At 36.8% G+C, this 144179-nt stretch overlaps 7 protein-coding genes across 8 annotated transcripts; 2 read left to right on the top strand and 5 right to left on the bottom strand.

The window, feature by feature from the left end:
* Positions 1-17206: 17206 nt before the first annotated feature.
* Positions 17207-44950, top strand: LOC140141568 (xaa-Pro aminopeptidase 1-like). The gene is made up of 23 exons (XM_072163476.1): positions 17207-17544; positions 20655-20743; positions 21946-22062; positions 23015-23078; positions 26391-26498; positions 28275-28370; positions 30486-30644; positions 31158-31271; positions 32508-32589; positions 33541-33626; positions 34221-34351; positions 35293-35379; positions 35553-35618; positions 35891-35961; positions 36521-36598; positions 37099-37170; positions 38735-38795; positions 39258-39327; positions 40151-40255; positions 40810-40881; positions 42061-42137; positions 42880-42978; positions 43550-44950. Exons 1-23 carry the CDS (start codon positions 17508-17510, stop codon positions 43742-43744), a joined length of 2136 nt encoding a protein of 711 aa, XP_072019577.1. The 5' UTR covers positions 17207-17507; the 3' UTR covers positions 43745-44950.
* Positions 44951-45234: 284 nt separating this feature from the next.
* Positions 45235-73750, bottom strand: LOC140141569 (organic cation transporter protein-like). 2 transcript variants are annotated; one of them, XM_072163478.1, is made up of 12 exons: positions 73416-73750; positions 71653-71825; positions 70263-70392; positions 69088-69191; positions 68497-68651; positions 68112-68280; positions 67242-67377; positions 65577-65671; positions 63813-64021; positions 63153-63261; positions 46173-46382; positions 45235-45749 (listed from the first exon to the last, which is right to left on the bottom strand). In XM_072163478.1, the coding sequence occupies exons 1-12, from the start codon at positions 73434-73436 to the stop codon at positions 45653-45655; spliced, it is 1608 nt and encodes a 535-aa protein (XP_072019579.1). In that variant the 5' UTR covers positions 73437-73750; the 3' UTR covers positions 45235-45652. The 2 variants fall into 2 exon arrangements, with proteins under 2 accessions (XP_072019579.1, XP_072019578.1); XM_072163477.1 differs by having other exon boundaries at positions 45236-45749; positions 73333-73748.
* LOC140141570 (organic cation transporter protein-like) lies at positions 48121-61491 on the bottom strand. The gene is made up of 10 exons (XM_072163479.1): positions 61470-61491; positions 59793-59869; positions 53607-53779; positions 52659-52788; positions 51914-52017; positions 51240-51394; positions 50082-50250; positions 49551-49686; positions 48923-49017; positions 48121-48392 (listed from the first exon to the last, which is right to left on the bottom strand). Exons 5-10 carry the CDS (start codon positions 51976-51978, stop codon positions 48176-48178), a joined length of 837 nt encoding a protein of 278 aa, XP_072019580.1. The 5' UTR covers positions 51979-52017; positions 52659-52788; positions 53607-53779; positions 59793-59869; positions 61470-61491; the 3' UTR covers positions 48121-48175.
* A 12174-nt stretch (positions 73751-85924) lies between the features above and the next one.
* On the bottom strand, positions 85925-97611 carry LOC140140699 (organic cation transporter protein-like). Its single transcript, XM_072162456.1, has 11 exons — positions 97412-97611; positions 96741-96870; positions 95862-95965; positions 95436-95590; positions 93195-93363; positions 92389-92641; positions 90936-91030; positions 88701-88909; positions 88439-88547; positions 87728-87937; positions 85925-86099 (listed from the first exon to the last, which is right to left on the bottom strand). Exons 1-11 carry the CDS (start codon positions 97609-97611, stop codon positions 86003-86005), a joined length of 1731 nt encoding a protein of 576 aa, XP_072018557.1. The 3' UTR covers positions 85925-86002.
* A 5320-nt stretch (positions 97612-102931) lies between these two features.
* Positions 102932-116544, bottom strand: LOC140140700 (organic cation transporter protein-like). The gene is made up of 12 exons (XM_072162457.1): positions 115835-116544; positions 112700-112939; positions 111674-111833; positions 110683-110812; positions 108669-108771; positions 107857-108025; positions 107423-107558; positions 106653-106747; positions 104752-104960; positions 104473-104581; positions 103509-103718; positions 102932-103260 (listed from the first exon to the last, which is right to left on the bottom strand). Exons 1-12 carry the CDS (start codon positions 115971-115973, stop codon positions 103164-103166), a joined length of 1797 nt encoding a protein of 598 aa, XP_072018558.1. The 5' UTR covers positions 115974-116544; the 3' UTR covers positions 102932-103163.
* A 2847-nt stretch (positions 116545-119391) lies between these two features.
* LOC140141572 (organic cation transporter protein-like) lies at positions 119392-136059 on the bottom strand. The gene is made up of 12 exons (XM_072163481.1): positions 135874-136059; positions 134684-134856; positions 130921-131050; positions 129808-129911; positions 129121-129275; positions 128338-128506; positions 126772-126907; positions 126111-126205; positions 125020-125228; positions 124111-124219; positions 121832-122041; positions 119392-121409 (listed from the first exon to the last, which is right to left on the bottom strand). The coding sequence occupies exons 1-12, from the start codon at positions 135985-135987 to the stop codon at positions 121313-121315; spliced, it is 1701 nt and encodes a 566-aa protein (XP_072019582.1). The 5' UTR covers positions 135988-136059; the 3' UTR covers positions 119392-121312.
* Positions 136060-140275: 4216 nt separating this feature from the next.
* Positions 140276-142774, top strand: LOC140141571 (uncharacterized). Its single transcript, XM_072163480.1, has 2 exons — positions 140276-141551; positions 142230-142774. The coding sequence occupies exons 1-2, from the start codon at positions 141113-141115 to the stop codon at positions 142571-142573; spliced, it is 783 nt and encodes a 260-aa protein (XP_072019581.1). The 5' UTR covers positions 140276-141112; the 3' UTR covers positions 142574-142774.
* The last annotated feature ends 1405 nt before the right edge of the window (positions 142775-144179 follow it).

The following is a 144179-nucleotide window of genomic DNA, read 5'->3' on the forward strand; positions in this document are numbered from 1 at the left end:
AAGTTAGATGCCAAGTCAAGACACTGAAACTGATATCGTAAAAGTCACACCGGCGCTTGCACAAAGTTATGAATGAATGCCGTACAATGGTTATACTCATCACATGTATATCGCCATGGTCGGGGCACGTATGTAGGGCTATTTGTATGCTTGTCATGGGTCGACCTGGCTAAAAATCCTGGCGTTTGCGGGCCGAATGTGGCAACCCAAAATTTACGGTCGACCTGGGAGAAACCGATTTACAATAACTTAGGTGGTCTATCGTGTGCGATACGCTATTTTTGGTCGACCTGGGATTTTTTTCTCCCAGCTTGACCCAAAACGCCCTACTAGGGTCACATTAAAATATACATCAAAATACATCAAAATAATGAAACAAAAAATTTAAATACATAGATACATAAATATGTAAGCATACGCAATCATGAACTTAAAATGGGGAAACTAACCCATATTTACAATATTATTATACATAACCAACACAGCGCATCAAATTTAAATACAAAGTGCTGTTATCAAATATAACAGAATTCAGAATCACACGCGTGGTGAATAAATGGTCATTCATGAACGGAGAATCCCACAGATCCTGGAGTGGAGAACACGTGAACACCCCCTCCCTTCAGCTCCCTTCCACATACACGCTGCTGTAACTCACCAACGAAGCTTATAACTCACCACTAGGAAAGTCTGGAAATTATAGAGTACCGGTATGCCCGTTTGTGTGTTCGTATTAACATTCAATGGGTCACGAACTGAAGTCGTGTATTTAATCGTGCTGCACGTAGTGTGATGCGTGCGCAATTGAAAACATACATTAGTCTCGGTCGCAGCTAGTTTATGCTGTTGTCACACAATTTGTCATCAACGAAAGTGCAATAGCCGGTGCGGCTGGGACTAAGACTATAAAATTATATAGGAACTTGACATTGAATGACGACATGAACATGAACTGGATGATAAAACTAAGGTGGTGGCTGGTGGGCGCCGTGCATTTTCTAAATTCAATAAATTTCCATCGTCAACCGTGTAATTGACCGGGGTAATGGAATGGGATTTGAAATTTTAAAACGCTTGAAATATCACAAACAAAATAGACCTATGTTAATAAATAATATAAACCTGTTGGGGTTCGATAATCATGATAATGAACCCCACAAAACAGTACCAAGTATGATAATTATGGAAAATGCCATACGGCCGAGCGGTTTTGCCAGCTCTCTCCGACCATCATGCCACTCGCCGCCTGAAAACTAGAGCATTGTGCATGTATCTCAAGCGTGAGCAAGAGCTGCAGTTCATTTTGCATCGAACAGCTGATAGGGATACTAGCCTTATTATACTGCTGCTCTGTTTTGCTGCACGTCGGATCAATGGTTTAAATGGTGCAAAATCAACTACTAAATATTATTTATTATTTTATGCATCAAGACTGAAAACTCACAATGGCTGCAAATTTTCTGTTAAAAAATAAAAAGGTTTTTGAAGTATTTCTTCGACGTTCAATGCCAAGTTCAACTCTACCAATCACTGGATCTCGTGGAATCGGGACATCTGTATCGACTGGAACGTTTTCTGAAGAGCATGGAGTGAAAAATAAACAACTTTGCAAAGAGTATTTTTCAAGTTATGCGGGATGGGCTATGCCTAAAAATCAGAGCCATCAGATACCGAACATGAAGAAATTTGATGGATTTCGGACTAGTGTTGAAAGGGCAAAATGGACTATTGTTGATGAAAACACGTTTACAGCACACCCGGATAAGACGTTTATGCTTGGAAACAATGCTATGATCACGACCTATACTGCAGATGGCCCCGATGCTGCTAAAGTTGTCTACCAATGCGGCAAATTCCAATTTGCGTTGCCATCTGCTTATGTGAATTTGAGATGCGCTGCTCTTCTGCCAGATGGTTCCTTTGTTATCTGTGATAAGAAAGAGTTGATCTTCTTCAGTTCAAATTGCGAGTACCTGAAGTCAGTTAAGCTTATCACAGGCCAGCCGTACTCCATGACTGTCGACAATAATGGCAACATCTTCGTCGCAATGCTGGACACGAACACCATCGCTGTTTATAATTCAGATGGATCGTTTGGAGGACTCTTCCACACCGAATCCGGTCCTCTGAGTCTTGCGGTGACCCCGAATGACCACCTGGTAGTCTCATTCGTCGATGGCAGCGTGCAACTTGTAGATCTTCAAGATGCAACGTATTTGAATACCAGCCTGATCAAACCACCTTCGCCTTCTCCAAGAGAATGGCAGCCAACGAGTGTTTGTTGCAGCAAAGAAGGTGATATCTTTGTCGTGGATTGGGGTCAAGGTGCTGTTTATCATTACGCACCTAATGGAGAGTATCAAACAATGGTTTGTGAAGGATTGAAAGATCCGCAGGGTGTCGCTGTGTCGGAAAATGGAAGCGAACTGCAAGTGTTTGAAACTGGTCTCTCGGCGGCACACGTGAACACAACCCTAGAACCGTGTGTGAAGACCTTCAGACTTAGTTGATTTGAGATTGAGAACATGTTAAATTGATCGAAAATCGAGTAAAAGTTTAAATTCTCATCTACTACTACTATCTTGCCGAGAACTTATTTAACTTTTATATAGAGAGCTATCGAGAGTGCCGATCTGGAGTTTATACCAACCACTCAACCATTGTCAACCTTCGTCCTTTTGGAAAAAAAAACTTTCTATATACACGCATGAATTTTAAATGAGATCTTCTACATTTTGTATTAGGCCGTATAAAATTAATGTTTTGGTTCTCGTCCAGAGGATTTTCATGAATTGATGAGGGAGGGAGGTTTTTTTTTTTTTTTTTTTTCAATGTAAAATTAGCATTGTCAGTAGTTTTCGGTCTTCTCCAACAGTGCTCGAGGAAACGATGAGGCCCTTTTTTTTTTTTTTTTTTTCAAATGTGAGATTCTGAGGATAAACCCCTAGAGTACCACAAAAAGACTTGGAAGTGATGCTTGTTCTCTAATAAACTTATTTATATGTATGAAGATTTCATAAATCATTCCAAAGTCTAAAAAATTGAAAAATCTAAAAAAAAAAAAAAAAAAATCTGACAAATCCCAGAAATTGAGGAGGGAGGGACGAGAACCAAAATATTAATTTTACACGGCCTTATGATGACAGACGTATAAAATAGCAGAACTCTTTTTGAACGGGCATTACTGTTTTTCAATCTAGAGATCGAGGACTTCAGATTCTAGGAGAGGATTCAGAGGAAGCAAGAGACCAAAGTGTTTGTTTAGTGACGTATTTATTTATGAAAGTTATGATTTTTTACAGATGCACGAAATGGCAAAACTCTTTTTGAACAATTATTATATTATGTAAAGTTTATCATGTTTATAAAACTTTATGCTCGGGTCTTCAGGGTCTCTCGAAACGGACGTACTCGACCTACAGTCAGTCTACTCTGAAGTACACAGTAGCGACGCGGACGCACACATTGTGCCGACTTTGAAGGCACGCATACCTGCAGCAGAGACGCAGCACTACACACTGTTTACCCGCTGTATACGCGCGCGTTGTCACTTTGTACTTCAGAGTGGACAAACTGTAAATCGAAGTGTAAAGAGATCAAGGACTTCAGATTTTAGGGAGAGTAAACAGCAGACCAAAGGTTTTTGTTTTAGTGAAGTATTTATTTATGAAAGTTATGATTGTTTGCTGAAATGGCAAAACTATTGTGATATGACCGTGCTGTTTATCAAATTTTATGCTCTGGTCCTCGGGGTCTGTCGACGCAATCTAAAATCGATGTGAAAAGCGATCGAGGACTTTCAGATTTCTAGGAGAGGAAGCAGCATATAAAGTGTTTATGATTTCTGAAATATTTATTTTTGAAACTTGTTAAAAAATTATTTTGTTTTGCTTTAATTTAGAGCGTTTACGGAAAATATTAATGCATCAGAAAATGGTTTAATTTGATAAATTTAAAATTTATCATTCAAGAAAATAATTTGTAACTTAATGCTGAATGTTAATTAATACTTTGTATTATGTTATGAATTATTTCTTCAGCATATAATGTAACATTTTAAAGCATTATGAATTATGAATATTAATAGTAGGCCTAGTGACATAATATGAGCTTTTCCAGAAAATAAATGCACACCCCCTATAGAGGAGTAACTTTTTAATCACATGTCTGGATTTCCACGTCTGCTTTCTGAAAACGATTGGAATTCCAGTTGCCAATGTCGCTTGAAAAAGCTTGGAAATCCAATTAAATGATGGAAAAATCACGGAAATGTCTAAAATGAGCTCTCAAATTCAGGATTTCTGACTTTGGACTATTTTTCTGCTGGATTTTTTCGCCTTTGGACACTTTAAATGTCTGGATTTCCAACAATCACGACTAAACAAAAGTCTGGAAATCCGAACTCCTCTATCATGTCTAAAGGGGGGGGGTGTCTATTTTCTGGAATAGCCCTATGTATAAATTAGGTTTGATAATATTAATTCGTCGAATTTAATTTGTCATAATAGTCAGTCAAGAAAAGAATTTGTTACGCTGATAATTTGGAATGCTGCAAGTTGTTCTTTCAGCATTACAAATATATTTTAGGTCTAAGCCTACACTGAAAATCCAAATGTTTAGGGTTTCTGTAACACTTTTTCGGAAAGTAAATGCACACGTGTTTACTTTATATGCCTATATAACACGTTTAAAACGTTGTAAGAACGTTTTTGTGTTTGTTGGGTACACGCAAGTTACGTATAGTTTCTTAGGGTTTTATAATGTTTAAGGGATCTAGAATGAGCGTGGGACATGAGAGCACCTCAGACGTATCGAATTGCATTCTGAATACGAAGCATGTCTTTCTGATATCAAATAATTATCATTTTTTGAAATTCACGATATAATACAAATGTTATGACAAATTATTAAAATTTGATATTTTTCAAATTTTTGATATATAACAGTCCTCGAAATAAATTTTATAAATCTTATGATATATTCTTAAAGTGTATGTAGCTGGGAGGAAAAGCCGACGATCAATCGACCTTTTATATTGAAGATACCATGGATTTTTACCCCAAAAGACCTAGTTTTTTTTGGTGTTTTGGGAAAAAAATCCATATCTCCAATAACGAAAGGTCAAAATTTTCAATTGATCGTCGGCTTTTCATCCCACCTACATACACTTTAAGTACAAATCATCAAGTTACTTCAAGTACTGTTAAATATCAAAAATATCAATTTTAATGATTTGCCATAAAATGTGTATTACATTGCGAATTTCAAAAATCAAAATTATTTGATATCAGAAGACATTCTTCGTATTCAGAATGCAATTCGATATGTCTGATGTGCTCTAATGTCCCACAATAAATAATGTCCAAACGTTCATACCCCTTCCCTTAATTATATGTTCCAGGGTGAAAACATCATGAAAGGTTGTGAAAGATTTGTTTTAGCCCCTGAACATGTATAAAACATTACCAAACTATATACGAAACTATACGCAACTTTAGCGTAGCCTATAGGCCTACATGTCAAGTGACACCACGTTTTTGACGAATTAAATATTTTCAGTGTTGAAGAGTGTAATCATTGCAATGAAAAGAACATTCCTGGTAGAAAGTAAAATTGAGCTACCCCAGTTAAACCCCTTGTGGAAGATATTACCTATAATTTATCTTAATCTTTCAGGCATGGAGTGTGAATTTAAAATGGGTTTATTATACATTTTGTATATCAGGTGACTCCATTTGAAATTCACATTTCCTGTATAAAGACCATAATTACATAAGGGTTATTTTATTTTTTATTTATTTCAAAGAAAAACAACAATAGGCAAACAAAAAATGCAACGAAGGGGGGAGGGGGCAGAATTAAGGATTTTCTTTCCAAATCTTTTCGGGGAAATACTAAATAACTATAACTATAAGAATTACTGTTAACAGAATTTAAAAATTGCATTGTGATTGTTGGAAAAAAGCCTGTATGTAGTGTACATGCATAATAAACCGACACCGTTTTGGTTCATTTGATTTTTTTTCATTTGAATTCGTTTTGTTTACCTTGTTTACGGCTCTCGTCTATACAGAATATAAAAAGAGAAGCAACAAATCTGTGCCTGTACGCATTGTACGCATGGCGTGATACTCTGGCATGATGCTGACCGAGTTTTCGGGGCATGTTTCATAGGGCCATTAGGGACCGTTCAATATTTATGCCAGGAGGATGTGGGAGTTTTGACGAAAAAACGTTTGCGTTCCCCTTCGCGTCCGTACACAATTGTCGGATATCGCCCTTTCTCCCTTTATATAACATTACCCTTCACGGTGAAGTAAAAACTTTAGATTCTCCCTCAAGACACCTAAAAATCCCTGTAAATCCCGGGTGTGCATCTTCCACTCCCCTGGCGTAATTAATATTGAACGGTCCCTTAGCCCATTGAACATACTGAATATGTATAATGTACTAAATAAACGAGAGACTGCCCCACAATGATTTAAAACATTTTTCAAACAGTCAGCTAAATGTCGGGTTATAAAGGTTAGGAAATTATGTTAACAAACCCAGCAAACAAAAAAACGTTTTGCAAGGAACGTTTTATTCTCGTTTTATCATGAAGGAAATTGTTTTTTTAACGTTCTAAAAACATTCATGAAAATCAACATTTTACAAAAACATTTTGACAAGATTTTTTGAAATGTTGCCGCGGTGCTTTATACGAAATGTTATAACAACGTTTTCATGACCTTAATAAATTATATAACCCATAAATGTTACTAAAGCTTTTGAATAAAACCAAAACGTGTTTATAACCTAAGTATAGTGTTAGATATTTTACCAACATTTTGTACAAATAATTATAATTATTGTCAACACTATAAAAGCTTATAACATTTTCTGAAGTCGATTAAAAAGTCGGTTGATAAACCGGGGAAAAAGTCTTAACCATGTTAACATCATTTTCTTTCAGATATCGACAAAATGAAGAAAAGTAGTCTTCCTTGACATGAAAACGAAGTGTTTAGTTTATTTATTCTAGTAGACATTGTGTGGGTCAGGCAGTGGCGTATAGGGTTGGTAGCGCCCGGGGCAAGAAACAAAATTGGCGCCCCTATACCCCCACCCAATCTTAGACGCGGCCGCAGTGGCGTAGGTAGGGGTTGTGGCGCCCATGGCTAAGGATACATAATTACCCCCCCATTCTTGAAACAAATTTTGGACAAATAAGGCCTACCAATTAATTTTGGTTACTAGAAGTTGAATATCGGTCTTAAAATGTTCTTTCAATTGATTTTGCTTGGAGGGGCGCAGAATCGATGCTGAATTGGCCAATTTGGCGCCTCCTAAGGATTCCGGAAGTCCGGAAATCCGAGAACTCCTCTATATGAGGTGTGCATCCATTTTCTGGAAGAGCCCATTGGGTACACACAAAAATTGTGAATTTTTACCCTTATTCAAGCCTCAAAATAAGCAGGCACCCAGGAGCCATTTACCTAATGGTCATAGCTTTAAAAATGGCTCCTGGATTACTAGATAATCACAGGGCCAGGAGCTGCTTTTTTCAATTGTGTGGCTCCTGGTCGAGATCTCATTTGTTTTGTCGTAAACTTGTGAAGTTAGCCACGCTTCATCATTTCTCTTCACCAGCAAAAAGAATTTGTCAGTCACTGGTATAGGTCCTCGCCCAGTGGGAAACAGCCAGCATGGAGGAACGCGACATCTCCTCACGTAATCCTCGATTCACACGTCGTCTATACACATGTCGGGATATATCAAGAATCTGGGTTAAGTCAAAAAGCGCTGCCGTAATCTATGATGTGCGCATGCTTATAGCCTTATTGGATCTCCAAATATTCATTACAAATATCATATGGCCTGTATAATGTCAAGTAATTCTCCTATCACACATTGCATTAAGGGGGTACTACACACATTGCATTTTTTTGCATTTTGTGAAGAAATGAGAAAAAAATGGACAAAGTAGTATGCAAAATGAAGGGGTAAATCTTTTCGTTCTATTGGTGGCATCGGTATCAATGTAGCTTACATGCTTTTAAAAGTAGAAGCCAAAAGGTGGTACATTACCGATGTTTTAAATTCACTTCATTTTGGAAAGCTTACTATTAACGGATTTCGTTAAAATTTTGGATACGCACCCGGGATACGCATTAGAGAAATAATGTTGATATGTAAAATGGGAATAAGTGGTTCTTGATAATAGAATAAATTATGTTTTGTTACGAGGCACACATACTGAGTTACTATGATCCCATAGTAACAGGTACACAAAAAAGTATATAGGGCAAAAATGCTATACTAAAATGGTTTAAAAGCACTTTATTTGATAAGTTCAGGACATGAGGTGATGAACATATTTACGTACTTCATATTTTTGCAAGAAAAAAAGAAGAGGGGTACTGATGAAAATCAGGGTATTATACCCCCTTAAGGGTAGACGAGGTATTGTTGGTCGAAGCAACCTAAAAATCGATTTTCATTTATATTATTGAAAATTAATACCTTGAAATTAACACCAAATCGTATACTTTGCAAACTTGCTTAATTTATTGTTGTTAATGAGTTATGTACGTTTTACAAAAGTGTTGTTGTTTCAGCCCTCTTTACAACGTAACTCAAGAACCGCAGCACCTATAAAAGTATATTTGTGATATTTAAATTCTTCTACACGCTCGCTATGAATTGAGCAATGCAGTTTTTGCCAAAGCTCACTACCATTCGTAAGATGCTGTGAACTACCAAATCACAACAGTTTAAAATAATTAATAACCTTAAGGCCTATAAAAGGCTATTACCTACAATTACAAAAGGAAGTATGAGCAATTTATTCAATATATTTAACAGCCACACACTAAAAACTACGGGGTTATATTTTCCGTGGTCATTTTGAATTGACCACGTTTGGGGTTGTTTTGACCCCGTAAGGGGGTTGTACTGTTTTAATTTGACCACATTCACGAGGTCATTTTAACCGCGACGAACATGGTCAAAAACTTCAGGGTCATTTTGCCGATACTGTCGCGCATTGATATCAGTTTCAATGTTCAGCTTTGAAAATCTCAATTCATAAATGAGTTTAAACATGAGCTGCAATTAATGTTTTTTGATTATTAAATATAGCTAATTTTTTGACCGACGTTGCCCAATTTTACAACTTTATAATGACTTGCATTTCGGAACTATTTGCACGTACGGTGTGCATCGGCTTCCCGCGTCACATCAGCGCCATATTTGTTCTGATTGTGCAGCCTGAGCGGATTGTCGTGTGTCTGCATGATGGAATATGAAAAGTTACTTGGGAAAGTGGGACTGCAAGGATGCATAGACCCATGTCTATGAACGCAGATTCGGACATTTTCATGCTGTCGTGGCCAAATGCCTTGGCTGCAGTTGTTATAAGCTTACATATCAATGATATCATGTAAGCTTATAATGCGTGAACTGTCATGAGGCGTGTCAGTGTGATACACAGATGCATTATGTATAAATTTGCTGCTTATGTAATGCTGGTGTGCAGAGACACACTTATGTCCTGGTGGGACCAGCAATATCAATACCATCCATCGCATCATACTAAAAAAATCCAAACAACCCCTAAATGTGGTTATTGAGTAGGCCTAGGCCCTAACCCTATTATAAACAACCCTTTCAAATGGGTCATTTCATTTGACCCCGAAATGTTGTTATATGTTGACCCCAATGGGGTTACATTTTGATCAAAATATGTGGTCGTTGAAATGACCACAGCCAATGGGGTCAATATTGAATAACCCAAATAAGGCAACCCTTTTTTCATTTGACCCCGAAATGTGGTAATATTTTGACCCCAATGGGGTTACTATTTGACCAAAATACGTAGTCATTGCAATGACCCTGATCAATGGGGTCAAAATGACCCCGTCCGTGGTATGGTGTTTAGTTGATAACTATGCTGGGGTCAAAAATGACCCCGTTTGGGTCATTTTTTGACCCCGTAGTTTTAAGTGTGCAGATAATTTGGATTCTGGCATTATAGTTGTAATTACCCAGCAAACACAAAAACGTTTTAAAAACGTTTTAAATAAGTTATATTTTGGCTTTTGGTTTAGGTAAAACGTTTTAATAACATTAAAATGTCGGGTTATATAAAGGTCATGATAACGTTTTAAAACGTTTTGTATGAAAACACACTACAACAATATTTTTAAATGTCTTCAAAAAATGTTATTGTAAAATATTTTTGCAAACATTTTTCCCAAATATTGTGTCAATACTAAAATAACATTATGTTACAATTTTTGAACCCAGCAAATACAGAAATGTTCTTAAAATGTTTTTTTTGAACATTTTAATAACATTTAAATGTCGGGTTATATAAAGGTCATGAAAACGTTTTTAAAACGTTATTGAAAATATTTGGGGCAAACATTTTTCACAAAATATTTTATCAACCCCAAAATAACATTCAGTTTAGAATGTTTTGTATTAAGTTTTCAAGAATGTTTTTGGAATGTTTTTAAAACGTTTTTATACCCTTTATATAACCCGACATTTAAACGTTTTCTGTAAATCATTTTTGTTTCCTGAGCAGTAGATTATCAAAAAATGTTTTTTAAGGTTATGAAAACGTTTTATACTCTTAATATACCCTTTATATAACCCGACATTTAAACGTTTTCTGACAACCTTTTATACTTTGCGAATCATGGCGAAAACGTTTTGTGTTTGCTGGGTAGTGGGATATCAATTGACTTTGAGCAATGGTGACTAATTTGTATAAAACCAATAAAAATTGGACAAATTATCTATTACTTCCTATTGTGGAGGTTTTTTGTCGAGCTAAATGTCCTATACTTTAATGTGCATGTACAACATTTATGAGACAAGTATTCGTACAAGATTTTTCATTTTTTACACATATATAACTCTGAGCAATACTTTTATTTACCAGAAAGATACTTGTGATTTAGATCTAATTTTTATATTAGATCTAAAATCACAAGTTATCATTTGAAAAGAGTGTCCATTTATACGTAAAATGAAAAACAAAATTATGTCTATGCATGAGATCACATTCAGGCATATCGAATTGCATTCTGAACACGAGGAATGTCTTTCTGATATCAAATAATTTTGATACTTTTTTTTTAATTCGCGATATAATACAAATTTTGTGGCAAATTATTAAAACTGGATATTTTTGACATCGAAGTTTTCGAAGTAAACTTTATAAATCTAATGATATTTACTTAAAGTGTGTGTAGCTGGGAGGAATAGCCGGCGATCATTTGAAAAGTTGACTTTTCGTATTAAAGATACACATTTTTTCCCTCCAAAAGACCTAAAAAATTAGGAATTACTATAGTATATTGTTTTGGTGATATTGTCCATGTTCCGATAATCCGACCACCTACTTTTGAAGGTGGTATGACCGGAGCCATATCAATTTGTAAGCGCTCTTTAGCAAAGTCATAGTTCATTGCCTAGCTGAGGGGTTTACACCCCATTGCCTAGCTGAGGGGTTTACACCCCCAGCTAGACTTCTGTCATTCCCCCCATAAACAACCGGCTCTTTTCAGAGCCACCAAAACTCTCTAAAATAGTAACTTTTTGCACAAGATTTGCAATTGAAAGAGAATTGGCCATTGCTCATTCTAGTGACGCTAGTATATGGACAATATACGTGTGTTTTTTCATTTAATGAATGACATAAAATTTGAAAAATATTGTAAGGAACACTTGAGGTTTTGACTTTTAAAACCTACATTTTGGTCAAAAATGTGCTTGGATAGGTAGTTTTCAACAGATTTTCCTCATTCGCCTTGCTATAACATTAAATTGCGTGATCTGTTGACCTAGTGACGAAAAGTGTTTTTAGTGGGAAGTGTTAGCTTTCGTTTGATATAAAAAATTCTGATTGGATAAAGGGAACACATGAGGTTTCGACAAAAACAATCAAAGAGGCCCGTTTTCAGCTAGAAGCTCCACAGCTCTTACATTGCTATGCACTCAACCGTGTAATGCAATCAAAGACTGTGTGGAGACAATTCACTGCTTGTTGTTCTCTGCTTGGAAGCTCTTGGAAGAAAATGTGTGCTCAGGTGTATCGAGGTGGAAACTGTTCGCATGCATGATGCAGTCATGTCTACAGTAGAATTCACCACGACCTTCGCAGGACTTAAACCCCATTAAAAGCTATTAAACCAAGATAACACTCATTGAAAACAGCTCAACTATGTTAAATCAGATCTTCTCTGGTTAAATCCACACACACATGTGTCTGTTTTGAGCAATGAGCTGGTATTATAGTTTCAGTTGGGTGAACGATTATAAAGCAAACGCAAGGTAACAATTACTGTGTGGTCTTTGTTCACGAAATGAGACAATACTGTGCATATTGTTAACCACATTCTTGAAAATGAGAAACATAATGGCTGTGGCCGTAACACGGTTTGAAATAATTTCTTCATATTTTTTGGTGTTATCTGTCGTTTACATATCCTTCCTAAAACACCAAAGTACGAATATTTCCAAACACCTAAATTAGCTAAAAATTTAGGACATGTTACAAAACTATATTTTCTAGAATTTCAGAAGAGTACTTTTAATATTGGCCGGTAATTTTTCACACAGCGACGTTAACTAGGCAATGTACTATTACCTATAACATACACTAAAATACCAAAGTACGAATATTTCCAAACATCTAAATTAGCTAAAACTTTAGGACATGTTACAAAACTATATTTTCTAGAATTTTAGAAGAGTACTTTTAATATTGGCCGGTTATTTTTCACACAGCGACGTTAACTAGGCAATTATCCATACTTCTAATATACGCTATTTGTAGAGGTTACGCGTCAATGGTAAGAGCACTGTGTATTGTGTATAGGAAAACGGACAGTAACTGCAGTATGGATGGTTTATAAGAGAATCGTAAGCCCGGGGGGCACTCAAGTTTTTTTTGGTAGGGGTGTGCCACCGCCAGTTTCGAACTTGAGGTCTAAGGAACTGATCGGCAGGTCAAAAGGGGGTCTAGGGAACTGATCGGCCGGTCAAAAGGGGGTCTTGGGAACTGTTTGACCGGCCAAAAGGGGGGGTCTTGGGAACTGATCAGCTGCCAAAATCTGAAAAATCTCGGCAACTTAACCATGCAGGCCAAACCAGGGTTCAATTTTGTTGCGTTTTTGCCACAGATTTTTGAAGGAATCGATTTCACTTTGAATTGTGCATTAAATTATTAAATCAGGAGCCTCATTACGATGAAAATCTCAGCAAAGCAAAACAGCATTCGAATCAAAATTACTAGACCCTGCAGACCTACAATATATGCTATTAGCCTACTGATAATTATAGCAGCAGCTAGCAGTATTACATAAAAGCCCTCCATAAAAACAAACTCACAAGAATATTTTTTTCAGTGCCGAAAAGAAAAACATTTTGACTACATTGAACTGCATGAGATGATTGTGTGAAGTGTGCCCGGGAAGTGTGCAGAATTTGACACCATTCCACTAGACCAGTAGATCGTAAATTACCTTTTAATTCACTGTTATGGCCAACTGCAAAGATGTGCACACAATTATTTGAGGTACTTTTCCTCATATTTGGCAATTTTATTCCCAAAAGAGATCTCAAAATCATTTATTTCTAGCAAAATGTTCATCAGCTGAAGGCATCGGCACTCAGCAGTGCAGTGCTGTTTATAACAACAAACCAGTGTTGCCACTACTAAAGGAGCCCAAAATCCCGCCCAAAGTTCACCTTATTCCTAATACAATGTGTTTCAATGGGGAAGAAATTTATGGAAAATTCCCTTTGAAGTTTTTGGGCTCGCAAAAAGTAGCTTTTGGGCTTGAAATAGTAGGACAGAAAACACGCCTGTCAAGATGCCAATGAGAGCGGAAATCGATGATCTGAGGGTCTGTGGAACGGCTAGAAAAATTTCGGGGCTTCAGAGCGGGCAATCAATGAATTCAGAGGGTCTAAGGAACGGCTAGCGGCTCTGAAAAAGGGGGTCGTCGCCGCGGCACATACCCGTATAGCTGGGAAATGTGAGTGCCCCCCCCCCCGGGATCGTAAGTTGTATAAACCTTTCCAATGTTTCGCCCCAGCTCATCAAAAGTGTCATTCTATGAGTGAAACAAACTTAATTGAAAGAACTTGAGACTCCAGACAGACTGGCATATGGTTTGATTATGTACATCTTATATTACGCAAATTATAGTCTACGTAATAATTGGAGTCCGCGGTGAAAGTTTCCTTTTTTCTTTTTTTCTTCTGTCACTATAGTAATAGAGAGCAATTATAGAATGCAGTCCGACACCCTGCGACATACATGTAAAATATGAACAGCGCCGCGCCGCTGTTGTTGCATCCTGTTACATTTTGTATGAGAAACATTAAAGTTACATATTGTATAAACGTCTTAATTATAATTCTAGCACAGATATTAATATCTGTGCTTCCAGATGCATTGGCAAAACTTTTATTTGAAAAACGTAATTTCATTATAAGGCCAAGTAAAAATAAAAATATGTTTCTCGTCCGGGTTAAAAAAATTAGGAGGATGGGGGGCTTTTTATTTTCTATTTTTTATTGGAAAACGACACTAAATACCTGTATTTGCAGTTGCACCATATTTTGGGTATTCGACATACAGATTGATATCTAAGAAAAAGGAGGAGGCCCTTTTTATTTTATTGTTTTGACAGGTAGGCCCCTCTAGTGAACACAAAACTCTTCTTAAATGATGTATTATGCATTTACAAAGCTGTGAAATAAGTTTCAACTTCTGAAACATCTTTTTCAACAAGTTATAACTGAAAGTTTACAAAATAAAAAGAAATTTGAAAAATCTTCAAAAAAGGAGGAGGGCGCGGACGAGAAACATGTATTTTTTTTACTCGGCCTAACCACAATTTAGCCAAAAAGTGGCATTTAATCACAAGTCATTATTTTTACGACCCTAGTTTTTTGTGAAAAATATAATGGTAATTGCCCGGTGTAAATGCATGCACCTCATCTTTGGGACCCCTCTTCCGAAGAATACAGAAAATTAACTTGCTGACAAGGGGTGGTGCAATAATTATGTGTACCCCCAGGCTATTGAATTATAGGGAGGGGGGGGGAGGGCAAAGATTTGTTGGCAGGTCGAAGGGGGGGCAAGCGAATTTTGGCAGGTCAAAAAGGGGGGGGGGAGCGATTTTTGGCGCAGATATTTTGGGCACCGTTTCTATACATGTATTACGCCCTAAAAAGGTATAGGAAAACACGTTCAAATTAGGAACACTGTTCAAATAATTATGCAAAATTTCCTGCTCGCTGCGCTCGAATTATATGATAAGACAATCTAAGGTTTTAAATTCGCTTTCCCAAAATCTTAGTGTGTAAGGGGGGGCTAAAAGCGCTGAGTTTAATAGTCGTTCGTCCGCTCATTCGTAAGCCTAACTGTTGATTTTCGTCACTGTAAATTTCAATATTAAAAAAAATATTCACCACACCGCTCATGCTTAAAGTCTATACTTTTATAATTGCTTATTTGTAAATGAAAGTTCATTATGAAAGTTTGAAATTATTTTGGGAAGTATAGATAAGTTGCTGTCAATATGTGAGTTTCTCCGTTTTTTAACCACTCATAGAAATAGTTTATGCTAATATCCGCTGAATTTACCTTGTTTACATTGGTTACTCAGACGATATCTTTCCATGCGGGTAATGATACCCTGAAGTAAAGTAGGCTAATAAGGAAAATACGGGGCTCGTACATAGCTTGTTACAATAGGGGCTAAGGTCAAAGTCAGCCATTGTTGGCCCCTTGGCAACTTTAAAGGACCTCTTATTAATTTATGTTCTTCATTCATTTTAGTCACCTTTTGAAAAAAAACCCCATATTATAGAAAAAAAATCTTTACCATGTCTACTATTCATTTCTCTACATTGTTTTTCCCAATACATTTTTTACCGTTGCTTTTCCGAATCATTCTCTCATCTGTTTACCTTTTGCTCTTAGGCGTAAAAAATTGTTTGATGCGTAACATAAAAACAAACCACATTTTAAGCGGTAAATTGTGTATTAGGTCTTGGAACTTGTTTGTTTCTTTTTTCTTTTTAATTAATTTCTTTTTTTAATTTTTAAGATTTTGTGCAAAAAAGTCTAGGGTCGGTCTTATTTTTAGGGTCGGTCGGGTTACACAAATCAAACGATTTTGTTAGGCCTTATATCTAAGTTTCTTTTCCCTTTCTTTCCCATTCTATTACGTGAACGTGGCTTTCATTTCCCTTTTCTAAATCATACCGTAATTTATTACTTGTGACCCGATCCGATCCGATCCAATTAGGTTAATTAATTCGGAAATTTTGAAAATAGAGTTTTTACCAAACTATTAAACTTGCTCAGTACCTACACTTACTGACGTTGAATCCCCAGTCAGGTCTCTTGAATTGGTTGCAAAGTTGGAACCTTTATGTATCCATTTTCTTATGTTTTTTATTGTTTTTTTTTCTCCTCATTTTTGCTTATATCTCATTTCGATTATTGTCAACTTTAGCTTGATTTGACAAGATCTGGTCACAATTGAAGACCTGAGCGCAAGAAGACCGTAAGTCCACTTGGCCCCTCAACATGCATACACTAAAGTTACGTATAGTTTCTTAGTGAGACTGGGGGACTGGAGGGGAGATTTTAAAATTTGATCATTCCGTGGGACTTAAAAACAATTGACAAAAGTTGACAAATTATCAAAACAAAATTTTTGGAAAAAAAAGAAGATTAAATGTTAAATGATATTTTATTTTTAATTTGATAAAAAAAGTATCAGAAATATGTTAAAATTTCTTGAAAAAAGGGGAGGTTTTTTTGGTGACAGTAAAACAAAAAACATTGGATGAGAAGGAATAGAAAAATGGGGTCAATGCATATCCCTGTCAACCATTTTTAGTGAGTGACCCCCGGATAAATCGGCCACTGTTGCGGTTCCCCTTCCTTTCATTGTTTGTGTGTATTAACCTGGAAGTATTAAAAAGAGCACATTAAATTTTATACCTATATAATAGCATGGAAGTAATTGTCTCTTACTTCCATGATAATAGTCATGATACATTGCAGTGTCTTTAAAATTGAGGTAGTAAAATAACCTCAAGTGCATTTACTAGAATTACCCTTAAAACTCTTGGAAATACACACGCCTTTTCACATGCCTCAAGCCGTACTTTCATGACTAAGCAGTAAGAGGCTATATTCGATTTCAGTCGACTGAACTCCAAGGTACGAGAAAAACCCTGGAAAAGAACCACACCCCTTACGACAACAGGATAAAGTTACAGGTTCTTCTCTATGCACTTGACTGCAAAAAGCATTAACGACGAAAATAGCCAACACAACAGTGTTGAACCACTGGTTAATTGAACTGGTTGTTGCTTCAAATGTATATGGCTGTATCTAGAAGTTCATTAGCAGAAGTTGGATTGCAAGTTTTATAGCCGAATTCTGCACCTTTTTATTGGAATTTTGTGCTGCAAACTTTATGATGTATCTCGGGATTAATATTTGGGTTATTTCAGGTAAGTCTACTGATATATACAGTTCTTTGCATTAATATTTTTTGTGATCTCATTATTTCATTATTTAAATCTATATAACACTTTGATGTTTTGCAAAAGTTCATTAACTACAAATCATATATTTTTAAAATGTGCTTGATTTATTGTTGTTAATGAGTTATGTACAGGCTGTATCAAAATGTTTGGTACCCATCAGTTTTTCGTGTTTATTGACAAGCCTGTTCTTCAATATGCAACATTGGATCCTCTTCAAATGCCGATGATTTATAGTTTTATAACCTTTTATAACATTCATCTATAAATAAGGTAGCTCCTACGTTGCATTTTGTCGTGGTAGTCTTGTCCACAATCACTGGAAACTGATGGGTACCAATCATTTTGACACACCCTGTACGTTTGACAAAAGTATTGTTGTTTCAGACCTCTTTACAACATAACTCAAGAACCACAGGACCTACAAAAGTATATCTGATATCGCAAGATGCTGTGAACTACCAAATCGCAACAGTTTAAAATATTTGCTAACCTTAAAGCCATGTTATAACATTTGCTGAGGAGAACGCCCTCAATTTTTTTAAATTCTGGTTTTTACACGATTGTAATGTATTTCAGTCAATAAAGATACTCTACAAAATTCAAGACTTTAGGTGCCGTAGTTTGTCAAAATCCGAGATTTTGAATAAAACGATGGAACCGGCGTTTACGATGGAAATATTAGTCGAACACGTGCACAGTACGTACACGGCGTGCGGGATACACACACACCCCAAGGATCGTACCGTATTACAATCGCGGGAGTAACATGCATGGGCGCTAGTAGTATATTCCAATTTTCTATGCTTACCTCACTTGTTCGACTCAAAATTAAAAGGGGACATATCTGACAGTAAAAGCTAACATTTTATGGAAAATAAATAGGCCTACTAATCTATTTTTACAGAAATGTTATAATATGGTATTATTCAGTTTCGTTTTCTTGTAACTTATTTGCTAATTTAACATAAGGCTGAGAAAGTAACGTTTCTCGTTCCCTATCTCCTCAATTTCTGGGATTTGTCATATTTTTCAGATTTAGATTTTAGGAAAACATTATGTAAAAATCAGTTTATTAGAGAACAAGGATCACTTTCTTATCTTTTTGTGGTACTCTATAAGGGGTTTATCCCTCAGAGTCTCACATTTGACAAAAAAAATAGTGCCTCCTCCTTTCCTGGAGCACTGATGAAAAAGCCCGAAAACTTCTTGCTAACTTTATATTGAAGGAAAAAACCTACCTCCCTCCCTTATCAATTTTACATGAAAATCATCTGGACGAGAACCAAAACATTGATATAGCCTAAAAGGTGTATATTCAAATATGATCCTGATTCCATTAGGGACGCACCATTAGATATTATCGGGGGGGCTAGGGAGTTGGGGTCAGGCAGATTTTTTTTTTTTTGCCGCTGCCTTTGGAGGCAATTTGGAGGCAAAAGGTGTCTTTTTTAAATTTTAATGTAGGCCTATACCTTATATACAGAGCTGGGTAGGGAAAAAAAATTGTACTCATCATTGAAGCCAAATTTTCTTTTTTTCACAGTGAGGCATTTGTTTTCTTCGAAAACTCCCTAGCCCCCCCGATAATATCTAATGGTGCGTCCCTTATTAACTCGCATAATGACCTATACAATGAACATAAGCTCATTGACCATGCTGACTTTCCGGTCTGACTCACTGAAAACATGGCATGAGGTCAGAAAATGGATTTTCATGTACATGTATTATTCATACACTGTAAAAAGTGCAGGAAACTGATTTGTATACATGTAGTAACCATGGTAACAACCCGAGTAACAATGTATAATTAACGGGATAATTGATCCCGTATCAAATATTGAATTTCCCATCAAACTATATGTGATGCGATCAAGCCAAATCAGTCGGAACTCGGAAATATTGATTTTGAGATATAGCCAAACAAATGAAACATTTCCTTTTGTTTCCTATTGTTTTGGAAACTCTTTAATTGCTTATATCTTTGGGATTGGTTGTTCAATTTTATTGGGTTTTCTGCAAAAACCAGCTTTGTTAATGCTTTTTCTAACCTATAAGAAACTGAAAATTTATTATTGCCGAGTTCCGACTGATTTTGCTTGATTGCATCACATATTTCGCTCCTCTCGGCTATAGCAAGCCATTGGGCCCATTACGTATTGCGGCAACGCGATGATTGCCCCCTTTTCGGCATTACATTCCAATGTAGCTCAATGTGTGACTGAGAGAACCCAATTTGCAAATCTAATACGGTAATGGTCTATACAATTCGAGCGCAGCGAGGAGAAAATTTTATCGTTCCGTTTTCCTAAAGATGTCAGTCCCCCTTTCGACCTGCCAAACATGCTTCGCCCCGTTTGCCCTGTCAAAAATTGTCTGCCCCCTCTTTTTGCAAGGTGAGTGTATATAGATGATTATTGTATAACCTTAATACGTTCTTTAATATTCATCACGTATTTCCTTGTGTTATAACCCCAGCCGCTTAAAATCTTACAAGGAAAACCACTGCATTGTTAGGGTTAAAGCCATAGGCCTATGTGATTTGCTCCACAGCGACGCCCTCAATTTTTCTCGAATTTTACTCTTTTGGACTCAACGATTTACAAAATGAAGTTTTGAAAATTGAATTTTTCAATCTTTGGGAGTGGTCCCTCAGATCATTATTTCACTTTTATTTTTTACTCTGCTCTGTGGACCGTGCCAGACATCATAAAAAGGACAAGTTTAAAAATATCTTCGTAGCTATCTTAAAAACCACTGAACCAATACTAGGTTTGTTTGTACTCATTTTAATGCATTTTTCATGCTGATTCCAAATATGGTCATGAAAATGTACTTTTCTGAAATATTTTAAATTTAAAAACAAAATTTGAAACTTGTCTGCAGTCAACACCCGCGTGGAGAGAAAGAGTGATATGAGCGCGCACAATCTTTCAATTGTTCTACATTTTCAGCACAGTGGCAGCTATTTCAACAAGCTTATATACAATCAAAACCAATTTCAGTGTAGAATATTTGCACCTTATGTTTTCTTTCACAGAATTTAATATATTTTCTAATATATTATTTTATTTCAGTTGTCCTTTTGTGGTTTGGACAGACCATGGGAAACAGTGTGCGAAATAAACGACAAGCCGATGTCCGCAATTGTGACGCAACACCGCCTGTGAGTAAATGCGCTATTCCAGTTGAAATTCATAACCCCCCTGCATGACCTTATTACATAAAATTAATCTTCTTTTTTGACACCTTATAAGCTAAAGTAAATTGAACGCTAAGTTTTTAAAAAGCCACGGAATTAGCGCGATTACATAAGATATCCTTTAAAGACGAATCTTTCTGCATTTTGCATCATTCAGGGTCTATACATGCGCAGAACCTAAACAGCCTAGATATATAATAACCATCGCAGCCATGATGAGCCTTCGAGTTTCGTACGAGTAGACCAGGGAAATGAGACAAACGAGCAGTACATTCCTTGTTCAGGAATTCCAAAATAGCTCAACTTTTCCACAATACAAGCATATTATGTGACACTGCGGGGACTCGAACGCATACCGCCACTCACTGGAGTCTATCCCAGGAAACTCAAAACGTTTTACAGAAAACGTTTAAATATCGGGTTTTATAAAGGGTATATAACGTTTTAATAATAACATTCAGGATTTGTTTTGAAAACTTGAGGCAAAACATTCTAACATAATGTTATTAAGTTTTGCCAAAAATATTTCGCAATCACGTTTTCACAACATTTTAAAAATATTGTTTTAGTGTAAAATGTTTTAAAATGTTTTCATGACCTTTATTATACCTCGACATTTAAATGCTACCAAAACGTTTTGATAAATTAAAAACGCGTTTATAACGTGTTAAAACATTTTTGTGTTACTGGGTTAACTTGACTTCAGTTATCTCTGTTATGTGTACAATGTCACCTGAATCACGATTAGGCCTATGTGTTAAAGGAGTATTTCGTGATCCTATCATCCTCTTTTTATGACATTTTTCAGTACATATCCACGAAAAAAGCATATTCCCAAAATTTCAGTTGATTCCGATTTTGCGTTTGCAAGTTATGCATGATTATGTGTATTACACTGCTCCATAGACAATACGTTGTAATTTCGTTCTGGTGCACCAGAACGAAATTCAAATTTCGCGATATCTTTGCTAAACGAATTAATCTGCAAGAAATATTTTGTACATACACGTTATGTAGCCAGAGTATTCCAGTGATATAAAAATCTCAACTTTTTTGAGAAAAGTGGGGGATGAGGCTGTGGATCACGAAGTGCCCCTTTAACAATATACCTTACCCTTGTTAGTAAAACATATATATAATTATACTTTCTTACTTTTCTTTTCCAGTATCTTCCGGATACGGTTACGGAGACAGGCGACCGTTTACAGGCATTACGCAGGCTAATGGCAGATAGGAGATACAATGTACAGGCGTATCTTATACCGGAAGTAGATGCGCACCATGTAAGATTTAATAATTAAATTACCAAATTTTAATATAGATAGTGATTTTTTGATGAACTTCATTTAAGGCACAATGCGACTTTATTTTCCCGACTTATACTAGTTTGAATGAAAACAGAGAGCATTTCAAACGTGATAAAGATTTGCATAGATTTTTTTCTCGAAACACGCTAATTATATGCAGCGATTGTAGTGTTGATCTGTCACGCTATAATGAGCCCGTTAGAATAGCCGGCGGGAATCGCCCTGAAAGAAGATATATCCCAAATGTGTTACTTTTAAAATGCCCTCTTCTTTATTTAAACTGGTGTAGCTTGAGGGAATAAAGTCGCCTTGTGCCGAATGAGGTATCAAAATACGCAGAACAAACTATAGATTACTTTATTTGGTAATTTAGGTTTAGTGTCTTTAAGATATTGCTTTTGTTTTTAGTGTGCGGATACTTTTTGTGCACAACATACACTCTAAAAAACATTTTACTCAACACTGAGTAAAAAGGACACAGCTCAACAGTTGAGCACAAAATTATTCAATATTGAGCTCATATTAGGTCACAACTCAACAAATGAGTAAAAAATTACTCAACATTGAATAATTTTTACTCATTTGTTGAGTTGTGACCTATATGAGCTCAATGTTGAGTAATTTTTTACTCAACTGTTGAGCTGTGACTTTTTACTCCGTGTTGAGTAAAATATTTGTTTGCAGTGTATTTGTTTGTATGACTATCTGTGCTTGGTTGGTGCTGTTGTCCTGTAGCACACACGATTTATTTCTCTTAACAAATATGCATGATTCGTCCGTTGCTTTCGGTGTCCTATTCAGAAAATATAATCAAAATAAGTGAAGAAAAACATTACACTATCCCATACAAGATATTGCTGCACCATTCTTAACCATCGGTCAAAATATGAATAAGTATTGATTATAATATTTAATTGATCAATTACAGAGTGAATATTTAGCAGAACATGACAGAAGAAGGACTTATATATCTGGTTTTACTGGCTCAGCAGGTAAAGTCTACTTTCTTGATTTCTTATTTTGGATTTTCAAAATGACTTTGTTATGTCAGAGCTTCCACCTCCACTACAGGCAGCAAACTACCAAATCTTTCCGCATTTGGTGTAAGCCTTGATAGTTCCGGTAAACATAAACTGGCCTCAATAAAAATTCCCTTTAAAAGGGAAGGCCAGCCTCAATGCAGAAGAGGTCTTCTTGTAAATAGTTTGGGTCACCGTGAAAGGCATTTTTAGGATCACGCTTACATCCATGTTACATGACAGTTCACCAAACCATCAATGGTGAGAACATGCACACTGAAACAGCAAAAAACATTAACTCCTATAACTCCTGTCAACTCTTTAATTCATTACTCCAAATTGTTCTGTATTTTTGTCTTTACTGCTTTTACCCATGCTTATTATTAAAATCAAGAAATACACTGCAGTTGTTAGTTAATTCGCTATGTTCCCAGCAAACAGAAAACGTTTTCGACATCATTCGCAAAAGGTTATAAAAGGTTGTCAGAAAACATTTAAATGTCGGGTTATATAAAGGGTATATTAAGAGTATAAAACGTGTTCATAACCTTAAAAAACATTTTTTGATAATCTACTGCCCAGCAAACAAAAATGTTTTACAGAAAACGTTGAAATGTCGAGTTATATAAAGGGTATAAAAACGTTTTAATAACATTCCAAAAACATTCAGAATGTTATTTTGGGATTGAAAAAATATTTTGCGAAAAATGTTTGCCCAAAATATTTGCAATAACATTTTAAAAACGTTTTCATGACCTTTATATAACCCGACATTTAAATGTTATTAAAAGGTTTTGAAAAAAACATTTTAAGAACATTTCTGTGTTTGCTGGGTTCAAATATTTTAACATAGTGTTATTTAAGTATTGACAAAATATTTGGCAAAAATGTTTGCAAAAATAATTTAAAATAACATTTTTTGAAAACATTAAAAAAATATTGTTGTAGTGTGTTTTTATACAAAACGTTTTAAAACGTTATCATGACCTTTATATAACCCGACATTTTAATGTTATTAAAACGTTTTTACCTAAACCAAAATCCAAAATATAACTTATTTAAAACGTTTTTAAAACGTTTTTGTGTTTGCTGGGTTAACTCAACTTACATGCACATTTTATTTTAAAATAATTTTATATTATTTCGCAATGTATAGTTTACTATAAAGTAGATAGTGGCAAGCACATGATAAAGGACTGATCATTCACTACAACACTGTATTTTTTGAATGTGTTGATTGTTAGTCCGAAACTCCTGCAAAGCTATGGACATGGCATCTAACCTACTCCATTCTGTAATAGTCTGCATTGTGTGTTTTCTCAGTCTTCAATCATTTTGTTGAATGTAATTTTATGAATCAAATAAAAAAGATAGAAATTGGCCTCACTTTAGTTATGTGTCATTTTACAGTATTTATAATTTATAAAGTAAGACAATAATTTATTTATTTTCTATAAGTGCATGTCAAAATATGGGATATATTGTTCAATATTATAGCTAGCCCTAAAAACTTTATTTTCAATCGGATTTTTCCGTTGAAAAGACAAAACTGATGTTAAAGATAGCAATAATATCATCAATAACATTTTGAGTCAATTTTATCCATAAAACGATACAGGATAGGATAGATAATTACTTTGACTTCAATGTGGTCCATATAATGAAGATTTTGATTCTACAACATTATTATTATTAGATCTGTTATCAACATATCAATTATGCACTCACAGGCAACCAAACATCATGCTATGCTCAGTAGTCCACTGATATGACCTCGTGATCATTCCCCGCTTTGACCATGTCATTTTTTGATATGCTGATTGCTGAACAAGTTTATGTTTATATGTGTGGGCCTAACCTATGATAACTTTTTAAGTCATAATTAATTCAAACATAACTTTGGCAATACTCAATCGTTTTCGTTCGTTAAAACGGCAAAACATACTTTCTTTTCCTTGCAAATCGAATTAGCAGACATCAAAAACATTTCCACCACGAGAAGTAAAAAAAATAATTCATACCAATAGAAGAAGGCTATAATCTTAGCTAATCTTTAGTGTACACAAACCCCATCTCAGAATTAGGTACCAGCCCTATGGGCTGGCGAAAACAAACTTCTAATTTTTCACAAGGTCATATCTTAAAATCCTGTCCATAAAAATGAACAAAAATTACACAGGATTACTTCAATACTCTACTTAAACACATGTTAGTAACCAAGCAGTTGTCCAACTGACACAACAGTAAAATGCACTGACACGGAACAGCTTCTGGGACCACATTCACAGGCGAATAATTGGATCCCATCAGCAAAGAAATCTGTGAGAATGCGTTTAAGATCCTTACACAGGTGATTATTTCCAAAGAGTAAGTGGAATAGTGTGGAACGGGGCTGCTTCTGCTTCACACACTTTCTTCAAGAAACAGGTCTTGTTCCACACTATTCCATTTACTCACAGATTTCTGGTGTTGGGTGCCAATTATTGGGCTGTGAATGTGTTCCAGGAAGCTGTTCCATGTCAGTGCATCTTCAACTATCTTGATCTGATCAAAATGTTGGGCGTCCGAAACATGGTAAGGAGCCATTTCGGCAAGTTGAAAATAAGCGTGGCTCTGTTCAGGTGACCGTAGCTCAAAAAATAAAATTTTCATTGAATTTCATACCGTTGTTAAGGAAATCACGTGGGGTAGACAACAAACTTATTTTCTTGTATTTTTTTTTACAAATATTTCAATAAGACGTTAATGAAGTGGTGTGCCCCTACATTCTATTTCCATCGCGGAAACAAAACTCGGTGTGGCAAAACAATGTTAACAAAATTAATGTGTTGACAGGAAGAAGTGAAAAACGAAACCAACGAACACACTAACGTTACCATTGGTTACTACAAGTTGCAGTGGCTGGCAGGGAGTTTTAAGCCTGACTCTTATTTCTACTGAGAATTTCAATGTTTTATGTTTATTTGTGCGTTTTTCCTTTCATGCTAACTTGCTACACTGCAAAAAATATTTTATTCAACATTGAGTAAAAAGGTCACACAACAGTTAAAGTAAAAAATTACTCAACATTGCGCTCATATAGGTCACAACTCAACAAATGAGTAAAAATTACTCATCATGAGCTCATGTTGAGTAATTTTTTACTCATTTGTTGAGTTGTGACCTATATGAGCTCATGAGTAATTTTTTACTCAAATATTTTACCCAACTGTTGAGTTGTGACCTTTTTACTTAATATTTTTGCAGTGTAAGCATTAATCATGCGTCTTTGATTTTGCTGCATAGGTCTTTCGGTGGTTACACCGAATGTTGCATTGCTATACACGGATGGGCGGTACTTCTTGCAGGCAGAACAGCAACTTGATTGTAATTGGGAACTCGTCAAATTCACAGGTAATGTTATTGTAAAATATAATTTTTATAAACACTCTAAGAATAAAGGTTCTAACTAGAACCTTTTTTGTCCTCTCAGAAGACCCCTCCCTCTTGAACCTCTAAAAATGTTCTTTAATTTTGGAGAACCCTTTAAGATCTAAAGAACCGAAAACGGTATTACATTTGGGGGCCATTTTCGACGGTTTTGGAACCATTTGTGGTTATTTTTAGAACCTCTAAGGGTTCTCCGGAGAGGACAGCTTTAGAACCTTTTCAGAACCTTTATTTCTAAGAGTACTTCCATTGACAATAATTTGATATGAGCAAGTTAGAATCTTTGGGTGAAAATGACCGCATATGGGTTACAACACACGATTTAGCATGCATGAGAGACCACAGAGGGGCCATTACAAGCATAAAACGGTGAGTTGCCCCCACTTTTAAAAAACGGCTCTAAGTATTTACCTAACATACACCATGAGTGCCGCTACCTAACATGGTCCTTGGGCTGTCCTGTATGTGGAACCTTAAATAGGAACAGAAAATGGTTCTGGAAAGGATATAATGAGCCATTTTAGATCTGAAAAGGGTTATAAAAAGAACCATTTTAGGTTCTTTCAATTTTCAAGAACGCTTTTCTCTTTAGGGTTCTAGACACAGGCCAGTCGAGATCCATTTTTCCAAGAATGTCCCATATTTCGTTTTTAGTGAAACTCATGCGGACGTCAAGATGTCAAATATTCATCTAAAAATGAAACGATGATCTATAATATTGCCGATGAGACAACAAAAGCATGAAGCACACCGAAAACAAAATACTATCTTAAGGGATCTCGAATGAGCGTTTTGAGCGTTTCGACAGTATTTTTTGTGGGACATGAGAGCACATCAGACATATCGAATTGCATTCTGAATAAGAAGAATGCCTTTCTGATATCAAATAATTTTAATTTTTTGAAATTTACGATATAATACAAATTTTATGACAGATTATTAAAATTTGATATTTTTCACATTTTTGATATATAACAGTCCTCGAAGTAAATTTGATAAATCTAATGATATATTCTTAAAGTGTATGTAGCTGGGAGGAAAAGCCGGCGATCAATTGAAAATTTTGATCTTTCATATTGAAGATATGGATTTTTTTCCAAAAAAGACCTAATTTTTTTTGGTGTTTTCGGAAAAATCTTTAATACGAAAGGTCAAAATTTTCAATTGATCGTCAGCTTTTCATCCTACCTACATACACTTTAAGTATAAATCATCAGATTTATAAAGTTTACTTCGAGTACTGTTAAATATCAAAAATATCAATTTTTATTCATTTGCCATAAAATGTGTATTACATTGTGAATTTCAAAAAATCAAAATTATTTGATATGAGAAGGACATTATTCGTATTCAGAATGCAATTCGATATGTCTGATGTGCTCTAATGTCCCACAATAAATACCGTCCAAACGTTCATACCCCAGCCCTTAATGTAAAGAGTAAATTTTAAGCCATTTCGCACTAAATAGAAGAGTACCTGCAATGGGCTATTCTAGTTGAAATCCATACACCCCCTATGGAAGACACGACCTTAATCTCCCATACAGGGAGTGTAGATTTCAAATGGAGTCACTCATTCTGGTAACTCCATTTGAAATTCACACTCCCTCTGTAGGTCCTTATTTCCATGGGGGTGTGTGGATTTCATCTGGAATAGTCCAATGAGTACTCCAAATTCTGGTGGTCTAATTCTGTCTGTACTTTAATTATTCAGATTGTTTCTTTTTTATATTTTCGCAGGGGATCCCAACTTTGCCGTCGGAGCAAGGGAGTGGCTTGCAGAAAATCTTAATAACGGAGCCAGGGTAGGCTTTGATCCTACGCTCATGTCAGTTGGTAAGGAAAATCTTAATAATGGTGCTAGAGTAGGCTTTGAGCTTACACTAAATACCTATCTATTGGTAAGGTATTTTTTAAGACATTAAGGTGAGATGCTGGTGGGGGTTACGGGGGAGAGCTGGCGCATAAGAACTAAAATAATTTATAAACCTATTCCATATTGCAACTGAGAGTATGCTCCACCTTATTCCAAATGGTTTGATATGCCAAGACAATTAAATGAGCGGACAAGCATACAAAACTACATTTTTTTTAAAGACGAAGGGCATGACGAATAACCATGCCCAAAGACAGCTACCAAGTAGCCATGTGTTTAACTTTCCCTACTCCATTCTTTCAATGCCGAACGACTGGCAAGAAGGGAGTAGGTACCATATTTAAAGCCTTTGGTATGGCACGGCCGGGATTCGAGCCCGCGACCTCCCGATCCTGAGGCGGACGCTCTAACCACTAGGCCACCACGCCGGTACAGCTTTATTATTCTGGCTTGTTACTTTTGTAAATTACTTACTATTTTATATCAGTATATTTTGTTGTGATTTTAGTTTGTTTTAATTTTAGCATTGTCTGATCTATGCAAGTTACCTTTTTGCGCGATAAGCACATTCGATACAAAATTGCGCGATTAAAGCATATGTAATACAAAAGCCGAATTAATCAGTGTTTGGCATTATCACAGATGACACATTTTGTAATGTAACCCTTAAATCCATTAGCCCCGACTGGTGCAGTTTGTTTTAACGCTGTATGATACCTAATGAATTAGTAATAATGTGATCACCATGCCACTATAACTACTCCCTATTCCAGAAAAATAAAGAACTAATTTTTTTGAATAAAAAAATATTATCCTGTTTTGCCAAATAAAACATAGTTAAATCCTAATCCTTTAGTTAGTCCTAACTGGCAATAAAAGTCAAGTTTCAATATTTAGCCAATTTTTGGAAACATGCGTTTTTATGGTGTTTTTCGTATGTAGTGACAATCAAGCCCAAAGACTTGTACTAAGACTAATTTCGGTTTATGCATTCTAAATTTTGGAAAAGGCATGTTTCATTCTTAAAACCAACCATTCAATTAAAGTAATACAAACAAGTGAAAATTAAAGCAAAATTTCAGCATATACTCAAGATTTTGAATGCTTAGACTTGTTCCAAGTCTGTGGTTTTTGTGAATCGATTGTCAGAAAACATGCCGAAAATGCATGTTTTTGGCTCTTTTTTCAAGAAATTAGTAAAATAGTGAACTTTTTCTTTTACATGTATCTCCAGTTCGGACTAAATGAATGATTAGGATTGAGCTATGTTTCATTTGGCAGAACTTGATAATATTTTTTGAATTCCAAAAAATGAGTGCTGTAATTCAATTAATCAAGTGAAATGATTCAGGTCTATACGTAATGGGCTATTCGGTTAAAAAATGCACACCACACCTGTGGCACATTAGCCAACTCTAATTGAAACTCCCTCTGTGGAAGATTCAGGTTGAGTATTTCTCAAAGTGTGTGTGAATTTCAAACAGAGCTGCCTAATTTGTTCATTCCATTTGAAATACATTCTCCCTCTGTGGAAGATATTTAGAAAATCTTCCACAGTGGTAGTGTGGATTTTAACAAACATCTCAAAAAAAGTAACTAACCCCCTTAAATAATGGTCATTGTATTACAAATCTGTAAAATGCGTTGGAAGAAAAATTTATTTCTGCGTATTTCGACACCTCATTTGTAGCAATTGTCTAAATATTGACGTCACAGCGTTCATTTAAATCAATGTAATCCAAGATTTGAAATTTGCAGCGAATTCTATTGATTTGTATTCAGTATAATGGAAGGAAATCTCTGTAATGATATCTGAGTGTTTTTGTATTGTAAGTGCAACTTTCAAATCTGGACCTCACTTCATTAAATTGGGCTATCGTATTAATGAGGTGTCAAAATGCGCAGAAATAAATTCTGCTTCCAACGCATTTTACAGATTTCTAATACAATAGCCCGTTTTTGAATAATGGCCAGTATTTACTTTTTTCGAGATGTTTATATATTATTTGAATAAAATAAACATCGTTTAAAAAGGACATAATTTCATTTGCCATAATCATTAATCTTATCAACAGGAGACTACGAAGGTTATAAAAAGACATTTGATGATCTTGTTGGAAAGCGAATTACTCTGGTACCCATTGCAGATGGTAACCTAATAGATTTAATATGGGATATGCAACCTAGCTATCCTAACACAACGATGCTTATACTGGATGCTAATAAATACACAGGTAGGTGAACGTCATAATATGAACCATGATCTTTACTCGTCTTTCGGTGAGGACGATAATGTTGTCAATTTCATAATAGCATACTATAAAAGTTAACGCTTTGAATATTTACAATTGCCGTACCGTTGCTTAAAGGCTTATGCAGTGATCCCAGCAAAGTGTAAACAAATAAAATTGCTAACAAATGAAGGATAAGTCATTAAAATTGTCATTAGGTATTTTTGAAACGAAAAATTTGGCAAAAAAACAACAACGAGGAAGACTAGTAGGCTATGTTAGCACATCTATGACACTATCATCTGAATTTTGATGATTTGTACGATCCACCGGTTGAGCAAATAACTGAAGGCCTTTAAATGTAGTTGAATCCGAGTCGACCCCTTTTATATACAGTTTTAACAACAAAATACCCTAACCTAGAAAATCGTTCCGCTATTTCTAAAAGAAAATCTTCATTCCAGAAATATTGCCAGGCATATAATTATAATAATGATGTACTTTTCTTCCTGATAGGAGAAACATGGCAACAAAAAATCTGGGAATTCGAAGGCGAAGAAAGTTTGCGTGGCAAGATGGCTGCCGAAGGAGCAGACGCGATAGTTCTATCGAAATTAGACGAAATCGCATGTGAGTTCTTTTATTTATAACAACTAGTTCACCCGTAGCTGTGAGAGTATAATAGTGATGCTATTTGATCCCTGACTACCCTTTTGACTTTTTGACATGTTCCCGTCATATTGAGGATTCTTTTTACCACTTTTAAGCCCAATTGGGCATACTAATCCCATATGTCCTTCGCCCTTGGTTTGATTTTGTTCATACTCCCGTGATATGGAGAATTACTTTCACCAAGTTTAAGCCAAATCAGACGAAGTTTAAAATGTAGCGCCTGGATGACCTTTGACCTCTGATGACTTCGATTATATTTTTATGTGTTCCCCTCGTATCAAGGATTCCACCCACCAAGTTTGAGCCCGATCGGACAAAGTTTGAAATTTGACCCCTCCGTAATGACCTTTGACCTCGGCTGACCTGGATTTTATTTCGGGCATATATTCCCCTTGTATCTAGGATCCCACCCACCAAGTTTGAGCCCGATCGGATAAAGTTTGAAATTTGAACCCCTCCGTGATGACCTTTGACCTCGGCTGATCGCAATTTTATTTCGGGCATAAATTCCCCTCCTATCAAGGATTCCACCCACCAAGTTTGAGCCTGATCGGACAAAGTTTGAAATTTTGACCTTTGACCTTGACCTCCGATGACCTCAAAAACCACCCGGTCAACATGCTTTTCCCGATACCTATCCATATCCGATATATCGGATCGATGCGTCGCAGCGCGGCGAAACGCATAGCCGGACAGACAGACACACAGACACACTTCGCTGGTTATTTTAGTATAGTAGATATCAGATACGTGTATGGAAAACATGATCTCACATGTAGCTTTATTTTTCAAAATATACATGATATAAAATGTGGTTTTCGCTACTTATTGGTGATCAAAGGGGCATTTCGTGATCCACAGAATCATCCCCCCCCACTTTTCTCAAAAAAGATTTTTATACCACCTCTGGCTACATAATGTTTATGAAAAAAAATTCTTGCAGAAATTTAGTAAAAACATCGTGAAATTTGAATTACGTTCTGGGGTACCAGAACGAAGTTATAAAACATTGTCTATGGAGCAATATAATCATCGCAAACTCGAAATGAACTGAAATTTTGGGAAAAGAGTTTTCTCAAAAAGATTATTCATAAAAAGAGGATGATAGGATCATGAAACACTCCTTTAATAGTTATGCAACACATTTAAAAAACAAAATACATTTTTCTATCTATTGTCGTTTATTACCTCCAGGGCTGTATAACATGCGTGGTCAGGATATCCCATACAATCCGATGTTTGTATCATACACCATCATTACAACAGATAGTATAAGGTATGACAGATAAATAAAGGGCCAATACAGATCACTGCGTACAATGGAACCCATAGTGATTGCACAAAACGTTTTGATCAATAGCATCAAACGCTTTACAGTACGTGAATATACCAGCAGTATATACAGTGGCGTACCGTGGCCGCCCCAACCCCGGGGGGCTGAAGAAGAAACAATTTTGCCGCCCCTTCTTTAACAGCCCGAAAAGGTTGACCCAATTTTTTTCACGGTCGTTTGAAAAAGTGAAGAAAAAAAAAAAAAAAAAAGATTTTAAGCGCTAGCGCCCTACAAGCAACCTTTTTTCAATTTTTTTTATACTTTTTCAATGTTTTGCGCCCTTTTTTATTTGCTAATTCGTTTTGCCGCCATATTCATTTTTGCCGCCCCTGTTTTTGCCGCCCCTTCTTCTTCCGCCGCCCCTTCGTTTTTGCCACCCCCTACTTTGCCGCGTTTTTGCCGCCTTCAAAGCCCTCCCCCCCAAAATACGCGCATGATATACTGCACAAATATCTATATACTTTACAAAAATCAAAATACGTAAAATGCATCATGGAAACCATACCGTACTGTCCTTTATACAATTATGTCATATCTAGTAAAAATACAACCTTTTATTACAAACTGGCTATTCCAGTTGAAAATCATACCCTCTCTATAGAAGACGAAGACAGTGAGTGTGAATTCGAAATGGGGTGAAATGAATGGGTGACTCCATTTGGAATCTACACCCCCTGTTTGCGAAATTAACTGGAATAGCACATTAACAAATGCATTCTAGATTGTTTGAGAAGCATGGAAGCATGGATTGATAAATATTCCATTTAAAAGGGAAAGCTAGCCTCAATGTAGAAGATGTCTTGTAATAGGTCACGACATTCACAATATATTCATCAGTCTACATTATACACGGCTAAATTAATTAGAAACTATTTCACTATTTTTGAATTTCAGGCTATATTTGTTTGATAGAGAAGGACGTCTTACAGATGAAGTTAGGACTCATTTGAATATTGGCAACTCGTCATGTTCAACAGATGGTGAGTAAAATGGGTTATTCCAGTTTAGAAGACATTGCCTCAATCGACAATCTTCGACATAGGGAGTATGAATTTCAAATGGGGTTATACCTGAATGGGTGGCTCTATACCTTGATAACCCCGAAGTGCAATAATAGGTCAATGTCATTAAACATCGCTACAGGAAGCAACTTTGCATTAGGGTCAGTCAAATTTTCTGAAAAGTTCCCAGGTGACCCTCTCAGATTTTGATGAAATTCCATCAGAATAATCTTTTGTGGCCACAATGAACCCATACAAAAATTTGGCCTCATAGGCCATGTCGTTTTTGAGAAATGGCCCTTTGAAGTTTGGCCCGGACCCCCTTTTTGGCCCTCGCGAGTGTCATTGGTGATTTTTACCAACTTTGGTAGCTCATAACTTCTTGTTCTAAACAGTTCTTATAACTTTAAAAGTAAAGCAGATATCTGACATTTAGAGCCAGATTCTGAAAATATGACATAAGGTTAGCTAGAATGCAACTTCTGAACAAGAAGTTATGAGCTGTGATGATAACATGAAATGTAATGAAACACTGTGAAAGACATTACGCCATCTTTTGATAACAACTTACAGAAACCCTCGCAGCTGAATGTGTGGCTGTATTACCTTACGAGAGGTTCTTAACAGATTTAGGAAGTTTAAGAGCCAACAAGATCTGGATAAGTGACGAATCGAGCTACGCCATCTACGATAGGGTACCGCCGGTAAGTAGCCCAATACGCGCCAAAATCAAATGTACTACAAAAATTACACTAGGATCCACAACATGCTCATCTATCAGGCACCAGTTCTTTAACCCCAATACACTTGTACATTAATTGAACTTGAGTGTCAACTTTTTCACTATGATTGTTTAATTGGGGTTATTAAACTATGCCATTGGGATGAGGCCACTGTAGCCCATAGTATTAAATGTGCCAATTCTTAATTTTGCATAATGTCGAACAACGATGTACTTAACATGTGCTGAACGATTTAGGGATAGAAAAAATTGCTGTAGTAGGCCTATACCGCCATTCAGTGTACTATACACCGTCGTAGTATAAACCCGTGAAGTACCAAATACGATTCGCTAAGCGCGGGTAGCGATCATGGTAAATTACTGGTATTTGACCTTTGCACCAGTAAAATATCGATAACTTCGTAGTCATATAATAGTTGGTTTATAGTTGGATGATATCCGTCAATATGCGGTGATCACATACAATATGCTTCGACTATATATCAAAAATACGTATTTATAAATACGCACGTGACCACCTCCGTGCTGCCATAACAGCTTGTAGACAGTAAGTCTCGAAGTGACCTTCTACAAAGCGGGTGGTCTTCCGGTACATTTGAATGCAAATTCAAATGCAAAAATGTTGTTTTTGATAACATATTACTAATTCAGAATATGTGTAATATTAATTTTTGCTATTAATTCTGATGATATTTATCTGAAGAGTTCTTATCCTTTTCAATGGCATGATGATTTGGTCACGTATTCATAAATATAGTCGAAGGTAACAAATGACACGAAATAGCTCAATAATATTTGACTTGATGCACTTTTACCTGTGATTGCCTTGCACAACAGCAAAAGTTTCATAGCATGTGAAACCTCTATGTAAATGAAATCATTGTTTTATGTTTTCGTTAACAGACGAAAGCTATCATCAAATCGTCACCAGTTCTTCTTATGAAAGCCGTGAAGAGTCTTAAAGAAAGAGAAGGCATGCGATCTGCTCAAGTACGTATGTTATAAAATAAACCCGTTCCCGAAAGCTTGAATTGCTGAGATGTATAATAATTATTGTAAAAATTGAGCAATCGATGGGCTTTAAAATGACATAAAATTTGAATCCATTAGCATTGACTTGTTCACCGTAACACAGATTCCGTTGTTTTTGATTTCTACGACAGATTAAAGATTCCGTTGTTCTCTGTGAGCTTGGTGCATGGCTTGAGGAAATGGTGAATTCACTTGAGGTATGTTTAACTACAGATAAATTACACAAAAATTAGTACAAATATCAAAACAAGACTCTTTATGCATATTTTTACGTCAAATGTTATCAAGACAGTAGGCCTACGTTAGACATTGATCTATTTATTATACTGGTTGAAGCTCTGTAAATCCTTGACTCACGCGTCACAGGAACTTCGTGTGCTACATGGTAAAGCATTCCGTGTTCCACAGAGTATGGAAGAAACGATCTTGTGTGACAAATCATAATACCATTATATTGTTATCTTATCAGGATCCAATGGTTGGTGATATTAGCATTCTTAACGAGACAACAGTAGAAGAGAAAGCCACCGAACTTCGCAAGTAAGCCTACTTTACTAAAAGTAACTTGAATTGGGATCGCTGGAAAAAGCTAGATACCTAACATCCAAAATAATGAAATCGAGGTCGAATGTTGTGATTCAACATTCTTAGCAATCGTTATCAGCTGTATAATCTTTACGTTACCTAATTATGTAGTTTTAAATGCAACAAAATATCATCAGTTTATAAAAAAATATGGTGATACTGTTTTGAATCGCAAGGAAAATGCGCGTGCTTTATAAGTAAACGTGCATTAATGATAACAGTATTTTTTTTTCATTATTGGTGCAATTGGAATTTCCTAGAATAGTACAAAAATCTGTTAAAGTGCTGAACATGTCAGGAACTGATTTCTATTTAATTCTAAAATGGCCCATTATTTTCGCGGTTAGGCTTGTCTTGTCTATTGGATTTGTTATTTGATTTGTATTGTTTTTGTGTAACCTTTTGTCCTCTCGATCATTTCCCCAATATTATTGTTTTTGTATTTGTATGATAATGTATTTTGATGTTATGGTGTTGGAATAAAGTTGAATGAAAGATTGATTTTCTGTTGCAGACAACAAGATCTTTATCAAGATCTTAGCTTTCAAGCAATTTCTGCTTTTGGTCCGAATGGAGCAGTCATACACTATAGGTAAGTAAAGTACCGAACATGTTTAGATTGGAAGAGTTTGGTGTCGTCATACGTCTGAAAATACAACAGTAACGACAATAAGTCATACATCTTGGTGATTTATGTGCATTACAATGTGTTACTAGTAAACTTCAACAATATTTATCCACTGAGCATGCTGAGATATAGCAGAATCATTTCGCTGGCACAAGTGCGCTATCTTAGCGCAGCTCCTCTCAGCAATTGTCTTGGGTGATGTGTTGGCGAACTGAAGCGCCTTGTGCATGTACAGCACTTTGGCGTTGCAGGGATTCGAACCCGAGACAACAAGCTTCCTCGTGATTGAGTCAACCTATTGCGCTAACGTAAAACAATTAGTAAAACGGCATTAAAATGACGGTGTATATTATATGAAGCATATTCTTATTCCAGATATTTTGGAGAGAATTCAATAACGAGAACAAAATTCAGCTAACAAAATAATCAACTATGTATTTTGTGTCATGTGTCACTCATTCTAGATCATCTAATGCAACCAACCGTGCCATAAATAAAGATGGGGTATTTCTGTTTGACTCCGGAACACAATATTTGTAAGTACGCCTACTTGCATAAGCTTGTAGTGCTCTCGTTAGACTTCATTAGGTTTTACTGCCTAAACAGATTTGATCATGTCTCACCTTCTTTTTTTTGCCAAATCGACGGCTATAGAGAGGGATCAACATTTAACCTGCAAAACTCACCTCCTGGGAACTAAATACCACACAAGTTCATTTTATGTAACGCATTGACCCATGTGTGTCATAATCATGCCTCTAGCTATAATGACAGCCTGGTGATCTGGTCAATTCATTGAGTAACTCACTACGTCAGGAGAGAGCACAATATTTGATCAATTCTCTTTAGGTAGTGAAACGTAATGTATCGTTGTTTTTTATCAATGTGGTGTCGTCGACCTGTAATGACCTTCGACTCTCCTTAGGTTTTGTTCCCACAATGTAGCATGATAGATCTTTATGTTCCATGTTTGATGCTTTGGGATTCTGGGCGATCTTGTCATCCTTCTGTGAACAAAGTACTAGTGATGCAATGTGCATGGTAAAGTTATGCAACAATTCTCACGAATGCTAAAATGTTGTTAGTTAAAGTGACTGTGAAGTGACACCATAACAATCAACTGATGTAATTGGAAAGACAACATGGATGAAAGCTTTCTCTCTCTTTTAGCAATCAAATGCTGTGATAAATAAGAATCATAACACATAATGGCAACTGAATTACAAGTTGCTTGTAACAAATTAAATCACGATCATGTATTTTGATTATCATGTTTGACTCATGTGAACATGGTACTTGTATAATTGAATATATGAATACAAAAGCCACCCAAGTCCATACTTTGGCCAAATTGAGTTAAGCATGGGAAAGTGTTGCTATACATAGGCCTGTCATATGTTTGAAAGAACAACTCAAATTCATCCTCTGTGTCTATTGAGCATGTGAAAAATAGCATGTATGAAAGAATCAACCCAAGTCCATGATTTGAGTCTGGTAACACATTGATTGAAATCCAGTATGTATAAAAGTCCACTTGTAACATCTTCATTGCTGGAGAGTGAAAAAAAAAAAAAATGGGTTTAATCAAGGAAAGTGTGTGGTTTATATTACATGGCAGAATGCTTATCAACATTATACATAACTGTGTGCTTTATTTTGTATTATCTTACTAGTGGTAATATCATTCCAACATTATTGTCTTTGTATATGATTCAAAAAACCACCCAAGTCCAGAATTTAAAATGAACCCCACGAAGTCCCTGAAATGCTAATCCTCATACCTAATACAGTTTAACCCACCCATTTGCACGTACAACTTACCATATTGACCAGGTAAATCTAACTGAAGGAATTAAAATGATACACAGGTTTTTTTCTCAAAATCACTTCCCATGGACTTGGGTGGGTTTTAGATTCATGTATTCAATTATATAAGTACGAGAGGTGTATGATTTCGGTATTTTTTGAAACATTTCTTTTTCTTTTTCAAAGTATAGAGTCTTCGATCAACATTGACCTTCCACATGGTTTAATCGTGAAGTCTATTGTCGCAATGTATTGAACAATCTTGATTTCGTTCTTCGTTTCTCCTTATTTTAGAGATGGAACGACAGATATAACAAGGTCTTACCATTTTGGCAAACCTACAAAACTTATGAAGGTAAAAGAATGATATTGTGTCTGTAACGACGTCATTTGTAACTAGTCAATCTACTCTGAAGTACAAAGTACACACATTGTGCCGACTTTGAAGGCACGCATACCTGCAGCAGAGACGCAGCAGAGACGAAGCACTACTGTTCACGCGCTGTATACGCGCGCGTTGTCACTTTGTACTTCAGAGTGGACAAACTGTAGTCTACTGGCTTCTACCAGTAGACATGGTAGAAGCCAAGTCTACTGCGTCTTGTAGCGTAACGTGTTACGCATTACGTGATGTACATTTACGTATTCACTGGGAGTTTTTGGCGGGATTTCTAGCACGTCGAATTAGCATCCTGTACGAAATCCATGTTTGTCGGGATTCAAGTTACTTTCTGTACTTGGAGTAATAGTCGAATCCATGTCAATATTCACAATATGTACGATGATTACAACCACCGTATTTGTTTTCATTTGATAGGAAGCATACACTCGAGTCTTGATGGGCCGAATTGATGTAGCTCAGTCCATTTGGCGTACAGGAGTGTACGGTAAATATATCAAAGCTATTGTACAACTAATGAATGTTAAGACTTGCGAGTGCCAATGATAAGAATATTTTCATGAGGTGAAAGATGAAGTATTCCATTTAACAAGGTTGTATTTACTTGTCATATAACATAGGTAGATACTTTAAGCTTAATACTAAAAGGTAAGTCCGAGCTTTTTTGTCCAAACAAAACTCGAGGCCTTGTGCATAATTTCCACATTCAGAAGATTAAACATGTCGTATCCTGCATTGTGGCCTAATGTCGCGGGTTTAAGCTTGTCATCATTTTCACTTGGCGTAGAACGCGGCGAGGCACTCCCAATCTTGAGTTGACCAGAGAAGACTTCAATTATTAACTTTTGCACCACTACTGGCTAACATAAATTTCCCAGAGTTCCATGTTTTTTTACCATTCTAGAATTATCATCCCTATATGGTATATTACATCATTTCTAAAAATAGCTCATTACCTCAACACAAACCAATCAGAATCATTCACCTATGTACATGTTTACTGTAATAGCGCTACCACTTAATTGTCTAGAAACTTTTGCGGTAATCATGATCATTCTAGTGGTTTACATTATGTATGATCGTTTTCTAGCATCTTCCATTGAGTTTCCAGAATGTTCCAAATAGAGATAAATATCAGATCATGTGAAACCTTATGTCTAATGACAAAATATTAAAAAAAACTTTAATAAATATTATGGAATATTTTGGGGGCACATAACACTAATGATACTAAAGGAAACGTTAATTCAAAAGGTCATAGCCCAAATGTCCAACATCTCATAACATCATTGTTATATTTACTGTTGCAGGTCGTGATTTAGATGCTATTGCTCGTAACCCATTATGGCAGGCTGGTCTGGGTTATCTCCACGGTACAGGACATGGAATTGGACATTTCCTTGCTGTTCACGAAGGTAACAATTCCTAAAATGCTACTGTGCAGTACACAAACTAACATTGTTCAGAAAATAACAACAACAGCAATAATAATAATAATAATAATAATAATAATAATAATAATAATAATAATAATAATAATAATAAAAACAAACAAACAATAATAACTAGGAGCAACTTGTGTTCAGAGAGCACGACCCTTAGCCACAAGCCTAGTTAATGCCACATGTAAATGCCACTTCAAGTTACATACCGGAAAATAATGACCTATAAATGACCTTTGGACCCAAGTCCGTGAAAACACCATATATACATTGGCTAATGTTAATGCAACTGTGCAAGTGGCGTGAGTGTTCTATATTTTTCTGTGTGTGGTTTTTTTTTGTGGGGTGGGGTGGGGGTGTTGGGTGTGGTAGTAGAGACAATTTGAGGTATTTTAGACTATAATAATCGTGTCTATAATAATTTTGTATGGAAATGTAAGTATGGTAAAGTAAGTCATTTAATTGAAGCATGGTTATAAAATATGTGAAAGTAAACGTTGATACATGTATTGTTATGACATTTTCAGGTCCAGCCCGTCTACGCATTGGTTACGCAGATTGGCATGAACCATATGAGATTGGCATGTTTACATCAGACGGTAGGACTATAATGAAAGACAGAGATAAAAAGAATTTATCGCGTCTGACGTCATCTGTCAACCAAACTCGAGCACGGTTTGTTTACAAGTGTCGTGATGATGACTTGCGGCGGTATAACCGGGCGCCTTATTGTTAATTTTGCACCTTCAAACATACAAACCATCTCAAAAGTCCTTATAGTAGGAAACTTTCTTTCGCGAAGGCACCATGTCAACAATGCCTAGAAAAGCTGCTTTTTGCATGGTAAAAGTACGTAATTTTTCGCCATTTTCTTCTGCTATTCCTTTTCTCCGATCGGCACCAGATAAATCGGCCTTCCTTTTACACGCTATTAACCTGTGTAAACAAATCAAGGATCGTAATTGACAGTGACATCAGACGCGATAAATTCTTTTTATCACTGTCTTTTTATATGACTTTAGTATCTCACAGTGTTCAAGTCAAGATTTTTCATAATTATAACTAGGAATGATATCATATAATTGTTTACTGTCATGGACGTTGCGCCATTGGACGTCGATTTCAATATCCACTGACGGCAACAATGAAAATATGCTTTCATTGAAATTGAATCTGATGTGATTCCCACATTCTTGCGAAAAAGAACTAATCAATGTTGGTTACAAGGGCATTAATTATGCGCCCTGGTGGGAGGATGAAGTGGGGGATAAGACATTTTGGCGAGCCGGGGAACCGATTTTTGCACACATTCATGGGGCACCCTTTACTTAAAACACTCTAAAAAGGTTTAGGAAAACGCTTTAATATGTAAATTTTCCTGCAACATAGCAACTAGCAACATAATACCATTTAAGTTTTGCAAATTGGGACCTCCAAAATTTGGCATGTGCAAAGGGAGGAGGCGCAAAAATTTGTTGGCACGCCGAGAAGGGGGGGGGGGGGCAAGCCAATTTGGCGGGCTGTTTGGAAATTTTACCCCCGGGCTCATAATTATTGCACAGCCCCTTAGTATTTTAACATATATGTTACCATTATACCAACCCATTTAGATCGTTGTCTCAATATATAATCATTATGCACACTCCACGTATTGGCCGTAATTGGTTTAAATTTTCAAGATTAAATACATTACAAAATAATTTTCTTATAACGTAGTAATAAAATTGTTTTACACGCACCTCCTAACAACATCTATGTCAAATATTAACCAATTATAGAGCCCGGATACTATGCTGATGGAGAATTCGGAGTACGTATAGAAGACATCGTGGAAGTTGTGGAGGCAGAAACAATGGTAAGTCTTGCTCTTGCTGTTAAAATGCTATAGAATTTAAAACTATGTTCTAGGTATGTATAACAAATAATTGAATATATGAATACAAAACCCACCCAAGTCCATACTGTGGCCAAATTGAGTTAAGCATGGGAAATTGTTGCTATACATAGGCCTGTCATATGTATGAAAAAACAACTCAAATTCATCCTTTGTGTCTATTGAGCATGTGAAAAATAGCATGTATGAAAGAACCACCCAGGTCCATGATTTGAGTCTTGTAACACATTGATTGAAATCCAGTATGTATAAAAGTCCGCTTGTAACACATTCATTGCTGGAGAGTGACTTTTGAGAAAAAAATGGGTTTAATAAACATCAACATTATACTTTATTTTGTATTATCTTACTAGTGGTAATCTCATTCCAACATTGTTGTCTTTGTATATGATTAAAAAAAACCACCCAAGTCCAGTATTTAAAATAACCCCCCACGAAGTCCTTGAAATGCTAATCGTCATACCTAATACAGTTTAACCCACTCATTTGCATGTAAAACTTACCATATTGACCAGGTAAATCTAATTGAAGGAATTAAAATGATGCACAGGTTTTTTTTTCAAAATCACTTCATATGGACTTAGGTGGGTTTTGTATTTATGTATTTTAATTGACAAATCAAGACTGATATGGAGAATTTATGTACATGACGTACATGATTCACAATAACAACATTTGACCACGCCCTTTTTTCTACTTGCAGTATAAATTTAATAACTGGACATACATGACGTTTGAAATGATCACCGCTGTACCGCTTGAACCAAACTTGATTGACTTCTCGCTTATGAGCCCCAAACAGGTAGGCGAACTGTAACGGTTGTCAAATTAGATACTTGACAATGTACATTACACTTGAAATATTAGAATGGGTATAATAGAAGAGCGAATTAAAAAGACTAGTTTGCGTCTGACGTCAGGGCAAAGGCACGGCGTGATTGGTTGCTGACCTACGCTGTACGGCATTTTTGGTCTAGTTGACAAAATGTCATACGCAAACTATTCTTAAATTTTAACGTTTAAGTGTTTCAAAGTTAAGGGTTGATGCGATCTTCGCTGTTCCGGTCCAGATAATGGTTAAGGCGGTGTCACTTATTCTTAAGGTGTAGTAACACTTTCAAACTATAGCGGCTGTCAAGTGTTCTTGTTCTTGTACTTACGACCATTGGGCGAGTTACCTACAAGAGTTCAGCGCTCCGCCCTATCTGCGACTGATTGTCGCGTCCATTAATGGCAAAATGGGCCAATGATAATTAACGTGTACCCGCGTGTCGTTGTTTAAGAATGAAAAACTATAAAAGTTGCTCGTCGTAGGTAAATTTGCCATCGATATCATCGTTACCATCTAATAATGGCTAACATTTCTTTTACAGCTTGATCACTACAATGCTTACAATAAGCGAGTCCGTGATCTGATGGGACCACGTGTGAGTGAGAAGGCTCGTAAATGGATGGAAAGTAAGACCAAACCTCGCAAATATAAATTCACCTTGAATGATTCTACTCATCTAACTACTGGAATATCGGCGTTATTACTCAGCCTTGTAGCGTCTGGTTTTCTAAAGTAGAGTAGGTGTAAGATTAACAAAATATGTAGTAAGATTAGTTAGTGCAATTATGTCTGTGTATCCTTTATTGAATGTTTCATATCAAACTTATTTGTAAAATTTGTTTTGTTATTTATGTTAATACGCTTAGTTTCTTTGGTACATAGTGTAGGCATACGTATACCGCTCCGAAATGTAACTAAACTTATTCTAAACCGTCCATAAACGAGCACCATCATACTATTAGCTTTGATATCATGATGCTAGGCTTAAGATTGATGTTAATTATGTGAAGAAAAGGCATATAACTTTTTATAGGATTTTAATGATTAGCTCTTTACTAGCTTTAGTACAGCTTCTGTAAGCAGCAGCATTGAAACAAGACGGATAACTATAGACACAAAAACGAGATCAGATATTTAGAAACCAAGGTATGTCATGGTATAAATAATTAATTGCAATGTTATTCTTTTTTTCAAATTTACGCACAGTATGTATTCTTGCCTCAAAGTTATGAATGCTCAACAGGGTATTACCTTTTCGAGCATGAGCATGAGCAGCAAAACAAAAAGAAGTAACAATTTCTTAGTAGTAGAATATTTTATGTGAGGAAATGGAATATATTAATGAACTTTGATTTCTAGTCTGTACTCTTACATAATTTGTCATACATGGTGATGTACAGGTCTGTAAGCTTACATTGAGTTTAGTTAAAGCAATAATGTGTGATTTGCCCTCAATTTTTATTTGAATTTCTACTTTTTGCACCATTGTAACACCAAAAACCTGTGAAGATTAAGTCTAAAGTATTAAGTTACAGTCAAATTTAAGAGTTTTTTTTAATTTAAACCGGGGATTCCCGGTTTTATTCGAAAATTCCCCTATAGACCGCCACAGTTAACCGGCTAAGTGATTACCCGTCGTTTTATCTCATTATTTTTCTTAAAATGAGCAGAAAACGTTCGTTGGCAAAGAATAACAAAATTAAAATTTGACCGAAATCATACATTATGGCTTTAAGCAAATAGCGTGATCAGTCAGTTTAAAATCGTTTAAACTTCTTAAATGCAAATTTAATAACCCAGCCCAGTCACTATGATTTACCATTTCAGTTTTAGTGGTAATGAGGTGATGTTAAAGTTGTCAACCGTCGATGGATTGTTTGGGATAAACCGTAATTATGTTATTTACACAATGAACAATAAATTAATGTTATGAATTGTCTTACTCTGCTCTCTTTTTTGTACTTATATTTGCCTCGTTCAAATGTCAAGAAAATGTTTGTGAGGGAAGAAAGTGCTGCGGAATGTTTTTAAATTTGAAAATGTAACTCTTTAGGTGGAAAAAATGTTCGATTGGCATAACCCGACTGTTGACCGACCCTCAAAACAACAATATTAATCAATCGTCATTATCCACAGCTAACACAATGATTTCAAACATAGTGATGACACAGTAATATAACTTTATTTAACAATAATGCTTGTAATAATATATTACATTATATAGTATATTAGAAACCCGCATACTCCACAATTTGTGCAAAAACTCGGGTGTTAAAAGTAACACAATTGGTGAGTGTTGTAGGAGGACTACACTGACAAAGTGTTATTTTTAACACTATCGGTGCTATTTGCATATCGAAATTGTCCAAATTTACACTAGGGTGTGCAAATAACATTCAAGAGTGTTAAAAATAACACCAAAATCGTTAGTATTCATGCAACAACAGTGGTGTTACATTTATTACCAGAGTTTTGCAGTGAGATCAATAATATCGCTATGATTTTTGCAGAATACCGTATAGCGATTCGTCTATTTTGATGTCACTTATGATATCTCTTGAATTTATTAAGACAGGAGAGCATGCGCTAGATAGCCACAGGGCAGCATATCAATTAGGCTATTTAACGGTGAAAATGCCTCATCCTATAAATCTTTCTCCGATTCAAAAGCAGGATTGGTGTTCCCAGAGATAATGGTAACTTCAATATCTGAAGCTGCTTCCTTTGATTTCTTTGGTTTCCTGTAAAATATGGATAAGAGTTATTCAAATTAGCCAGAAATATTTAGTACTTCGAAATACCTATGCTAGCCGATTTGCTCTTGATCTGGCTCTAACTGCTTATATGTTTGAGAGTTACTCGGTACTAATGGAACTACTAGTATCTTATATTGTTAATTTGTGAAATACGAACAAACAAATTGGCTGAAAAAAGACAGATCACTCAGGTGTCATCGCGGAAGTGATAAGTGTAATCTATTAAGCAATGTTAAAGAAAGTAGACAAAGTATATGACTTGAATTAATAATTCGTGATGCTTCTGGCGAGATGTCACAAGAAAATCCTTAAAATAAAATATCTTGATATTAATCCGCAATGTTATAAGGCCCGCCAAAATATAGGCTGTATTTTGAAATACTAAAATGCAAAATAACTTTCCCTTACTTTCCAAACATTTCCCCTTCTTCGATTGTTTCTGGTAGAGTTTTGCCTTTTGTCTCTGGAAATAGCAATGCTAGCAACCCCGCTATTATAGCAGATGATCCAAATATGATAAGTGGTAAAGGTGGCCAGTACTCGCCAAGTATAAGTATAAGCGGGGCGAGGATACCACCGACACGAGACGCCATAGATGATATACCGACGCCAGCACTCCTGCAAATATTGTATCAATAATACAGGGTGTCCCAGAATGATTTGTACCGTGTTTGCAAAAATAACTAAAAATAGAAGACGGGCAGTGTATCTATTTTTGATACCAGCATTATAATTTTGGACATGTCTCCTACTTATTCTGTTAATTTCAGCACGCTACCTTAATTTGTTTTGGCGTGGCAGGCAATAATGTAAAATCGATGAAAAACGACTCGCATACCTTTGAAAAATGGCACGATACGATTAAAAAAAGAACGTGGGATGTTTGGCACAGAATTTCGACGACAACCACTGTTGGGTTGCGCCTTAAAGCTTGCCGGACAGCTGCAATGTTCGCTCTTGTTCTTACAGTCTTCAGCACCTGAAGCTTCACTCTGCTGATTCCCCGGGGCTGATTCCTGGCAGTTCCGTGCTCGCCAAACTTCTTTACGTTATACACTATCGTCTAATGAATCTTCTTTGCGTCTCAACATAGCTACCGGTTTGCCAGTAAGTTTTTGGAAGAAATCCACGCTGCTGTACAGTAAATTGAGGAGCCGTCTTTTCTGTACCACAACCAGTTCGATCTCTGCAAACATTTCAAATGACATGGACCTCACACCACAATAACTATATTCAAAACTACCACCAAAGAGAGAATGGGATTAGGCCACAAATCCTTAATTCCATATAATGATTTCTTCGTAATGTCATAAATAACAGATAGATATCGGCTATTCAGTGGAAATATGAACAGGGCACAACTAAAATACCTGCATAACTTTGTCCAAATAACTTTGTGCTGAACGGTTTGTAATGTTACAGATTCCAAAATAGGTTGCGTTGTCAAAACTTAGAATTCACCATTTTACGCAATCTTCTATAACTTCTACTAGAAACGTCGAATTTTTAAAATCTAAAAAATCTGAGAAAGCTAAATATATGTAGAACTTAAAATGCAAAACAATATGACCATTCAACATGCCCTTCATACCTAAAAAATTCCATCTTTCCCGGTATAGATCATTCTGGGACACCCTGTAAAGGCAAATTACTACAAAAGATGGAGAGAAAGTAACCACAAGGAGAGAGAAAACGAAAGAAGTAACAGCAGGCTCCAAAATTGATAAGAGAAATTGATAATAGAGGGAGAAATGAAAAAGAAGAAGAAAACACATTTACAGAAATAATAAAAGAAAGAAGGAAGGAAAACAAGCAAGGAGAACAAAATGTGAAAGAACGGGAGAGAGGGAAAGATAAAAACTAAATGAAAGAAGTAATGAAAGAAAAAGAAACGAAAGAACATAACATCTTGTTATGTCTATATATGTACGTATATAAAAGCCTACGTGAGTATTTTCCATTGGTTATTGTCCATGTATACGTACCTAACAACGGTAGGAAACAATTCCGCTGAGTATACGTAGACAATTCCAAATGTTACTGTGATGCAAAATTTTCCAAGCATTGCGACTGCAGTCATGGCTGTTCCCGGTTCTAAAAATATACAATCAATTACTGCTGTTTACAAGTAACCGAAGAGGGGTGAGCCTTAACACAAATGACCATACGAGTAGGCCTATACCTCATCCGGAAAGACACCTGTTTTTGGAACATGCAGCTCCGAAAGATTCCTGAATTTGACCGAAACAGAGCGCTGAAAACCCCCTGATTTTGATTATGTCAGCTCTAAAAGACCCCCAAATTGCCCGTTGCTTACATTTCCCTCCCACCACGTAAACACACCCCACAACCACACTTTAAATGTACACACCCCACAAAAGTCGTACTGCACAAGCCCTCCAAAATGAATGTTACTTACCAAAAAAGAGCGTACAAAGACATGCAATGCCACCGAGAAGGAAAAATACACATAGATTAGGCTTTCTTCCCAGCCACTCAATGCCAAACATACACCAAATATATGCAGGAACCTCCACCAATCCAGACAGGAAAAACGCTACGTAGTCATTACTCCCTAAGTCTGAAGTACTTAGAGAAAGCCCGTAGTAAACTATACTATTCACAAACCTGGATATAAAGAGATTTGTGGTTATTACTGATTAGACTATGGAAGTAGACATCTTCTTTCATTATTTTAATTTGTGATGTAGATAAATAATAGTTTTCGGGGAACGCTCGGGTTACACGGATAGGGAGACCAAGTTGCCAAGGAATAATATGCCGAAGAACAGATAACGTATTAAGGTCATCTTTTGTGAGTTGGTTATAGCAGGAAAAGAAGAACCTTTGTTATTTTGTTGTCTCTCTTATGGGGCGGCTTCAAAACTCGACCACCGGTTGACCGGCGGTTCATGGCATTACATTGTTTTAGAACAATAGAAATCGTCTCAGCCGGACAGGACCGGGCGAAATCTACGGGCAACCTGTATTTGAGTTTTGAAGCCGTCCCTTAAGATAGACAACAATATAAGAAAAGTCCACCTTTTCCTGCCAAAACCAACTGATAAAAGATGTTCTCAGGCATATCAATTACTTGGTCAACTTGGGCAAAGCTGTGTCCCCCCTTAATATGATATCTTAAAAGAGGACTTTTTTACCAACTAAACATCATGTTGAGCGTTCTCCATCTTAATGTCGGTGTGCGGAAAAGATCAAGGACTGTAGCCTGTTTGACCTGGTTGGTTTCTAAAATCTAGAGATAGATAGGTAGAAAATAATCATGGAGTAGCATTTACATTTTACAAGATGTACAACAGAGGCTTACAACGTGGATAATTAATATGTTGTTGCGTTAAATTGCGCGTTCTCAAAGGATGAAAATGCACGATCGTATTTTGGAATCTCACTTTTTATAATGTTTGAAAATTGTGAAATGTAAAGACCTTTATAAGGTATTTATTTACCAATGTCACAAGGACTCCCAATATAAGTGCAAAGGTATTATATAGAGGAGTGTTTGGTGTGCACTAACCGATAATCAGCCACTCAACATCATTTATACGGTACTTTTGTTTTAAAGATATTTTCAATGCTTTGAGCCAGGTACGTATATGACAGACCTGAATGATGTTAATCGCCCCTCTGCGCAAGATTTAACGGAATAAATCATGGATCAGGGTGGTGTGATTCAGATGTATTGCTATTGGATACGACCACGTCTTTCTGATCATACAGATTTGCAACGGAACATGCCTTGCCAGAGAAAAGAATGGAGTTGTCTCTTACCTCTTTCTTCTCACCCTCTTCAAACAAAGGTTCGGGTACTTTCGTTTTATTGACTCTTGCAATATCCTGAATAATCACTTCAGCCTCGTCAAATCGACCCTTGGATATCAGCCATCGCGGAGACTCCTTTAAAACTCTACAGGTAAATAAATTGGTGTTATCTTATCGGTTTATGTACGAATTTTGCATTATAACGATATTTAATGTTGCCAAAATGTTAAGGTGCTAATTTCAATTATTTCAGGAACATATGAGGGTGTCTTTGCGGTAAGGCATATCGATATTCCTACACAGGGAGTGGAAATTCAAAAAGCCATTTCCTCCATGATCTACATCCCCTGTGTGGGAGATTAAGGTTATTTCTTCCATGGGGGTGTATATGGATTTCAACTGGAATAACCCAATGTGTGATCTGTGCCAGGTTACCTCAAACAACAGGGTAACGTGTTTGATCAATGGAGTCTCCTACACTATCAAATCTTAATCTGAACAATTTATCAAAATATGGCTAGTAGGAACCTTTATGCTTACGGTATCAGGAAAAATGGAAATATTAAAGGTATCGTCATGACTAGTTGAAGAATAAACCAATCTCGAATAAGAAATGCCAATAATGCTAGTAACATAGAACCAACAGGCCAGAAAAATTGTGCGCCGATTCCAGTAACAGTTCGATAGGACGGTGCCACGAGTTCAGTACCTGTTAAAAACGAATTCATTCTTAATTCATTACGATATACTTTTTTACTTTTGTATTTTGAAGTACGGGACAATGTATTGACTTTTATGCTTTAATCAGGCCTGTTCTATATCAAAATTGAACAAACTTGATCTTGATTATGGCCAAAACAGAAGTAATTAGTGCAAAATGCATACTTTTGCGGATAATTGACCTTTCAGGAGGACTTTTCAAGGATGTAGGAGCTAGTAAGACGGCCACTAGTCAGACGGAAAAATAAATCGCCCAACTGTTGAGTCACTTATATTCCTTTGTATATAACTCTTTGTAAAGATACTGGAAAGCAAAATGGTGAGCCCCTTAAGTACCTCAGATTTGTTTTTAAGATTTTTCGTTTAACTTGACACTTGTAAGTTCTCTTGTCACTCCTAGTTTACCCTTGGTGTTCTGTTCTCAAAGGGATTGAACCAAAGAGTACCGACTCAAGATTGCCCAAAATGTGTGTCACGTAATGGTAAATCCGCCATATTGGTTATCGTCCATGGAAGACAAATAGTGTACCTCCGGCATTTATTGTCTAAAAGCGCGAAATAGAACGGTAATTGGTGTCTTTAAGCTTACAAAAGTTTACGCATGCAGGTTTTAGCGCAACGATTGGGCCAACGTGTTGGAAACAAGTACAACGCAAACAACTGAATCGAAGTTTGCCAGGGAGACACTATTTTGCCCTCCGTGTCAGCGACACGCAAACATGGCGGAGTCGGTACTCCAAAATACAAACAAGTTTAACCCCATGAGAACTACCTGCCTATTGGTCAATAAGGGGTTTTCATTATTAATTGGACCAATCAGCAATATTATTAAAATAATTTCACCACGCAAAAAAAATGGGGTGAATTATTTGCAAAGCTCCATCCTGATTGGTGATTAAAATGAAGATATCATGTAATTGACAAATCAGAGGCAATGTTAGATCGGCAGGTAGTGCTCAGGGGGTTAATTTGCCTTACCTATGACAAAAGCCACTAGGAAACATGGCAGATCTGCCATACCAACTAAGAATCTGAATACACCATACGCAATAATATTAGGTGAGAATGCTACGGCTAAATTACTGCAGAGGAACAGTGCAACCGTTATGAAATAGGTGTAATACCGACCAATCCTGTGAAACAATGTAATATTTAGTATTTATAAGATAAATTCGGTGCTAATTATAATCCGTAATAATATATGCAAACTTAAAAATTTAGTGCACAAGGTTTGGTACCTAACTCTAAGCAAATAACTTCTAATCTGCTATAACTAACTTCTAATTTTAAAATTGAACGTGGTTACTATAGGATTCCTTTACTTTACAGTTTGTTTAAAAATATGAAAGCAACCTGCTCGTGCAGAAGGAAGGAAAGTAATATTATTGATCATGCTCATGTCGCAGTCAAATAAATAAATTTGAATATTTTTCTTCTCAATTTGTTAAAAGCATGTATTTCTGCATAAGGCAATTGTCCCTGTCCTTCTGGCTACGACCTGACAGAAAGCGTTCTAATTCAAAACTGATAAAGTCTGACGCTGCTAATATAATAGCTTATGGCTTAATTATAATTGAATTCGTTGAATTACTAAACTTGAGTTGAATACTTTACTGTTCGTATTATTTTCTTTGCACTTGTCATTCGCCTACCAATCCGATATCATTCCGAAGACCAAAGATCCAACCAACACACCAGCAAAGTAGATGGACGCCATCAGGTTGGTCACGGAGGACTTGGAACACACCAAATCAAACTGTGAACAGACAATACAACAATACATTGCTGCACTTTTCAGAATGGACTATGTGTTACTTTGTTCCAATACCAAAAAAACACCAGACAATACTTTGAATAGCGCTTGGACAGTTTAACACTTAAGGTAAAGGCTTCATAAGGTACAGTGTTGGATAAAAAATTCTGGTTTATTTTTTCAACGAAGTGCCAAGGTTAGTCGAGAGAGCTGATAAAACGCTTGACATTTACCGTTTAGCAATATAATTTATGATGCCGCTGCAGCGCGCTGGTCCCTGCGCATGATGCTAAAACTAACAGCCATCAACCCTGCCCTGCAGTGCCGGGGGGGGTGCATTTTCCCCAAAATATTTTCTTGCCCCCCCCCCAGTTTGGCCCCACACTTTTGAGACAGGCAAAAAACCCAGAATTACGTAAATTTACACTTTTTGCGGCGATTTTGCGCAAAATTTGCCGATTTTGCCCCCCGTGAAATTCACTTTGCCCCAAATGCCCCCCGAAAAAAATCCTGGCGTCGCCAATGCTGCCCAACACTTCCGCGTGCACACTCCATCCTACCCTCTTAAACCATACACTCCTGCATAACAAAATACTGCCTCCACTCCAAACCATCGGCAGCAGTGTTTACCAGGAAATACGTACCTCATTCGTAAGCGTGCTTTTATACTGTGACGTATCATACGTCCAGCCATAGTCACATTGTAACGTATAATTGGTGTAATCGGATGTATCGATACCAGGATAGAACGGAGGAACACCAGTCAAGTTATACCTATTGAAAAGAAATCAAAACAGGAACATCGGTAGAACACGAAGTTGAGATACATGGTACCATGCGTTTACAATTGAATAAACCGCGCATTGTACCGGCACTTGGGTTAGTCGGCAGGGGCCATCGCGGCCAAGCAAGCAAGCTTGACCACGCAAATTTCGATCACGTGCATGGTTAAAAAAAAAAATTAACCAACTTGTATAAATTGGTATCAATCTTTGTCAATTTAGAGTGTTTGGTAGCAAATTTGGTATCAAATTCGAGCTAACAAGATTGTGCACACGACTTTAGCAATCAGAGTGTCATAACAAGGTCAGGTTTTGGTGTAGGATGACGGGTTACATAAGTGCAGACTTTCTTTATTTGAGGTGTTTATTAAACAACCAAAGGACTCGCCGTCTTGTTTGCGTAGGGATTTTATTGATGTGGCTGTGACAAAGTTTAGTAAATGTAGTTGAGAATATGGATCAGTTTAGATATAGAATACATCGGCAATATTGGCCTTTGGCAAATGCTAGATTAAGACAAAAAGTGGGGACAATGTGGTTTATGATTTAGAGACACACACTGCTATTAGCCATAGTGCTCTTAAAAATCACTTGTTGGTGCAATTTGTTCCACTCAACTACTGTAATGAAATCAAATTATATAAACACAGATTGCAGCATCGTGTTACACACAAGAATGAACCCGGTATGACCAACAACGGTTCCTTGTGGAACACCATATTTAAGGGTTTCTATCACTAGAGTGCATATATCCTCTCTGCTAAAAAAAAAGTAATTAACATATTTTACCGAAATAACCATACATCCTACCTTAAACAATTATCATATGTGTAAAATTCTGTAGTACTTGTTTGAGGTGGTATACTCGCGTCTTTTTTAGCAGTATCACAATCCTCAGGACTTAGTTCTGGCCATCTAGCACAGTTTTCATTTTGTAACTCAGGAACTACGCACCAGTGATCCGACTCTCCAAATAGAAAAACCTTAAAGTATACAAAGAAAACAATACCACGCCACGTTATTTTTAAAAACGTAAAATCGACAAAATCGTGTAAAAAAACTTCGGCAATAATCATAACATTTTATTGTTGTGTTCGTGTTGTTTATTGTTTGTTACTGTTTTGCTTGTATTGGTGGGTGATTGTTGTTGTTGTTTTTATATTGTTCCTGTTTGTTTGTTTGTTCAGGTGTTTATGGGAGCTTATGGGTGTGTTGTTGTTTTCTCTTTTTATGATTGGATTTAAATCAATTACTGATTGTTGACATTTTATGCTGCACCAATAAATCTATAATGTCTGCTTTCAGTGCGCCAAAAATCTAAGTGGCATTTTGACTGCAAATTTTTGTTTTCTTTACACCACATTTGCTGGCGTGAACAACAAACCGAATTCGTCTAGACTGCGTTGGACGTACGCGCAGAGTTGCGCAGCGTCACGCTAAGCGAATCGCGAGTGTAATCAAAATATTCCGCATTCGCGCATTTCTGACTCATTATTTCCCGCCAATTTACTAAGCTGTTTTGAGCCATGTGACTTTTTAGAGTTGAAAAGAGTGAAACAAATCAAGCAAAAATACGAGTAAATATTAGCAAGTTGTATTTTATCAGTTTCAAGTGAAAGTATTCATCTTAGTGTTGATAAATATCAAGAAATCTCAAATTCGGGCGTAAACGAATGTGTCTTCCATTACTCTGGCCTTAAATTCGATTTAAATCAATATTCTATTATTAACGCAGATAAAGAAAATTGTATAGTGTCTCACTATGGTGCATTGTATTATAGACTTGTGATTTAATATTCTATAGCCAGTGCTGACAGCAGCTAGCGTGGTCTGAGCTGAATGGGCTATGATGTTCTTTTCATAATGATAATATTCTCAAACAGTTGAATATATCACATTATTAATGTGCGATTTAAAAACGTTACGGTGAAAATGCCGTTAAATTATATGTGTTTAAAGAAAACAGCAATCGCAGCTGAGTGTATTGAATTTCCAGTTAGTTTTACCTGACAACAAATCGAATTTTCCTGTAATTACAACGCTATATGGGGTACTGAGTATGCGCAGATTGTATAAACGTGTATGAATGGAAACGCTGCGGTATCTCATATCGTGAAATGCTTAGCCTGAGTCGCTCGGCCTATCTTGAACAAAATCGCCATGCGTACCGTTTGAAGAACGAGTGGATTAGCTTGGATTCGCCGTACTATCACGGCAATTTTTGACACGAAGGATTATGGATTATGACGCAGGGTGATGTTACTTCTTCCTGTTATGTCATCCACTGTACACGTATACTTACATGAGATAAATTATTCAAAGAGCATGTAATCCCCACAAGACAAACAAGAAAGAACGTTCTTCGCTGATAGCGTCCAAACCCACCAAGTTCAACAATAATCTCATCAAACTTCATTATTGTTTATGAGTGTGATATAGATATTTAATTCCTGTATTACGCATCATTCAAAAGACCATAATAAATACAATTCCTGATCCTTTGAGACTATTTAGCCAATCAGAGTATCATACTGCACTAGCTGACGTATTACATTTCGTCTTGAGTTAGAGGCTTGGTTCAGTTCTCATGCTTTCATTAAAATACCATAATACATGACTACTGAACTTACGAACGTTGACCACAATAATTATGTGTAACATAGTATTAGTTGTATTTATTGTTTACTTAATGATAAGAATTGAAATCGACAATTTTTATTAGCGTCGAATCAAAGTTTGAGTTTGATTAGAGAACAAAGTTCAAATATTGATTTGATCGTTTATGGCAAGGCTAATCAAGGTATAAACATAGCAGTTATCTCACTACGTATAGGCAGTGCTGGCGGGCTGTCGACAAGATAGCAGTTTATACCCCGCTTGAAGATCTACGTTGGAAACACAAAGTTCAGGGAGGGCGTTCCATATGCCGGCAGAAAAGGGGAAAAACGATCTCTTGTGGCTGACCAAATTAAATCTGGGAACTTTCACCATGTTCACGGCAAGATTGCGTGACCGTGTGTATGATGCTCTGGAAGTAGCTAGTATGACATACCCGGTGCTTCGCTATAGTACACACTGTGGAAAAGGGTAGATACGCAATCCATGAGGTGGCCCAGCATTCAATAACTTGAAGATCTCGTTAAAGGGGGACTCCGGCAATCATAACATTATGCCTTATATGTTAGAAATATAATTATCAAGCACGAATCACATTGTTTTATTTAAAACAAACTCCTATTGACCATAAAAACGAATAAAAAACAGTCGGCTCTCAACACGCGATATTCAAAATTCCCGCGCCGAAATTGTCTAAGTGCAATGACGTAATGGATATTTGTGTTCAATTGTCGTCAGCCTGCATTGTATTACTGGGACGTCATTGCACTCGGTTATTATTTTGAATAACGCGTGTTGAGAAACGGGATGTTTTTATTCGTTTTTATGGTCACTATGAGTTTGTTTCAAATAAAACCATGTGATTCGTGCTTGATAATTACTTTTCTAACATATAAGGAATAATGTTGTGATTGCCGGAGACTTCCTTTAAGTGTAGGAGCAGCGGTTCCCCTGTCGTTGGACTTACTGAAAGACATTAGCGTGACATCATCAGCGCGTGGAGGATGGATGGGTTGATCCATGTGTAATAGACTGCGCGCCCTAGGACTACACCAAACTAACTCTTAAGGTTCCTTAGATGGTTCCAAAACATATTCAAGACGTTCCGAAAATTAAAAAGTGCCCTAAGCGCATAGGGATGAGTGAAAGGCCAACACTGGGTTAAATTTCAAAACTTGAAAGCAAAGTTGGGAGAGAGATGCTGGTGGGTTGACATTTGAGGAACAGCATTTCTAAGTACGGTGGCGGGGAAACCATCTGGACCGATGAGCAGTCTGATTTCAGGACTGGTATCTCAGACTTGTCGCCTTTGCCCCCGGGCTTTGCCCATCAGCCGATGAGTTTCCCACCACTAGGAATTGGAACCTGTCTGGAGCTTTCGTGCCATCTTCTCTCTTACTTTGGTTTTGTACAACAGGAAATGACACCCCTTATATCAGCCCTGCGATCCCGTTTATAAAATCCTTCCTCTTGTGTGTCAGCTTTATATGTCTCAATATTTGAGTGCTAACACTGCTATATAGGTGATGCTCCTCTCCGACCCGACTTAATGTGTTTTGTGTCATCTCATCCATTGTAATCAACATACATAGTAGATCATAATACTCAACGCTATTCATCAAGTTGGCGATAATATTTTTTAAATTTAATATTAACAGTCAGGATTAATATTTTAACAAGCGACATACATTAACAAAAAAGACTAACAGACATGACAGCTTACGGTGCTCGAGAAGGGCCTAATTGTACTTAGAGATAAGGTTTTGTTTAAGTTGTTTACAGAAATGTTTTACGGACTTTAAGTTTTTTTTATTTTGTTTTTACCAGAGAGATCCAAAGATGACGATGATGATGATATGAACAGGATGATGAAGATGAAGATAATAATGGCACTAATCATGACGATGACAAAGATGATGAACATAATGACGAGGATGAGAATGAGGATGAGGAGGACGAGAGCGACACCATACGTGTTCTTAAAACATAATCGTGGCACTTGAGAACCAAGAATCAACTCGACCCACAAGCCCTTACGGGCACTTGTATCTTCTTCTTCTTCTTTCTTCTTCTTTAAATTACGGCTCAACACTCCAGGTGGAGAAAGACGAGTCGGATATTGTGTGTGCGCTAGTGCTTTGATTCTTTCTACTGGAAGCGGTTCTGTAGCTAATGCTTAAATGCTTTGGGGTCTTCTATGCTGATAATATGTTGTGGCAGGTTATTCCAATCTGTAAGAGTTCTGGGTATAAAAGAGTACTTGAAACAGTCTTTTGATGAGTGTAATTCTATGAAGGATTTGGTATGTGATCTCCTGGTGGAGCGCTTGACCGGGTGCAGCAGCGTTCGAACTGGTATGGATAAGTAACCCTTGTATGCCTTTTGGAAGACAGTCAGGCGAGCGATCTTTCTTCTCTCTTCAAGTGTTCTCCACTTTAGGTTGCTAATCATGGCCGATACACTGCTTCGTCTGTCGTAATCTCTCTTAACGAACCGGACTGCTCTTCTCTCGGCTTCTATCTGGGGAATTTGGTCAGCTGTGTGAGGGTCCCATACCGCTGCACAGTACTCAAGTGTTTGGACGGACAAGTGAACGATAAGCCAGCTCTTTAATGTCTTCAGTGCACCCTTTTAGATTTCTTTTTATAAAGCTCAATGTATCAAAGTACGCATCCAACTTCTTTTTTGAACCATGATGAGGATAGGTGAAAAATCCGGCCAAATGAATTAATCTGCATCGATTGTACCAATTACTCAAGAAAATTTGAACCAAAGGTTTATTGGTACCGTTAGAAATTTGAATCGGCATAACATGTACTTTCTCTCTGTGTATATTACTGAACTCTGATTTTCCAGTCTGTTCTCTTGCATATTTGTCGTACGTGGTAATGTACATGTCTGTAAGCCTACGTTTAGTTCGGTTAATCAAACATCGTGATCAGTGAGTTTTAAAATCTTTTCAATTTTTTAAACAGAAATTTAACAACCCAGTATGCCCAGTCAACAGATTATTTTGGATAAACTGTGATTGTGTTATTACATATAAATGAACAATAAATTATTGTTGTCTTACTTTGTACTGCCCTTTTTCTTTTTTTGCCTCGTTGAAACTTCAAGAAAATGCTGGGGACGGAAGAAATGCTGCGGACAATTTCAGAACATTTTGGTGGAAAAATTGTTTGCTTAGTGTAACTCGCTTATTTTGTGGACCCGTTTTGATACGTCACTAAAATATCATATGAAAAGGTTTGACTACAAATACGATTCTCTTATAAATGCATCTATGCACAGTTTCACCTCGATACACCCGAGTACACACAAATTTCCAGCACAGCGAAAATGAGCGAGTCTAGTCTCTACGCAGTCTGTGTTATACACACGGTTGAGTGAATAACTTTTTAAGAGCTGTGTGAGATTTAGTGGAAAACAGACATCTGAAGTTGGTTTTTGCCAAAACCTCAAGTGTTCCCTTCATCCAATCAGATTTTTTTAATATCGAACGAAAGCTAACACTTCCCCCTCAAAACAATCTTTGTCATTAGTCAACAGATGACGCAATTCAATTTTTATAGCAACGCGAATATGAAATATCTGTTGAAATGACCTATTCAAGCAGACTTTTTGACCAAAATGTAGATTTTAAAAGTCAAAACCTTAGGTGTTCCTTACAATATTTTTCAAATTTTATGTCATTAAATGAAAGAGCACACGTATATTATCCATATACTAGCGTCATTAGAATGAGCAATGGCCAATTGTTATTAAATTGCAAATCGTGTGCAAAAAGTTACTATTTTCGCCTGTTTTGTCATACGTTTGTAAATTCAATGAACTATGACTTTGTTAAAGACCGCTTACAAATAATTAATATGTAATCAATCGTCATTATTGACAGTTATCACGAGGATTTCAAACATTTATTAACTTTATTTAACAATAGGCTTGTAACAAAAATGTAACATCATAGAAAAGAACCCCTCATACATCACAATTTGAGCACTACAAAAACTTGGGTGTTTAAAGCAACACCATTGTTGTTGCAGGAGGATTTAACCGAAAAAGTGATATTTTTAACAATTTCGGTGTTGTGCATACCAAAAGTGTTAAAAATAACACACAGGCTGACCAAAAATACACTGCTGGGTGTCAAAATAATACTCATGAGTGTTAAAATATAACACCAAAATCGGTGGTGTTCTTGCAACAACAATGGTGTTACATTTAACACCGGAGTGTTGCAGTGAGATCAATAATATCGACATGAGTTTTGCAGAATGCCGTATAGCGATTCGTCCCTTTTCAAGATAGTAGATCAGGCGTTAGAGAGCCATAGGGCAGCATATCAATTATTTTACGAGGAATCTGTCTCATCTTATGAACCTTTCAAAAGCAGGATTGGTGTTCAGATAACAGCAACTTCAATATCTGAACCAGGTTCCTTTGACTTCTTTGGTATCCTGTAAAAAAAAGAATTGTTCAAATTATAGGCAAAAAATATTTAATACTTCGAAAAGTCTATATGCGCTTCTCTTGATCTGCCTCTAACTTTGAGAGTTACTTCCCAACAAACACAAATGTTTTCGCCATTATATTTGCAAAAGGTTTAGGTAAAGGTTGCCAGAAAACGTTTAAATGTCGGGTTATATAAAGAATATAATAAAGTCGTCGCTGTTTCGGCATACTGTCGTATGACGAAAAATGCCGTTTTGCGAAAATTGCATTTAAAGTTTGTCCAATTTTTGAAGACCCACTGGAGAGCACCAAAGTAAAATACGTTTATTATTATCAAAGAATATAATCAATAATATATTTGTCTTTGTTCTCAACATAATACAAACTTTTTATTCATTCAATTAGAAGTAATTAATCTGCAAACTCACACGGCAGTATGCCAAAATAGGCACAATTTGACAACCTATGTAAAAATATATGATACGACAGTTAGCCAAAACAATAGGAAACTGCAGATACACGGTGACCTATGGCGACGTATCATGATACGACTATGATACGACTGTATGCCAAAACATAGAATGAAGATGGGGGGGGGGGGGGTTATACAAAAACCATGTCGTATCCTACTAATTAGTGCCATATCTCATTAACTAATTACATTTACATGCGCGTATTTTTTTTGGGGGGGATTTTGGGGCGCCAGCCCCCCGGGGTAAAAGCAGGGGGCGGCCAAAATGTAGGGCGGCGGAAGAAGAAGGGGCGGAAAAAACAGAGGCGACAAAAACAAAAGGGGCGGCAAAAAGAATTAGTAAATAAAAAAGGGCTGAAAAATGTGATAAAGCATAAAAATGTTTGAAAAAATGGTACTATACATTAAAATGTGCTGCTTTTAGGGCGCTAGCGCCTGAAACCCTTCGGTACGCCACTGATTTAGGTCTTAAAACTTTGTGAATATATAGAGTTTCATTTATAGATTTTGAAAGTTTATATAACTCATTTTGCTCGAAAATCGCCATACGACACTATGCCAAAACAGCGACGAAAGTGTATAAAGCGCTTTCATAACATTGAAACACATTTTTGAAAAAAAACCCTACAAAATATTCTAACATTATGTTGTATTAAGTGTTGACTAAATATTTAGCAACATTTTAAATATGTAGTTATAGTGTACATCGCTATAGATGAGTAACTTTTCAATCAAAGAAATGTCTGGATTTCCAAGTCTGCTTTATGAAAACGACTGGAATTCCAGTTACAAATGTCCCTAGAAAAACCCTGGAAATTCATTTCAATGAAGTACAAATCATGGAAATGTCCAACATGAGTTCTTGAGGATTTCTGATTTTGAACAATTTTTCTGCTGGGTTTTTACCCTTGGACACTTTAAAAGTCTAGATTTCCAAAAAATCACGGAAATCTGAACTCCTCTATAGGGGGTGTGCATCTATTTTCTGAAACAGCCCAATCTATTAAACAATGTTGCATGTAATTTTTCGGCCTGTGGCCATTTTTAAATAGTTTGATTTAATGGGCATGAATGAGCATAAACAAGGCTGTTTTCTTTTGAAATAATAAAAATGCCAAATAACTCGTCCTTACTTTCCAAACATTTCCCCTTCTTCGATTGTTTCTGGTAGAGTTTTGCCTTTTGTCTCTGGTAAAAGCAATGCCAGCAACCCTGCTATTATTGCGGATGATCCAAATATGACAAGTGGTAAAGGTGGCCAGTACTCGTCAAGTATAAGAATAAGCGGTGCGAGGATGCCACCCGCACGAGATGCCATAGATGATACACCTACGCCAGCACTCCTGCAAATATTGTATCAATATGAGGTAACATGTTAGAAAAGAAGGAGAAAAGGTAAATTAAGGAGAAAAGAAAGAAAATATAACGAAAGAAAGAAGAAACATAAACACCAGAGTTTCAAAATTGATATTAGATATTGATAACAGATGAAGACAGACAGAAATGGCAGTATAAAGGACAAGAAAAGGGAGAGAGAAAGAAAAAACAATGAAAGAAACGGAAAGAAAAGCAGAAGACAAATATGGAATTTCAGAAGAGAAAGAAAGAGAAAGGAAAATAAATACGTTCGATGTTTGTAAAGTCTCTATCATTAGGAAATGAATTTGGAGAAAACCTTCTGATAATAAAATACTATGCTAGGGACAGGCATAAAAATTTCAAATTAATTATATTAACATGAATTGTTGTTTATTGGAAGAGAGAACTTCTCAGAAACAATTTGACACCAAAACCAATCTTCTACTGTATTGCTAAGTGAAGTTATGACGAAATTACTGTCGGAACATTGGGCCATTTTCTCTGATAAGACTTACCATAGGAGTGCATAGGGGACTTGATATTTTTTGTGCCACCCTGTCAATTTTTTGTTTTCATTGTAATTTTATCTAATTTTTGTTGAATATTATGTATGTTATCATTTCCAACACATCTGTGAAATTTTGTATGAAAATTCAATTTTTAAGGTGGTTAAAAATGTGATTTTTGTGCTAATTTTGGTCAAATTTTGCCATTTTTCGGCCATTTTGGGCCCATTTTAGGCAAAAACAATGATTTTTCCCAAGCGATAACAAAAAAGTGCTTTCTCCCAGCAAATAAGTAAACTGGAATTATTATGTGAAAAGGATGAAAGTTTTTGTCAAACCATGTTTCCCTTTTGTCAGAAGATGAATTTTGGGTCAAAATATAATTTTTTCCCAAAATGCCCCTTTTGACCCCTTTTTGACCAAAACGGTGATTTTCACCAAGGCATATCTCACAGAAAAAATATTCAAAAGTGAAGTCAATGTTGCATTCTGCTTCCTAAAGCATTGAATCTGTTGTCAATGCAAACTAGAGCATCTGAAAACGATTCATTTTGGTTTTATTCATCATTTTCTCCAAAAATGGTGTTTTCAGTGGCACAAAATGGCACAGATTTACATAGGGCTTTATTATCAAGTAAAATAAATAGCGCCCTCACTCAGATGTGCCTGTCCCTAACTATGCTGAGCCATCAGCCTGGGTGGCTCGCGCTCCAGTAATTTCAGATGATTGACCTCAGTAATACATCAAAGAATGTATTCTAATTCATGAAAACAAAATAGATAATCAACTTATCGGATTAAAAGCTTAGAGGGAAGGTCTTGCTGCTCAGCGAGTGTTTGTAATTATCAGAAGGTTTTCTCCAAGTTCATTCTCTAATGGTATACAAGGGCCTAAGGTGCAATCCTGCTGATTTGGGTGTCTTTTGTTGGTTATAAGTTGTGCATACATACCTAACAACGGTAGGAAACAATTCTGCTGAGTATATGTAGCCAATCGCAAATGTTGCTGTGATGCAAAATTTGCCAAGCATTGCGACTGCAGTCATGGCTGTTCCCGGTTCTACAAATATACACAATCAATTACTAGTGTCTACAAGCAATTCCCTCCATACACACCCTCCCCACCCCCACATGCACAACTAACTCCCACCACGTAAACACAGCCCACACACTAAATATACACACCCCACACAAATAGTACTGTACAAGTCCCCAAAATGAGCGTATAAACACTAGAAATGCCACCCTGAAGGAAAAATCCAGACAAATTAGACTTTCTTCCCAGTCATATGCGTCAATCCCGGGGCAGGGGGTGATATGTCCCCCTACAATTGGGCTAAATGGCCCATTTTTGGTTATTTTCAACCACTTTTTGACAATTCAGGCCGACTGACCCCCACCCCACATTTCAAGCCGGATTGGCGCTAATGTTCCCAGTCAATCAAATACTGCTCTCTACAAGCAATCCCTTCAAAAAAGCCACCCTCCCTACTTCCACACCTAACTCCCACCACAAAAACACACCACACACCCACACACTAAATGAACACTCTGCAAACAAATCATAAGGCAACTGCACAAATGGTAATTCCCAACATAAATGTTACTTACCGAAAAAAAGCGTACAAAGACACGCAATGCCACCGAGAATGAATAATCCACACAAATTCGGTTTTCTTCCAAGCCACTCAATCCCAAACAGACAATATATGCGTGCAGGAACTTCTACCAATCCTGACAGAAAAAATGCTACGTAGTCATTGGTTCCTAGGTCTGATGTGCTTAGAGAAAGTCCGTAGTATACTATGCTATTCACAAACCTGAATATCAAGGGGAAAATGTAGCGGAAATGCTGACTCGATAAAGATGACACACTATCATAATAAACACCTCAAATAAAGAAAGTCCGCAGTCATGTAACCCGTCCTACACCAAAACCTAATCTTGTTATGACAATTTGATTGATAAGGTCATGTGCAGAATCTTGTTAGCTGCAATTTGATACCAAATTTGCTACCGAAAACTATAAATTCATAGAGATTGATACAGTATATGAAATTTGGTGCATTTTCAAAAGTTGCAAATTAAAAACGGACCACGCGAACCTGTAGAGGTGAATGGCAGAGCACGACCATTGACATATTGACATAGCCCGAAACAACCGCTAGGTCATATCGACCGCATCGTGCCCTAGTATTCACCAGTAAATCACTGTAGCAATCCATGCGTTTTAAATTGACAATTGAATAAAGCGCGCACTTGGGATAGTCGACAGGGGCCCATCGTGGGCAAGCAAGCTTGACCATATTGCCACGCTAAGCCATTTCGACCGCGTGCTTCGTTTTGATTTGCAACTTTCGAAAATGCACCAAATGCCATAAACTGGTATCAACCTTTGTCACTTTTGAGTGCTTGGTAGCAAATTGGGTATCAAATTGGAACTAATGAATAAAATAGTGAATCATTTGACTAATCTGTTTGAGTCAAATGACTCATTAAACTTAGTGATGAGTCACATGACTCGCTAAAGCTTAATGGTGTCTCAACACACGGATAATCCAATCCAAAAATTCACTTAAGGGAAGAGGTATGAACGTTTGGACAGTATTTATTGTGGGACATTAGAGCACATCAGACATATCGAATTGCATTCTGAATACGAAGAATGTCCTTCTGATATCAAATAATTTTGATTTTTGAAATTCGCAATGTAATACACATTTTATGGCAAATCATTAAAATTGATATTTTTATATTTAACAGTACTTGAAGTAAACTTTCTAAATCTGATGATTTATACTTAATGTGTATGTAGGTGGGATGAAATGCCGACGATCAATTGAAAATTTTGACCTTTCGTATTGAAGATATGGATTTTTTTACCAAAAACACCAAAAAAAATAAGTCTTTTTGGGAAAAAATCCATATCTTCAATATAAAAGGTCAAAATTTTCAATTGATCGTCGGCTTTTCCTCCCAGCTACATACACTTTAAGAATATATCATTAGATTTATAAAATTTATTTCGAGGACTTTTATATATCAAAAATTTGAAAAATATCAAATTTTAATAATTATATCGTGAATTTCAAAAAAATGAAAATTATTTGATATCAGAAAGACATGCTTCGTATTTAGAATGCAATTCGATACGTCTGAGGTGCTCTCATGTCCCCCAAAAAATACTGTCGAAACGCCATAAACGCTCATTCTAGATCCCTTAATGAGTCCAGAAACTCGGCAATTTTATAACTGACAGTCCACCAAAGAGCTGGCAATTTAATCAGGTCATCGTTTGTGAGTTACTTATAGCGAAAAAAAAAGTTTCTTATTATCTTTCTTTCGTACATTATTCACAATCTTAGGTTTTTTTATCAACAAAACATCATGATCAGCGTTCTCCGTCTTAATGTCGGTGTGCGGAAAAGGTCAATTACTGTTGCCTGCTGGGCCTGGTTGGTTTCTAAAATCTAGATAGAGATAGGGAGAAAATAATGGAGTTTACATGTATGGTGACGGTTCTTTTATACAAATCTAAAATGTCGGCTGTTTCCTGTTGGAGCTGACGTAGATAGCACTTAATCATTAATATGCGGAAGAATGTAGTTCCATTCGTCTTGGTTGTTGAGTGCTTTGGCCTACTCTCTCTTATCCCGAGATGGCTTCCATTATTATGTCTCCTCTCTCTGTTCTGTTCTCTCTCTTTGATTTGAGACCCTTTTGCTTACCATTACATGGTTATTCTCTGCAACGTGATCTGTAATCGCAGATTTGCTATCCTACTTCTACGTCAGCTCCAACAGGAAGCAGCCGACGATGTGCAGGAATTGCGGGAACAATTTTAGACCATGTTTTGGTTTTATCGGACAATTGACCTTTGCGAGTACACCTGAGAACTTGTCATTTTACGTCACGTTAACTTGTAATGCGCAGTAACGATGTTCGATAAACGATGTGCACATAGGCGCAGATCGGCGTGACGTAAAATGACAAGTTCTCAGGTGTACTCGCAAAAGTTTATGGGATTTACTCAAAAAAAGGTTAATTAAAATGACCCCTTTATAATAGTTTGTCGACCTTTAACTTATCTCGCTAACGCACAGACACGTGACCCCAGGGATGTAACCATTTACTGTTTCACTCGTGACGACAGTAATTGGAGCTCTTAAACATAAAGATTGAAACATTTAAAAAATCTCCCCTATTCGACCGTTGACCTCTCATTTCTCATCTCGCACACCGCTTTTTGCAATATCACTTTTCTGTTATCTAAAGGTATCTACCCAGCAAACACAAAAACGTTTTACAAACGTTTTAAATAAGTTGTATTTTGGCTTTTGGTTTAGGTAAAAACGTTATAATAACATTAAAATGTCGGGTTATATAAAGGTCATGATAACGTTTTGAAACGTTTTGTATGAAAACACACTACAACAATATTTTTAAATGTTTTCAAAAATGTTATTGTAAACTATTTTTGCAAACATTTTTGCCAAATATTGTGTCAATACTTAAATAACATTATGTTAAAATATTTGAACCCAGCAAACACAGAAATGTTCTTAAAATGTTTTTTCAAAACCTTTTAATAACATTTAAATGTCGGGTTATATAAAGGTCATGAAAACGTTTTTAAAACGTTATTGAAAATATTTTGGGCAAACATTTTTCGCAAAATATTTTTTCAACCCCAAAATAACATTCTGTTTAGAATGTTTTGTATCAAGTTTTCAAGAATGTTTTTGGAATGTTATTAAATCGTTTTTATACCCTTTATATAACCCGACATTTAAACGTTTTCTGTAAAACATGTTTGTTTGCTGAGCAGTAGATTATCAAAAAATGTTTTTTAAGGTTAGGAAAACGTTTTATACTCTAAATATACCCTTTATATAACCCGACATTTAAACATTTTCTGACAACCTTTTATAACCTTTTGCGAATGATGTCGAAAACGTTTTGTGTTTGCTGGGTACCAAATGAAACTATCAAGACAATGTTTTATATTTTAATGAGTCAGTCAATGGAGATGAGTCTTACCTCTTTTTTCTCGCTCTCTTCAAACAAAGGTTCGGGTATTGTGGTTTTATTGACTCTTGCAATGTCTTGAATAATCACTTCAGCCTCATCAAATCTACCCTGTGTCATCAGCCATCGTGGAGACTCCTTCAAAATACTACAATAAAGGCAGTCAATTCTCAATATACTTTCGATAGTATCAGCACTTGACCAGTTAATGCCCACGTGACCAGATGGGCGCTGTCATTACAGCTTCTGGACAAGATGTCTGGAAAAGTGACCTTTGGCACAGCGGGTGGTCTTCCTGTGTATTTCAATTGGAAACACGGGATGCATGTCCAAATTTGTCATTCGTTTGCAACTTGGTCGTATTATTGTAAGAGTTTCCGTCGATAACTTTTTTCCGTCGGTGAAAACTTTCAAAATTTAGTTTTTTACTAAAAAAGCAAAATTCCCCAATGTGTAATTAGTTGCCTTATACATTATCAGCAATTTTGATGATATTTATCTGAAAAATTCCCATCTCTTAGCATTGTAGCACATCTACAGATCACTTGGTGGTCTTGGTATGGCGGCGCCCATTGGTCACGTGGGCATTAAATTTAGTGCCTTTTATTAAATAGCCTATGGTGACTGTTGCCAGTTGAAGGTTTGGTTTAACCAGTTCGAAATTAGAATCGACGAAATAATTTATAACCTGATTATTTGGGGAAATATCTGTTTTCAGACGAAGAAACCTTCAAAATAGTGCGCCTTCCGAATACGAAGGGGATTTTTGCGGTAAAAATACAGCATACCGATATTCATAACATTAACGTGTTTGATTAATAAAGTTTCCTACTCTAGAATTTCTAAATAACTAATCGCAATAATTTCAAACCTTATACTTACGGAATAAGGAAAAATGGAATTATTAAAGGAAGTGTCAGGACTAATTGAAGAACAAACCAATCTGGAATAAGGAATGCTAATAATGCCAATAGCATCATACCAAAAGACCAGTAGAATCCCATGCCAATTCCAGTGACAGTTCGGAAGGACGGTCCCACGAGTTCCGTAGCTGTTAAAAACGAATACAGTCATAGTTCATTCATTGCATTGAACGTGAACCCCCCCCCCCTACGACCCCGTTGGGTCATTCATCTGTTAGGGTTGTTATTTGTTTATTTCAAGTTTGCCCTGGTTTTGTTAAGGGGTGTTGGAGACTCGTAAGACATGTAAGAGGTTTTTAAACTTATGTTGCTCAGTCATGATTTAAAAATATCAGATGCATTACCTATAACAAAAGCCACAATGTAGCTTGAAATATTTGCCATACCAACCAGAAATCTGAATACACCAAAGGCAATAACATTGGGCGAAAATGCTACGGCTAAATTACTGCAGAGGAACAGTGCAACGGTTATGAAAAAGGTATAATACCGTCCAAGCCTGTGAAACAAGGTAAGACATTAAATGTGATTACTATCTTATTCGTTTACTTTTGAAAACCGTTTAACCATGTTAACGTCGGCTTGGAAAGCAACCTGCTTATGCCGAAGGGAGGCATTTTTAAAACATGTTTAACGGGGAAATTAATGATCATGTTCATGCCGCAGTGACAATAGGAACTTGGTCAACAATGACTTATTTCATAAATTTTAATATTTACTTCTCATCTTTAAAAGCATATTTCCGAACGGCCATTGAATCTGCACTACGACTTGCCAGAAAGCGCAAAAAAGACTGTTCTGATTCAAACTAAAAAAATTCCGAGCCTGTTAGTATAGCTTATGGCTTAATATAATTGGATTCATTGAATTACTCAACTTAAATTGATTTATACTCATGTTCTTGTTATTTTTCTTTGCACTTGTCATTCGCTTACCAATCCGATAACATTCCGAAGACCAATGATCCAACTAACAAACCAGCAAAGTAGATGGACGCCATCAGGTTGGTTATGGACGACTTGGAACACACCAAATCAAACTGTGAACAGACAATACAACAATATATTCGTATACTATGTTCCAATTAATCAGGCGGCCAAAAGAAAAACCACCATGCAATACATAAAGGCTCGCGCACACTACGACGAATGGGGGTGAACGGCAAGCGACGTTAAGCTGCGAATTGCAATTTTGAATTTACCGTCACTCATCGGGTGTTGTCGTTAGTTGTCGCTGACGAATCCGTTAGCGACCGCAAACGGCCGAAATTATTCGTCGTGTCCATCGGCAAATTTTCAACATGTTGAGAATTTTGTGACGGCAAAAGAAGTAGTTGTGATTACGTTCAGATTTCGTTGGAGACCGCAACGGTTTCCATACCGTGCGAGGCCGTCTTTAGTCGTTTTGAGGTCGTCACAATTTCGTTGGTAATTGTTGTCAACGACCATTGACGAAAAAACAACGGCAAGTGACGTCACATCTCGAACCCTGACAACAAATTGTGGCAAGTAACGAAATTGTAACGATCTTGGTTCGACAAAGGCTTGCAAATTTTGTCCGGAGGATGACGAATGTTGACTGTTGATGGCGGGTCGTTTGCGAGTACCTGCGGCATTGCAACGGTGGTCTGCGATGGGTTGCGATTTTTAAACCATGGTCCAAGATTTTAAACTTTTTGTGCGATTTTTGACATTTTTTGACGTCAGTTCGATTTCATAGACTGTCCGGCACGATGCAATTATGAAGGTCATATAAACAAAAATATCAAAAATAATTATTAAGTAAATTGTATGAATCTAATGATGTGTATATAAAGTGTATGAAACTGGGATAAAAAGCCGTCCATCGTGTGAACATTTTGACCTTTCGTATGGAAGATATAGATTTTTCTTTCCTAAAAAAACCAAACAAATTTAGATATTTTTTGGGAAAAAAATGCAATATGAACGGTCAAAACGTTCAATTGATGGTCGGCATTTCATCCCAGCTACATACACCTTAAGTACATATCATTAGATTTACAAAGTTTACTTCAAGGACGGTAAATATCAAAAATACAAAATTTTAATAATTTGCCGATTACATCGCAAATTAACCAGGAAATACATACCTCATTCGTAATCGTGCTTTTATACTGTGAAGTATCATACATCCAGCCGTAGTCACATTGTAACGTATCATTGGTGTAATCGGATGTATCGATACCAGGGTAGAACGGGGGAATACCAGTTAAGTTATACCTATTGAAAAGAATTTAAGATAGGAATGTCGGTAGAACATGGAAGTTGTGATTTTCAGTGTCATTTTCTGTCTTTCTACTAACCTAAAATGGTACGCCAAAGGCTTCAAGGATATGGTTATAAGTTTGATGGTTTAAACTAAGGATTATGATATTAACAATTTGCAGGTATCCAGCGAACACAAACATGTTTTAAACCTTTATAAACGTATTATGGTTTTGGTGAAAACGTTTTAATAAGATTTAAATGTCGGGTTATATTAAGGCCATGCAAACGTTTTTACGTTTTATATGAAATGATGAACACTACAACAATATTCTAAAAGTGTTGCCAAAATGTTGCAAAATACTTTGTTAACACTTAATATCATAATGTTAGAATGTTTTGCAGTAAGTTTAAAAAAAATTGTGAATACTATTAAGGGCTGGGGTATGAACGTTTGGACAGTATTTATTTTGGGCATTAGAGCACATCAGACATATCAATTGCATTCTGAATACGAAGAATGTCATTCTGATATCAAATAATTTTGATTTTTGAAATTCGCATTTAATACACATTTTATGGCAAATCATTAAAATTGATATTTTGATATTTAACAGTACTTGAAGTAAATTTTGTAAATCTGATGATTTATACTTAGGTGGGATGAAAAGCCGACGATCAATTGAAAATTTTGACCTTTTGTATTGAAGATATGGATTTTTTTTCCCCAAAACACCAAAAAAAAATAGGTCTTTTTGGGAAAAAAATCCATATCTTCAATATGAAAGGTCAAAATTTGCAATTGACCGTCGGCTTTTCCTCGCTGCTACATACACTTTAAGAATATATCATTCGATTTATATAATTTACTTCGAGGACTGTTATATATCAAAAATTTGAAAAATATCAAATTTTTATAATTTGTCATAAAAGTTGTATTATATTGTGATTTTCAGAAAATTATTTGATATCAGAAAGACATGCTTCGTATTCAGAATGCAATTCGATAGGTCTGAGGTGCTCTCATGTCCCACAAAAAATACTGTCGAAACGCAATAAACGCTCATTTTAGATCCCTTAAAACGTTTTATACCCGTTATTTGCCCTGTATACAGCCCGACATTGAAACGTTATTTGTAAAACGTTTCTGTTTGTTGGGTAACATAGCCCACTATATACTATTTCTGATCTAGGAATGCCGACAAATATTATGTTGTTGTTCAAAAATGTTGATTAAAGTGAATCAGTTTAAAATACAATAAATCCCCATCCTACCTTAAACAATTATCATATTTGTATAATCTGGTAGCACTCGTTTGAGGTGGTATACTCGCGTCCTTTTTAGCAGCATCACACTCCTCAGGACTAAGTTCTGGCCATCGTGCACACTTTTCATTCTGTAACTCGGGAACTACACACCAGTGATCCGACTCTCCAAATAGAAATACCTTAAAGTATACAAAGAAATCAACACCACGCCACATTGCTTTTAAAAACCAAAAATCGTCAAAACCATGTCAAAAAAAACCGTGGCCGATAATCATAGAATCTTATTGTCATGGTTGTTTTGTTCGCATTCGTTCATGTTTTGGTTTTTAGTGTGTGGTTATTGTGTTTATTTTATTTTTTGTTCGTTTGTTTGTTTGTGCTTTTGAAGTATTAATTGTTTATGTGTATGTGTGTGTGGTTGTTTTCTCTTTATCTGATTGGATTAAAAAATAGTATTACTGATTTTTTTATGTTGCTTTATTAAAGCTCAAACCATCTTATCATTATTGTTTGTATTTTTCAAACATTGTAAAAAAATGACAAAGACAAAAGAATTATGCAATCGTTGGTGGTACTTGTCGTTTCTTCTGTCTGTCTTCGTACAAACACTAACAAAGGTGGGTATGGGTCCAAAGTATTGATTTTATGCTAGATCAGTGTGGTGTCACTTTGGAGAGGCATATACCCCACCCCAGCTAACACACTACGTTTTCACGACGTCCGCTGACGTTGGACTTAGGTTGTCATACGTTGTAAACACGTAAATCTGTGAACTCGTATTCGTGTAGTGACAACATTATTTTCGACGTTGATTTTTGGACGTTGATATAACATCATTATGACGTTGTAATGACGTTGTTTCGACGTTGATGCAATATTTGACCAGACCTGGTGACAACGTTTGAATGATACGTTCAGAAAAGGTTACACAAATACGTATCTGAAAAATAGTTTAGATGTTGACACCATGGAATGTAAATTCTTCCATTCCAAGGAGATTGTTGTCCAGCCAAAATTTCTCCATCGTGTCGTTTGACGATCGCCTTTAGGCGTGAAACTTAAAGTAACGACTTATATTCCCGAAGTTCTAAACTTATATGTTAATATAATGTCATAATCACGTTGTCTCGACGTATAAGCACGTGGTTAAAACGTGGTTTCAAAGTCATGAACTGACCCATATACAACGTCATCTACGGACGTCGTTAGTACACAAATTTATGATGTTGTTACGACGTATAAAACACGTTATTACAACGCCGTATAAATGTCATGGTCTAACCCCGATACAACGTAATCTACGGACGTCGTAATTACGTTAATTTGTGAACTCGTATTCGTGTTGTGATTTTCGGACGTTAATATAACGTCATAGTGACGTTGTTTCGACATTCACAACTTGATGTCGAAACAACGTCACAATGACGTTACATTAACTTTCGGGAATAACGTTTTCAACACGAATACGAGTTCACAGATGTATGTACTTACAACGTCCATATATTACGTTTGTACGACTTTATATAACTTTTAGACAACGTTGTAACAACGTTAAATTGTTAGCTGGGACGGTGGCTTGATATGGTTGCTACTGCTGCTGCTGCTGCTGCTGCTGCTGCTGCTGATGATGATGATGATAATGATGTTACTTCCTCCTCATATACTCAAATGTACGTGTATACTTACATGTGATAACCCATGCAAAGAACATGCAATCCCCACGAGAGAAACAAGAAAGAACGTTCTTCGCTGATAGCGTCCAAACTCACCAAGTTCAACAATAATCTCATCAAACTTCATGATTGTATATGAGTGTGATATAGATATTTAATTACAGTGTTACTCATCATTCAAACGACAATTAAATACAGGTCCTGATCCTTCGAAACCGTTTAGCCAATTAGAGTATCATACTGCACCAGCCGATGTATATTTCGTCTGGATTTTAATAGAGACACATTAATGGTGCAGTTCTCATACACACATCATTATTATGCCTCTAAATCCAGACGAAATATAATACGTCGACTAATGCAGTATCAGTATGATACTCTGAACTCTAAACTCATCATTCAACAGACAATTAAATACAATTCCCGATCCTTCGAGACTGTTATACCAATCAGAGTATCATATTGCATTAGCCGACATTATATTTCGTCTGGATTTAGAGACATGGTGTAGTTACCTAGGTGGGTTTACACCCACCTAGGTATTGGTTTTTAGTCGTTTTCTTCCGCTGGCAAACTGGCTGGCAACAGAAACTCATCTATCAGGGCACAGTTCTTGAACCCCAATATATTTGTATATTCATTGAATAACCTTTGACAAATTTGGGTACAAAAAAACTCATACTCGGTAACAAATTCGAAATGCTATGTCACTTGCACAAATAATCATGGAAGTATACTATAAAGTGAGCAAGGTCAGAACAGAGATCAAAAGTAGAATCAGACATGCAGCTGGAAGTTGATTCCCAATTGGGTAATAAAACCACCCCTTGCTGCAACCCACTCACAACTCTAATTTCAAGCAGGTGATGTCAGCCACTTACTCCGATTTCACCATTCAGAAGTTCACTGTTGTTGTGGATATTATAATGTGCATTATGATGAGCATTGATCATGTTGATTACCTAGCTGGGGAATTTCCACCCCCCAGCTACATGTAGGTACTGTTTTGCTATCCGATCTTTCTTACCTAGCTGGTGGGTTTAGGCTACAACCCCCCCGAGCTAGGTACTGTTTTGCTATCCGATCTTTCTTCTTTCTTCTTCTTCTTTCTGACAATAACTTCAAATTGCTTCTCCTCCTACATGTTACACCCTACAATCATGTCACTTGCACCACAGACCCTAGAAAGTTCTATGGTCTGTGCCTGCACATGCGTATCGGCTATATCCAGTGGCCATAGGGTCTAAACAGAATTGAGGTCAAAGGTCATTAAGAGGGCATTTCCAGTATTTAACCAAATACCTTCAAAATGCTTCTTCTGTCACATATCATATATAGTACAATGATGTCATTTGCATATATGCATCGGCTATACCACACGCCTATAACTTGCATACAGAATTGGGGTCAAAGGTTATTAAGGGGGTAAAATCTTACAATTGTATTATCTGGATATCTGTAAGGGGTATGGGGCTCAAACTCGGTGACGACAAATCTCATGACCAGGGGAACGTTTTGCAGGGGCCAGGTCAAAGGTCATGCAGAGGTGAAATTTTAGAAATGCATTTCCTGTACGGGGCTCAAACTTGGTGACAACAAACTTAATGACCAGGGGGACATTTTGGAACACTTTGCAGGGGTCGGTCAAAGGTTATCTGGGGTTAAATCTTAGAATTCACTTTCTGGATACCTGTAAGGGGTATGGGGCTCAAATTCAGTGACAACAAATCTCATGACCAGGGGAACATTTTGCAGGGGTCAGGTCAAAGGTCATATAGAGGTCAAATCTTAAACGTCTTTTCTGGACATCTGTAAGGGGTACGGGACTCAAACTCGGTGACAACAAACTTGATGACCACGGAAACATTTTTGAACATTTTGCAGGGGTCAGGTCAAAGGTCATCTGGGTTCAAATTTTAAAATTACTTTTTCTGGACATCCGTAAGGAGAAAGGGACTCAAACCCGGTGACAACAAACGTCATGACCAGGGGAACATTTTTGGAACATTTTGCAGGGGTCAGATACCTCCACAACACCAACACGCCCCACCTAGGTTTGTGGTCTATGACCATCATTTGCCACTAGTTTTAGCTCATGCATACATCATTCCAAAATATCAAAAGTTTGGAAAGGTTTTTTCAAGCATCTATATCTCAGATTATTTGTGACATGTTTATATCGTGTTACATATCAATGGACAGGTACTTTTAGTAATTTATTCCCCAATTTTGAGACCCACTACATTCGCAAGACGTTTACGTTTTAAAAGGGTCATTTATGTGGTGTCATTGTAAAGGGCATTGAATTAGATATTCTATTGATATGCAACACGATATGAACATGTCACAAATAATTTTAGATATAGCTGCTTTTGTTGAGTTTAGTATGAATATTAACCTTTTATTTGATTTGTTCGGGTTTTGACAACCCTGGATAACCCAAGAAAGCCTCTATTGAAGCTTATTTCCATTGGGGTCCATTTGAACACCGGGACGGGTTGGGAACAGTCAGGGGTTAACACCCTACTCTTTTCGAAACTGGCTGCGAGATACATGTACAGGTATGGCTCTCTGTACACGGGACCGACGGCTTAACGTCCCCTCCGAAGGACGGAGTACTTTCATGATTCATTTACCCAATTCTAAATGAACCATGGGGAGAGCGGAAGTCTGAATTTAGTCTACAGAAGTTGCCAATTAATTTCAGACTTTTTTTCCAAGTCAATATCCCAGCAAGTCGCCACCGCCGGGAATCGAACCCGGGACCTCATGCACTAAAGGCAAGTACCCTAACCTAACGCTCTCTCTCCTTAATACGAACGTTGACCAAAATAATTATGTTGGACATAGTATTAATTGTACTTATTGTTTACTTAGTGATAAGACTTGATATTGACGATTTATCATTAGCATAGTGTCAAAGTTTGGGTTTGAATAGAGATCAAAACTCAAATGAAGACCTGAGTGCAAGAAGACCGTAAGTCCACATGGCCCCTCAACATGTATACACTAAAGTTACGTATAGTTTCGTATAGTTTGGTAATGTTTTATACATGTTCAGGGGCCAAAACAAATCTTTCACAACCTTTCATGATGTTTTCACCCTGGAACATGTATTAAACATTATAAAACCCTAAAAACTATACTTAACTTTAGTGTATACATGTTGAGGGGCCAAGTGGACTTACGGTCTTTTTGCGCTCAGGTCTTCAAATGCTGATTTGAACGTTTTGTTTGATGTCAAGACTAATCAAGGCATGATCAGATCAGTTATCTACCATCTAGTGCTGACGCGTTGGCCCCAGATAGCGGTTTACCTGCCCGGGGGGGTCACTCGCATACCAAAGTGGTACGCATGCTCGTCCCCAAAAACGTCGAAAAAGGGTTGATTTTTGGCCTTCTGGCGGCGTCGACGTTGTTAGAAAAAAGGGTGCTTTTTAGGTAAATTTTCGACGTTTAGGGTATATTTTTTCAACTTCAGTGGGTTTGTTTTAGAATTTACGCCATTTAGGGGTCCATTTTAGTTTCTTACGCCGAATTACGCCATATTTTAGGGGTAAGATTTACAGAGCCTTACGCCAATAAGGGGTGAAATATTTCCACACTGATTACGCCATTTAGGGTCCATTTTTGAGGTGCTGGGACGAGCATGCATACCACTTTGGTATGTGAGTGATCCCCCCGGGTTTACCTGCCGCTTGATACTCTACGTATTACTAGTTAAAAACAGCAAGTTCAGGGAGGGCGTTCCGTATGCTAGCAGAAAAGGTGAAAATGATCTTTTGTGGCTGAGCAAGTAAGATCTGGGAACTTTCACCATGTTCACAGCAAGATTGCGTGATCGTGTGTATGATGTTCTGGAAGTAGCAACAGACCCGATGCTTCGCTATAATAGCGCATGCGGTGGAAAAGGGTAGATACGCATTCCATGAGGTGGCGCTTCGTTCACTATCCTAAAGATCCCCGTTAAGGGTTGAAAAAGCAGTTCACCTGTCAATTAATGTATTATAACTCACCTGCTGGATGAGTTCTTAAGTCCGTGTGTAATAGACTGCGAGCTCCCCCTTGACTATACTAAAACAAACCAACACATTTAAAAACTCATAGGGTGGGTCAAAGGTCAACACAGGGTCAAATCGCAAACCTTTGCCCCCGGGCTTTGCCCATCAGCCGGCGAGCTCTCCACCACCAGGACGTGGAGCCTGTCTGGAATTCTCTTGTCATCTACTCTCTTACTCTGGGTTTGTACAAGAGGACATGACACCCATTATACGTGTTATATATATCGGCCTTGGGATTTCCATTATAGAATCCATACAATTCCTCTTGTGTGTCAGCTTTATATGTTTCAACATTTGAGTGCACACACCGCTATGCCATGCTCCCCTCGGACCCACCTTAATGGTTTTTGTGTTATTACATCCGTTGGATTCACCATTGCCCACTTTATAACGATTATATAAAAATATCGCCTGTTCATCAAGTTCAAGTTGGTAATAACAATTGTTCAAAAAATCTAATATTAACGGTCAGTATTAATATTTTAACAAGTGGCATAAATGCATATGGGCTGATGTGTCCAAATAGACAATGGCGCTGACTTTCTCCAGGTGTGTTTAGACGGTAGCCTACTTTTGAATGAAACTAGAGGCAAATGATGGTCATAGACCATAAACCTAGCTGGGGTTTGTTGAGGTGTTTGAGGTTGTGGTATTTGGTTGGTATGGGTGCAGCATTTGTTTTTGGTGCGTATGTTGTAAGTATGTAGACTACTCTTTGTTTTGTTATGAGCGGTACAAAAATGCAAATCTTCTTTGAATTATACGTCACTAGGTTAATTTGGACCGTTGTTTCTCCATATGTCTACAGATTTAGAATCGTTTGTGAAGATTTCATGATTATGGGCGCATGACACCAAATCACTGCGCGAAAGGTGCAATGGTGATGAGTTCCGGTTAAAAGTATGAGGCTACTGGAAACAATGTGGTGTCCTTAGGGACCATGTTCTTCGTGAGGTTGGCATGTTCTGATTTAAATGAAAGATGCTAACCTATTAATGACTAAAATAGATATGAAATTATACAAATCGATTTCACAAGAAAAGTAGGCCTGTCCGAATTACTGCTAACGGAACAAGTTTTAATACTAGTTTTGGCGTTGAAATAGCGGCGTCGCTTTTCAACATTTTTAATAAAAACTGAATCTGTAAAGTTCCCCAAAATTGAAGCTAAAATGAAATTTCAGTCCTTAATTAATACAGGGATGACTTTAAAAAGTGAAAAAATTGTCACGCCTGGTAGAGAACGCCGCTTAAAAATTTGATTTCTACGTGCTTTTCAATGGAGAAGTTATTTGGTGGTTTATGTCCTTGAAAGCATGTTATAAAAATGGTGGAATGAGCTATAAAATTTGGAATTTAAAGTTATTAAAGAAAGATTTCCCTGAAACTGATTTATTTTGAAATGAGAATATTCTATTATATAATCATGAAGCTTTCAAACAAGATTTTAGAGTATAAATTTCTGGAAAATTCGCTGGAAACAGGGTTTGGTACCAAAGCTGGCAATGGCGGCCATGTTTGTTCAGATATACCATTTTGAGCTTAAAATCGAATAACCATTAAACTTTTAAAATTTTTGTTTAAGAAAATGGTATAATAATTGAAAAATGTATAACATGAAATGTGTTTATAAGATACTCTTGGAAACATTTATCCCATCAAAGGTATCCAAGTACCTCCAACTGCCTTATCAATAGCGTTTTAAGGGGACGTGTCTTTTTCCTCTCAATTTTAACGAAATTTGGTCGGTATATGGCGATATTATTTGCAATGCTTCTGTTTTCAATTCTCTGGAGGAAATTCATTAGCCAAGTTTGTGATGAGTTTCTTTGATTAAAGATATTGTAATATTATCAGACATTGGGAGAAAATAAGCACTCAACGGTGGGGAGGTGTCGTGTCTTTATACCCCTACCCCTAACGTTTCCGACCTAGGCATATACTCGTGCAATGAGATGATGCTTGTCATGGGGGGGTGGTTCAGAAACCTTTGTGCATTTTGCTTATATAATGTGCAACTTAAGTTATTTGACTCAATGTTGTTAAAGTTTAACTATTATGACGTAATTATTGTTTTTTAAAGATCGATCAAACCTGCTTTAAACTCTGTTTATATCTATAATTGCTCAAAAGTACCCAAAATGGCGGGTTTTTTCAATGTATCAAAAATTGTTTAGAGAACCCTTATAGGAGATTGGTGTAATGTATGAATTATTAAAGAAGTGACACTTTTTCTAAGAATGGTTTATTGTTTCCAAAAATAGAGAGAATTTAAAAAAATTCAAACCTCTTGTGCGGTTCAAGGGCGCATGACACCAAATCACTGCGCGAAAGGTGCAATGGTGATGAGTTCCGGTTAAAAGTATATGGCTACTGGAGACAATGTGGTGTCCTTAGGGACCATGTTCTTCGTGAGGTTGGCATGTTCTGATTTAAATGAAAGATGCTAACCTATTAATGACTAAAATAGATATGAAATTATAGAAATCGATTTCACAAGAAAAGTAGGCCCTGTCCGAATTACTGCTAACGGAACAAGTTTTAGTGCTAGTTTTGGCGTTGAAATAGCGGCGTCGCTTTTCAACATTTTTTAATAAAAAACTGAATCTGTAAAGTTCCCCAAAATTGAAGCTAAAATGAAATTTCAGTCATTAATTAATACAGGGATGGCGTTAAAAAAAGAAAAAAATTGTCACGCCTGGTAGAAAACGCCGCTTAAAAAAGTTGATTTCTACGTGCTTTTCAATGGGACGATTATTTAGTGGTTTACGCCCATAAGGGCGTTTACCACCAAATAACTTCTCCATTGAAAAACACGTAGTAATCAACTTTTTTAAGCGGCGTTTTTTACCAGGCGTGACAAATTTTTTTCACTTTTTAACGTCATCCCTGTATACCTTCAATTTCGGGGAACTCAGTTACAGATTCAGTTTTTTAAGTTAAACAATGTTAAAAAGCGACGTCGCTATTTCAACGCCAAAACTAGCATTAAAACGTGTTCCGTTAGCAGTAATTCGGACAGGGCCTACTTTTCTTGTGAAATCGATTTGTACTATAATTTCATATCTATTTCAGTCATTAATAGGTTAGCATCTTTCATTAAATGCCAACCTCACGAAAAACATGGTCCCTAAGGACACCACATTGTCTCCAGTAGCCATATACTTTTAACCGGAACTCATCACCATTACACCTTTCACGCAGTGATTTGGTGTCATGCGCCCATAACCATGAAATCTTCATAAACAATTCTAAATTTATTATGTGGTGTCAAAACAAAATTATCTTACTCTAAAACCGTCGAGGTACAAAACAATAATTATAGACATATAGTTACATGCATTTCAAGAAAAATATCTTATTAACACGGTAGGCCCTATGTTGCTTAGAAAAAATGTAGAAACTGATAATGATGATGATGTCGATAATGATGATGATGATGATGATGATGATAATGATGATTGATGATGATGTCTCCAAAAGTGGCCCGGTTTTTTCCTTTCCCTACATCGTGTGTATCTATTAATAACACACTTCAATAATCAATAATCAGTCCCGTGACGGCCTCTACTAACTTCGGTTTATGGGCGCTAATATTTCATGTTCACTGTCACTTATTTATCGCCATACTATATAAAAAACTCATCATGATGATTGCCAGAGAATTGTACCTTTTTTTGGTGCCATCCTTCAGTGCAGAAGTGAGCGGTTCGATACCAATATTTTCGGTCAAATCTCTATTCAATTAACACGGGGAGTTGGCTAGCTATGCCTTGCCCTCATTCATATTTTACAAAAGTGCGACTATTTCTAAACATGTAATCTACCTGCAATGTTAGGTCATGTTAGAGAAATATATTTGCTAGAAGTTTACAAAATAAGTTAAATATTGGCTGGTTATTTTTCACACAGTGATGTTAACTAGGCAAGTGCCCATTCTTCCAACGTACATCATTTGTAGGGGTCACGCGTCAATGGTGAGAGCACTGTGTATTGTTTATATAGGAAGACGGACAGTAACTGCAGTATGTATACATTACTTCAAGGGCACTACCACTTCAAATCCCTTTTTTTACTATTTTTTTTTTGCTCTTCTTTTTCAAACCAAAATGGGTCAACCTTTTCGGGCGGTTAAAGAAGGGCCGGCAAAATTTTCTTCAGCCCCCGGGGTAGGGGCGACCACGGGATATAAGGTGTATACATGTACGCCAAAATTATAAAGGCAAAAAAAATAAAACATTTGTCTCATATCTCTCGACCGATACGATAGCCCAAATTCCCAATAGCAAACCCCTCCGATTATTATCCTACCATATTAAATTTCGTACATTTTCTTGTACAGCATAAAGGCGCACATGCGCAGCGCGGCAACCCGTGTTCAAGAGACTATCCTAAATAAACAAACAATCAATAAATAAACAAACAAGAGTAAAGAAACAATAACACTAACTTACTTATTCCTCTCTATCCCTAGGGTGTTGCACAGAAGGTCCATCATCAAAAACTGGTTCTGGGTAATATCCATCAAAGACATATGGCAAATAATGTTCTTCATATGCTCTGTCCAATCTATCCAACTCTTCCTCAGTTAGAAAGCCCCTTTCATTAGTTTGAGTTTCAACATCTGCCTGAACGTCTTCTTCAGTTGCTAGACTTTCAAATTCTTCAAATTGTCTCTGCAACTCATTATCTGTTGGCAAGTCATAATATGCTTCATATTGCCTTTCAAATTCTGCATCAGTGATTGTACTTTCTAAGTGTTCAAGTTCTGCCAAAAATTCTTCTTCAGAGGGTTTAACTTCCAAAGGAATTATATTTTCCATCTAGTCTGTTTTGAACAACAACTGTGAAGAAGACAAAGCATTTCAAACAGGGGTGTCTATTCTTCCAGAAAATTGATATTATTTCCTCGTACCCTTCGGCTCATTCCAGATCCCTTAATAAGGAACTTCACTTATTTTTAAGTAATTCTAAACCCTGCTCATCGGAGAGAGTTCGTCCGATATCATTTGGATATTGTGCCACATATGCCAATATTACAAAAGACAGTGATCACGAGAGACAGGTGACTGCTATACAATACATACCATGTATTGTACAATGTATACAAGTGTATTACTTACCTTCAAACGCAATCCACTTTAAAATCTTAAAACTGATATATAAAACAAGAAATCCACAACAAAATGACAAACTCCAACAAATTCTAAGTCAAAGTCTATACAAGTATCCAAATTCATATGTCCTCACACAGATGTCTACTAAGTCCTTGGTAGTGACGCCGTGGCGATAACCTTCTGAAAAGAAAATCTTCACAACCTGGTGTTCACCATGCAGGTGCTATCCAATTTCACCTCGATTCATACTAGGGCTACTTCATTTATAAAAAGGAGGTCAAGTTCTCCTCCTATACATTAGGCCAAATAAAAAATAAAAATGTTACACGTCCCCTCCCGCTTCCTTTCTTGAGATTTCTTCAATTTCATTTTATTTTTATTTTCATTCAGTTATAACTTTCCAAACAATATGTATATATTAAAAAAGTACAGATGTTTTCTATAGCCTTCCTATTATATACAACAAACACTTTCGGAAGCTTTTCTGATACTTAGAATAGAGTGGCCATACCTCTCAGAACAACAAACAAAAAAGAGGCCTCCTCCTTTTTCCAGCCATTATTGTCTACGCTAAAACAGCTCTAATTATGTATATTCACACCAATTTTAAGGTAAAAAATAAAAAATAAAAAGTCACCTCTTCCTCTTTTTTTTAAAAACCAGGACACCCGGGCCAGGACATAAACATGTTTTTTATTTTATTTCACCTTATAAAAAATGAAACTACACCTTAAAGTTCCCTACAATGAAAATAGCAACACCACTACTTTGCACACGTCAATACCACTGCACATGTCACTAACTATTATTAAAGTGATATTTTAAATTGCTCTTACAACCCGCATATTCAGGTCATGTTTTCAAAAAATCAAGCACAATTACTCCAACTAACAAACACTATAAACCAGCCGGCAGCCCCTACCTAATTATATGTGACATATAGATATCAAATGTAACGTGATACCACAGTGCTCCGGCACCGAATTACCTAAATGTATCACCAGGGAAGTACTCCTGCACTTTTCAAACAGACATATATAGTATATACTACATCAAATGTAACTGATACCACTGTGCGCGCTCCTGCACCGACTTACCAAGTAGCTCTCCTGCACCGAATTACCAAGTAGCTATTCCAATCACTACCGTTTTAAAGGCTTTCATACTATTTCCACAAACCTCATATTAAACAAACAAACAAAATAGGCCAAACAAATTAATTCATATCCCACCTTCATGGAAGCCCCCCCCCGTTTAACCCTAGTCCATTTCATAGCCATTTTTGTGTTATAACCATGTTTAATAAAATTGTAAAATACACGAACACTAGTCTATATTGTTAATGTTTTTAAACCACACAAATCAGGAACTGAGAACCAAATATTAAACTAAATGTCACATGTTTTCAATCAAACAAAATAAGCTACATAGCCTACTCTAAGATATACATGTACGTATAAAACAATAGTTTCATATAATTATACTAGTACTAACATTGCAATTACTCATCAGCCCAAAAACACCTTCATTACAAAGAAAGAGACAAGAAAACACTATAAGAACATTTTAAACCTGCCACATTAATCAACTGTTTCCAAACATACAAAGCAAGCAATACTTCCAATCACGGGCTTCAAATAGTAAACACAATGTTAAATCCAGAAATTTCCACTACAATTACTGTGAAGTAGAGCCTTTAACACACCTGGTTCATATCAAACATCACATTCCTATTACAAAGCCCCTATATAAATATGCCTTTACTGCTTCTCATATTCTGTCACAGTTTCAATACATAAACAAACTCTGTGTATCCATACCTTCAGCCTCACTCACAGGAAACAGACACATCATTTATCGGTATGACATTTTCGTATTGGTGCTGCCCTATCTATCTACCTATTGTGCAGAGCTACTATGGTATGGGTTCCTCGTACTAACTAACGGGCAAAACAGACACATCATTTATCGGTATGACATTTTCGTATTGGTGCTGCCCTATCTATCTACCTATTGTGCAGAGCTACTACGGTATGGGTTCCTCGTACTAACTTTGTTGCCAGCGGAAGAAAACGAGAAGATTACAGTGGTTTGTTGCCAGCGGAAGAACCCGACCGATTACAATACCTAGCTGGGGGTGTAAACCCCCCCAGCTAGGTAACTAACAAGTGAGTCAGCAATTAAATTATGCTACAAGCGAGTGTGTGTCCACACGGGACATACTAATACTTGTAAGCCAACTCAAAAGTAAGAGTGACCTTCACTGGTAAATTATGCCATGATTATGCACAATCAGAATAGGATTGGGTCATGCTTACAAGCGAGTTTACATGCAAGTCTTGTTCACACTAGCCTTACATTCGAATGTAGCTCGCTACATGCAAGATAAGATATCTTACATGTAAAATCGTCACTTGTAACTTGCATGTAGCTACATGCAAGTGCGTTTAGACGGGCACTACATGCAAGTTTACATTCGAATGTAGTTACACGCGACCTTACAAGCGATCGTCTGAACAAGCCTTCCGTTTCTTGCACGTATCAAACTACACGTCCAACCTCTTTTATGAGCCATGATGAGGTCAAGCATTATATCAAGGGCCAGCTTCAGCAGAGAGGTTGGGTCCCAGCAAACACAAAAACGTTTTAAAAACGTTTTAAATAAGTTATATTTTGGCTTTTGGTTTAGGTAAAAACGTTTTAATAACATTAAAATGTCGGGTTATATAAAGGTCATGATAACGTTTTAAAACGTTTTGTATGAAAAAAACACACTACAACAATATTTTTAAATGTTTTCAAAAAATGTTATTGTAAACTATTTTTGCAAACATTTTGCCAAATATTGTGTCAATACTTAAATAACATTATGTTAAAATATTTGAACCCAGCAAACACAGAAATGTTCTTAAAATGTTTTTTTCAAAACCTTTTAATAACATTTAAATGTCGGGTTATATAAAGGTCATGAAAACGTTTTTAAAACGTTATTGAAAATATTTTGGGCAAACATTTTTCGCAAAATATTTTTTCAACTCCCAAAATAACATTCTGTTTAGAATGTTTTGTATCAGGTTTTCAAGAATGTTTTTGGAATGTTATTAAAACGTTTTTATACCCTTTATATAACCCGACATTTAAACGTTTTCTGTAAAACATTTTTATTTGCTGAGCAGTAGATTATCAAAAAATGTTTTGTAAGGTTATGAAAACGTTTTATACTCTTAATATACCCTTTATATAACCCGACATTTAAACGTTTTCTGACAACCTTTGATAACCTTTTGCGAATGATGTCGAAAACGTTTTGTGTTTGCTGGGGTGCTGAGTTCCTCATCAGCAGCTTCTAAATGCCATGTCGTAAAAAGAATTGAAAAAAAAGTTTATATTACATTAAACATAGGCCATGCAATAATTGACTCATTCGCCAAGTGAACGAATTTACGGGCTCATAATTGAAAGGTGTGTTGAAATAGCGAGGTCACTGGCTCCGTTCCGCCTGCATCCTATGAAATTTTCTCCGATTCAAAAGCAGGATTGGTGTTCCCAGAGATAACGGTAACTTCAATATCTGAACCAGGTTCCTTTGATTTCTTTGGTTTCCTGTAAAATATAGGTCAGTAATAATTGTTCAAATTAGCCAAAAATATTTAGTACCTCAAAATTTTTATGCTAGATGATATCTGCGTAACTACCCTGTATCCCTAATCCTAACTTTTTTGGACTAAAAACATTATCCTGTTTTGCCAAACATAGCTTAATCCTAATCCTTTAGTTAGTTTCAACAAACTGACTGCGAAAAGACATATCAAGCAGGGTTTTTATACAAATATTAATTGTCTATAATATATAACCACGAGGTGAAAGATGATTTGTTTTATATCTCTCATGCATACATTCTATTACTAAAATACTACAGGGTGTATCAAAATGATTGGTACCGGGCTATGTGACATGTTCAAAAATATATCAAAAATATAAAATTTCAAATAAATATAGTTTTTTTACTATCAATAGAAAAGGGCATATGTTAACTTATTGATCTGATAATCTGAAGATAATAGGTTGACGCATCTGGGAGCTATTGTCATTTAAACGATGATCGACGTAATCGTGGTTTTACATACAAAACACAAGCTAAAACGGTTCACTGCTTGAACAATTTATTGTATACATGCTCTTCAATATCTCACCTTAGTCTACATGACAGCATTGCACATGCTTTTAGAAAGATAGTTCCTGAAATTCCTGCCTTACGACTCTGGCAATGTGAGGTGAAGCCCTATATTGAATGAACTTAGCACCTGGGATGGATCCATTCTGTAACTGCCCATATCAAATTTTGAAACATTGCAAGTTATATCATGTTTGCATGGGATACTCATTGCTCCTGGAAACTGTCTTCTAAATCTTCTCTGCACCTCTCCATAGCTTTGTGTCAACTAGTAATTCTTTACTATGAATGCACACTGAAGTGTGGAATACTGTGAAGCCATTCCAATAACTTTCACCACGTCTAACCTAACATCCATGCACTGTCTACAGTCTATAGCCATTCTGTCACACCATCATTAATAATCTTAAACATCTTTTTAAATTTAAATTACCGCCCTAGAAAGTGTTGATACATTAACTTCTTTCACCCACCTAAATTATTCAAGTCAATAATATTACTCTCAACCAATAAAATATTGATTAGAACATTTATTTATATTATGAATGAAGAAATAGGCAAGTTCCATGATTTTCAACATATCATTCTCACAAGGTATTGGTAGTAAAATAGAGTTTTGAAAATGATCCAGCGTTACGATGAAAAGTGTAAAAACACCTACTTTCCTTTATAATCATGTAACTTTCGAACAGAATGTGCTATATTTATGATCTAAAATTCTTAGAGAAGGTAAAACTACTATAATGTCAAATATTTAAACAATCAACCCCAAGCTGGTACATAAAATAGTAAAAAAAATCGGCAAAAATGAAAAGTCGTCGGTACCAATCATTTTGATACACCCTGTATTTAAGGTAGGAAATACATTTTTTTATCAACATAACACCATGATATAAAACACAATGGCAGCATAATCACGCACGTGACAGTTATACGCTTCTAAGCAATATGTGACATGTGATTTTTCGTTTGAAAAAAAGCCGCACAAGAATGGGGGTAGTCCTAAATGCGGATTGTTTGTTCTGAAATACTAAAAAAACAATGAAAGTTCTCATACTTTCCAAACATTTCCCCTTCTTCGATTGTTTCTGGTAGCGTTTTGCCTTTTGTTTCTGGTAACAACAAAACTAATAAACCCGCTATTATTGCAGATGATCCAAATATGATAATAGGTAAAGGCGCCCAGTACTCGTCAAGTATAAGTATAAGCGGTGCGAGGATGCCACCCGCACGGGAGGCCATAGATGATATACCGACGCCAGCACTCCTGAAAATATTGTATTAATATAATTTAAAATATTAGAAAAGAAGGAGAGAAAGTTAAATACGGAGAAGAAATGGAAATGATAATAAAATACACGACACCATGGCTACAAAATTGATGAAATTGATAATAGAGGAAGAAAGAAAGAAAGGACAATGGCAGAAATAAAGCTAATTAAATAACAGAGAAAGGAAGAACGAGAATAAGAAAGGGTGAGTTAAAGAGAAAAAAATACAGGAAGGAAAGGAAGAGAGAAAAATGAAAAATAAGGAATGAATTAGAAAGAAAAACAAAGAAGCAAGGAAGAAAGAAATGAGAAATAAGGAATTACAAAAAAAAAAAGGAAAAGGAATATCGAAAAATTTAAAGAAAAATGATGGAAGAAAGAACGAATGATGGAAGAAAGATAGATAGATAGAAATAAAAGTCTGACTGTAAAAACCTCCCAATCCTTCTGACGTGGGTACATTTCGTTTGATATAGTTTGTTTTGGGGCATACATACCTAACAACGGTAGGAAACAATTCCGCTGAGTATACGTAGACAATCCCAAATGTTGCCGTGATGCAAAATTTGCCAAGCATTGCGACTGCAGTCATGGCTGTTCCCGGTTCTAAAAATACACGATAAGTTATGGCTATCTACAAGCAATCCCCTCCATACAAACTTCACTCCCACGACACAAACACACCCCACACCCATGCAGTAAATGTACATACCCCACACAAATCGTACTGCGCAAGTCCCCAAAATGAATGTTACTTACCAAAAAAGAGCGTACAAAGACAAGCAATGCCAGCGAGAAGGAACAATACACACAGATTAGGCTTTCTTCCAAGCCACTCAATGCCAAACATACACCAAATATAGGCAGGAACCTCCACCAATCCGGACAGGAAAAACGCAACGTAGTCATTGCTCCCTAAGTCTGAAGTACTTAGAGAAAGCCCGTAGTAAACTATACTATTCACAAACCTGGATATAAAGAGATTTTATGTAATTAGAGCATAAACGTAGGCTGTCATGAATCAGGAAATTCAGTTGTGGGTGATCTTATCCCGATGTTACGGATACGACGCAGATACGACAGTATGTGAAACAAAAATACTAAAAATGTAACATATAACAGAATCACCTAATTTTAAATATCTCACTAATTAGGCCATATGTGACCGTCCATCTCAAACCACTCGTAAAGTCGGCAAATTGTATTTCGAGTTACAGTGCAAAATGTGCATAGAGTTTGTATTCATATGTCCCTAATATTTGTCCTACATGTTTCTCATTTTAGTCGAGTCAAACACCAATCTTTAATCATGTTGTTGAAGAGGATAATCTTATACTTATGTATAGAATTAGTATGCTTTGACTAAATCCTGTTCAAGTGGTGGGTTAACAAACAATTAACAATGAGAGGACATGCCTGAACCTCGTTGAGTTGGGGATGATTTGAAGTGACCGCCAATTATGACCATTTGATTATTTAATACCAGCAATGTGGAAAAAGATAAATAAAGTAGTGTCAAAATAATGTACCCTTTTACTGAAGGAGCAAAGTTTAACAAGTTACAACTCCGCTTCTGGATATCGTTTGAAGTCAAATGATACATCATTGTAAAGCTTATGATATATATTTTCTAAACACGGAAGAAAACAAATTTGACCAGGGGGCGACTTTACGAGCGTTTCGACCTGGACGGTCACATATTTAGTCTTGAAATTTGATGTATTTGTAGTACATATAACAAAACAAATACATAATGTCAAATATCTCGAAAAAAGTAAAAAATAAAATGAGAGATACGACAGTTATGTGGTAACGGTATTACTGAGAAACACAATGAGGTAGAATCAAAGAGTACCAACTCCACCATATTTGCGTGTTGCTCATGGAGGCAATGTACCTCTGGATTATTTTACAATGCGTCCGGTAAACTTCGATTCAAAATACATGGTTGTTTGCAATTTGCGTACACGCCTATAATGAGTTAAAACGCGCTAAGCGCTGCATTTGCATAGGCATAGATCCGTGTAGCTGAGTGGGGAATGAACCCCCCAATATTCTGACAAGGGGATGGTTCATACCCTTTCCCCATATTGACGCCCGTGAGTTTCTGACCAAATGAACCTCAATTTTTGCGCTCTTTTGCGCTCGAATCTGTGCCATCTTTGCACCATATTTCACCAATTCCGACAATGTGGCGAAATTGTTCTATTCTGGCGCCAAAACGTGCTGGATTCATTATACTAAATAGTTTCCAACCTCATCTTCCCATGTCAAAAATAAATCAGCGCCACTGAGTATGTGCAAACCTGTTTAACCTCAAGCTTAAAGACTCAAATTATCGTTCTATTTCGGGATCTTGCCGATCAATACCGGAGGTACATCATCTGCTCTCCATGAACAACATAACCAAGATGGCGGATAAATAATAAATAAATAAATAAATTTCGGAATTTATATAGCGCTTTTTCCAGAAGATTCAAAGCGCTGTAATTTCGCTGCCATGGTGAATCATCACAATCAGATCGCATCAACTAGGCTAGTTGCAGCCGAACCCGGCGCAAACCTATCCGCACTTAGATTGTAACATCCACCCATTATCTGCAGCTCCCCAAATTCCATTGGGTGAAGGAAGTTTTTGATAACGAAACAACTAATCACCGATTTTGAAAGCAGGAGGAAACCGGAGATCCCGGAGAAAACCTGCGAGAGCGAGCATGGATCGGGATAAACCAAGTGCACATGAGTCCTTGGGCCGCGCCGGGGCTTGAACCCGGGACCTCAGTGGTGCAAAGCGAGGGAATTACCACTGCGCTAACTCGCCCTCCCACTCGCCCGGATATACTATAGCACTACGTATCATAGTGACATTTTGAGTCGGTTTTTTGAGGTATGATATCTTTGGAAAAACAGATCGATCACTTCATCAGGTCATCGTTTGTTAGTTACTCATGGCGGGGAAAATGAACTTTTTTCTTAAAGGAGTTTTTTTTTTACCAACTAAACATCATGTTGAGCGTTCTCCATCTTAATGTCGGTGTGCGGAAAAGATCAAGGACTGTAGATTGCTTGGCCTGATTGGTTTCTAAAATCTGGAGAGAGATCGGGAGAATATAATGGAGTAACATTTACAATTTTGATAATTAAAGTGTTGTTGCGTCCTCAAAGGATACTAAAGATGTGTTTATTATTATATAATATTTTAAGGTATTTTGTGTACCAATGTATTATGTAACAAACACAAGAACCGTATTTAGCCGCATATTTAATCCTCATTTAGGCCTGGGAAATAGATTGTCTGTGAAAAATGAGCAGGATCCGACTTTTTATGACGATTTGGCTAAATTTTCAAAATGTGTTACATTTCAGAAACACCAAGCTATTCGTGAGGTGGTGTAAGCTGTATTGGCTATAGGGTGATCTAGTCGGCATTTTTCTGGAAATAATGCTGGACTCCGTTTATAACTTCTACAATGGATATCTTTATCTGACCTTCGACTTGCAGAAAGGGTAAGTTTTGAAGAACTGGAGTCAAGAAAATGACGTTTTCCTGGACCCTGTTTGTACAGAGAGTCAATGGGGGCTATTTATTGGTGTGCACTCAAAATATATCTTATTTGAGCAAAAATGCTCAGTTTTAGAGAAAATCCCCGAAAACGTGTTTTTTTGGCCCAAATGTTTTCGGTCACCGTAACAAAAAATGTCTTGAGTAATTTATTTTTATTATTATTTAAAAACTGCATATAAATATCTAGGACCCGTTTTTTATATTTTTGACAATTTTACCCAATTTTTTTGAAAATGCTAGATATTTATATCTAGTTTTTAAAAATAAATATTTTTTTACTCAATAAGTTTTTTGTTCCGGTGACCGTAAAAATTTGAGCCAAAAATCATTTTTACCAAAGTTTGACCTCACAGATGGATTCATCAAGTCATTTCCATTCTAAATATGTACTTTTATATACTATAGAAGTGATGAGGTCCCAAAAGTTTCCATAATTCCAGGGTTAAGCCCATCCTTAACATGTAAAATGTGTGCCGATAATCAGCTACTCTGCTTCGTTCATACTTTTGTTTTCAATATATTTTCTATGCTCTGTACGCAGATGCATTGAAACGTGTGATTTAATTATATTTTTATGTTCAACTTAATTTTTATTATGGAAATAAAGATCCTTCCTTCCTCCCTTCCTTCCTTCCTTCCTTCCTTCCTTCCTTCCTTCCTTCCTTCCTTCCTTCCTTCATTCATTCATTCATTCATTCATTCATTCATTCATTCATTCATTCATTCATTCATTTATTTATTCATTCATATGATATGCCTGGATTTTGTCAATCAACGCCCCTGTACAAGATTCAATGGGCATGGTGAAACTCTGCATCAGGGGTGGTGCAATCTATTGCAATGTCATGCCTTGCCAGAGATGAGTATGGAGTCGAATCTTACCTCTTTTTTCTCGCTATCGTCAAACAAAGGTTCGGGTACTTTGGTTTTATTGACTCTTGCGATGTCTTGAATAATCACTTCAGCTTCATCAAATCGACCCTTTGCCATCAGCCACCGTGGAGACTCCTTCAAAATGCTATAAAAATAATTTTTTTCACTCTTACCATAGCCCTTTGAAAGTCTATGCTCTAAACGGAAGAACAGTGTACTATCGGCAGCATCAGGGCTTGTCAGTTGAGGGAGTAAACAGTTTCTGAATAAGATCCAACGAAATAATTAGCATGATTCTTTAAGAAACACTTGTTTTCAACCTAACAAACCTTCAGAATAGTGAGTCTTCGATATCCATAGTGTACTGCCATTCCAATGTGTGATCTGTGCCAGGAGCTATTCCAGAAAATAGATGCACACCCCCTATAGAGTAGTTCGGATATCCGGATTTTGTCCAGTCGTGACTGTTGGAAATACAGACTTTTAAAGTGTCCAAAGGCGAAAAAATCCAGAAGAAAAATCAGAAATCCTCAATTTGAGAGCTCATTTCGGACATTTCCGTAATTTTTCCTTTGGATTTCCAGGCTTTTTCAAGTGACATTTGCAACTGGAATTCCAGTCGTTTTCAGAAAGCAGACTTGGAAATCCAGACATTTCTTTGATTGAAAAGTTACTCCTCTATAGGGGGTGTGCACTATTTTCTAGAATAGCCCCAGGTACCACATGACATTGACGTGTTCCATCAACATTATGGAGTCCCATACAATAGAAAACCTAAATAACGAATATGGCTAATCTTAAAACCTTATACTTACGGTATTAGGAAAAATGGAAATATTAACGGTACTGTCATGACTAGTTGAAGAATAAACCAATCCTGTATAAAGAATGCCAATAATGCTAATAACATAATACCAGAACACCAGAAGAATTGTATGCCCATTCCAGTGACAGTTCGGAAGGATGGTCCCACGAGTTCCGTACCTGTTAAAACGAATACAGTAAAGTTCATTCATTACAACGAACGTGTAATTTTAATAAGTTTAAAGGTCCGTAACCCGATTGACAACATTATCCCCCGATATTTTTTTCATTGTTGATGAGTTTTGGGTATTTTTCTTATTACTAACCTTAAATTTGACGCTCCAAGTCGATGTATTTCCGGAGAATTCATGCAAAAAACAGCTTCCTGGTGGCTACCACTTTATAAATACTTTGGATTTATGGGCAGGTTTTATGCAGATAATTATAGTTTCCTCAATAGCTAGTTTGGTTTCGCGTCATTCATACAAACATTATTTGTGTGGAAAGAGCGAACCAAAATAACATGCCAAAGAGATTTCGGCTCCAAGATGATATTTTATAAAGCTTTAAAATTTCCTACGTAAATTCTATTGAATCTGTGGAGCCCGGGCTTTGGAGCAGTCGGTAATTAGCGCACTGCATATTGTGCAGAAGGAACCCAGTTCAAAATCCAAAAGATTAAAAATTTCTTTTACTTTTACCTATCCATTTTTAACCCAAACCTTTTTACTTTCTTTTGACATGTACATATTCATGATATTGCAAAGGGAAATATATTTTGTTTCCTTTTTTTCTGAATTAGTACTATATGGGTGCGAAAAAGAGCTAAAAAGGCAGCTTAAAATAACAAATTTTCCGTTCAACGTACGGACGTTGCAAGTTGCAACATATTATATTGTCATCACACTCACATGGCATCTGCTTTGCTTTAGCTGCAGTCTGTGGCCCTCACGGACTTAGCGAGCGCGTAGGACGCAACCTATCTGGATAGTATACTAATAGCCCGAAAGTAGTGCTATTTTGCTTTCGATATTGGCTATACCGTATTACACAAAAATCTAACGATATTAAAGGAGGATTTCGTGATCCTAGCATCCTCTTTTTATGACATTTTTCAGTAGATATCCACGAAAAAAGCTTATTTCCAAAATTTCAGTTGATTCCGATTTTGCGTTTGCGAGTTATGCATGATTATGTGTATTACACTGCTCCATAGACAATGTGTTGTAATTTCGTTCTGGTGCACCAGAACGAAATTCAAATTTGGCGATATTTTTGCTAAACGAATTAATCTGCAAGAAATATTTGGTACATAAACATTATGTAGCCAGAGGTATCCAGTGGTGTAAAAATCTCAACTTTTTTGGGAAAAGTGGGGGATGAGGCTGTGGATCACGAAATGCCCCTTTAAAGAAGAACATGAAAAATATAATAAAGAGCATGACACCCCTTCAAAACTGGTTGTGGGGAGGGGTATGTAAACTAATGTCACAACGTAGTATGAATGTGTACGTAGTGGTTGTGACAGTCAGGGCACACACGCACGAACGGGAATTCGTCTCAGATTACGGCACATGTCATTGATGTCTTGTTGTTTGCCTGCCCATAATGCACGTGTGCCAAGGTATTGGATTGCAAATTTTGCTATCTATTCACATTTACGTACAAGGCTAGATAAAGGTGACGACATTTGATATTGTATGTAAGTTTAAAGACAATCCATATGCAAAACCAATAGGGTTACCGCCCTTTTGTTGTCCCATCCCCTACCATTCTTTTGGGACATGGTATTTTAAAGGATTATCTGATATGGATAAATTTTGTGAATGTACTCAATCATTCAGGTAGATAAATAATATAAAATGAATTATAGATCTGTTCATCTGGACTTTATTGATAGTTACAGTATCACGTCTCATCTAAGATGCATCACCAGGCTGACTGATTAGGCACTGATTATTGACTATTAAGTCGAAAGAGGGTCCAAGGAAGCCATGTATGTCCGCCGGGAGGAACCTGTGCTCAACCTTGGAGTGGGACCCGCGACACAACCTTTCAAGGATCAGCGATCAGAAAGATACCTCGACGACTCTCTTGCTACCATGATGTCCAGATGAATAGAGGGGTTTGCTTTTTTGTTCAATTTGTTTTAAGTTTGCCCTGGTTTTGGTAAGTGGAGTTTGAGACTCATTAAAAACTCATTTTCTTCGATAATGATTTAAAAATATACAAACAAATTTAATTTGCATTACCTATAACAAAAGCCACAATGAAGCTTGAAAGACCTGCCATACCAACCAAAAATCTGAATACACCAAATACAATAACATTGGGTGAGAATGCTACGGCTAAATTACTGCAGAGGAACAGTGCAACCGTTATGAAAAAGGTATAATACCGTCCAATCCTGTAAAACAAGGTAAGAATGAGTTTTTATGATAAATATAATAGCTTAAGATTTTTAAAGCATGAACAAATAATCTTTAATTTTTTTATTCACACATTACCGCAAGGACATTGTGCCTGTCTTTCTGGCTACGACCTGACAGAAAGGCTCAAAGACCGTTCTGGTTCAAAACTGATAAAGTTGTATTTGGAATAATTGAATTACTAAACTTAAATATGATTTATATTCTTCACTGTTCTTATTATTTTCATTGCACTCGTCATTCGCTTACCAATCCGATATCATTCCAAAGACCAATGATCCCACTAACACACCAGCAAAGTAGATGGACGCCATCAGGTTGGATAAGGAGGATTTAGAACACACCAAATCAAACTGTTTGAAAAAAAAATACAAAAGAGGAACAACAACAACAACAACAACAACAACAACAACAACACCAACCCGAAGATGAAACTCAACAGAGAGGTATATTGCTAATTGGCAAATGTCAACTCATGCTAATCATGCTGGGATAAAAAGAGACTAATGAATTAATTCGACGGCGATGTGACGTAATAATCGGATTAACTACCAAACAATAGGTGAAAACAATTTTTGATTATACCGCGCTGCACAAATACGTTCACATTGAACCATATAATGCTGATCACTCGCACCTGTAAGGTTAGTATTTTTGAAAAGAGCGGTATTGTATTCAATCTCTGCTGCTTGTAGTGCAGCGCGATATATTCAAATTGCCTATTGCTATGGCAGTTAATCCGATTATTACGTCACTTCGCCGGCGAATAGGTGATGCAGTAACTGGGATAATCCCCTTTAGTCAATGCTTGATCGCTTTTGTTACTCAGCATGCTAAGCGAGTTGATATTTGGCGATTGGCAATATGTACCTTTATGCTTTATAGCGCCTTGATGGACCCTGTATTGCGTATGATGCCAAAGCTGACATCACGCAACCATGCCCTGGGATAAATCGCTCCGAAGTCCCCTGAACACTTCTATCTCTTCTATCCCGTCCTTTTCACTAACCCTACAAAATACCATACCAATATGCCTCCACTTCATATGCAACACTCGGACAACACAGTGGACATCTCCATCCATCCTTGCGCCTTGAGGTAGTTGGGGTTTGACTGGGAAATACATACCTCATTCGTAATTGTGCTTTTATACTGTGAAGTGTCATACGTCCAGCCGTAGTCACATTGTAACGTATCATTGGTGTAATCGGATGTATCAATTCCAGGATAGAACGGGGGAATACCGGTTAAGTTAAACCTATTGAAACGAAATCATTATAAACTCCTCAACAGAAGTTTGGAAAGTTGATATATATCTCAGATAGTTTTTGACATATTTGGATATCGTGTTGCATATCAATGAACAGATAATTTATTTCCCTTTACAATAACACCGCTTTTGAAACAATCAACTATTTCACGGCTGAGTGCACATCTTGTAAATGTATTGGGGTCTCTAAAAGAATGTGCCAAATTGGCCATTATTCTGTGCATCAAGTTGCAATCCCTTATCTCCATAATCTTCGAGTCTAAGACTTCACCATAATCACGAGGGAGATTAAGGTCGACGGTTCGAATCCCCGCAGTTGGTGCGCACTAAGCCAAGGCTCTTCACCCCTATAGCCTCGCCCTACCCAGATGTACAGATGGATACGGGCTTTATTTAATGCTGTGAAACTAACTGACTCGCTGTGGAGTAGGCGAGCTACCACCGCATCACCATTTCATGGAGGAGTTTGGCTCAATCGATTCGAAAAAGAGATTGTCACTCTACCCCCATTTACTTTTCTTTTACCTACCTTAAACAATTATCATATTTGTATAATCTGGTAGTACTCGTTTGAGGTGGTATACTCGCGTCTTTTTTAGCAGCATGACAATCCTCAGGACTAAGTTCTGGCCATCGTGCACAGTCCTCATTCTGTAACTCTGGAACTACACACCAGTGATCTGACTCCCCGGCTAGAAAAACCTTCAAGTAAACATTAAATTGTGACATCTCGCCACATTACTTTTAAAACCGAAAATAGACCAAACATGTAAAAAAACAGTTTTCTTTCATGTTTTGTTACTGTTTTTCTGCATCAAATTCCATTTAATCACCATTCATTTCAGGAAAGCATAACACATAACACATCAAAAGTGCATATATATTGTATAAATCTAAAATGGCCGCTTATGCAGCGGGTGAAATTTCAAAGTATAGTTTGTCCTATCTCCGATGTACAGTTCTTGAGTTATAGGGGAAAAGGTAAAATGTCAAAATTTAGACATTATATGACACCATCTCCCGACACATTACTTAATATTTAGCCCGTACAATTTATGCAGACCCCTATTAGACTAGTGTTGGTACTTCGTGAAATAATATACTATACTTAATGTCAAGTCTTTATTAGCTTTAATGTTATGGTTAAAGTTTACCGCGTCGAACAAGAGGAATATCGAACAAACGGAGGATGCCCCTCCGCTGTATACTGTAAAGAGTGGAGGGGACGTCCTCCATTTGTTCGAAATTGAACTTGTTCGAGACTATACTTACATGTGACAATCCATGCAAAGCACTTGTAATCCCCACGAGAGAAACGAGAAAGAACGTTCTTCGCTGATAGCGTCCAAACTCACCAATTTCAACAATAAGCTCATCAAACTTCATGATTGTTTATAAAAATTGTGATATAGGTGTTTAATTAGAGTATAAACTCATCATTCAAAAGATGATGTAATGCCTGATCCTTCAAGACTGTTCTACAAATCACTGCACTAACCGATGTATCAAATTTTGTCTAGATATAAACATATTATTGCTATTGGTGCAGTTTCACGCATCATTACAGTATGAATATTGATCTTATGAACATTGACCAAAATAATTATGTTTAACATAGCACTAGTTGTACACATTGTTTACTAAATGATAAGAAAAGACAATGTGGATTTATCATTAGCGTCATGTCAAAAAAGGGGACAAAGCTCAAATGCTGATTTGATATAAACAAGTTTCCATAATACGCCAGGGAGTAGACCCGAATCACGTGACCTGATGAGCTGCCGATAGACGTCCGGCGGATGGTGTCTTCCCTGGCCCTAATACATTAAATGTTTTAGGGATCAAATCAAAACTCGACCGCCGGTTCCGTGCGGTTTCGTCCGGTTGTCAGAGGTCACTGGTATATGAATATTTAAGAATGCATGAGTAGCAACCGCCGGTTGGTTTAAGGAAATAATCGGAGAGATTAACAAATGTAGATATGTTTATTTCACAATAGCGCATAATCAAAAGCAAAGACAGTGATCGAATTTTCTTAGTCGTAACTCCGGGAAGAGAAGATTCTTCCTATTGTATTAAATTAGAATAGAAACCACTTGAAATCACTCCACTCACTCACCCGATGACACCAACTGGCCATGTAAACCAGGATGTAACGACTGACTTCATTACTGTGTATATTCCGGTAGACTTTTAGAAGCGGACGGAACCACCCGGATCCGGCGGGCAACCGGCTGTCGAGTTTTGATTTGATCCCTTAGAAAATGTAATTAAAAACTGAACACGAAACCAGCCGTTCTATGTACCGCATTTTATATAGGTCGGTAATTAAAACGTTGGAAATTAAGTATTACGTAAATACCTCAAGCCAATATCCACACTAGGGTCAGTGACGTACCTTTCGAGGTTTGTGTGTGTGTGTGTGTGTGTGTGGGGGGGGGGGTGGCAAGTTGCTCCTTGACTCGAAATACCCGGACCTTGTTTGAGTCTGTTTTAGACCAAAATCAATAATTAAAATGAAATTTTCACGACATTCCTATCCTGATTTCTTTTCAATACATCCGATTACACCAATGATACGTTACAATGCGACTACGGCTGGACGTATGATACTTCACCACTTCAATGCAAAATCAGTCGGAAGTCGGGCATATTTAATTTTCAGTTACCTATATATATGATTGCACCAATCATTCGAAGAAAACCCCATTGAAAGTGAACATTATTTCAAAAGTTGAAGTGCTTCCAAAACGATAGGCAACAAAGGGGATTATTTCCTTTGATTGGGTCTTAAAATCAATATATTTGTTGATCACATCACATATATTTTCTAGTATACCCTAACACCTTGTTTCTATCCTAACTTCCTCGTTCTGGTGGTTTTGTTGGGTTTTGGCTCGTCGTGTCTTTATATTTCTTGAACGATTTGAACGAATGAGGTCTTAAATTTGAGCTAAAATATGCAGCCATTGGCTGCTGGTTTCAATTATGCTTAGGATATACAGGGGCGAACATAACTGGTACCTCCTACAGAGGTGGGAAAATCTTCCATCAGCGAACTATATTAGTTTGAAACGCTAAAAAGTAAAGATAAAAAAAAAGCTTAAGGGCGAAGTGCGGGCTGTAAAAATTTTGAAATAAAAGACAAAACTTCATGCCTAATTTAAAACCAGTAAAATGTATAGCAAATCACTTTGGTTTTTATTTGACCGAGAAAATTAATTTAAAAGTAATAAGATGTATATCAGAAAAGTGTTGTTTCAACATGAATCGATCGACTTCCAGCACGACAATGGAGGGTGGTCAGTAGCGTTCAAAGTGTTTTGTATCTCAGCATGATTAGCACTAGTTGACATATGTCGATACATTAGAGAGATTGCGATTTTTCGAACGCCGACGTAGACCGTACGTTTTTACATACGTTAAGACTTAACCAACGCTCGTGTGGTGGCGCTATGTCCTATAATCAGTCATCTGGTGATTTGTTTTGCATGCAATCAGCCCGGGGTCACTCATCCCTACGTCATAAATTCACCCAGTCCCATTTCCCTAATATGAAATTTAAAAGCAAAAAGCAAAAAACGAAAAAGGAATTTTTAAGTTCGGCAGAGGTGGGTCTTGAACCCACGCCGCAGCTACATACAGAATACTCAAGTGAGGCGCGCTAATGATTTATTGGTAGCCAAATTGAATTTTAAACATAGGCTATAGGCAACTTCGACATTTATCGTTATAGAATAGAAAAGCAACAATACGTGTATCGATTTTGACTGCATCGGGCATGGTATATCGGTTCGAGCAATGTATAGGGAACAGAAAAAAAGACAAGAATACGGAATCTGGGAATCTGAACGAGTGACTTTTTATTTAATCAATACTGAGAAAAGAATATGAATATGAAACAGCAATGAAAATGACTCAGTAACCAAAGTTCTTGATATCTGATCCGTGTAGGTTTCAGCAACACTGATGCCTTTGTCAACACTTGATGCTGAGTGATTCCTACTGGCAACCGACGTTAGATGTACCTCCATCTGGGGATTTTCTTGATCCCAGTTCTAGAAACACATCAAACTGGACATGAACGATTTACACGCTGGATAAAGGAGGCTATAGAAATTAGAAAGAGGAGGGAAACCACCATGAACAGAGACAACGGATAGTATCAACTCTCACACATTTTTGATCAAGAAAATCCCCAGATGGAGATACATCTAGCGCCGGTTGCCAGTATGATTCACTCATCATCAAGTGTTGACAAAGGCAACAGTGTTGCTGAAACGTATACAAAGTGCAAATTCCGGATCAGATATCAAGAAGTTTGGTTACCGAGTAATTTTCATTGCTGTTTTGAAGTGAAACATTGTTAAACATGTAAAATGCCTTTATTCATATTCCTTTTTTTCAGTATGGATTAAATAAAAAGTCACTCGTTCAGATTCCCAGATTCCGTATTCTTGTCTTTTTACCAATGCAGTTAGTCATAACAATACTCCTGGTTGGAAAACAATCCATAAGAATTATATATGCAAATTCTGCTCCAACAACCCCGCCCTACATGATTTACAGCCTGTCTCCAAAAAATTGTGTAAGTGAAAAGCGCCCTCTATGGCAATAAGAAAATACCGTTGTGACATAATGCTTAGATCAACGTCAAGGGCATAGTCTTAGCTCTCAAATGCTGTTTGCTCTGTTCAATTTACTTGTTTTAATCTCGAGATATGTTTAGTTAACAACGAAAGGGTAAAATCACAATTGTGCCACTTTTACTAGGGAAGATCAACAGGACTGCACATGTAAATCAATTATAGCATCAAGTTTATCAAGAGTTCCTTCGTGAAATCAAAAGAACGCATCAATTATACAACAATAAAAATAGTTTTTACTGTTTTTACAGTTTTATCATGATACATGTATTATATAATTCTCTTTTTCACTTAAAACAGGTTAAAAGAGAAATAGATATTTCACATTCTGCTGTAAAAGTAAACACATGTGCATGTCACTCAATGATTTTATCATGGTTAATTCTGTTTTCTTTGTCACTCAAGACATGTTAAAAGACAAACAAATATTGCAAACTTATAGGTTAATGAACGCGTATTATTTGTTGGGAGAGAAATTAGACAAAATAATGCATGCGCGCTGAGGTTGATGCGTCTTATGCACGAGCCCCGAAGGGGGAGTGCATTAGACATCAACATAAGCTATCCTCATAATTGATCTAGGACCTACTTGTGTTTAGCCCTCTTCCCTAGTAAAAGTTGTGATTTTACGCTATCGTGGTTAACTAAACATATCTCGAGATTAAAACAAGCAAATTGAACAGAACAAACGGCATCTGAGAGCTAAGACTACGCCCTTGAAGTTTATGTAAGCATCATATCACAACGGTATTTTCTAATTGCCATAGAGGGCGCTTTTACTTGCACAATTTTTTTTGAGACAGGCTGTACAATGATTAGCTATTAACTACATCTTATGTAGTGCCTTTTTGCACCTTCCCCACTACAACATATGACTTACATTTCACAATATTGCTTTGTTTAGTATGCTAATGTTACAATATTTCTAAACAAGTAAATGTTATCCAAACCGTTACATTTCAATTTTTTCAGCACATCACATCAAAGCGCCCATTTGGGCGCCCATTCCTATTTTAAAGGAATTTTATTGATAAATCTAATAGTGCTATGATAATCATGTTGCAATTTGGTACAGTGCGTCTCAGACCTTTATTATGCAATTGGCTCAATGAACTGGTCACTTGATAGACGACAAGAAATTGTCTTGACAACCCCTCCCAGCGAATGAAGTAGATTATTATTATGTAGATTAAAGCGAAGTCACATTTTCATGTTCAGATTGGTATCAGATGCAGGTTGTAAAAGTACGTTTCTGCACTGCATGATGTCATCCACAAATACACATTTCAATACTGGATGATACTGGACCTTTCTTGTTGTTGGTAAAATGCGCCCCTGAATTCTGTTAACTCACAAAACAGAGAACCGTAGAACAAATATATAAAACAATACAGTATATACTCTGCGTGCTAGCCATAGACTTCAACATAAAAAGTCCCAAGTTTTGAGATGTCTTCTCAAAATATCAAGAGCTATCGTAAGAACCACCGAACCAATCAATACTGGGCTTGTTTGTACTCATTTTAATGCATTTTTCATGCTGATTCCAAATATGGTCATGAAAATTTACATTTCTGAAATTTTTGAATCTTTATTGAAACCTGTCGTCTGCAGTCAACACCCGCGTGAAGAGAGTTAAGAGGTCTTCTCTGATTCAAAAGCAGGATTGATGTTCCCAGAGACGGCGGCAACTTTAATTTCTGACGCAGCTTTCTTCGAATACTGTTGTTTCCTGATAATACAAAAGACAATAATGTTCAATGTTAGCAAAATAATGTTTTAACATAGGTGATAGAAAATATTTGTATTAGTTAGATACAAACGAACAAGCTGGGAATAGACAGGTCAAGTAGGATTTTAACACACTGGGAGTATTAAATCACGGACGTGAATGGTATGCGCTTTACTAAGCAATGCGGCATGTGATTTTTTGGCCTTTTTTCATTTTGAAACGCTAAAATATAATGAAATTTCCCTTACTTTCCAAACATTTCCCCTTCTTCGATTGTTTCTGGTAGAGTTTTGCCTTTTGTCTCTGGAAATAGCAATGCTAGCAACCCCGCTATGATAGCAGATGATCCAAATATGATAAGTGGTAAAGGTGGCCAGTACTCGCCAAGTATAAGTATAAGCGGGGCGAGGATGCCACCCACACGAGACGCCATGGATGATATACCGACCCCAGCACTCCTGTAAATATTGTATTAATATAATTCAAAATATTAAAAAAGGAGAGAAAGTAAAATACGGAGGAAATAAAATAATGGATAGATAATAAAATACACGACACCAGGACTCCAACATTGATGAGATTGATAATAGAGAAAGAAAGAGAGAAAAGACAATTTAAAAAGAAATTTTAAAAGTTGGAGTTAAACCTACTTTATGTGACACAAAACACTGAAAGTTAAGCTTTGTGAAGAAACTGTTATACAGTAATGCCTTATCCTTAACACAGCTAGAGACACAGCTTTTTTCGCTGAACAAGGAATAACCTTTCACATGACCTACGGTCAGGTAAACACTAATTAGTCTTAGACTTTCAGTCGTTTTGTTAACCTAACTACAGCTAAATAACAAAGAAAGGAAGAAAAGGTGAGTTGAAGAAAGAAAAAATAAAAAAGGACGGAAGAGAAGAAAAAAGAAAAACAAAGAATGATTTACAAGGAAAAAGGAAGAAGCAATGAAGAAAGAAAAGAGAAATAAGGAATGACGAAAAAAAAGGAAAAAGGAATATTGAAAAAAAAAATGAAAGCATGAATGACGGAAGAACGAAAGAATGACCGAAGAAAGAAAGAAAAGAAGGATAGATACTCGTATATAGAAAATATGAAGATGAACCTGTTTGGTAGGTTTTAAAAGTCCGTGTGGTATACAAAGGTTTAAACCTTCCAATACTGCTGACTTGGGTACTTTTCGCTGGATATAGTTTGTGCATACATACCTAACGACGGTGGGAAACATTTCTGCCGAGTATATGAAGACAATCGAAAATGTTCCTGTGATGCAAAATTTTCCAAGCATAGCGATTGCAGTCATGGCTGTTCCCGGTTCTAAAAAATACACGATAAGTTATGGCTATCTATAAGCAATCCCCTCCATACACATCCTCAACACCCCGCACCGAACTCCAACCACGCAAAAACACCACACACCTACACACTAAATGTACACACCCCACACAAATCTTACTACACTTGTCCCATGAATTAATGTTACTTACCAAAAAAGAGCGTACAAAGACAAGCAATGCCACCGAGAATGAACAATCCACACAGATTAGGCTTTCTTCCAAGCCACTCAATGCCAAACATACACCATAAATACGCAGGAACTTCAACCAGCCCAGAAAGGAAAAACGCTACGTAGTCATTACTGCCAAGATCTGATGTGCTTAGAGAAAGCCCGTAGTAAACTATGCTATTCACAAACCTAGATATCAAGGGATTTATTAAAATAAGAGCATGGAAGTAGTCTTCCATGATTCCAGTAGACTAAATATGACAAGTTTAAAGCGTTAAAAATTAGTGCCTCATCTAATCTATTATCTTGACTGTTGAAAACCGATAGCCTTGCGGGTGTACCTCAGGGGTCCATACTTGGGTCCCTATTGTTCCTCATATACATCGCGGATATGTAGCGGATACACCATTGCGTTATGTATTATAGTAAAATTTTGAGTAGGTGCATTATTTTTGGGTATGATATTTTGAAAGCACGTACCCCCACACATATTGACAATCCTACCGAAGCAGAAGATAATTGCATCAGGTCATCTTTCGTGAGTTACTTGGGATCCTCTCTCTATTCCGAAGGTCCGCCATTCCGAAGGTTTGCTATTCCGAAGGTTCGCTTTTCCGAACGTGTTGTTTTACCATTTGCTATTCCGAATGTAATTAAAGGCGTTATTCCGAAAAAAACAAACGGTTCTCTATTTCGAAGGTTCTCTGTTCCGAAAATGCCCAATATACAAACAGGTTCTCTATTCAGAAAATAGAAGGGTTCTCTATTCCGAACATTCAAATATGGGTTCTCTATTCCGAAAATGAATAAAGGTTCTTTATTCCGAAACAAGTCACCGTGTTCTCTACTCCGAATATGAAAAAAGGTTCTCTCTTCCGAATACCAATTCCGCTTTACCAATGTGTAATGTGTTTTTGGTTTTTTTAAATCTTGAGTTCCTCTAATTACTTGTAAAAGTAAAAAACAGTTTGAGGTTTGTAACTGCGGAGTCTGCAATGTTTTGCACGTGAAGAACAATAGAAAATGAGCTACTTTGCATACAATTTGCATATAAGGTAGTCACCTCACCGTCATCATGCATGGTTATCAAGTATTGCCAATCAGTCAAACTGAAAATTCAACATAACTTTACCATTATATAGGCCTACATCCAGTGCCGCCGACAAAGGAGGGGTAACCGGGTGCGTTACCCCGGGGCCCGGGGTCCTAGGGGCCCGTAAAAAGTGAAGAAAACATACCTTACTATGGGGCAGTAAAAGCAAAGAAAAGGGACCTCAGGGGCCCGTAAAAGGTAAAGAAAAGATATATATTTTCTTTGCTTTAGGGCCAACGAGCCTTTCTTGTCTATTAGGCCTAAGGTATCTCTTCTTTGCTTTTTACGGGCCCTCCGAGGTCTCTTTTTTATGGGTTCATTAAGGTATCATTTCTTTGCTTATTAAGATGTTTTACATACTCACTAAGCTCTTTTCTTTCCTTTACGGGCCTCATTTTGGAATAAAGAACCTGTTTTAGATTTTGGAATGGAGAACCCTTTTTCATATTCGGAATAGAGAACCTATTTTCATATTCGAAGTAGAGAACACGGTGACTTATTTCGGAATAAAGAACCTTCTTTTGTTTTCGGAATAGAGAACCCACTTTTTTATTTTCGGAATAGAGAACCTTTTTCATATTTGGAATAGAGGGAATAGAGAACCTTTTCCGTTTTCGGAATAGAGAACCTTCGTAATAGAGAACCTTTTTAATTTTCGGAATAGTGAACCTTCGGTATAGCGAACCTTCGGAATAGCGAATCTTCGGAATAGTTACTTTTGGTTCGGAAAAGGAACTTTTCGTATTATGCTGTTTTATTATGTACAAATCTTAAAGGAGTGTTTTTACCAACTAAACATCATGTTAAGCGTTCTCCATCTTAGTGTCGGTGTGCGGAAAAGATCAAGGATTGTAGCTTGTTTGGCCTGGTTGGTTTCTAAAATCTGCAGAGAAATAGGGAGAAAATAATGGAGAAGCATTTACATTTGTACACCATAAACAATTTGGATAGTTAGTATTTTGTTGTGTCCTCAAAAGATGAAAATGTGATTTTCCTGTTTTGGATACTAAAACAACGACCTTTATGGACCTTATTTTTAAAAGGTATAAACCAATGTAACAAAATGGCGTACAAAGTCATTATAGAGAGTGTTTGGTGCACGTTATACGTGCGCGATAACTTCACCGAAGAACCGCATATTTATTTTAAAGATATTTTCAATGCTTTGAAATAATAATAATAGAATAAATACATTTTGGATTTTTATAGCGCCTTTCTTCAGATCTTAGAGGACTTAAAGCGCTGTAAACGAGGCTTATTTTTTTAATATGGAAATATAGATCATTAATATTCATTCGTACGTACGTTCGTTCGTTCGTTCGTTCGTTCGTTCGTTCGTTCATTCATTCATTCATTCATTCATTCATTCATTCATTCATTCATTCATTCATTCATTCATTCATTCATTCATTCATGCACCGCATGCACTGCATAAGATTCAATGGATATGATGGAACCAAGCCTGCGATTTAGAGATTTATTGGAGTGGAACACGGTCACGTGTTTCTGACCATACTGATTTGCCTTGTCAGAGATGAGAATCGGAGTTGAATCTTACCTCTATTTTCTCGCTCTCTTCAAACAAAGGTTCGGGTACTTTGGTTTTATTGACTCTTGCAATGTCTTTAATTATCACTTCAGCTTCATCAAATCGACCCTTTGCCATCAGCCACCGTGGAGACTCCTTTAAAATACTTAAATAAAAGTTTTATGCACTAATATATAAAAAGTGCTTTAACTGAAGAACAATGTAATATCGGTAGTATCGGGGCTTGTCAGTTGAGAGAGAAAACAGTTTCAGAATTTATAGGTAGCCTGATTATTTAGGAAATAGTATTTTGTTTTCAACCAAGCAAACCTTCAGAAAAGTGAGCATTCGAAACATGAAGGGGATCTTTGAGGTAATGTGTGATCTGTGCCAGGTTAGCTCATCACCTTAACGTATTCAATGGAAATATACATGTAGCTTAATATGTAAAACCTCATACTTACGTTATTAGGAAAAATGGAAATATTAAAGGAACTGTCAGGACTAGTTGAAGAATAAACCAATCTCGAATTAGGAATGCCAATAATGCCAATAACATAAAACCAAAAGCCCAGAAAAAACTTTTGCCGATTCCAGTGACAGTTCGGAAGGATGGTCCCACGAGTTCCGTAGCTGTTGTAAACGAATACAGCCATAATTAATTCATTACAAGGAACGTGTAATTGAAATAATAAGTTTAATTACCCCTCCCTACTATTCTGTGGGGCCATTTAGGTTTTTTTACGGATTATCAGTTTTTGCTTGTTTCAAATATTGTTTAAAAATGTTGCTTGATCAAGATTTAAAATTAGGCCCTATATAAACAAATTTAATTTGCATTACCTATAACAAAAGCCAGAATGTAGCTTGCGATATGTCCCATACCAACCAGGAATCTGAATACACCAAATGCAATAACATTTGGCGAGAATGCTGTGGCTAAACTACTGCAGAAGAACAATGTAATTGCTATGAAATAGGTGTAATACCGACCAATCCTGTAAAATAAGGTAAGAATGAGTTTATGATAAATAAAATGTTAGCTTAAGATTTTAAAGCATGAACAAATGATTTTGAATTTTTTAAATTCACACAGGGACATTGTGCCTGTCCTTCAGGATACGACCTGACAGAAAGACTCAGCATCCTTTCTGATTCAAAACTGATAAACTAACTCTGATGGCTTAATTTTAATTGGATTCATTGAATTACTAAACTAAAATTGATTTATCTTCACTGTTCTTATTATTTTGCATTGTACTCGTTATTTGCCTACCAATCCGATAACATCCGAAGACCAATGATCCAACAAACAAACCAGCAAAGTAGATAGACGCCATGAGGTTGGTTACGGAGGACTTAGAACACACCAAATCAAACTGTTTGGACACGATACAAAAATAGATTCCTGTATTTTCCAGAATTGATAATTATTTTAACTGCTTGTTATTTTTCAATTATTAGTAAATCGGGCCAAAAGAAAACCACCATTTTACATAGCGCTTGTACGATTAAACCGGTAGGTAAAACCCAAGGGAAGGTATATTGCTAATTCGCCGTAGAAGTGACGTAATAATCGGATTAACTACCATAGCAATATATGAATACCGCGTGAACGTTGTAGTGCAGGGCGATATATTAAAAATTGTATTCATCTATTGCTATGGTAGTTAATCCGATTAACTACGTCACTTCTACGTCACTTATATGGTTTTGGAATACAAAAGGGATTAAGCATGGACTAATATATAGAAGCCGTCAGCCTTTCGCCATCTTGTGGGTACAAATGATTTGCGTGCTCATGCATCGGACGCTACGCGCAGGGCGCAGCTTGCCACGCAGCTGATGCGTTGATGCGGCGATTTTGTTGTTCACGCGTGCAGATCGAACGACCATCGCCGAGTGTACCCACAAGATGGCGGCATATGACGTCACGTTGACGGCCTCTATTAACAGACGAAACACCAGCTGGGATAATTTCTTTAGTCAATGCTTGATCCCTTTTGTTTCTCCGCATGGTAAGCGAGTTGATATTTGCCAATTTATAGCAATATGTACCTTATGGCACTCCTACACAGCGTCTTCCCCAGGTAAATATTTGCACAGACGGAAACTAACCAATAGAAATGCGCCCTGCAGCAAAGCACGTGGGCTCTGTAAGCTGAATTTATAGTATTCTCCGTCGCTGAGCGACAAGCGATTGGTATTTGATCAATAGGGTAGCTTGCTTTCCCAGTGCAACAAAATAAGTCTCATCTCATTGATTAAAAAACAATCGCTATCACTCAGTGATGTAGTATAAATGCAGCTATTATAGGTATTTCTTTCCAATTCCATTTAACAGAGTGAACATTCCATTGTTAACGAAATTAAGGTAGAATTGACAGCCTCGGTGCACAATAAGAGGCATATTCCAATTAGACCACACAGTTACATACATACAATACACACAAGAGCTTATAAATGAGTTTCAATCAGATGAGTTGAAATTACCGCCACTTGAGATATTTTATTCCTAGCGATAATTGGAAAAAGAGAAACATGTTATGCGTTGCACTGCTATCAGTGGGTCTGAATTGGGCTAAATGAGTTAGGCATGGCGTATGGTGGTGTCATATGCTATTGATATTCATACTTAGATCTCTGAATGTAGACCTGGGTTTTAATAAAAACATTTTGTAAGGCTTGCACTTGAATATATGTGTTGAAAGAATATGGTAAGCTTCAGTCTGCGTATTGAAAACCTGGCCTGTGTATTGAAATTAAAAAACTGACAAAACATATGATTTTGTATGCGCAGAACATAAAAAGTAAGCCCTTCAAGCAGATGAGGGGCTGCCGCGCAGGCGTAGTGGAGAGAAAACGTACCAGGCTATCGGAGTCACTTGGCCCATAATCTCAAAAACATTAAACAGGTCGGAACACAATGACCATGTGTGGCTGTTGAAGTACTAGTGGATTCGACCTACCATCATGGGGATTTCTTCCATGAGATATCGGGTTCATGATACTGTGCCCTGGACCCTGCGCTGCGCATGACAACAAACCTGACAGCCAGCCCGTGGATAAATCGCTTCTAAGTCCCCTCAACACTTCCGCGGCGCGTGTACACTCCATCCCGAGCTATCCCGGCTACTTCACTAACCATACCCTCTTGCACACAACACAATAGAATACCAAGATACCTCCACTTCAGCGGGGTGGATGGGCAATACTTTGGCATCTCCATCCACACCTTCGGCACGCGGCGCGGACGGAAGTTAGTTACGGTTTGACCACGAAATACATACCTCATTCGTAATTGTGCTTTTATACTGTGAAGTATCATACATCCAGCCGTAGTCACATTGTAACGTATCATTGGTGTAATCGGATGTATCGATACCAGGATAGAACGGAGGAATACCAGTTAAATTATACCTATTGAAAATAAATCATTATATAACTGTCGGTAGAATATGAAAGTTGCGATACATACGGAACTTTCAGTGTCATTTTATACGGTTATTTCTTCTAGGAGATAAAGTAAAATGATACACCTTTCCAAAAGCTTCAATAATTATGGCAAACTAGATTATCCAGAGCACATGAACTGAAATTGCTGTCGAGACTCGAGAGGTCCACTAAATCTTACCCAATACAATGGAAATATTGGCCTTTGGTAAATGTCAAATTACACAGCAAAAGGTGAAGGAAACGTGGTTTCTGCATGACGTAGTGCTAAACATAGTGGTTTTGAAGAATACGTGTTTATATAATTTGCTCCTCTCGCCTATCGTAATATAACAAACATCTCAAATCATATAGATAGTATAGTATCGTGTTAAACACAAGAATGAGCCCTGTCTAGCCAACAACGGTTCCTGATGGAACTATATTAAAGGTTTTCTAATGTGAGGTATTGGTGGTATAAACTGAAGCTCGACGGGACTACAGTGCATAGATCATCCCTGATGGAACAAAGTTAAAGCTCTGTTCATACCTTGGGTGCACGGTGGTGTAGCGGTCTAATACTTCAATTCACAATCGCGAGGTAGCTTAAGGTCGTGGGTTCCAATCCCCGCAGTTTTAACGTTTTGGTGTGTGCCTAGGCAAGACTCCTCACCGCTATGGCCTCTTCCTACCCAAGAGCACAGATGGGTATGGGCTTCATTTAATGCCGGAAAGGTAACAGAATCGGTGAGGAGGTGAGCGATCACCCACAGGAGCATTTCATGAAAGAGTTTAGCCCAATCGCTTCGAAAGAGAGATGGGCACTCCGGCCCCCTTTACTTAATGTACCTTAAACAGTTATCATATTTGTATGATCTGGTAGTACTCGATTGAGGTGGTATACTCGCGTCTTTTTTAGCAGCATCACACTTCTCAGGACTTAGCTCTGGCCATCTTGCACAGTCCTCATTCTGTAACTCTGGAACTACACACCAGTGATCCGACTCCCCTGCTAGAAAAACCTTCAAGAAAACAATAAATTACGGTATCTCGCCACAATCGACCAATTCATATTCTGTTACTGTTTTTCTTCTTTGGTGTGTGTGCGTGATTGTTGGTGTTGCTTCTATGTTTCTCTTGCTTGTTTATGCTTTTTAAAGTTATCAGTGGGGTATGTGTCGGGGTATGAGGGGTTCAAACGCCTAAATGATTTGGTAAAAAAATTAAAGATTGTTGCGGTAAACACAAAATTTGGTTTACGTTGAGATGTTCATAATGTAGTGAATTTGCCTAAAGTTTAAGCAGGCTGAATTTGAGCTTTGTAAGAGCAAATGTTCAGAATTTATGCACACCTGTTCTGTTATTATCAAATTTATTGAGGTTTGAGGCGATATTTCTTAAACTTCGGCAGCAATTGGGGTTTGCCAGAGCTGAAATATACCAGCTTTGAAAATAGGAAGAGCTTACAAATATGGCTCTTAAAAGTGGTACGTAGGGTCAAATGTTATGAAATTAAGAGTACAAAAACAACTGCGTGGATTTCGAGATGTCCAAAGAACTCAGTTTTTTGTATAAAACAAGTTTATATAACATTTTACCCAGGGGCCATTCAAAGTGAGAACGAACCAATTCAGGCAAATTCAGTATATTTCGAACACCATCACCATAATGTAAAATCTCCCGACACACCCCAACTAATATATATTTGGCCCATGACGGTTATGCAGACTCCTTTTACACTAGTCTTGGCACTTCATGAAAAACATTCCATACTTAAAGGGCAGGTCTATAGCAAAAGCAACATCATATCATTGGCAAGCTAATATTACATGTTTTAAACAACTGTAAAGTAATGTTACAACAAGGTCGTTATACATGGCGCCATAATTCTGTTCTCCGCATTATCCTTGACACCCTTCGTGAAGTCAGCGATTCCTCCTGGACCCTCTATTGCGATCTTGCCGGTGCTTCTAAAGTTGCGGGGACCACAATCCCACCTGACATCCTGGCCACCCAACAAAGACCTGATCTGGTCCTCGTCAACCGCGCTTCCAAAAAAATTATTGTCATTGAGCTCACCATCCCTTTTGAACAAAACATTCACAATGCTCATGTCTACAAGACGAACAAATATGCTGGTTTGATCATGGACTTGCGGGAACAGAATTATGACGCCAAACTTATATGTATTGAAATTTGCAGTCGAGGCCTTATCTCTGACAAAAACAAGTGCAATATTGATTCTATTTTCCCTCTTATAACACCAAAGGGCGAGCAAAAGAAAAGGATTTGTAAAAAACTTCAAAAAGAAATAAGTAAACGTGCAATATTGGGTTCATATACAATTTTTTATTCAAAATACGACCACGATTGGTCTGTCGAATAATGCTTTGGCTTTTTGACTTTCTGGATCCCCCTTTTTAAAATGTCTTTTATTCCTTTTAAAAAAAATGAATTTTACTGAAGGTATATTTTCTTGTACAGTGTTGAATGTTTTCTATGTATTGGTATTTATGCACCTGCGGAGATATGGGGATGGCATTTTGTCTTCTCCATTTTCTAGTCTGGTTTGTGTGTTTTCTTTTCAATCATTGTGCTTAAAGTTTGTTTGTATTTTAATGATTGCAATAAAGATTGAAATGATCAAATTAAAAATAAAAGGACAATGAAAATTACTCCTTTTTTGAGAAAATAAGACGTTTAAAATTGATATTCCGCAAAAACCTACTTAAGCGGTGAGTTCCTTCGAACGAGACAGATTTGGCCTAGAACAACGGTGACGTCATGAAATGAGATGTGCCCGCTGTGAGAAACGGGACTATAAACGCTCTCAATGGACAGAACGTATACTGTTGTTGTTCACAGAAAAAAATTCCAAATTAAGTATTACAAATTCCATGGGTTTTAAACATATGGATAAAATCAGCCGCTTCTTTTTTTGGCGCCCTCTACGGAGGCGCCAAAATATAAGCATGACTTTGTGATTCTTTGTGAAAAGCTTCTAATTTCACTCTTGCTAGGTTGACTTCGCAATTGTTTTGCTAAAATTATGCCCAGCTCAGAAATAAAACCACAATTTGCTTGGATTTTATTTTATTATTGTTTTCTGATATGCACAGGATAAAATGGTGAGCGTATATTCTTTGTTTAAAATACAAAATTAGGATTTATAAAAACACCAAATAAATCCTGACCTTTGTATGGGTTCAACCAGTTTACCGTGTGCCTTAGAAACCCGATAGACGGTGACATTTGACCATACACTAGGATCCACAACATGCTCATCTATCATGGGAACAGTTCTTAAGCCCTAATACATTTGTAGGCCTACTTTCATCCTTTGAAAATTTGGGTACACAAACTCATACTCTGCAACTTGAGGTCAAATTTTGCACTATGATTATGTAATTGAGGTTATTGGACTATGCCATTGGGATGAGACTATTGTGGTCCATAGTGATAAGGTCAATTAACGAGGACTCTACTGATGGCTTTTGTTTGCTAATTACCATAGAATCTATATAGCGGTTATTGCCAAAGTTGCAATATGGTGGCACAATTGGGCGGAAAACTGTATGCAAACAACACGGCATATTAATTATACATGTTCTACATTGTTGTATTTTAAAACACTGAAGACCAAAATTTACGTTATTGCCATGATTGGATCATGGAGGTAGTAAGCCTACTACAACTCTGGCGGACATTCGTTGCCACACCAGGGCCACACCAGCACGTTCTGGTGTTAAAAGCACGCAATCGAAGCTAAATATGGGATAGTTCCGTACTATTTTGTATAATAGTTGCAAATGCACATTCAGATTACACTTGCCCCTTCCCCACCCCCCCATTTTCCAATGTTGGGAGACTGTAATGTAGAAATAATGACGATTTTGTCCAAATCAACATTGCAATAGGGGAGCGGGGAAGGATGTTGGCCAATTAACAGACAGAAATTTAGAGTTTTAAATTAGAGAGTTGACAGGAAGTTGTAAGAGTTAAATTGTTATGGATATGATTGGTGTAAGAACGAAAAAGTTGAATGTCAGATCAAAGTCATCCGAGGTGAATTAAGTAATGTCAATCACAAATTGTTACAGGTCATTTGAGGTGGACTAAGTTTATATTTGGATTGTCAGAACACCTTCCCCAATCAGACACATTTCTCTTGTTTGGCTTGACTTTGCAAAGAGCGTCTAATTTCGGTCTTGCTAGATTTACTTCGCAACTGTTTTGCTTAAAAGTATGCTCAGCTTAGAAATAAAACCACAATTTGCTTGGATTTTATTTTATTATTGTTTTCTGATATGTTCGGGATAAAATGTTGTGCGTATATTCTTTGTTTAAAATACAAAATTAATGGACTTCTTTCTATGCTAATATTACATTATTGTTTTAAAGATTTTTAATTCATATGTATATCAATATCATGAGAAATATTAGGCCTAAAAATAAATACATAATTTGAGCATAGAATTTCATCTGAGACTAGCATATAAACTGTGTTAAGTCCACAAACTCATGTATCTGATTTCCCTGTATATTGCAATGCTATAGTTTCAGTTGGATGAAATATTACAAAGCAAACGCATAGTAACAATGCTGGTGCACTTTGTTCCAGAAAGAGAACAATAGTGTGCATATTGTTATGCAGCATTGTTATGGTAAGTGATAGTACAACTCATTGTTGCTAATGTCAAACTTGTCAAAGTGATTGTGATTGTATGATGAGAGCACGATAAAGTGCCCGCTTCATTTACCTACGTCATCAGTCAAACGGGGGGAGAACACTTACGCTTCAAACTTACCCACACAATTTCTCCTTTGTTATGAGAAATACGCACAAAAAATTGCAACAAGTGTCAACTTGTAATGTAATAATTATTCTCTTCGAATAGAGATAAACTTGTTTTTGCTATAGAACTGCCCTTTAATGTTAAATCTGTATTAGGGTTAAAGTTATGGTTAGAGTTTACCACGTTGATCAACTTGAATTTCGAACAAACGAACGACGTCCCCTCCACTGTATACTTACATGTGTTAACCCATGCATAGCACATGCAATCCCCACGAGAGAAACAAGAAAGAACGTTCTTTGCTGATAGCGTCCAAACTCTCCAATTTCAACAATAATCTCATCAAACTTCATGATTTTATATAAAAAGTGTGCTACAGATGTTTAATTAGAGCATAAACTCATCATTCAAAAGACAATGCAATTCCTGATCCTTCGAGACTATCCGATGTAACAAGTATGCAAGTATGAATATTGATCTTATGAACATTGACCAAAATAATTATGTTTGTCAATGCACTAGTTGTACATATTGTTTACTAAATGATAAGAAAGGACAATGTGGATTTATCATTAGCGTCAAGTCAAAATTTGGTGTTGAATTGGGGACAAAGCTCAAATGCTGATTTGATTACAAACAAGGACGCCAATATTTTTTAATTAATAGCATTACGTGGCGTGTGTCTAATCATCAAAGTAAATTATTACATTAAATGATTACATGTAATTTAAACGTCCGCAGTGGCGTAGCAAGCGGGGGGACAGGGTGGACGAAGTACATGGGCCCGAGGGTTCAGGGGCCCCAAGCAAAAGAGAAAATGAAATAAGCGCTGATTAAGGAGACACTAAAAGGCAGGGCCGAATTTACCTGGTTCAGGTCAAAATTTGGCGGCCTCAAACTCACCGTGAGGAAGGCACATGGGCCTACACTATGTGACCATCCAGCAGTCCTGCAGTCGCCAATCATCATTTTTGAGATATTCAACCAAAATATTCTGCTAGAAATTAGCTTTAAAATGATGTATATCATGTCTATAGTACTTGACATTTAAGTAGTGAAAAATCAATAAAACAGTCAATAAATTCTTTGTTTCCTTTTGTTTATTGTTAAGTTCAATGGAGCATATCTCAATAGTGGCACTGGCGACATCCGGGCTCAATTGTGGAGGATGGTCACATATAAGATCAACAGTGGTGGCAAAAGCATTGGGGATAAGCATATTTTGTTCCGATCTTAGTAGGACATTTATAATTTTCATAATTTCAGACTATTTTAGCATAAAAGTGAAGGTGAATTTATATAACCCGAAATTTAAATGTTATTAAAAAAAATAAAAAAAAAAAATTAAGAACATTTCTGTGTTTGCTGGTTTCAAATATTTTAACATAATGTTATTTAGGTATTGACACAATATTTGGCAAAAATGTTTGCAAAAATAGTTTACAATAAAATTTTTTGAAAACATTTAAAAATATTGTTGTAGTGTGACCTTTATATAACCCGACATTTTAAAGTTATTAAAACGTTTTTACCTAAACCAAAAGCCAAAATATAACTTATTTAAAATGTTTTTAAAACGTTATTGTGTTTGCTGGGTACGCCTAATAATATACTTCTTTGTATATGTTGACCGTAGCTGGTATACAAAGAATTGGTTACATGTCAATAACCATTTAGTTAGGGGGGCCTTTGGGGGGGGGGCTTTGGGGGCGCCAGCCCCCCGGGGTCAAAGTAAGGGACGGCAAAAACGAAGGGGCGGCGGAAGAAGAAGGGCCGGCAAAAAGAAGGGCAACGGAAGAAGAAGGGGCGGCAAAAAGAAGGGCGGCGGAAGAAGAATGGGCGGCAAAAAGAATTAGTAAAGAAAAGGGCGAAAAAATTTGAAAAAGCATAAAAAATGTGAAAAAATGGTACGATCCGTTGCTTCTAGGGCGCTAGTGCCTATAACCGTTTTTTTGCTCTTCACTTTTCAAACCACCGAAAAAAAATTGGGTCAACCATTTCGGGATGTTGAGGAAGGGCGGCAAAATTTAATTTTCTTCAGCCCCCGGGGTAGGAGTGGTCACGGTACGCCACTGGTATGACTTCTATTCAGGGATAAACCCTTTGTGCGCCTTTCTATTATGCAGAATCTTTACCCGCAGACATGTGCCCGTGTCAAGTGCCAATAATGCGTAACGTCAAAGGTTAATATATTTCTTTGATATTGAGTAGACTGTGTGATTCTGTGGCCGAGCGGTCTAAGGAGTTTTGGTGTCTTACTTGCTTTTCTGAGCGTCGCTTGTTCGAAACCGTGCGTCTATCACTTTTCTTATGCTGCATTATGTTTCCAGTGTAAGGTCTAGTAAAACTAATTTATAATTTCTTTTTGTATTATTTATTTAATTATTTATTTATTTATTTATTTATTTATTTATTTATTTGATTATTTATTTATTTATTTATTTATTTATTTATTTATTTATTTATTTATTTATTTATTTATTTAATGACGTTTTGGGGCTCGAGAGAACGGACACATTTATTTTAATATTTATTTATTTATTTATTCATTTATTTATTTATTTTTCGATTGATTATTTGATGATTGAGTGAGCAGATTTATCGATTGCTACTTTAGTTATGGGACTTCTATTTGATTTTGAATGACATCGTACGTTAAGCATTATCAAGAATTTATATCACAGGTTTTAGGGCAGATAGGAAGTTGGCTTAGTGGTACTATCCGTTGATTCAGAACCGAAAGGTGCCGGGTTCGATGCCTATGCCTAATTTTTTTAAAGACTTGGAAAATTACTGCAGTAAGTTTATTTGACGCGCGATCTCAGTTATTCATTTTCTGATGGCTGTGCCTCTTACAGACACCCTCCCTCTCGAATCCAAACCACGGTTCGCTCATTATACCGCCCTTAAGTGGTCCAAATGACAAAGTGGGCATTTTCTTTTTAAGTGAATCAGTTTTGACCCTCTGGTTGAATGTGGTCAATCACTAGCTGTCTAAAATGCCTATAATGCCAAAAAACATCGGCAAAATCGGCACTTCGTACTGTTCAATCAATTTGTTTTTGATTTTGAAGCCCCATGATAATGTCACAGTGCACTTGTAGGTCCTAATTATGTTCAGAATGGAGTAACCATGTACCTTTGAGCTAAAGGAGAGCAAAATCCAAGAGGGTGGGTGTACACTCAATCTTTTGGCATGGACTGACCCAATTCGGACTAGCGCAGTGTTTTTTCGGACTGACGTACCTCTAAGTATAGGGAATTTGTGTGGTCGGACTAGCGGCGTGTCGGACTAGAGGCGTGTTGGACTAGCGGTGTGACGGACTGAGCGGTGCACCCCGTATTTTCAACCAAAAAGCTCTTGATGAAGATAATCTGTTTTGCTTTGGTTATAAAGAAATAATATTTGCCAAAAACATGTTGTATTTATTTGTGAATTCTATCACAGTATGGGTCACAATTTTGGCACTATTTCTACATCCAAGCTTCTGTAAGTTGCGCTTACACCCTCCCTAGGGTCCACGGATAACGACTGATAATGTGGACTATTGGACCAGGGTACACCATTAAACATCAACTCAATACATGGGAAGCGGTCACTGAATATCAGCGTTCAATATAAAATTAAGGTATAATCAGTTTTGTGTGGAGAAAGAGGTTGTTGGCGCTGAGTATTTAGAAGCGGGCTGGGGGTGGTAAAGGACTTTGGCATATGTTTATAGGCCATATTGTTCCATTATCCAGAAACCACACTGAACCGAGACTGTGGGATAATCTAGTTTGCGCTCTGCGCGTCTTGATATTTCTCTACTTCATATCCCGCATTTAATAACACTCTTCACCATGCCTAAATACAGTAGACCAAAGAATTAAGGTACCAGTTGTATTCACCCCTGTAATTCCTAAATAAAGACAGCTATGTCAAAATTAAAACAAACAGTCAATACCTGCACTCTTTAGATTTAAGATTTCAGACCTTATTTGTTGAAATTGGTTGAGAATTAAAGAAACAGTGATCTAAAACCGAAAACATAAACGAAATCAAAAGTTGCACTTTTGTGTTCTAATCAATGAAAACACGACGCTAACGTGCTAATCAATGGAAGCACGGCGCTAGTTCTCTTGTTCACGACCGGGGTTCACGAATGCTTTGTGTACTAATCAATAGCGCGTGCAATGGAGCAAACTGCAACTTTTAAACTGGCATCTTCCTTGGGTTTCTGGATCGTCGTGTCTTTATTTCTTGAATAATTTCAACGAATGAGGTCTTAAATTCGAGCTTAAAGATTCAGCTATTGGCTGCTTGTTCCAATTATGACATATCTGTCTCTATTTAGGATATACAGGGGATGAACATAACTGGTACCTTAATTTTTTTAGCTTACTGTATATGAGATACAAAATACTTGTATATAATACAAAATACAAAATGATATGTGTAGATTGATCAGCTCCTAATTGGCGGGAATTATTAGGCTTTTATCACTTCGCCGAAAAGTAGACCCACGTAAAGAGTGACATAGTTGACCTGCTAATATTTTTTGTGTTAAAGAAAGTGAACAAAAGTATAGGACTAAAATCAATAATTTGTGATATTCCTTGGGAGATGTCACAAGACAATTATAGAAATGAAATGTATTGATATTAATCCGCGATGTTATAAGATCAAACGACATTACTTTTTGATACATCTATAGTATTACGAGATTTTGCAATTTATACATTGCGTCTAATATGCAATTGACTCAATGGGATGGTCATTTGTTGTTAGACGACAAGAAATTGTCTTGATACCCCGGTCACATGCAAATGAGGGAGATTGTTATTTTAAGGTACTATTAAAGCGTAGTCCCATTTTCATGTTGAGATGGATGCTCTCTTCACATCGTCCTCCTCTGGCGACTGCTCCTTCTTGTGTTATTCTAGCTCTCGTTGTTACTGCGCCTCCGGTAAAGAGGCCGTCAGCGTGACGTCATATGCCGCCATCTTGTGGGTACACGCTGTAATGGTCGTTCGATCTCCATGCGTGAGCAGCAATATCACCGCGTTGAGGCGCGATAACAGCTGCGTGGCAAGCTGCGTCCTGCGCGTAGTGTCCGACGCATGAACACACAGATCATTTGTACCCACAAGATGGCGAAAGCCTGACGGCCTCTGTTGGTAAACTTCGCCTTTCAGGTAAATCCTGGTCATCAATCACGTGACTAGCTCAATAGGTCATTTGCCTGATAAACTCTGGTTGTATCAGATCGGTATCAGTTGCAGCTTGCAAAAGTACGTTTCCGCACTATACATGACGTCATGGAGGTTGGGTTCTTCGAACAATTTTGTATGGGGTGTGCCACGCAGACATTAGGATGCTGACTTTCTCTATACCTACTGTTTGCTGTTTTTGTTACCCATCAGTATACCAATTTTTCAACAAAAAGCACCCAAATGGTACCCCAAAAGCTTGGCACATCCCCGTATACCTCCAACGAGGGAGACCCCTCCCGATGTCATCCACAATATATATTTAAATACTGGATATAATACTGGACCTTTCATGTTCATGTTATGTGCACCATATGTAAGGTGCCATTGAATTCTGATAATTCAGAAAACAGAGAACCGTAGAAGCTTAATTTATTGGCTTCAAATCGGTTGAGTCGATACAATTCAAATAACAAAATATATAAAACAACACAGTATATTAAGAGTTCTTCTCTGATTCAAAAGCAGGATTAATGTTCCCAGAGACGACGGCAACTTCAATATCTGAGGCAGCTTTCTTTGATTTCGTCGGTGTCCTAATAATAAAGAAGACAACAATGTTCAATGTTAGCAAAATTGCAAAATAATACACATTTCATAATACCGTACTCTTTTGTTTACTTTTTTGATACATGTTATTATTGTTTGTTCAAAACAAGCAAGCGAAATCTTTAATGATTGAGGAAGCATTGATTGGAATCGAAGATCTCCGGGTTTATTAAAAATACTTTAATTTTACTGCAACTAAAGCATTTTAGGTTTAGTCGTTCACATGGTATTTTAGTACACCATTGGGCATTACAATCATGCAAAAAGTAGAAATTGGAGAAAACAGTTGAGGGCGTCGCTGTGGAGCAAATGACACATTATGGCTTTAAAGATATTCATCATTTATAAAGTAGCTCAAGAAACGTGCATGCATACGAAGGTAACGAAAGACAGAAAAACGCATTCTTACTTTCCAAACATTTCTCCTTCTTCGATTGTTTGCGGTAGCGTTCTGCCTTTTGTCTCTGGTAAAAATAGTACTAATAACCCAGCTACTACAGAAAATGATCCAAATATAATTACTGGTAAAGGCGGCCAGTAGTCGCCAAATATGAGTATAAGAGGAGCGATGATACCACCAATACGGGACGACATAGATGCTATTCCAATACCTGCACTCCTGTGATTTATGAAGAAAATATCAAATATAATATTACGAAAATGGCTGATATGGGAAGAGGAAATGTACTGAAAATGGAATGGCGGAACGTAATAATGTGCAAATTCAATGCGAGTACAAAAATATTTTAATGCATAAAAGCTCATAAACCTTGTAGAATTGTATTGCGAGCAGTTTCGTGTGATGCGCAATGACAGGACAGATTCGATCGGTGCATTGATATCGGTCAAATGGAATTAAATATTAACTAGACTTAGCTGTGGTCTAAGACCACGAACACAGCCGTGTTGTGACCCCTTAATGACCTTTGACCCCCAAATCTACGAAAACCCATAGGCATTGGCTTGTGTCAATGCATGTGTGCACAAAGTATCACTTTGCCATGTTATTTGTGACAGAAGGGTCATTTTGAATGTTTTTCGTCTTGGACCGGAAGTGACCCCTTAATGACCTTTGACCTCAATCAAAAAATACCTCATATACATTAGGTAAATATAATTCATGTGTGCACATACCGTCATCCTCCTATGTTTTTCTTAGCTAATAAATTTTTTGAAGGAATTTGGTTTTATACCGGAAGTGACCCCTTAATGACCTTTGACCTCAAATTTGTTTATGATTCATAGACACTGCATAATAACAATGTATGTGTGCAAGTTGCGTCACCGTCCTACGTAATTTGTGGGAGAAGTAGCATTTTGAAGCTATTTTGTTTTATACCGGAAGTGGCCCCTTTATGACCTTTGACCCCAAATAATAAAAAAACACATATACATTAGGTTAACATAATTCATGTGTGCACATATCGTCACTCTCCTATGTTTTTCTTTGCCAATAACATTTTTTGAAGGAATTTGGTTTTATACCGGAAGTGACCCCTTAATGACCTTTGACCTCAAAACTGTGTATGACTTATAGACACTGGGTAATAACAATGCATGTGTGCAAGTGGCGTTACTGTCCTGCGAAATGTGTGGGAGAAGTAGCATTTTGAGTTGAAATCACGTTTTTGACCTCTGTGACCCCTACGTGACCTTTGACCCCACGAGTTTCATAGGACATGTAGGGGCATGGTCAGTGATGGTTGTGACCAAGTTAGGTCAAAATCGGTGTAAGCATGTCAGTGCTAGAGCAAATGTAATGGTCGACAGAAGAAGAAGAAGAAGAAGAAGAAGAAGATCCTGTAAGAAAAAAGACACAGCCGTGACTATCGTCAACGGCTGTGTAATAAATGTAAAACCCTTCTTGTTAGAGAATTTGGACATAATAATGCACAATACGCAGAATGTTGATGCATACCCCTGCGGGGCTCGTACATTGGATTCAATCAACATATTAGCATCCAATTTATCTCTCAACAAGTGATACGCATTTATTAACATATAAATAGCACCCTATTCCGAGCCAGTGTTCTTTTCTTTTAGTGTGGTGTACAACCCTGAATTTATACTCGATAACTTTTCTGCAAAAAAGAAATTTATTTATATTTATTTATTTATAACATTCGGCCGAAGCCGGGCTAAGTCCATTAGTGCTCAGAGGCTAATAAATTCAAGGGATTTCATCCGGATATGATGGGACAGGGATGTGGGAAGAGGTGCGATTTTAGATGCAGGAGGAAAACCGGAGCACCCGGAGAAAAACCAAACTCACACGTGGCACCGCAGGGAATTGAACTCCGGCCACAGCGGTGAGAACCGAGTGAGAAGACCACTAGACTAACCCGCCCTCCCTGCGGGGCTCGTACACTAGACGCCGCCAACATCTTAGCATCCAATTTCTCTCTCAACAAGTGATACGCATTCATTAATATATAAATAAATAGCACCTTCTTCCGAAATTTAATTCAGCTTAACCCCATGAGAACTACCTGCCGATTGGCCAAACAGAGTTTTCATTATCAATTGGACCAATAAGCAACATTGTTAGAATAATTCAGCACACAAAAATATTGGGGTGAATTATTTGCAAAGCTCCATTCTGATTGGTGAGTAATGTAAAGATATCATGTAATTGACCAATCAGAGGCAATGTTAGATCGGCAGGTAGTGCTCAGGGGCTTAACGTACCTAACAACAGTAGGGAACACTTCTGCGGAGTATACGTAAACAATGGCAAATGTTGCTGTGATGCAAAATTTTCCAAGCATGGCGATTGTAGTCTGTGCTGTCCCCGGATCTACAAAAAGATAAAACATCCTCAAAATTTGGGTGTTTTTTGCTGTGTTTGTGTTTTTATTGGTCTTGTTGTTGTAGCTCTTGTTTTGTTTGTGTGTTGATTGGATATGTGTTTTTCTTTGATGTACTCTCTTCTCAACCCCATACAAAAACCACAGATAGAAGCACAGCAAGAAAGACATCTTATTGTTTTTCAATTTACCAACAACTTACACATATACTCACTACTCACACCCTTAGCCCTGCGCGCACGTGTTCAGGGTGAGTCATTGAAAGCAGCTATGGTTTTTGCGACCCCTTTAAATGTTAATTATAAACGTCATATACCATTATATTTGGTACTGATGTATAGCTATGGGTGTCTTCTATTCAGTGATACCAAAATAAGTACAAACATTCACCACATAATGTCGCTATGACGTCGTTATGTGAGGGCGCCGATGCAAATTAAAGAATTTCTGTCATGTACATAAGTATAGGCAACATTGGGTTTCGGCTGAAAATTCTACACAAAGGCGTCATCCCCCCTCTATGGTAATCTTTGATCTCCATGTTACAAATTGATAGTAGAACGGTAGATAGCACTATGTGAACAAATTTACATCTCCCAGCACAGATCCTGCTCCCAGGCTGTTCAACACTAGACATGCTGACCAGAGAAGATATATACACTTCCCACAATGCATTTCTTCCATTTCAATTTTCTATACTGATTTGCTATGACTATCGACACATGTTTAGCCAGTCTATTCTCAACATGAAAAAAGGTAGCCTGTACAAAGTAACAAGAGTTTTACTCACCAAAGAAAATAGTAGAAATGCACGCAACACCACCAAGAAGAAACAGACCACACAAATTGGGTTTTCTTCCAAACCATTCAATTCCAAAAGTACACCATAAATACGCCGGAACTTCTACCAAGCCGGACAGGAAAAATGATACGTAGTCATTACCCCCTAGAGATGATGTGCTTAGGGAAAGCCCGTAGTAAACCAAGCTATTTACAAACCTGGATCAAGAATCATTATATTTTTGATTGGAGAAACTTAAACGTGAGTTATTTTAATATAATGTACTTTTTCCATTTGACATTTCTATCTTCCAATTTCAATTGAACGGAATTTACCAAAAAAAATTCGACTAACTTATTGGCAAGCGTAGTAAATAATCGTTATTATAAAGACGTTTTAAAAAATGGGGTTTGTTTGCTCGTTTTGGTCTTGGTTAGGTGTATTCTCGAAGTCTTGATCTTGAAAGTGTATGGTCTTGGTACGGAATTGGTCTTTGTTTTGGCGGAATGGCCAAGTTTTGGTCTTGGTCTTGGTTTCGGCCTCTGGATGTGCCAAGACTCCGTCATTGTTTAATCAGTGAGAAAAGAAGCTAAATTGCATTATATTGTGGCCTTATTTCTGTTTTTTAACGTGATAAAACGGAGGTTTCTTTGGTGTTAAGCCTAAACTTTTTCTTAACACCCAACCTTCTCACTTCCCCACCAATGAATGTTGGATTCCACTAGGCGCGCGTGACCAAAAAGGAGGATTCAACATTGGTCGGGGGAGGAGGGGGGGGGAGGGGGGGCTCAAGGTGCCTCAAGACTTTTGGCTAACATTGCAATTTAAAGGCAGTGTATTAATGTTGGCCTTAAAGAGGAAGCCTCGCCAGAGCAGTTCTTCTGGGGTGAACCAAACATGCCTGGTTATCAAATTAATCAGTGACAAGGTTATATCTGAATTGGACAGGTGCTAATTGATGCAATAACATTAAAACATCAATGTCAACATCAACATTAATTTGATAACCAGGGAGGTTTGGTTCACCCAAGAAGAACTGCTCTGGCGGGGCTTCCTCTTTAATTGTGTATTATGCATGGTAATTGGGAAACTGTTCGTACCAATTAAACATGATGTTGAGCGTTCTCCACCTCAGTGTGGGTGTGCGGAAAAGATCTATAACGCTAGCTTGTCTGGCTTTATTAGCTTCTATAATCTGCGAATAAAGAATATGCAAAGTAAATAAATACGTATAATATGTACTGTGTAAACTGTATATCATTACAAAGATACAAAGTATTCCGATTTGTCGTGAAACATACAGATGAGTTGATCTCAATGTTTATCAACCAAGGCAAGGGACTGGTTTATCGATATGCTTGAGCGAACTGCATACATCCACTACACTGTTCAATAACGTTATTGTGGTGTGGCGGGAGTTTTAAAACCACGGGCCCTGAACAAAATATGATGCTCACGCATACTGCCAGGCAATGACGTCAGAAGTCACATCATATAAGATAGTATTTGAACAACATAACAATTTACTAATATCCAAAATCGTGCACCATAATGACTATTAAACAACCTACCAATCTAATACTAACAAGCTTGTTTGAGATTAATGACCTCTTAAATACAAATTGCCTCTTGAATATAGCAAGATAACCCAAATCATAGAAACTGACCCATTACAACGCTTGTTTATGTTGTACCCAGGCTTCTGGCTCCCATTTCAAAGTTGTTGTTTTTGTCACGGGCTTATAAGTTAACGAGTCTTACCTCTTGTTTCTCGCTCTCTTCAAACAAAGGTTCTGGTATTTTGGTTTTATTGACTTTTGCAATGTCTTGAAGAATCACTTCAGCCTCGTCAAATCGGCCCTTCGCCATCAACCATCGTGGAGATTCCTTTAAAATGCTGCAAGTAAATAATTGTATGGTTCGTGTTTTCTTATTCAGATTCTATATTAATCTCTTGACACAAAATAAAACATTTTATCAACACATAAGTCTGACTTTTTGACGGCCGATAGACACAGAGGGTAGAATCAGGAGTAGAACAGAACAGGTATACTGCTTTTTGTCATGCCTAAATAGGGTTGCTTGTTGTCAATTTTCTAACAAAACATTTCAATTCTAGATCTGAATAATACCAACAGATGTCACAAGTTTTTTTAAAGTCCCCTTGTCAGTTGTTAGTGCAAACAAGATTTTCTAGGCTACTGGGCATCATTGTTCAACTTTTCTTAAAAATGACTCAAACAATCGTGTATAATTGACACTTTCCTGCCGTTGATGGGGTCAACATAGATATCACGGTCTTCTTGACCTTGCTTTAGGTATTTTATAATATACGTATATGACCCAAGTCCAACGCGTACAAATCTTGAAAACGTACACGTTCAAGTATTGCCTTTTTTTTCAATTTTTCCTATTCGGAAAGTGCATTATTCAGGACGTTCCTTATTCCAGAGCTCTGTCATGTTCGGCTAAACTTATATGCGGATTTCGTTGAAACGTATCGTATTTTAATATGAGAAAGGTCTTTAACACAAGCCTCCACCATGTCCACATACATAAATGACAACCAGTGAAATAACTTAATTGACCATCGTATTTCAGTTTCTGAATAACCTTTATTATAAACGGGAAGGCCCATTAGGATGGTAAGAGCCATATTTGTTCAGTTTTAGCCATTGAACTAAAGCTATAGTGTACTTCTAATTATTAATACCTCAGTGTACTTCGATTATATTTATAAATGCGCTGCCATAACAGCTTGTAGATACATGTAGTACGTATCGAAGTGACCTTCTATACAGCGGGTGGTCTTCCTATACATTTAAAAGCAAAGGCGGAACAACTCTAGACTACTGTGCAGCAGTAAAATTGTGTATTTGGTTCAACTTTGTGATCATATTGGAAACGTTTCCGTCGTTGAATATTTTTTCCCTCGTCAAATACTTTCAAAATGTTGTTTTTGATAACATATTACAAATTCGGAATCCCCCATGTGTAATAATTTTACTATTCAATTAATACTTTTACTTGATGATATTTATCTACAGAGTTCCTATGCTTTCCTGTATAGTGGTCAATACATGAGGATTTGGTCACGCTTGCTGGTCTTGATATGTCGTGCCCATGAGTCACGTGCGTATTTATAAATCGCATTTTATAAATATAACCGAAGTACACTGATATAGCAAAACGAAAGTTTCGAAAAATCTTGCACATGTGACGGAAATGGCGCCCCTTATATCAAGCCCTGGGGTCTCCTTTATAGAACCCATACCATTCCTCTAACCAAAACATGATCTTTTTTTTCAGAAGTATAATCTTACTTACGGTATGAGGAAAAACAGGAATACTAAAGGTATCGTCAGGACTATTTGTAGAATAAACCAATCTCGAATAAGGAATGCCAGTAATGCTAACAACATATAGCCAAAAGACCAGAAGAATTCTATTCCGATTCCAGTAACTGTACGATATGAAGGTCCCACAAGTTCCGTACCTTTCAAATAACAAGAATATGAGATACTTAATTCACGAACTGTAGTTTGTTTAAGGTTACTTGTACGTGTGTAGTATCCTGAAACTGTTGCCCACATGATCTGAAGCTCTAACAGTATAATAATGCATCCACGACGTCGACGTTCTCCCCCCTTCATAAAGCACCATCGTAATAAGGTGCTAACGTTTCAGTGGCACACGATTCTATTGTGGGTATTGGCGGTGAACGCATTGTTTATGTCCGTTTGAGACACATTAAGTCGTGATCACACGGTAGGACATAAGTAACTTATTACCGGTAATAAGTGACTTTACCAGTAATAAGTGACTTATTACCGGTAATAAGTGACTTATTACCGGTAATAGTGACTTATTACTGGTAATAAGTGACTTAAATCCGACCGGGTGAACACGACTTTTGTCGCCGCAGTTTATTCCGGATATAATCCATTCGAGAGTTGCTGAGCATGACGACTGCGATTTTTTACAATGGCAAATTCCTATGGCAAATGTACAATACTAATACTATTTTGTTAACCTTATTATATATATATATATATATATATTGCATATTTTGTTAACCTTATTATATATATATTTTGCATATTACCTTACCCAAGACAAATGCTACGATGAAGCTGCCCAAATTTCCCATACCAACCATGAATCTGAATACACCAAAAGCAATTACATTTGGCGAGAATGCTACGGCTAAATTACTGCAGAAGAACAGCCCTACCGCTAAGAAGTAGGTGTAGTAGCGACCGATACTGTAAATCAAGAATAATAAAAATGCATAAAGGTATTGTAAACGTTGGCTGAAGACATTCCACGTTATGGCTTAACTTCCATAGAGAGACAGATCTCTAGAAGCTATTAGCCTTTTAGAGATATGGCGGACACAATATGATTGCGCCGCACGAAGTCTTTTAAATTGGATGGGTTCTACCCAAGATGAATACTGCCCTCGTATCCCGCCATTCTTTAAAAAAGCAAATTATACCATTTGTGATAATAATAAGCAATGCATAGGAAACAGTGAACAGATGACATCGTCCAATAATCTGTACCAAAATAATATGATTGTCATTTCTTTTCGTCTCTTTGAAGAATTTATGACATAAAAAGTGGTAAATATTACACTCAATACACTATTTGAAATACTATTCTGTAAAAACGTTTTTCCTACAGTCGTACTTGGAATGTATTAAAACAATAATTACCAAAGAGTCGTCAGAATAAAAGACTTCTGTATTTAAAATTGTCAGAAATTTCTTATTAAAGAAATGTAAATTAGCTTACTAATCTGATAACATCCCGAACACTAGCGAGCCAACCAAAACACCAGCAAAGTAGATGGAAGCCATCAGATTGGATAAGGAGGACTTGGAACACACCAATTCAAACTGATTCAAGAACAATATTTATGTACGGTCTACAATATTTATCAGTAAACTTGGGCCCTTGTATAAAAGGCACTTAATTTAATGTCGACGTGACCAGATGGGCGCTGCCATTACAACATCTAAACAGGAAGTATGGGAAAGTGACATTTGGCACAGTGTTCTGTTTATCTCAATGTAAACGCGACCTGCCTGTCCAAATTTTGCTTTGGGATATTCAAGCAAATTCGGCCTTTTTTTCCAACTGTGCAGTATTATTGCAAAAGTTTTTATCGATAACGTTTTTCAGTCAGTGAATGCTTTCAAGATTTAATACGTGGAAACTCCGAATCTCCCAATATGTAATAATGGGAGATATTTCGGCGATATTTGTCTAAATAGTTACCATCTATTAACATTGTGGTACATCAATTAATCACTTGGTAGTATTGTTATGGCGGCGCCCATGGGTCACGTTGACATTTTATAAAATAATCTTAAGCCAGATGATTATTGTTTTCAAAGTTGAAAGCAAATTTGAATAAAAATCATGTTGAAGGTTTACACGATGGGGCGCACTAATAATTCAAGAAATAAGGAATATTTAAAGACACTATTACAAATAAATTGTGACGATATGTTTGGCTTTTTTTTGTCAAAGGTAAGCCTATAGGTGTGATACTTGTGATAGCACCAACATCAACGTCATAAGGATATAATAATTGACAATTGTTCTAATGTGCGATTTCAATAAAGAACGGGTTCTTATTTGTTTTCTACAAAATGTTTGTTTTCACTGATCACACTTATCCCAAAAAATAAGGTAGAACATTGAAAGCGATTGAGGGCGTCGCTGTGGAGCAACTCACACATTATGGCTTTAAATGGAGCTTCACCGTTTCAGTATTATTGCTTACATCCTTTTTCATACCTGATGGGAATTCTAGTTTTATCATAAATATAGTAACTCCTCCTACTCGCGGGGGATTTCGGATAGTATATTTTAATGCAGAAATATTGAAATACTTCCTACCTGATTTGTAATCGTACTTTCATACTGTGACGTGTCATACACCCAACCGTAGTCACATTTTAACGTATCATTGGTGTAATCGGATGTATCGATACCAGGATAGAACGGAGGAACACCAGTTAAGTTATATCTATTGAAAATAAATAAATGTATTAATGAAAAATGTTTGGGTTTACTAGGAATTTCATGAGAGTGTCCACACATAAAGTACATGGTAATAAGTTTATATAAAGCCCGATTTTAAGATGTGGAGGCATTTTGGATTTGACCCCTTGTGACCGTTAGAGGTCACGAAAGGTCATACGTGGGTAAAATGTGACAATGCTCCAATCTTGTCGACAGATACACCAACTTGTTTGTTAAGGATTTCAAAAATGTCTAGTTTGTGCTATCTACGACCTACCTACGATCTAAAAAACCTCATTATAATAATGTAATGACATGATTGATTTCTGTCCTCGAAATGACCGTAAAGTCGCAAGCTGGTAGTTTCTAGACATGATGGCTGCTGCGATGGATGTTCATTGTTTCACACGCACCTGTTCAAGCTATTAGTATGTATGTTTGTCCTTTGTAAATGGGGGCACAATGGGCCATTCACGAATGACTGTCTTGTACAGGTGCGCGGCAAACAAAGAACATCAACTCAGCCTGCCAGAACATCTCGAAACTATATACCAACCTGCTAACACAATATTTGGATTCCCTTCTGATGGCTCTAGTTTTACGCTGTCACCAATTTTTTTCGCCGAAACTAGAGCCACCAGAACGGCATCCAAATCAGTTATCCACGAATCTGCCACTACATATCATATTGTAGAAAACAATCACGTCATCGACTGGGAAGAGACTAGCATCGTAGACAAAGAGAATAAGCCAAATCGCTATTGTAACTTCCGGTTTTTTAGGACACTTTGCCCTTTGACCTATCTTGAAAATTCGGGTTTTGTGCGTACAAAATATAATTTAAAACTTGTTACTAGAATAAAAACAAACTTAAAAAACATTATTATTATATGAATTAATTATTTAAATATTTTTAATGATAACATTATGACAATAATAAATAAATTATTAATAATTACAGCAATTTTCCCGATAGGTCAAAGGACAAAGTGTCCTAAAACTGCAAAAACTGTCCCACAATGCATTGCAAACTTCCAATGCCGATTGGGCTTATAACATATATACAATATATGGATTAAGGAGGTGATCACCATTAGGAAGCGGGGAAAAACCATTAACAGAGACAATGGGCAATAAAACTCGTGTCACGTTTTTGACCATCTGATATCTGGAGGAAAATCAACTGAAAACTCCGTTGCTAAGCAATAGAAAACATCAGTTGTATACAGATCGTTATTGCAACAATAGCATCAATAAAGAAAACTGACAGTTTTCGAAACGCCTACATCTAAGTGGAATTTTATTGGATTAATAAATTTATAAATAACAAGTTCATTACCGAAAAAACTCGATAGCTAGCATATGTGCTTACTATCGAGCGCTTTTAAATCATAAAAATATGAAGAGCCCCGTCCACAAAAGTGTAAAGGGTTTTGAGCAAATCATCGATACACATAGTTATTTGTTTGTTTGTTTACCCAGGTTAGTCCGTTAGGGACACATGCTAATCCATGGGAAATCCATGGATCGTTCCAAGATCATGCTAAAAAAGCACAAGCCTGGATAGCCAGTTTAGGCTAATAAAATGTACGCTGGCCTAGATAGCTTTGATATAGATGATGTGACTTCTGACGTCAATGCTGACAGTATGCGCACGCATCATCATAATTTCCATTTTTTTTTGCCTGGCAGTATGCGCGCGCATCATATTTTGTTCAGGGCTCGTGTTTTTAAAACTCCCGCCACATCACAATAAGACTATTAAACAGTGTAGTGGTTGCATGGGGTTCATTCAAGCATAAAGATGATACCAGTCCCTTGCCTTTGTTGATAAACATTGAGGTCACCTCATCTATACAAAGCAAGAAATTGAAGGAAATATCAAGGAAAAGGAGAAAGGAGAGAAGGCCACTACCAAACAAATTGTACAATTTTTCTCTTAGCCCTTACTTCGTGAGAAAGGAAATTGGAATTCCAATCTCAAGCTATAACCTGCGAATTGTGTCTCCAACCACTAGCTCAGTTGGTAAAGCACCGGACTTTGTTACAATTTCATGTTTTCAAAAGCGCCTGATACTATCGAGTTTTTACGATGTATGATTAGAAATCTATAAAACCGGTAGCAATTATAACCTCATTTTTGGTCAATACAGCAAACACGAGTTTGGCATGTCGATCGTATGGTTATTCCAGCTGCTAAAAGTCGGGTATGAACTCTCACAACAAACGAGATTGAAATAACAGAAATGATCGTTTAAAGGTATACGATGTATTATTGGTCGAAACAGCAGAAAAAAAGTAGTTCACAGCATCTTGCGAATGGTAGTGAGCTTTAGCAAAAATTGCATTGCTCAATTCATAGCGAGCGTGTAGAAGAATTCAAATATCACAGATATACTTTTGTAGGTCCATGGTTCTTGAGTTATGTTGTAAAAAGGCTGAAACAACAACACTTTTGTAAAACGTACATAACTCATTAACAACAATAAATTAAGCAAGTTTTCAAAGTATATGATTTGTAGAATGAACTTTTGGAAAACACCAAAGTGTTATTTTTCAATAATATATTGATTCAGATAATGAAAATCAATTTTTTTGGCTGCTTCGACCAACAATACCTCGTATACCCTTAACTTCATTATACGACCTTGAACATCCTTCCGCAAAGACAATGTAGCAACATATGATGACCTCAATTACTCTGCACCACATGGAAAAAACTTTACTCGCGTGGTATCAATCCCTGTGTTTATTTAATTTTTTTAATTTAATGTTAGTATTAACTCTCTTCACGCGGGTGTCGACTGCAGACGACATGTTTCAAAATTTTTGTAAAAAATCAAAAATTTCATAAATTTAAATTTTCATGACCATATTTGGAATCAGCATGAAAAATGCATTAAAATGAGTACAAACAAGACTAGTATTGGTTCAGTAGTTCTTAAGATAGCTCTTGATATTTTGAGAAAATATTTCAAAACTTCAACTTTTTCCATTGAAGCGCATGGCTGGCACGCAGAGCATTAAGATAATTAGATTTGATTACACAGAAATCAAATACTATTAGTATTATTAGTAGGACTAAACTAAACATAACTTTTTTCATTTGTTTATTGTTTAACCCTCGAACTACGAAGAGGGGGTGGGTTATCCGTCACAAAAAAATGCACGCGTTTACCCCTAAACGACCTAAGCTAATCGTAGATTTATCCTTTGCGCTCATTATCGTGACACAATTTTTACCCCAGGACCTTACCTGGGGGTAGGTCTGGCCATCAAAGATGACCATAGAGGGAGGGGGTTGATGCAATGATTTTCATTTCACTCCTGTGAAATTATTCCAAGAGCTGACTATCTTTTGTAGAATTTTAGCCGAAAAACAATTTTGCCTATACTTTTGTACATAGCCCTAATTTGCATGGGCGCCATCACATTATGACGTCATAACGATATTATTTGGGGCATATTTGTACTTTTTTTGTTATCACTGGTTAGACCCATAGCTATACATCGGTACCAAATATAACGGTATATGATGCTTATAATTGAAAATTAGAGGGGGGGGGGGGTGCAACCCCCTTCGTAGTCCGTGTTACAAAATATGGCTCAGTAGTTCTAGGGTATTAACAAATCTTACCTGAGGCAATTATCATATTCATAGGAATTGGTACTTTTCGTTTGAGGTGGTATGCTCGCGTCTTTTTTAGCAGCATTACATTCGTCAGGACTCAGTTCTGGCCATCTAGCACAGTCTTCATTCTGTAACTCAGGGACTACGCACCAATGATCCGACTCTCCAGTCAAGAACACCTTATAGGAAACAAGAAATAATAATGGCACTCTCAGGCAAAATTTTAGTAGGGATCACAGTGACCTTGCGGTTAGGGTGTCTAACTCACGATCGCAAGGCTGCTGGTTCAAGCCCCGGTTATGTCATTGGGCAAAACACTTTATTTTACTTGTTCCACTCACCCAGGCGTAAGGCGTATAATGAGGCGCAGTAAGGGTAGATACCGGTACCGTTGTTGTTAGCAGCCACATAGTGACAGCAGAATAAATGTATAGGACTTTGAACAAAATGTAGCCGGCTTAAAACCCTATCTTAAAACAACTAAACCCAAGTTATTAAATAAAGGAATCTATTATTTAAGTCTGCGTATTCTGATACCTCATTCGGCACGATGCGAATTATTCAATGCAAAAAGAGAGCATTTCAAAAAGTGACAAATTAGGGATATTTTCTGCTACAGGGTGATTTCTACCACCTATTGTAACGGGTTCAATACAGCGTGACAGATCAATACTCACTGTGCTCATAATTAGCGTGTTTCAAGAGACTTGTATATTTTGGGTGAAAATAAAGCCGCATCGTACCTTTTGTTCGGGGTATTAAAATACGCCGAACAAAATTCTCAATCTACTGATTACTATATTTGGTAATATAAGATTTAAGAAATTGCTTTTGTTTAAGTGTGAGGATACTTTTTGTGTGAAGTATAAGCTTATGATAAAATGTTGTTTTCATGCAGCATTAATTGTTAGACACTGCTTACTGTCTTCTATATTACGTAATTTGCTCAATGAAATGATGAAAGAGAGAAACCTGGCTTTTAGCAATCGATAAACCTGGTTCCTTGATTCGAAAAACAAAAGTTCTCGATTTGAGAAAAATACCTTTCAACCACCACTTTTTCAACCACCTTGCTTTAATATCGAATTTGATAAACCTTGTTTTTTCCATTCCGTTTTCTGAAGAATGTGTATCACAACAATTGAATTTACTACTTTGTCATTTTACATCTCACTATGACCATAATGTATACTTACGTGAGATAATGCATTAAGAGCGCATGCGATGCCAACCAGAGAAACAAGAAAGAAAGACCTTTTCTGATAGCGTCCAAACTCGCCAAGTTCTAGGATAATCCCATCAAACTTCATGATTTCTAATCAATATGCGATGCAAAATTATATTAAATATAAAAAACTATTTGTCAAACGTCATCAAGAAGTAAAGATGAATCAAAACTGATCTTTAGTCATTGAAGATATAAAGTAATGTAGTTGGTTAAGGTGCATATCCTAGCTGTGGCGTCCAATTCACCAAGCACATTATATAGCCTAATACACGAGGCTATTATCATAATTGCATATTGTATTTGTGTTGGGTGGTTTCCTTCGGCCTTGCGTACATTGACCAAGCAAGATACGAGCAAATGATAAACAGTGATAAGAATAAACACTTTTAAAATATTCCATCAGCCCAATTTGAAGTTTTTGATATGAAAAGGGACCAAAGTTCAAATGGAGTTTGATTATATTATTTTATGGACTATATTATAGTACATCCATTCCGACGTAAAAGTTAACAAGCAATGGATGTCCTTGAACTACAAAGCTAAACCCTGGGGTTTTGGATCGCTTTCGCAGTTCGAAATTATACAGTAATAATAATAAAATATTTAAAACAAGTTAAAAAACAGAATAAAGAAAAACTATGCAAATAATCTACTTATAAGTCTATTTGGCATCCTCGCGACAGTAGCGTCAAAGCCCGGGGGTCCACTCTCATTGTGGCCTGTACACCATCCGCGATAATAAAAACGCGTAAAAAGAGTAGTTTTTCGTGGTTAGGCACGCGTACCGTGTTTAGGGTGTCAAAAACATGGAAAATGGGAAAAAAAGGGTAGCAAAATTGCAATTGCTAATACGCGGAAATGAAATTTAGGGTATGAGATTTAATGCAAGGAATAAAATCCCTGTTTAATGTGTGAAAACAGGCGCGTGTTACCTGCTTAGGGTATCGTTTTAGCCAAGGGTTAATTGCTTGTTTAGGGTGCTTTTCAAAAGGTGATTATCGCGGATGGTGTACAGGCCACAATGGGAGTGACCTCCCCGGGCGTCAACGGCGGTGTGCCTGTAGGGTGCAGTCGCTTCGCGCTTCATCGCGCGTTTCACATACACCGCCTTTGAATACGCGTGTATGACACGCGAATGCTACTGCCTCGATGAAGCCAAATGGACCATTATATATAAATCAGTATGTTTTACGAAAAATAAATAATGAAATTTGCAGACAGTCAATTGCCACCCCTCCATTATATCACCCTTTAAAGCCATAATTTCGGTGATTAAGTAGTAGAAGGAAGGAACATTCGCTCTATACGAGGCAAAAGATAAGATATACAACATAATGATACATAATGATTAGGTGAATGGCCGTGTTAATAACTACCGAGTGATAAGGGTGGGTAAACACAATGCTCGTGAATTATGCCCAGTGTTGAGCCAGGACTTTTGGTCTGGGGTGTTGTTATGAAAATAAATTCTCAGTAAGCCAAATTCTACTGGATATCTGCCCGCACAAATTTCAGTTTGATACATATTTGGCTCATTTCGCTTTACACTATTTTATACACAAATGAACGTGTTCACTGAATGTGTGCGTATTTAAACAGTACTAAGAACAATGAATATATATTTCTTTTTCTTTTCCTTTTTCTTTGAGTTGGGGTAGGGTGGGGAGGACGGTTTGGAACGCCACTGATTATACCAACTATTAAACCGAAGTGCAAATTCAAATTTGTTTTATCATCGTTTCATAATATTAAAATACCATTTTGTCCCAATAAAAATTATTGATCATTTATTTTTGTCATAACTTCAAAAGCTTATACAGAAATCACAGAATTTAAAAACAAACATAATACGCAATATACAGTAAGCCAAAAAATTAAGGTACCAGTTGCGTTCACCCCCTGTATACCCTAAACAAAGGCAAACATGTCATAATTGAAACCAACAGCCAATAGCTGCATCTTTCAGCTCGAATTTAAGACCTCATTCGTTGACATTGTCCAAGAAATAAAGACACGACGGTCCAAAAACCCAAGAAAGATGCAAATATAAAAGTTGCAGTTTGCCACATTACATGCCCTATTGATTTGTACACAAAGTGTATACGTGAACAAGATAACTAGCACTGTGCTTTCATTGATTAGCACGAAAAACTAGCATCGTGCTTTCATTGATTAAAAAAAAAAAATGCAACTTTTTATTTCGTATCTTCATCAGGTTTTGGACTACCGTTTCTTTAATTCTCAACCAATTTCAACATATAAGGTCTTAAATCAGAGCTAAAAAGTACAGACATCGGCTGCTTGTTTTAATTTTTACACATTTGTCTTTATTTAGAATATACAGGGGTGAACACAACTGCTACCTTAAAGGCCCATTCAGTGATTTGCTCATCCGGACGATCGTAAAAATCATCAAAATTCAGATTTTGGTACGTTTGTCATTGTCATAGATGTGCTAACATAGCCTGCGAGTGGTTCAGCCGAAAGCCGTGTATTTAAGACAAAATAATAAATTTTACACAAATCTGTAATTTAGATACTGACAGGATCTAAATTAGCTACATGTATTTGAATGGGGCTTCAACTTCGTTAGTACTGCTGGTTTCTTTATTTTTTGCCAAATTTGTCATTTCAAAAATACCAAATGACAATTTGAATGACTTGTCCTTCACTTTTAAGCAATTTATAAACAATCTTAATTTTTTTTACACTTGCGCTGGGATCACTGAATGGGTCTTTAATTCTTTTGCTTACTGTATTGTTTCCTACATATCAGTTCAAATTGCGGTTCATTCTGTTCAGTGGTTACTAAGAAACGGGTGATTGTTTAACACATGTCGCACTGCATTCAAGGTTGGTACATAAACTATTGTATACTCCAGGCGGCGGATGACATGATCGAGCCGGCAACTCGTGAAACCGCCCGGACGTATGGCATTTTCCATATACTCGGTTAGTTTTGTGGGGTTCATTATCGAACCCCAACGGTTTTAGCTAGTATTTATATTATTTATCAACATAGGCCTATTTGTTTGTGATATTTCAAGCGTTTTAAAATTTCAAAATAATCCCATTCAATTACACGGTTGACGATGAAAATTTACTGAATTTAGGGACTGCACGTCATACACCACCTGGTATACTCGCTCATTTTGAATTCGTTTCTCATGGATATCTAGGGAATTTGCATTTATTCAAATATTCAGATTATTCAATATTCAATATAAAACTAATATATATCCTAATACTCAATCCAAATATATACTATGTCTATGTTTATATTTGACTATATTTATCAATAGGCGAATGCCAGATTAGGAAATGTGATAATTATGCATTTCCTGACCTTGAAATGAGTTCATGTGCATGTCTGTTGAGTTAAATATTTGATCATTAATCTTGTTTTGGATATTTGTTTAACATATAATATCATGCAACTCTGCTGTGAGCTTTTGTTTGTATACGAATTTAACAAAAATAATTAATCAATTTTCTCAAATTTCATTATTATTATTATTTATTTATTATTCATTGTTTTTACTATTGTTGTTTCAGAACTCCTAATTATTTTCTGTAAAAAGAAAGAAAGAAATGCATATATCGTTTTTCAAAATGTTATTTTTTCGTCGGGAAAATTAGTGGAGTTGCATCAACTCGACTAATTCGCAAAACTGTAAATTTCAATGTCCACCGACCATGTATCAAATATGCAAATTACTAACATAATACTGCCGATCTCGCACGCATTTCAATAATGGCCAATCTGTACGTATGGACCGCACGCAAATTACCAACATTTTATTTCATACTGCTGATCCCACACGCATTTCAGTGGACAAACTATACGTATGAACCGCACGTAAATGAAGTCACATTTTACTTAATTATTGTAACATTGATAAATTTGGCGCATTTTCTACGTAGTCCGCACGTTCATTTCGTACTTGCAAAATCTTCAATACTGGCTACCTAGCTCCGACACAGGAGAGTGATTTTTAATAGATAGACGGACGAACGATCACGGCGTTTGGAATACGCAACCTCTCAAAAAATGTTGGAAGGAGTATGCTTTTCATAATCAAAATACCAAAACCAGATGAGTAACAATCATGTTGATGCAGCCTGTATATGGCTACATAGTAAAACATGGCTTTTCTGTTATTTAGTAGGTTCATTTGTTTGCTTTGTTTAAAATAACTGAAACTTATTCAAATGTTGGCGGGACGTCTTTATTTTCAATTCAACAGAGGGCGTAACATCACAACTATTATAGATTCACGATCATGTTGATTTCAGGGCAGATAAATTTGTAAACAAAACGAGGTGACATGACGTACAGGACAGTGCTACTTCCTTTCGGGTTATACCCTCTTAGCACCACATCCGTTTACAAATAGTAGTAATACACATTTTACGCATTAGACTTTCTGTTTAATTTTCTAATTGAATGGTCGTTGTAAAACATGTGTAATAGTTATACTTTTAGCATCTTCCGTAGTGGTGAAAAGTATTCGCAGATCTTCGCTTTCTACAGGTGAACTAATGTATGCACTCTGAAGTATGAGAAACGTTGGTAGCGCCATATCAATGGTAGATTTTTGCTTTTATGTAATGAACACAGCATGGAAAGTGTGACATCATAATATCAAATAGGAGTAGAGCGATGTGACACAAAAGAAAAAATAATTTTGGATGGTTTGTTTATTTGCTATAGCCACATGCTTAGCAATAAGCACTCCTAGGTGTATAATCTCTTTCAAGGTTAATGAAATGAATGCTGGATGTTTGTATAATTAATTGAGAACTACTTCAGAGGTATTGGAATCACTTTTAATCAGAACCCTTGTTATAATCTATGAGAGGCAGCAAGAACGGTTGCAATGGTAATGTTGGAAGTTTGAATAATTCATTGAGAACTTCTTCACAGGTATTGGAATCACTCATTTTCAGATCCATTGCTAGAAGCTATGCGAGGCAGTAAGAATAACAGTTGTAAGGTGTTGTTGGTGGTGATATGACTGACATGTTACTCCGACGAGGCCGATCAGGTGTTTTGTTTTACTTTGGGACTAGTAAACAATAACAAAAAAGCAAATTACTTGTTGATTCTGTTATTTATCCTTCGAGTCTAGACTGATTAAAAGCCTTCCAAGTTAAAAGACCAGATCTGCCTTATTTATTTAAGCCTTTTAGCAATCTCATGGATCATGGAGGAAGAAATTGTGATAGAGGAATGGTTCATTTACCAATATGATACAACTATGTTTTCAACGGATATACTGCCAACAACAGAGTCAACACGACAAAAACCGTCAACCATCCTAATCGCCGCTCCAATGGTTGGAGTAGTGGTTTTCATTGTTATGATAGTACTTTGTGCAGTAGGCCTATGCCTTTATCAAAGACGAAAATCGCAATATGCAATTCCAAGAAGAACAGCCATTGAGATGGCTGAAGTTGCTGCTGAGCATAATGGCAAGTCATCCGAAAGATTTGCAAGTACAACATGGCCTAGTCTTCATCACGAAAAGCCCGCTGCTAATTACAGAGTGGATATAAGGACATACTTTGACGTAAACATGGTAAAGGAACATGCTCAACCGCCGGAGGAACATCCTTCCATTGGAGAACGTACGCCGTCCTCTGGTAAGCTGCAAGGACAATTTATTTTTATTCCTTTCCTACTGCATATCACACTCGGTGCCTCCTTTTAGCGGGAAGAGCGTATAACACATTGGGTAACTTCAACAAAATACACTTCAATTTTATGGGTATAGTTATACCTGTAGAAGCTCAGCCTGTCCGGTGGGGCAGTGGCATAGCTTGACAGTTTGACAATAAATCATCGTGTGGATACAGCGTCATCGCCAGGCCACAGAGAGTTGTTTGGATGCTGCATAAACATGATAAAGAAGCTGATATATTTCAGCAGTGACGTTATATGGCTGGATTGCGCGGTCGTTCTATTGTCAATTAGTAAAGCTAAGAAAGTATTATAATCAAAAAAGACATACGATATACCTGTACCATTTTATATTTGCATATAAATTGATGCAAACACACAAGCCAACAAAACAACAAACAAACCAGCAAACAATACACAATCTGACGCTGTGAGGACAAACACCCCCATATACTCCTTCTCTCCCACTTCTCTCTCCCCTCCCTCCCCCTCTCCCTCCCCCTCTCCCTTCCCCCCTCTCACCTCAACCCCAACACCCCAACCTTAAACAAGTATGCTCTAAATTAACAAAAATACAGTTTGTAAACAACATGCGTTGTTATTCATGATAATGTTTTTTTTTCCATTTCTTTATTCTGTAGGTAAACGTAAACTGAGCATGTTGATGCGTCTAATAACAGGGTTAGCTCAACGCCCAGGATCTCGATCATCTTTATCGTCACTGAGTAGCAGTCATAATAATATGTGTGCAGACCAAGGAACAGGACGGAAGAAGAAGGCAACATCCACATCAGGTCTTGATGATCTGAAGGAATCCAATGAAAATTTTCAAAACGAAGATACTGAAGGTCAGAATCAATCGCATTCAACTTCCGGGTTAGAGGACTCGCAGGAATCAAATCCGAATAATATGGATTTAGCTGTAAAAGATGATTTTGTATTTGTTTCTGCTGATGATATTGATTGGTCTTCAATGTACTTTTGATGTTAATCGAAGTGGTTGGACCTTACACTTGAACCAGATATTAGGGAACAACCGAAAAGATCGATAACGTCTTAAAAATGACAATAGTAGAGGTAACAATCTTAATTAACTTTGTAAAAAAACATTTTTCGCAGGTGGTCGTAGATAAACGGACTTAGTTTCAGTAGGCAATGGTAACACTTCTGTGGGCCTTGGAATTGGTCATTTCTATGCCTATATTTGTTTGTTTTTTTGTCCTCCCTCTGCATACCGTCTAATCTGTATTTTGTTTCCCCACATCAAGTTGGTATACCTTGTTCTCTTTCTTTTCAGGAACTAGTTTCTTTTATAAGGCTTAATCAATCTTTTTGAAATCATAATTAATACAAACTGTGAAATAAATAAGAGTAAAGAATGTAATAAACTATATGTTAATTTATACTTAAGGGAAGGGGTATGAACGTTTGGACAGTATTTATTGTGGGACATTAGAGCACATCAGACATATCGAATGGTATTCTGAATACAAAGAATGTCCTTTTGATATCAAATAATTTTGATTTTTTGAAATTCGCAATGTAATACACATTTTATGGCAAATAATTAAAATTGATATTTTTGATATTTAACAGTACTGAAGTAAATTTTATAAATCTGATGATTTATACTTAAAGTGTATGTAGGTGGGATGAAAAGCCGACGATCAATTGAACATTTTGACCTTTCGTATTGAAGATATGGATTTTTTTTCCAAAACACCAAAAAAATTTGGTAGCAGGTTAAACGCATATAGCCTTAATTATAAGTAAACATTTTTTTCGTCTATGATGTTTTATTTGAACAATAGTACAGGGTTTGCACTCTCATTAACCTATTTATATGACTACTGTTTTATCTAATCAAAACACAATTCAAATAGAAGGTTAATAAGACTGCTATGATATTATATGCATTATTGACTTTGTGGCATTTGTTTATTCGGTAATTCACCTTGGCAATTGCAATAATGACTAATTATATAACTCATAAAAAGAGAAGAGTTTGGTCATTTAATTTACAAATTGCTTTAGATTATGTTGTTTTTATAGCGTCAGCTGCTGTAATGAACTATGTACTACGCGCGAGCGCAATAGCAGCGTATAGCGCGCGAGTGATCACATCTACTCGCCAATTATAAGTGTGAAGGTTGCTTTTCTAATTAAATTTAGTTTAGATATTTTTAAAATTTTGTTTTCCTGGTGATTTAGTGCATGAAATGTAATTTTTAAATGAGGACATATACTGTAAAACAATAACTTATGTTTTATTCGTTCTTTATATTTTTATAATGTGATAGACCAATTACAATAATTAATCTAATTACAGCCGGTATATATCAAGTATCAAAGTATGGAGTATTTCAACACTATCCGTGTGAGGATGTTCTGTTTGAATACAGCTCTCTTTGCACAATACTCATTAGAGAATAAATTTGGAGAAAACCTACTGATAATTACAAACACTCACTGAGCAGCAAGACCTTCCTCTAAGCTTTTAATCCGATAAGCTGATTATCTATTTGTTTTCATGAATTGGAAGACATTCTTTGATGTATTACTGAGCTCAATCATCTGAAATTACTGGAGCG

The sequence above is a fragment of the Amphiura filiformis genome, chromosome 19, assembly GCF_039555335.1.
Source record: "Amphiura filiformis chromosome 19, Afil_fr2py, whole genome shotgun sequence".
NCBI lineage: Eukaryota > Metazoa > Echinodermata > Ophiuroidea > Amphilepidida > Amphiuridae > Amphiura > Amphiura filiformis.

Bases quoted from the DNA above. Each gene is read 5' to 3' on its own strand.
- LOC140140700 (XM_072162457.1), bottom strand. From the start codon at position 115,973: ATGAAGTTTGATGAGATTATTGTTGAAATTGGAGAGTTTGGACGCTAT. The intron at 108,026-108,668 runs GTAGGCAAATAA...CGTTTACAACAG, and splicing joins CTTCGGATGTTATCGGATTG to CTACGGAACTCGTGGGACCA. The intron at 103,719-104,472 runs GTATGTATGCAC...CAATATTTACAG, and splicing joins ATGTTTCCCACCGTCGTTAG to GAGTGCTGGGGTCGGTATAT.
- LOC140141571 (XM_072163480.1), top strand. From the start codon at position 141,113: ATGGAGGAAGAAATTGTGATAGAGGAATGGTTCATTTACCAATATGAT. The intron at 141,552-142,229 runs GTAAGCTGCAAG...TTTATTCTGTAG, and splicing joins AGAACGTACGCCGTCCTCTG to GTAAACGTAAACTGAGCATG.
- LOC140141568 (XM_072163476.1), top strand. From the start codon at position 17,508: ATGATGTATCTCGGGATTAATATTTGGGTTATTTCAG. The intron at 39,328-40,150 runs GTAAATATATCA...TTACTGTTGCAG, and splicing joins TTGGCGTACAGGAGTGTACG to GTCGTGATTTAGATGCTATT. The intron at 42,138-42,879 runs GTAAGTCTTGCT...TTCTACTTGCAG, and splicing joins TTGTGGAGGCAGAAACAATG to TATAAATTTAATAACTGGAC.
- LOC140141572 (XM_072163481.1), bottom strand. From the start codon at position 135,987: ATGAAGTTTGATGGGATTATCCTAGAACTTGGCGAGTTTGGACGCTAT. The intron at 128,507-129,120 runs GTAAGGTAATAT...GTTATTTGAAAG, and splicing joins CATCGTAGCATTTGTCTTGG to GTACGGAACTTGTGGGACCT. The intron at 125,229-126,110 runs GTACGAACAGTT...TTCTTGATCCAG, and splicing joins CTCAACATCATGTTTAATTG to GTTTGTAAATAGCTTGGTTT.
- LOC140140699 (XM_072162456.1), bottom strand. From the start codon at position 97,611: ATGTCACAATTTAATGTTTACTTGAAGGTTTTTCTAGCCGGGGAGTCA. The intron at 95,966-96,740 runs GTATGTATTTCC...TTTTTCAAACAG, and splicing joins AAAGCACAATTACGAATGAG to TTTGATTTGGTGTGTTCTAA. The intron at 93,364-95,435 runs GTAATGCAAATT...TCGTTTTAACAG, and splicing joins CATTGTGGCTTTTGTTATAG to GTACGGAACTCGTGGGACCA.
- LOC140141569 (XM_072163477.1), bottom strand. From the start codon at position 73,446: ATGAAGTTTGATGAGATTATTGTTGAACTTGGTGAGTTTGGACGCTAT. The intron at 70,393-71,652 runs GTAGGATGGGGA...TCTTTTCAATAG, and splicing joins AAATATGATAATTGTTTAAG to GTATAACTTAACTGGTATTC. The intron at 69,192-70,262 runs GTATGTATTTCC...GTCTGTTCACAG, and splicing joins AAAGCACGATTACGAATGAG to TTTGATTTGGTGTGTTCCAA.
- LOC140141570 (XM_072163479.1), bottom strand. From the start codon at position 51,978: ATGGCGTCCATCTACTTTGCTGGTGTGTTGGTTGGATCTTTGGTCTTC. The intron at 51,395-51,913 runs GTAGGCGAATGA...ATTGTTTCACAG, and splicing joins TTCGGAATGATATCGGATTG to GATTGGTCGGTATTACACCT. The intron at 49,687-50,081 runs GTAAGCATAAAG...ATTTACCTGTAG, and splicing joins TTTCCATTTTTCCTGATACC to AGTTTTAAAGGAGTCTCCGC.